This window comes from Salmo salar, chromosome 11, assembly GCF_965601325.2.
Source record: "Salmo salar chromosome 11, fSalSal1, whole genome shotgun sequence".
Lineage (NCBI taxonomy): Eukaryota > Metazoa > Chordata > Actinopteri > Salmoniformes > Salmonidae > Salmo > Salmo salar.
Window position 1 is genome coordinate 98,950,750 of NC_138301.1, and position 144,179 is coordinate 99,094,928.

Below are 144,179 nucleotides of genomic sequence, written 5' to 3' on the forward strand. Positions count from 1 at the left end.
AAAGCTAATTGGAGTCAGGAGTCAGCTAACCTGGAGTCCAATCAATAAGACGAGATTGGGGATGTTGATTAGAGCTGCCTTGCCCTATAAAACACTCACAAAATTTGAGTTTGCTATACACAAGAAGCAATGCCTGATGTGAACCATGCCTCAAACAAAAGAGATCTCAGAAGACCTAAGATTAAGAATTGTTGACTTGCATAAAGCTGGAAAGGGTTACAAAAGTATCTCTAAAGCCTTGATGTTCATCAGTCCACATGTCAGGTGGTGGGTAACTGGTACAGTGAATCAGGCGCAGGAGAGCAGAAATGAGTGCACAAGGTATTTAATTCCACGACAGCACCAGTATACAGACAATACTCAAGGTGCGGAGAAATACCGGTACTCGAAAATAACGGCCGTAAATACATAACCCGGCAAACATAACCAGCCAACAAGTACCGACATGAACAATCAATAAACACGCACACTAACATGTGGGAAACAGAGGGTTAAATAATGAACATGTAATTGGGGAATAGAAACCAGGTGTATAGAAAACAAAGACAAAACAAATGGAAAATGAAAAGTGGATTGGCGATGGCTACAAGACCAGTGACGTCGACCGCCGAATCCCCCCCCCCCGAACAAGGAGAGGGACCGACTTCGGCGGAAGTCGTGACACCACGGTAAGACAAATTGTCTATAAATGGAGAAAGTTCAGCACTGTTGCTACTCTCTCTAGGAGGGGCTGTCCTGCAAAAATTATTGCAAGAGCACAGCTCAGAATGCTCAATGAGGTTAAGAAGAATCCTAGTGTGTCAGCAAAAGACTTACAGAAATCTCTCTGTTGACGAGTCTACGATATGTAAAACACTAAATAAGAATGGTGTTTATGGGAGGACACCACGGAAGAAGCCACTGCTGTCCAAAAAAAAACATTGCTGCACATCTGAAGTTTGCAAAAATGCACCTGGATGTTCCACAGCGCTACTGGCAAAATATTCTGTGGATGAATCTACAGTTGAGTTGTTTGGAAGGAACACACAACACTATGTGTGGAGAAAAAAAGGGACAGCACACCAACATCAAAACCTCATCCCAACTGAAAGTATGGTGGAGGGAGAATCATGGTTTGGGGCTGCTTTGCTGCCTTACGGCCTGGACAGCTTGCTATCGTCAAAGGAAAAATGAATTCCCAAGTTTTTTGCAGGAGAATGTTAGGCTATCTGTTCGCCAATTGAAGCTCAACAGAAGTTGGGTGACGCAACAGGACAACGACCCAAAACACAGAAGTAAATCAACAACAGAATGGCTTCAACAGAAGAAAATGCGTCTTCTGGAGTCCTGACCTCAACCCGATTGAGATGTTGTGATATAACCTCAAGAGAGCAGTTCACACCAGACATCCCAAGAATATTGCTGAACTGAAACAGTTATATAAAGAGGAATGGTCCAAAATTCTTCCTGACCATTGTGCAAGTGTCATAATAGTTGAAGCCGTGTTGTATGGACCAAACTGCAGGCGGAATGTGGATACTCATCTTTTAATGTAAAGAATAATAAATTAAAGCAAAGTATACACAGGAAACCACGACAGGCTAACAGGCTATGTACAAACAAAAGACTAGCAGTGTTAGCACAACCACCCACAAACCCAAGTGACAAACATACTCCTAAATATATGACTCCAAATCAGGAACAACGATCCCCAGTTGTTCCTGATCAGGAGTCACAAGACTAACACAGAAACAGACATACTAGACAACACATACAGACTTCTTCTGCCACGTCCTGACCAAAATACTACACCACTACTCCCTCTGCTGGTCAGGACGTGACAGCAGGTCTAATCCGCAACTACAGAAAACATTTGTTTGAGGTTATTGCTGCCAAAGGAGGGTCAACCAGTTATTAAATCCAAGGGTTTACATACTTTTCCCATCCTGCACTGTGAATGTTTATATGGTGTGTTCAATAAAGACATGAAAACGTCTAATTGTTTGTGTGTTATTAGTTTAAGCAGACTGTGTTTGTCTATTGTTGTGACCTAGATGAAGATCAGATCAAATTTATGCAGAAATACAGGTATTTCCAAAGGGTTCACATACTTTTTTATGCCATTGTAAATGGTCAGGATATAGGTAAGGTGTCTGAGTTTAAGTATTTAGGTATGTGGTTTGGTGAGAGGCTTACGTGGAATAGACATGTTGAGTATATTGAAATTAAGTAGATGAAGGTGCTGAACCTCATGAGGGCAGTGGTAGGATATGATTGGGGGTCAGATAGACTAACGTTGTATATGTACCAGGCATTGATCAGGTCATCTTTGGATTATGAGTGCTTTGTATATGGACCGGCAGCCAAAATGGTACTACAGTGCCTGGATAGGATACATCAAGGTCCCTGAGATTGAGTGTGGGTGCCTTCAGGATGACACCTGTTGAGACATTGCAGGTGGATAGTGGGGAACTGCCACTGAAGATAAGGCAGGACAAACTTGCATTAGCGTACTGTGCGAGGTTGAAATGGATTTCAGAAGGACATCCTGCGGTCATGGCAACTGGGGAAACCTGGGAGCGAGGAGGGGGTAAGCAGAGGGCGTATGGGTGGACAATCAGGCAGAAGGTGGTAGAATATGAACTGGGGAGAAAGAGAGATAGGGCCGGTAATTGCATTGGGGAACGTTGCGCCGTGGCTGTTTCCGAAATCAAGTGTAGATGTGGACATATGTATTTGTATGTATTATGGATCCCAATTAGCTGCTGCCAAGCAGTAGTGAAAGTACTTAGGTAAAAATACTTGAAAGTACTACTTAAATAGTTTTTGGGGTTATCTGTACTTTACTTTACTATTTACATATTTTCACAACTTTTACTTTTACTTCACTACATTCCTAAATAGAATTGTCTACTTTATACCCCATACTTGTTCCCTGACACCCAAAAGTACTCGTTACATTTTTAATGCTTAGCAGGACAGGAAAATTGTCTAATTCACACACTTATCAAGAGAAAATCCCTAGTCGTCCCTACTGCCTCTGATCTTGTGGACTTACTAAATGCATGCTTCGTTTGTAAATGTTGTCTGAATGTTGGAGCGTGCCCCTCGCTATCCGTAAATAAAAAATCGAGAAAATTGTGCCTTTATGATTTGCTTAATATAAGGAATTTGAAATGATTTATACTTTTACTTTTGATACTTAAGTATACTTTAGCAATTACATTTACTTTGGATAGTTAAGTATATTTAAAGCCAAATACTTTTAGACTTTTACTTGAGTAGTATTGTACTGGCCGACTTTCACTTTCGATTCATTTTCTATTAGGTATCTTTACTTTTACTCAAGTATGACAATTGGGTACTTTTTCCACCTCTGCGGCCAAGGCAACAGCTACTCTTTCTGGGGTCCAGCAACATAAGACAGTTACATACAGTTTAAAATACTACATGACATTACATTTCATAACACCTTACCCAACACATTCCAGTGTGTTCCCTCAGGCCACCACTCCACCACCACATATTTACAATACAACATCCATGTGCACGTGTGTAGAGTGCGTATCTTATCATGTGTCTGTGCCTGTGTGTGTCTCTTCACAGTCCTCGCAGTTCCATAACGTGTATTTTTATCTGTTTTTTTAAATCCGAATCTACTGCTTGCATCAGTTACCTGATGTGGAATAGAGTTCCATGTAGCCATGGCTCTGTGTAGTACTGTGGGCCTCCCACAGTCTGTTCTTGAGTTGGGGATTTTGAAGAGACCTTTGGTGGCATGTCTTGTGGTGTATGCATGGGTGTCTGAGCTGTGTGCTAGTAGTTTAAACAGACACCTTGGTGCATTCAGCATGTCAACACTTCTTACAAAAACAATTAATGATGACGTTAATCTCTCCTCCACTTTGAGAGATTTACATGCATATTATTAATGTTAGCTCTACCTGTACGTTTAAGGGCCAGCCGTGCAGCACTGTTCTGAGTCAATTGTAATTTTCAGAGGTCCCTCTTTGTGGCACCTGACCACACGACCGAACAGTAGTCCAGGTGCAACAAAACTAGACCCTGTAGGACCAGTCTTGTTGATAGTGTAGTTAAAAAGACAGAGTAGCGCTTTATTATGGACAGGCTTCTCCCCATCTTAGCTACTATTGTATCAACATGTTTTCACCATGACCGTTAACAATCCAGGGTTACTCAAAGAAGTTTAGTCACCTCAACTTCCTCTTTTTCCACATCATTTATTACAAGATTTTGTTGAGGTTTAGGGTTTAGGGAATGATTTGTCCCAAATATTATGTTTTAATCTTTTTTATATATTTAGGACTATATTTAGTAAAGATTGAAAAAAGTAAGGGGCCTAGACAGCTGCCCTGGGGAATTCCTGATTCTACCTAGATTATGTTGGAGGCTTCCATTAAATATCACCCTCTGTGTTCTGTTAGACAGGCAGCATTTTATCCACAATATAGTGGGTGTGTAACACCATAACACATACGTTTTTCCATCAGCAGACTATGATCGATAATGTCTTTCATAATTTGATTAGTTATATTTGGATGTGTGGTGTCAGCGTTTGTTGCTGGCATGTCATGCCTAAGTTTGCTAATCTTGCCAATGAAAAAATCATTAAAGTTGTTAGCAAAATCAGTGGGGTTTGTGATGAATGAGCCATCTGATTCAATGAATGATGGAGCTGAGTTTTCCTTTTTGCCCAAAATGTCATTTATGGTGCTCCAAATCTTACTGCCATTTTTTATATCATTTATCTGTTTCATTGTGTAGTTTCTTCTTCTTTTTATTCAATTTAGTCACATGATTTCTCAATTTGCAGTACAGTTGTGCAGCCAGACTTGTTTTCCATTCCTTTTGCCTCATTCCTCTCATCCATAACATTTTTCAATTCCTCATGAATCCACAGGGATTTAACAGTTTTTACAGTCATTTTCTGAATGGGTACATGCTTATTAATAACTGGGATAAGCAATTTCATGAATGTGTCAATTGCAGTGTCTGGTTGCTTCTCATTACACACCCCAAGACCAGCAAATATTCTTTACATCAACAACATAGGAATCACTACAAAACTTATTGTACGACCTCATATGCACTATATTAGGCCCAGCCTTTGGAATGTTGGCAACTATATTTGATCACTAAATCCGATGGATTTGGATATTGCTTCAAAGCAAATTTCTGCAGCATTAATTAAGATGTGATCAATACATGTTGATGATTTCATTCATTTGCTGTTTGTAACTACCCTGGTAGGTTGACTGATAACCTGAACCAGGTTGCAGGCACTAGTTACAGCTTGAAGCTTTCTCTTGAGTGGGCAGCCTGATGAAAGCCAGTCAATGTTTAAATCACCCAGAAAATATACCTCTCTGATATCACATACATTATCCAGCATTTCACACATGTTATCCAGATACTGCCTGTTAGCACTTGGTGATCGATAGCAGCTCCCCACCAGAATGGGCAAAAGGTAAGGCAGATGAACCTGTAGCTATATTACTTCAACAGTATTTAACATGATATCCTCTCTAAGCTTTACAGGAATGTGGTTCTGAATATAAATGGCAACACCTCCACCATTGGCATTCCTGTATTATCTGTAGATGTTATAACCATGTATTGCTACCACTGTATCATCAATGGTGTTATCTAAGTGAGTTTCAGAGATTGTCAGAATATGAATGTTATCTGTTACTAGCAAATGATTGATTTCACAATCCTTGTCACTTAAACTACATATATTAGCATGGGCTATTTTTAGCACTTTTCTGAGATGGTTGATTGTTTTCATTGCTTTACTGGGACGCTTAGCAGAAGTAGACATGCTCATGAAATTTATGTTAGTGCAAGGTGAGCTGCACACAGTGAACTTCCTACCAGGGCACACTGCCTCAGTGATAGCAGTATAACTCTGGTTCATAGGCACATGATTATCGCATACAGTGCAATAGCTGTGGGATCAGCAGAGGAATTCAAGGCAGTAAGTGGGACATACATTAGGTTACTTACATTGTGTCTTCCAACACCCCTGGGATAATGTACATTTGCTGACGCATTTTGATAACTCAGCGACACAATGGCAGGGATTAACTGTGCTGGGCTTGGGTCATTGGTAAGTCATTGTCTCAACGCAGCCTTATAATGCTGTGAAAGGATCCAGGAACCCAAATGATTTGGGTGGATCCCATCCTGCTCATAAAACTAGCTTTGTTTCCAGAAGGTATCAAAATTGTAAATAAATGTTACACCCACAGAGCTGCAATAGTCTCGTAGCCTGTTATGGAGGGCTAAAAGTCTGCTGCCATGATTTACGGAGGGCAGAGGGCCAGATATTATGGGGCGCTTGTTGGTGTCAAGCAGTGACCCAATCAGTTCTTTAAAATCCCTCTTCAGGTGTTCTGAGCTGCCCTTCATAATGTAATTGAATCTCACATGAACTATGATAGACTAAATTTCCTGATGCTGGTTTAAAATGTTGAGAGCAGCTTATTGATGTCCTGTACTCATGCTCATGGATAGCACAACATTTTGATTGAGTGCAGCATAGTGAGGTGATGACGTGAGACGGTGTGTGGAGAGATATATAGATAATCGGTTGTATTTGTTTTTAAGGACATAAACAGATGGTTCAAAGGATCCAGTCAGTGGTAGGGTGGGTGCTAGGGTGTATATTCCAGATGTCAATGTTAGAGTATGTAAGAGGTTAACTGACTATGTGTCAGTGCATGTGGCCGAGTTGATGGCCATGATTATAGGTTTGAGATGGGTGGAGCGGGGGAAACCACTCAGAGTGGTGATCTGCTCTGATTCGGCTGCAGTGTTGAGTAGTGTGAAGACGGGCAGGTCGGATACGGGAGACTTGTTTGTGGACATGATGGTGCTGTTAATGGGATTGGAGTGGATGGGAGTGGTGACAAGCTTTTGCTGGGTTCCTGCCTATGAGGGTGTGGAGGGTAATGAGAAGGCCGATGTGGTGGCTAAGAGTGCTGTGAGGAGAGAGGGGACCACCTGTGGTAATTAGCTATCTAGTTAGCAAAATATATGCTTTTAAGGAGCCTAACGCTACCGTTACTCCTTAAGGTCCCAGGACCTTATGATATTTTCAGAGGAAGACCGGCTGTAGCAGTCAAAACAGCCAAATACTCCATCTAAACATGAATCGATTCTCAATTGCGATACGGTTCAAGAAACATAAAGCCCTTTCCTTTCATATCACATCAAAATCATTTCACGAATGCAAAATACACACTTACTGTACACTGTTTTAATCGGCTTTATTACAATTGCAGCCGACAGAATTTTAGTGAACACGTTTCACAGGTGTTCAGAGCATGCTAGATAGCTAATTGGCACAGGTGCTCCATTGGTCTTTGGCTGTAACATGGAGATATGGCCGTGTGGGAACACTAACCCGATAAAGATGTGTATCAATTGAATGGGCTGGTCGAAATTTAGGCAATTGTTGTTACCCAGAGGAAAGCGGGGGAGGGTCATGATTTTTAGATTTCAGTCAGGTGGAGGGTTTAGTATTTTTTAAATTTAGTCCAGAGGAGGATCATGACATTTTAAATCGATTATATGTTAGTATTTGTCAGCATTTTGGAATTTGTGTATTGAATTCTACTGTGCAACTTCGTACAACACTGCTCTCTTTCTCGTTCTCATTCTCCTTGCTGAGTCTGCCTGGGTGGGCATTTAGCTTTTACCTTTCCATTGGCTATTTGATCAGTCCATCTTTGTGCTTGGCGTATCCAGAACGTGGGCGTGTAGAATATCTGGCGAATCAAATAGTGCTTGTAGTGAAGACACAAATGTGACCGACCGGCTCGATAAAGTCTTATGTAGGAACATTTTAAATTGTGTTTTTTACAAGGGATAAAAGTAGAGACTCAGAGCTAGAAAATGGTATACCATACACTGCAGTTGAGGAACAATGGGAAAGTTATTCTGCTTTGAAAGCTGATAAACTTTTGAGAAAATGCCCTTGAATAATTTGGTCAACCTTCTGGAGAGCTTTTCTTTGACTGCATCGTTCACACCCTCTTATGCCTTAACCCCACCCATCTCTTTAAGGATTCACATGTGAGGCCATGTACTAAACAGCCAAATGTTTCAAGACTAAAGGCTGGTTAATACTACGGGTGTATTCTTAATTCAATCTGGAGTACCAGAGTGCTCTCAGAGTGCGGAGTCCGTGTTTTCAGATTGTCAGTTCGTAAATTCAGAGATTTTCGCTCTCGGAGCCTTCAGAGCGCACAGTGGACACTCTTTCCCGAGGAGTAGGATTGATCAGAGTGTTTTGACCTAACAACAGCAGTCAAGCACCCAAGCTAACAGGCTAATGTTGGCTAGCTTGCTAGCTACTTCCAGACACAAATGAGAGAACAGCTCACTTTTACTCGCCCTAGCAGAGCTGGTTAGGCTGTTTTTATGTTATCCAGAGCATTAGTGACTTTAACTGTGCTGCTGGCAGCAATTGAATTACACTTTTTTGCCAACGTATACTGGCACTGGCCATATTCAACCGTTCGTAAATGTGTCAGTTATTCTGCGCTATGGCACACTCAGACGAGAGTTCTCTGAAATCAGAGTAGATAGCCATAGCGAATTTACCAGCTACGTCTATCAACAGTTGTCGCAGTGACATCATGAACATTCTATTGAAATGGTTACTTGCATAGTGGAGTATTTTGTTTAGACATGTAGCTAGCTGGCTAAACAATGAACCATAACCCCAACTCATAACGTTACTACCCTGCATGAATCTTCAGGTAGCTAACCATCCAGGTTCAATGTTAGCTAGCTAACTAACATTAGACTATAACTAGCAATGCAAATGGCTAAGAGCTACGAATTATATTACTACACAGATGATACACATAACTTTAGCTAGCAAGCCAGCCAGCTAACATTAGCTAGATAGCTAACAATACGCTTTAACTTGAAATGAAAACAACTTTCTGACTAAAGTAGAGACATGTAATATCCAGAAATGTAGCTAGCTACACAAATGGATGGATGTTTCTCCCTCTGTCATGGATACCATTGTTGCTCATAGTTTGAAGATGTAATCTGGAGACAGGTGTTTTATACAATAGCCTTCTGTGTGTTCTATTTTCAACTTCCTCTGCATATTTACAATCAAACGCCAGAATGTTCTCCATCTCCTTAGCTATCATTCTCTAATTCCAATGGGCATTCCACTGATTTCAAAACTCGGTCCTCCAGAAAGTGGAGAACAACACTTTTGCAGTTCTACTACGTGATATCTTTCAAAAAGCCACGTTAGAAAGGATTACCTACACATACTGACCAGCTCATGCTATAGACAGAAGCGTGCTACATGGCAGACCAATCAGAACTCATCTCTTGGCATGTCTAGCCCATCCATTCTCTCAACCAATCATGGCTAGCGGGAAGGTTCCTGTCTTTTTCCATGGCTAAACCAACTAGACTAGTAATATAACCATTTTATTTGTATTTACAGATGGCATACACGTTTCTTATTAAGGCACATGAACGTTCACATGCTCCAGAAGGCATTTCTGCCCAAAAACATTTTGATAAAAAATAAAAACTGTTTACGTTCAAATGGCTCTCCTGTGAAGTAGTGACGCGCGACATACACCTCGTTTCCTGAAACGAGTTACAAATGTGTTAACAAATGGTTAAAATTGGTTAAAAAAACACACATTTCTTTCCACATGGCCGTGGGGTGAGACAGGGATGCAGCTTAAGCCCCACCCTCTTCAACATATATATATATATATATATATATATATATATATATATATATATATATATATATATATATATAAAACTGAATTGACAAGGGCACTCGAACAGTCTGCAGCACACGGGCCTCACCCTACTAGAATTTGAAGTCAAATGTCTACTGTTTGTTGATGATCTGATGCTTCTGTCCCCAACCAAGGAGGGCCTACAGAAGCACCTAGATCTTCTGCACAAATTCTGTCAGACCTGGGCCCTGACAGTAAATCTCAGTAAGAGAAAAATAATGGTGTTCCAAAAAAGATCCAGTTGCCAGGACCATAAAATACTAATTCAATCTAGACACTGTTGCCCTAGAGCACACATAAACTATACATACCTCGGCCTAAACATCAGCGCCACAGTTAACTTCCAAAAAGCTGTGAGCGATCTGAGAGACAAGGCAAGAAGGGACTTTTATGCAATCTACATACCAATTAGGATCTGGCTAAAAATACTTACATCCGTTAAGGAACCCATCGCCCTTTATGTTTGTTAGGTCTGGGGTCAACCAAGAATTCACAAAATGGGACAAACACCAAATTGAGACTGCATGCAGAATTCTGCAAAAATATCCTCTGTGTACAACGTAAAACACAAAATAATGCATGCAGAGCAGAATAAGGCTGATACCCGCTAATTATCAAAATCAAACTTTTGACTGGTACTGTATATATAATTATTTTATATATAATTATTAGTTATTTTATTTTCATGTTGTTGCCTGTTTTGCATGTTATTTTGTCATTAATACGTGTCACATATCAGTTTGCAAACAATGTAAAAAAAATATAGAATTTGAGATAATAAAGCCGCATACAAACATGGTCTCTTTTTTGCTTTCCTTAGTAAGGCAGCTCCAAAATGCAGGTGTTTCAGCCTAGCTCAGTGCTTTCTGTGGTGGTGGGGAAGCCAGCAGAAAATTGGTAATGTTTTCTATTTGCGCCGTGATTGGCTCAGTGTTCTGTCATTCATGGGGACACTTTGTCACCGCAAGATCTACGGGGAGAGCTCAAATTCAAGCCCCTTGGATGCTGCCATTGAGTTACATTAGAAGTGCCCATCCAAGAAGGCTCAAGGTCATTGGCTGCAGATAATTGTATGTCAAATCACGTTATATCTACCGTAGCTTTGATTGGACTGATCATGTCAACATCATACTTTCAAAATCTTAGCTAGCAAGCTAGACAAGCAGTCATCATCATGAATCAAGTCGACAATCTACTGGAAAATCCTTTTCAATCCTTGTCATATGAAGAGAAATTACAGATAAGATGTATCGGTGCTCATTGGCCATTTGAAATAAATATTACACAACAAGTTGGAAATGACTAACTGCAAGCGTTGCAAAGCAATCACTAGCCTGCTATTCAAGAGTGGGTGTGTAGTCCAAGTCTGGGTTGAAGGGTCTCTTTTCCAAGCTTAAAAGGATAAACATTCAAATGCAATCCAGCATGACTTCTACCGCCCTCAAAACAACTGGATACTCGGAACTGGGAAATCTCCGATTTCAGTGAGTTCAAGACAACTGGGAATTTGGGGGAAAACAAGCTCCGACTGCGAAAAAATGTTTGGGAATTCAGGCCTCTTTCTAGAGTTCCGACCTGAAGATCACTGACATCACAATTCAACCTTGTTTTTTTCCCCGCGCCACCTTCCTGTTCAAGTGAGCACAGCACAACAAAGTGAGTCCAAAAATGTATTGTATGCTGCTGCATAAATTATGTAATATGCCAGGGAGATATGTATACTGTAGCTAAGAAGGTAAGTGTATGTTCTGTAGTAAGCTGTTAGTAGACCATGTGCCTCACACTAATAATTTGGTCCCTTTTCCCTTCATAACAGTCTACTGTTCTGACTTGGTGGTGCACATGTAGCCTATAGCCTATTTTAGAGAAATCCTTCGGAGCCATCGACACTTGACCATATCCTTCGGTCAGATCCAGGGTGGTGATGAACTTGGCCTTTACCAAACACTCCAAGAGCTCATCCACGCGGGGCATGGGATACGCATCAAATGTAGAGATGACGTTTACGCCCCTAAAGTTGTTGCAGAGCCTCATACTACCGTCGGGTTTGGGAACCAGAACTATGGGACTGGACCACTCGTTCGTAGATGACTCGATCATCCTCAGCATCTCCCTTACCTCGTTCTTAGCGATGACTCGGAGTGCCTCAGGAATCCTGTAAGGCCGGATATGGACCTTCTTGCCGGGTTCGGTATGGATATAGTGAAACAGGACATCTGTTTGTCCTGGGAAGGGAGAGAATACCCTGCCGAATTGCATAATCAGCTTGTCCAGCTGTCTCAACTGCTCCAGCAGGAGAGTTCGGCCACGGCACACCTGCAGTGGAGCCTCCTCTTTTTCCTTGTCCTCCACTGCCATCAAAGCCACACCCTCCTCTCTTCCATGGTACTTCTTCACCAGGTTGATATGATAGACTTGGACCTTCTTCCTACTGTAAGGTTGCTTGATGCGGTAATTGACTGGTGAGGTCCTTTCCGTTACCTCGTAGGGCCCCCTCCACTGTGCCAGAAATCAGTGTTCGGCCATGGGCACGAGTACTGTCACTTTCTCTTCCATGATGAACTCACTGTGTTTCGCTGACTTATCATAGGCCTGGCCTTGAGTCCGTTGCGCCTTCTCCATATGCTCCTTTACAATGGGCCAGATTGCTGATAGGAGGTCCTGCATCAGGGTAACATGTTCTATCGTCGACCGGAATGGGCTGGGGTGGGCCTCCCAGGTCTCCTTGGCTTAGTCGAGGATCCCTCGACATGGTCTGGCGTACAACAATTCAAACGGGGAAACCCTGTGGACGCCTGGGGTACTTCTCACAGGGCAAACATTAAGTGGGGCAGAAGCATGTCCCAATATTTCCCGTCTCTGGACACCACTCTTCTCAACATGCTTTTAATCATTTTGTTCAGGCGTTTGCACAAACCGTCTGTCTGTGGATGGAATATGCTTGTGCGTATCTGTTGAACCTGGTATAACCGACAGGTCCTTTATCAACCAGGACATGAACGGGGTTCCCTGGTTGATTAGGATCATCTTGGGAAGGCCCACCCGGGATAACAGCATGAACAATTCCTTGGCGATTCCCTTTGATGACATGTTGCGAAGGGGTATGGCCTCAGGGAACTTGGTAGCGTAATCTACAACAACCAGGATGTAGTCGTGTCCTCTGGCAGATTTCGGGAGGGGTCCACTGAGGTCCATAGCTATGCATTCGAAGGGGGTCTCTATAATGGGAAGAGGAATCAAAGGATTACGCAAGTGTGTTCGTGGGGCCGTATGCTGACATTGATCACACTTCCTACAATACCTGGCCACATCTCGGGTGACACGGGGCCAATAGAACCTCTGCGTGATTCTGTCGATCGTTTTGTCCCATGCCAGGTGTCCTCCTAGGATGTGGGAATGGGCTAGCTGTAGGACAGTATACCTGTATGGTCTAGGCACCATTAGTAATTCCTGTTTTTCCCCCCTTCATTGCACGACCCAATACAAGAGGCCCTGCCTGATTGCATAGTAGGGAAGAGAGGGCTCACCTGATCCATCACAATTTTGCCCATCAATCAACCTTCACCAACCTCAAAGCATCATGTAGCTCTAGGTCTCTATGCTGAGCGGGTGCTGAACTGTCCCTTTAATTCTTGGGGCAGGTTGACCTCGGTAGAGGAGTGTGGAGGTTGTTCCCCATCGGGGGTGGCCGAGGAGAATCCCTTCCAAGTTCCCTCCTCTGACGGGGCTTCAAAAACAGTTGAAGGCGGAAGTTTACATACACTTAGGTAGGAGTCATTAAAACTTGTTTTTCAACCACTCCACAAATTTCTTGTTAACAAACTACAGTTTTGGCAAGTCGGTTAGGACATCTACTGTGTGCATGATACAAGTAATTTATCCAACAATTGTTTACAGACAGATTATGTCACTTATAATTCACTGTATCACAATTCCAGTGGGTCAGAAGTTTACATACACTAAGTTGACTGTCTTTAAACAGTTTGGAAAATTCCAGAAAATTATGTCATAGCTTTAGAAGCTTCTGATAGGCTAATTAACATAATTTGAGTCAATTGGAGGTGTACCTGTGGATGTATTCCAAGGCCTACCTTCAAACTCAGTGCGTCTTTGCTTGACATTATGGGAAAATCAAAAGAAATCAGCCAAGACCTCAGAAGAAAATTGTAGACCTCCACAAGTATGGTTCATCCTTGGGAGCAATTTCCAAACACCTGAAGGTACCATGTTCATCTGTACAAACAATAGTACGCAAGTATAAACACCATGGGACCACGCAGCCGTCATACCGCTCAGGAAGGAGACGCGTTCTGTCTCCTAGAGATGAACACATTTTGGTGCGAAAAGTGCAAATCAATCCCAGAACAACAGCAAAGGATCTTGTGAAGATGCTGGAGGAAACAGGTACAAAGGTATCTATATCCACAGTAAAACGAGTCCTATATGGACATAACCTGAAAGACTGCTCAGCAAGGAAGAAGCCACTGCTCCAAAACTGCCATAAAAAAGCCAGACTACGGTTTGCAACTACACATGGGGACAAAGATCTTTTTGGAGAAATGTCCTCTGGTCTGATGAAATAGAACTGTTTGGCCATAATGACCATCGTTATTTTTGGAGGAAAAAGGGGGACGCTTGCAAGCTGAAGAACACCATCCCAACCGTAAAGCACGGGGGTGGCAGCATCATGTTGTGGGGGTGCTTTTCTGCAGGAGGGACACATAATAGATGGCATCATGAGGGAGGACAATTATGTGGATATATTGAAGCAACATCACAAGACATCAGTCAGGAAGTTAAAGCTTGGTCGCAAATGGGTCTTACAAATGGACAATGACTCCAAGCATACATCCAAAGTTGTGGCAAAATGGCTTAAGGACAACAAAGTCAAAGTACTGGAGTGGCCATCACAAAGCCCTAACCTCAATCCTGTAGAATATTTGTGGGCAGAACTGAAAAAGCGTGTGCGAGCAAGGAGGCCTACAAACCTGACTCAGTTACACCAGCTCTGTCAGGAGGAATGGGCCAAAATTGACCCAATTTATTGGTGGAAGCTTGTGGAAGGCTACCCAAAAGGTTTGACCCAAGTTAAACAATTTAAAGGCAATGCTACCAAATACTAATTGAGTGTATGTAAACTTCTGACCCACTGGGAATGTGATGAAAGAAAGAAAAGCTGAAATAAATCATTCTCTCTACTATTATTCTGACATTTCACATTCTTGAAATAAAGTGTTGATCCTAACTGACCTTAAACAGGGAATTTTTACTCTGATTAAATGTCAGGAATTGTGAAAAACTGAGTTTAAATGTATTTGGCTAAGGTGCATGTAAACTTCCGACTTCAACTGTATATCCCGTAGCCTCTGGTTGCTCCTTCCTTCCTCTGTCGTGTATAACCCTTCACAGGTGTCTTCATCGGAGGTTTCCTGGAATAGCTGTCGGAGGCGTTGGGTCCGTATTTCTTCCTCTGCTCCAGAGGATGAGGCTGAGGCTACGTTTCTTTGTAGGGCTACTACCTCGGGCTTGGACTTGTTTTTTTTTCTTTCTCTGCTTTCCTGCCCCCCTGCGGTGGCCCGGACCTTGGCGTGTGATAGAGAGACCTGATCCCCTTAATACGGTGCGTAAAGTCGTTTGCCGAAGCCCCTTATCTAGGGGACAGTCTCTCCTGATCAATAATGGTACCTTCAGCTGGGGTACTTCCCCACCCTGACTGTACACCTTCCTTTCGGGGTTAGAATGAACAGATTCGCGGTGGAATTAATAGTGGGTGTCTCCATGGATACAGGAGACGGCTACTTTGTCTGGTAGCAGTGTTGCTGTGGTCAAGGGTCTGCTCCTCTACTAACGTAACCCTAATTACGGAGTCGAGAATGGCTACCACGTCTCGTCCTTCTATTCAAACCGGAATCTCTGGGGCTGGGGCTATTTCTGCTACCCAACAGGGGCGATCCTGCCCTCTCGGACAGGGATGCGTGGGGACGGGCAGCGATGACTCGGTGGCCATGGACTCGTCCTTCTGGGACATTGTGGGCCATAATGGTCCGGAGACTGGCATTTATAGCACCGACCCTGTTGTGTGGGTGATAACTTCTCCCATGTCAGGAGCGGGTTCGGTCGTTTCGGTGGTGGACGTACCAGGGTTAATCGGGAACGGTCATCCTTGTCCCCTTTTAACAACTCCCATGTAGATCGGTACGTTTCCACGGCCTAGGCTATGTCGTCGGCTGATGACGGGTTTGTTTGCCCCACGACCCTTTTTAAGTCCATGGGTAATTCCCTCAAAATCTTGCCCACTACGAGAGTCTCTACGACATGCCCTACTCCCTTTCCGGGTTCCAGACACTATTTCATTAGTCGTATGAGTGCTCGCACAGCTTGGTTGGCCATGTATGTCCATTTATGGAACTTTACAGCTCTATCGCGGGCGGTCAGTTGGTACCGGGACAGAATCTTGGTTTTTAGTCGCCCATAGTCAGCAGCTTCGCGGGGGTCCAGGTCATAGTAGACTTCCTGGGCTATCCCGGTCAAAAGAGGGGCTAACACGCTTGCCCATTCAAGGGGGGGCCACTCTTCCAAGGTGGCCATCCTTTCGAATATTATGATGAAAGCTTCAATATCATCCTCCTTTGAGAGGCGAGGTAAGATGGCGTGAGCAGCCACTCTCGGCTTCACTCTCAGTTCTTCTCGTCGGCTCAGATGTTGTTGCATGAGTTCTATGGTTGTCTGCTGTGCCATGATCAACTGTTGTAGTAGAGCATTATCCATCTTTCTTGAATGGTTCCTCTGTGTCTACAGGTAGATTTTCATTTTCCTCACTTTTCCTTGTGTAACTCGTCCACCTAATTCCCGCATTCTCCAATGTGAGCTGACCAAGTACTTTGAGGTTGCTCTAAAGCGGAAAGGTGGAATAAATGAGTCGGGAGCGGGTTCTTACATTGGACAAAGTTCTTTACTGATGTATTTATTTCTTCTGAAACAATCCCACACAATCAAGGATGATCTCGCAAGGAAAACACAAATCTTCTTCTTAACAGGAACAAGGAACACAACGTGAGTAACTTTGACTATAACATAAATTATGGGTGTGTCACTGCCTTAACTATCCGTTCGTGGAGAGCACCCTTCGGGTGGTGGTGCAGATCCGTGGTTGCCATTCCCAAGAGTTAGTTTGTCTTCTTCTTCTCCCTTCCGTCCGGTAAGTCCTCTCCTTACGAGAAGCAATAACTATTTTATTTATTCTCCAGTCTCCCCCACTACCGGTTCCCTCCTCTCTCTTGTAGGGGGAAGAGAATAGGTCATTAGTAGCGTCAGCTGTGCTTAATTGCCTCTGATCACCTTGACTCACAGGCTGGGCTACTATCCGTGGGACCAGCCTGCCCCCTGGTGGTCCTTCCACAAAAAATTAAGGATTTCCTCTTATCCGCTCGTTGTCCCCTTATGCCATAGTTTGTACATCTCAATTTTCAGTAGAAACCACATTTGTTTAAGCAAGCCAGCCATGTTTTTTTAAAAGACAGTATTTGAGGATGAATGAACTGTTTCGCTGAGAGCCAGGTGTAGCTGAAAAGAAAGCTCTGCTGTTAGTACAGCTTTATGTAGGCCCTTTCAGTTTGTGGGCACCGTTTGTCACCGTTATAGTGCATGAATGTATTGTTTTGTGTTGTGTTGTGTAGAGGCTTTGCTAAATGAGGATGAATGAACTGTTTTGCTGCCAGACAAGGCTCCGCTGAGAGCCAGGTGTAGCTGAAAAGAAAGCTCTGCTATTGGTACAGCTTTATGTAGGCCCAAACAGTTTGTGGGCACCGTTTGTCACCATTATAGTGCAATGAATGTATTATTTAGTGTTGTGTTGTGTTGAGGCTTTGCTGGCATGCATCCCAATTTTTTGGGGTTGAGTTTGCCCCAACAAGATTTACATGCTAAAATCGCCACTGGGGACTGCGATGTGGTATGGAGCTCGATTTGGCCTCTGCATGACTCCTGTTCTCCACATTTGTGTCACACCCTCCATATGGAGCCTCCAACCACATTTTTGGATCAAGCATAAATTGTTTTTTAAAGGCAATAAGTATGAATGCCCTGACTTCTGGAAATGCCGTATCACCATAAATGCTGCATGGCCAATGCAGACTTCAGATTGACGTCCCAAGGACCCCGGATAGTAATGGCCTTTGTAATTTCTGGTAATCCAGAGGAAGAGGAAGGGAGAGAAGGAAGCGAGGTGGTGGATGGGGGTTGGAAGAGCATGCTTGTTTGAAATGGAAAAGCGGTAGCTTTTGATAAATAAGAACATCAAGACGAAGCAGCTGCTTTATAAGTGGTATGCACTGTTGAGCGCTACATCCCGAGAGGTTCATGCTGATTGTGCAGAGCTTGTGACAGCCGGTTAAATGCCGTCCCTTGAGAAGGCAAGAACAAGATGTATGTCAGGAGAAGTGCAGTATTATCATAAGGAGACGTATACTTGGAATACAGAGGAGGAATGGAGGGAAAAAGAGAGGCAGAGGAGGTCTAAGAGAGAGAGGGAGGAAGAGGGTGAGATTGAGTCTGTTAAAAATGGCAGGAAAAGGGAGAAGGTTGGTAGAAAGTGTAAGCAGAGTGAGCTGAAGACAGGAGGAGAAATGGAAGTGAATGAGGTCGACGTATCAGAGGTGGTAGGTGTGGTGAAGTTCTCGGAGCCCGAGGCTTTTACCGAGGGTCAGCATAAAGATGAGTATGTGACAGCAGGAGTGAAGTTTTTCGAAAAGTGGACCCTTGCCTTTTGGCTGATCCATTTGTGGGTGAAAACAGAGTTGGGTGCTGTGGAATCGGTGAGGGTAATCAGAAGTGGTCTTGTGATAATTGTTTGTGTTTCTGCTGGTCAGAGGGAGAAGGTGCTCCGTGTTAAACGAATGAGGACCAGAAATGTGATTTGTTTTTCTCCCAAGAAAAGGGTGCCATTGAAAGGAGTGATTACTGGGGTAGCAGTAAATGTAAAAGTTGACCAATTTAAGGGGAAGATTCACAGTGTTTGGTGCGACGCAGACAGGGTGGCGTGAGTGGTGAAACAGAAGAGTCATTATCTGTTCTTTTGAGTTTTGATGTTGAGTCTTTGCCCGACAAAGTGATGTTAGGATATATAAGTTATCCTGTACGAGCTTCAGTGTCCGAATACATTACATTGTTACAGGTGTCAAGCTTATGGGCAAGTGGCAGCAGTGTGTAGGAGAGAGGTTCCTAGGTGTGAGAACTGTGCAGAAGGGCATGACACAAAGGAATGTGTAGCATTGGGGAAAGTAGTGGTATGTGTTAATTGTAGGGGTGCCAATGGGGCTGGGGATCAGAAATGTTCGTGCGAGAGAGGCAGGTTGAGGTTTCCAGGGTTAGAGTAGTGCAGAAGTTGTCATATGCTGGGGCAGTGAAGAAAGGAGAGGAAGATGGGTCAAGGGGGAGGGATCCTGAGAGGAGCGGTGTGAGTAGTAGATCTGTACCAGTACAGAGGGATAGGTCAACAAGTGATATGTTTCAGCAAGATTGGATTTTTAGCATTTATAGCAATGGTTATCACCTGTACTGCAGGGATGGAACGTAAATCACATTAAATTGAGGTTGTGGTGGCAGCTGTAGAGAGGTATTTGGGTGTGCGAGACTTGACACCAGAAGAGTTACATGGTGTGATAAGTGGTGGTGTCCCATCCTTTCATGTTTTTGGCCTGAGGTAGGGCTAAATCAATGTAAATAGTGGAGTAGGGTGGTGTTATTATGATGAAATTGTGAGTGTAGTGTTAAAAATAGAATGTAGGGTATTTGTTTATTTATAACTTTTTTAAGCAAAGTATAAGGGAGGTGGCAGTAGGTGGCGGTAATGCAACATTTATTGGATGCCGACTGCCGTTAAACCTCATCGAAGAAGACGGAAAGGAAGAGGAAAAGAGAGGATCAACTCGGCGGCAAATCTGTCTCCCCCAGCAGGTCGCGGTTTTTTTTCGTTGTTTCGCCCACCAAGCAAGTCGTTTTGTATGTAGGTCAATGACAATGTCGAATTTGGTCAACTAAAATATGAATGCTTTATATGCTACGTGAGATTAATTTGATCGAATAGAAGTTTCGTAATGCTTTAATTGTTATGAGTGTACAGATATAAGTAGGACACGTGACATCCCGGCAACTTTGAGAAACAACACTTTTTTATTGGAGTTGCCTCGAGATGACATGCATATTCATGTGATGAGGCAGTAGCATAGCATAGAAAGGATAGGCGGGAACTAGACAGCCCCTTTGTGGACAACAACTTCCATTTTTAGGGCAGAGAGACATGTAGTATCTTGTCAGTATATCCATTATCTTTGGCTAAATACAAACGACATAATCCCGTGTTAAAATGGGTTGAGATTACGTCAACTAAGAAACAATATATTTTTTAGCCACACCTATCAGTCATTGAGATATATATGAATAATTATATGTTCGTGGATTTCATAGTTTTTTTTTAGCTCGGTAAGTAACGTTAGCCATAGAAGTAGCTTGGGCAGGGTTGTTATTGTGCGCGTGCATTCTAAATAGCTACCTAGTTACTTGATTGATCATTTATTATCTGAGTTAATTCAGGGCACGAGAGGGGTTGGAAATGTGACATTTCGCAATGCCTAATTTTACACACCCATCATGTATAGCTAGCTTTTCAGACAATATGCTGAACAATAGACAATTCAGTTGTGTCGCATGACGTTTTTATTTGTATTATTTGGTTACCCCTGAATAGCACGTAACGTTAGCGAGTCTACATTTTAGTTTCAAACAGACTTTGTAGTGTATTGGGCTAGGCTTGGTGCTGGTTAGTGAAGGGTTAAGTGCTATATACATTACCTAACAACGTTAGCTAATTTTGATTCTGAGAAAATATTGCTGTTCTTTCAACAGTTCTCTCATTTTAGGTATTCCAACATTAGGTTTACAGTGTTAATGTTCCTACTACCTGCACCAGAACACTGCTTCTTAGTTAGGCTATTTTTTTGTGTGCATAATCTCTCATTACTTTGTAGGTGTAAACTGTATTTACATTGGAATCATATTATTATACTGAACAAAAATATAAATGCAACAATAAGGAAATCAGTCAATTTAAATAAATGAACTAGGCCCTAATCTATGGATTGGGCATGTGCGCAGCCATGGGTGGGCCTGGGAGGACATGGGCCGACCCAATTGGGAGCTGGGCCCACCCACTGGGGAGCCAGGCCCAGCCAATCAGAATCAGGTTTTCCCCACAAAAGGGCTTTATTACAAACACAAATACTCCTCAATTTCATCAGCAGCCCTGATGGCTGGTCTCAGACAGTCCCGCAGTTGTAGAAGCTGGAGGTGGAGATCCTGGGCTGGCATGGTTACACGTGGTCTGCGGTTGTGAGGCCGGTTGGACGTACTGCCAAACTCTCTAAAACGATGATGGAGGTGGCTTATGGTAGGGAAATGAATGTTAAATTCTCTAGCAACAGCTCTGGGTGGACATACCTGCAGTCAGCAGGCCAATTGCACACTACCTCAAAACCTGTGACATTGTATTGTGACAAAACTGCACATTTTAGTGGATTTTTATTCTCCCCAGCTCAAGGTTAATATGCCACACCTGTCAGGTGGATGGATTATTTTGTCAAAGGAGAAATGCTCACTAACAGGGATGTAAACAAACTTGTGCACAAAATTGGAGAGAAATAAGCTTTTTGTGTGTATGGAACATTTCTGTGGAAAAAGAGTTCGGCTCATGAAACATGGGACGAACACTTTACATGTTGTGTTTTATATTTTTGTTCACTATACATCTAACATAACCATACACATTGCTTGTCTGAAACAGTAAAAAAAAATCCAGAGTCCAGACTAGTACAACACCCAGCCTAAATTTGGCAACTGTTGCAAAGTCTGAGGTTGAAAAACCTTTCTCTGTTGTAAAGCAGCATCATTTGTAAAAATTGTTATTGGTAAGTCCATTTTGTCTCCCCTCCAGCCATGACTCTGAGCATGTCTCCGGCTGCGGTGTGCCAGTGCTTTACGCTGGTGTCACTGTGCACATCCATCGCCGACCCAAACTGGATCCAAGTCATCAACAACACTGACCCCGGAGGCAAACAGCTCATCTATGGTGTGGCTTTCATACTGCATGCGCCCCAGAACCTCACTGACACAGGTAGGGGCAAGACTGGAGGTGGAAGAAGTGTTGTACTGAAGATTGTCTTTTCATTCTTATCAAGTTTTATTGGTCGTATGTACGGAATACACATGGTATACACCGTCCAACGAAATGCTTGCTTGCAGGTTCCTTCTCGACAATGCAACATCAATAAGAAATAAAATAATATAAACAAAGTAAATCAGTAGAATATAATAAATATTTTTAGCATAAGTATAATACAGGAAGACAATATATAGTCCAATATTTACACATGTTTTGGGGAAGGCATGGATTGGGGGGCAGTGTCATGTTGACACTGTTAAAATGTGCTCACGCTATGCCTGATAACGTGTCTGTATTCCATTCTTCTATGTTTGCATTGTCCATATGCAATTGTGTGTATTCCCTGCTTGAGCACACTAGTCTGTGAGCAGCTGTGGGTGTACTGTAAATGTCTATACAGTGCCTTGACTTTTTCCCCATTTTGTTACGTTACAGCCTTATTCTAAAATTGATCAAATAAAAAATGTACACACAATACCCCATAATGACAAAGCGAAAACAGGTTTTTAGAATTTTTTTGCAAATGTATAAAACAGAAATACCTTATTTATATAAGTATTCAGACTCTTTGCTATGAGAGTTGAAATTGAGTGCATGTGCATCCTGTTTCCATTGATCATCCTTGATGTTTTTACAACTTGATTGGAGTCCACCTGTGGTAAATTCAGTTGTTTGGACATGATTTGGAAAGGCACACACCTGTCTATATCAGGTCCCGAAGTTGACATTGCATGTCAGAGCAAATACCAAGCCATGAGGTCGAAGGAATTGTCTGTAGAGCTCCTAGACAGGATTGTGTCGAGGCACAGATCTGGGGAAAGGTACCAAAACATTTCTGCAGCATTGAAGGTCCCCAAGAACACAGTGGCCTCCATCATTCTTTAAATGGAATAAGTTTGGCACCATCAAGACTCTTCCTAGAGCTGTCTGCCTGGCCAAACTGAGCAATCGGGGGAGAAGGGCCTTGATCAGGGAGGTGGCCAAGAACCCGATGGTCACTGACAGAGCTCTAGAGTTCTTCTGTGGAGATGGGTGAACTTTCCAGGACAGCCATCTCTGCAGCACTCCAACAATCAGACCTTTATGGTAGAGTGACCAGACGGAAGCCACTCCTCAGTAAAATACACATGACAGCCCGCATGGAGTTTGCCAAAAGGCACCTAAAGACTCTCAGACCATGAGAAACAAGAATCTTTGGTCTGATGAAAACAAGATGAAACTTGGTCTGAATGCCAAGCATCACGTCTGGAGGAAACCTGGCACCATCCCTACGGTGAAGCATGGTGGTGGCAGCATCATGCTGTGGGGATAATCTTCAGCGGCAGGGACTGGGAGACTAGTCAGGATCGAGGCAAAGATGAACAGAGCAATATACAGAGAGATCCTTGATGAAAACCACCTGCTCCAGAGCACTCAGGAACTCAAACTGGGGCAAAGGTTCACCTTCCAACAGGACAACGACCCTAAGCACACAGCCAAGAAAACGCAGGAGTGGCTTCGGGAGAAGTCTTTGAATGTCCTTGAGTGGCCCAGCCAGAGCCCGGACTTGAACCCGATCGAACATCTCGGGACAGACCAGAAAATTGCTGTGCAGCAATGCTCCCCATCCAACCTGACAGAGCTTGAGAGGATCTGCAGAGTAGAATGGGAGAAACTCCCCAAATACAGGCGTGCCAAGCTTGTAGCGTCATACCAAAGAAGACTCAAAGCTGTAATCGCTCCCAAAGGTGCTTCAACAAAGTACTGAGTAAACGGTCTGAATACTTACAGTACCAGTCAAAAGTTTGGACACACCTGCTCATTCCAGGGTTTTTCTTTATTTTTTACTATTTTCTACATTGTAGAATAATAGTGAAAACATCAACTATGAAATTACACATATGGAATCATGTAGTAAACAAAAAAGCGTTAAATAAATCAAAATATATTTGAGATTCTTAAAATTAGCCACCCCTTGTTTTGATGACAGCTTTGCACACCCTTGGCATTCTCTCAACCAGCTTCATGAGGTAGTCACCTGGAATGCATTTCAATTAACAAGTGTGCCTTGTTAAAAGTTAATGTGTGGAATTTCTTTCCTTCTTAATGTGTTTGAGCCAATCAGTTGTGTTGTGAGAAGGTAGGGGTGGTATACAGAAGAGAGCCATATTTGGTAAAAGATCATGTCCATATTATGGCAAGAACAGCTCAAATAAGCAAAGAGACACAACAGTTCATCATTACTTTAAGACATGAAGGTCAGTCAATCCAGAACATTTAAATAACTTTGAAAGTTTCTTCAAGTGCATCAAGCACTATGATTTTAAACTGGCTCTCATGAGGACATCCACAGGAAATGAAGACCCAGAGTTACCTCTGCTGCAGAGGATAAGTTCATTAGAGTTACCAGCCTCAGAAATTGCAGCCCAAATAAATTCTTCACAGAGTTCAAGTAACAGACACATCTCAACATCTACTGTTCAGAGGAGACTGTGTGAATCAGGCCTTCATGGTCAAATTGCTGCAAAGAAACCACTACTAAAACTAAAGGACACCAATAAAAAGAAGATACTTGCGTGGGCCAAGTAACACGAGAAATGAACATTAGACCGGTTGAAATCTGTCCTTTGGTCTGATGAACCAAATTTTCGATTTTTCGTTCCAACCGCCTTGTCTTTGTGAGACACAGAGTAGGTGAACGGATGATCTTTTCATGTGTGGTTCCCACCGTGAAGCATGCAGGAGGAGGTGTGGGAGTGCTTTGCTGGTGACACTGTCTGTGATTTATTTAGAATTCAAGGCACACTTAACCAGCATGGCTACCACAGCACTCTGCAGAGATACGCCATCCCATCTGGTTTGCTCTCAGTGGGACTATAATTTTTTTTTTAACAGGACAATGACCCAAACCTCCAGGCTGTGTAAGGGCTATTTGACAAAGAAGGAGAGGGTTGGAATGCTGCATCAGATGACCTGGCCTCCACAATCACCTGACCTCAACCCAATTGAGATGGTTTGGGATGAGTTGGACCGCAGAGTGAAAGAAAAGCAGCCAACAAGTGCTCAGCATATGTGGGAACTCCTTCAAGACTGTTGGAAAAGCATTCCAGGTGAAGCTGGTTGAGAAAATGCCAAGAGTGTGCAAAGCTGTCATCAAGGCAAAGGGTGGCTACTTTGAAGAATATAAAATATATTTTGATTTGTTTAACACTATTTGGTTACTACATGATTCCATGTGTTATTTTGTAGTTTTGATGTCTTCACTATTATTCTACAATGGAGAAAATAGTACAAATAAAGAAAAACCCTTGAATGAGTAGTTGTGTCCAAACTTTTGACTGGTACTGTATGTAACTGTCATATTTCAGTTGTTTTTAATAAATTTGCTATAATTTCTACAAACCTGTTTTTGCTTTGTCATTATGGGGTATTGTGTGTAGATTCCCCCCCCCCCCCCCCCGATCAATTTAATCCATTTTAGAATAAGGCTGTATCGTAATAAAATGTGGGAAAAGTCAGGTGGTCTGAATACTTTACGAATGAACTGTATGTGTGCGTTCCCTCCCTGCAGGTCCCCTGGGTGGCATAAATGGCTGGGGGGTGTGGCTGCTCTATGCCCTGGCGGCTCTGTGCTACAGTGCTGTCCTGCTCTCCAGCTCCTCCTTCCTATTGGACTTCCTGGGGACTGGGATGTCCCACCCTCGACTGGTGGTGTTACTCCACATCTCCACAGGTAACCTAACTTCTCTGTCTCTCGTTTTTATTTATTTCTCTCTTCCTCCTCTTGTTCTCTTTTGCTGTCATTATCTGTTTTCTGTGTCTTACTCACTGAGGGCTTATCACAATACTGTCATCACTTGAAGAAGAATGCACTCTCACAGGTCTCTTAAAATATGAACTCTCATAGAATGACGAGCCATGTCTGCTGAGCCATGTTAGCTTACATCACTCTCTGCAGTTCTCTCTGGGATTAATTAGTATGTCATTCTCTCTCTCTCTCTCTCTTACCCACTCTCTCTTTTCTTCCTTCCTCTCTCCCCAGTGGTTCTCCTCCTGTCTGTTCTGGGAGTTTGTGGGGCCTGCCTGTACATCATCCACTGCAACCTTCAGGAGGGCAAGTTTGGGCCACTGTGGGAATGGGTAGGGGGCTGGACCTGGCCTGGGTCTGGCTCCAGGAGCCAGGGAGGGGCGGCGGGGATGAAGCCTTACCCAGGGGAGAGCTTCTACATCACCATGCTGGGCCTGCTCTTCTCCTGCCTGGCCGGTGTGAGCAGCCTGGGGGACCCCACCTCCACCCAGAGGGACTACACAGCTGTGGTGGAGTGGGACGACAGTGACACAGAGCCCCTTACCCCCAGGGAGCAGGGAGTGGGACAGTCTGATGAAGAGGAGGGGGTAGGAGACGTGTTGCCTGAACTGACTCAGGGGGAGGTGGGTGGAAGTGGAGACTGCTAAAGGGGTTTGAATGTGTGGCCCAAAAGGCTTAGTTTCGGACTAGAATGCAAACCACACCACACATGGCCTGTAACAGACTTAATTAGACAGCAGTGCTGGCGCCTTCCCTGGTCATGTTTTGAATTCCTAAAGCTTCACTGGACCAAGCTGGTGGAATCCAGTCAGGAGCCAAAAAAGAGACCAGATACGTTTCCTAATGTTGTTTTAATGTTTGTCTGCCTAAAACATGCCTTCTCGGGGTATGTACAGTTGCACAACATCAAGTCAATAACCCATTTATGGGTTTAAAAAAAAAAATCCCTTGTGGGAGTTTATGCCCAGCGTCTCACACTTGACTCGACCAATATAAATCGTTCTTTGGCTAGCTGTGATATTTGGAAAAGTGTGACAAGAATGTAACGCGGTTAAGCTATTTCTGTCTGTGTGTGACCAGGGAAAGTGAGAGTCTGTATGTTATAATCGATGTGTGACACAAATTATATGCCCTTCCTGCTCATCAATGGGAACAAGCTTTGACCCTGTTCACATTACTGCAAAATAACCACTGGGGAATGTTCCGGATCAGCGAATGGTTTGTTACCATCAGAACCAGAAAATATGTTCAATGAACAGACGTTCAGACTGCTCAACATTGCGATCCTAACATAGCTCATGTTTGTACAATCACCTAGTCTCCTCTTCTAGTTAACATAAAAATCCCTAGATGAAGGTTTTTCTGATTCTTTTAACAGGTTGTTTTTTAACCTATGCATTATTTTAACTTCTTAAACCCTTTGCACAGTCTTCCATAGTGACACTTTAAGTTTCCCAAATGGTGGAAACAAATCACAGATTTCTATGGAAGATTTACCTGAAGTGTACTGAAACTGGAGTTTCCTTTGAGAAATTCAATTTAAAAAGCCCATTTTGGCTTCTATTATGGCCGCTATAGCTTTAATCACAAATTGAGGAACTATATATTAGCATGGTTGTTTACTACAATAGGAAAGATTGAGTGGGGATAGGAAGTCTTTCCTTTCCACAGTAGGTAGTGTAAATACATGGTTCTTGCTTTAAATGACTTGCTATCTAATCATATTTGAATATGACGTATTAAATATTTGATGTACTTAAATATTTGTTTCATAAAATGACACTGCTATTGGTCACTAGATACTTCAGATCACTGTGAAAATATATCCCGGTTTGGCATCTTTAGACGTCTACATTACAGCACAAACCACTGTATGTATGCTTATCCTACTTGAAGGTAACCAATAAGACAAGCTACTTGATGGTGCTTGGTTGCATGTGATGGTAGGACCATGGATATTGACTTGATAAATTAAGATGGCTGCCTAGAATCAGGTTTTCCTTACCCGCTTATACCCTCAAGGCCTGTTTCCTGGACATAGATTAATCTTTGTCCTGGACTAGGAAACATTTTCAATGGAGATTATGTTTTTAGTTCAAGACTAGGCTTAATATGTGTCCGGGAAACCGTCAATCTTTTCCTCAGGTACATAGGAAGACATTCCTTCTCTTATTCCAGGGTCACAGTCCCATCTCTATGAATCAGACTTCTCATTGTTGTTGTTTATGATGCTATTTATTCATTAAACTATTTTTGCGTATTTGTAAAACATGTGTACATGCATTTTCTTTCTGTTCCAGAACAGAAGTGTCCAGTCCAGTTACTCTCATTCCCACTCATCTGCTGTATGTGTTGGTGTCCGTCATCTCTGCCTCCTATAGGTTAATTTCCAACCAACATCATCAGGAAATGGTCTTCATCCAAAACCACAAGATGACCACACATGACCAGGTATTAACTTAGAATGTACATGGTAATTATCCAGTAATAACCTACAGTATGGATAACTTGTTTTCTTTGGGATTCATTTAAACAAGCCCCCACAACAGACACCATTTGGTACTAGGTTATGAAAATGTGTTTTAATTGTTTTAAGTACCTAACACCATACTATTTCCCTAGTAAATGCCAGAAACAGTACCATAAAATCAATTGCTACCCAAATTCGGCCTGTGGGAACATCTTATCAAATGAGGCATCTACTGTAGTAGAGGTCTAGGGATTTTCTCTTAAAACAATGAGATCGTCCCCCGATGATGTTTGTTGTAGTGGAATGTGTATATCTGACTACTCTATGCAGGGTTCCATCCTATCCAAAGAAAAGTTGTCTGGACCAATATCAATATTTTCCATAGTTACTGGCTTGTGTTTTTGTGGGGATGTTCTTATTTGTCATGGGAGTGTCTAACAACCCTGGACATGATTAAAATATGAATCCTGTCTGTTGTTGACAGTAGGTATCCTGGGGTATATGTCAGACTCATTATAGGGACTGCTAACCTTCTCTTCATTGACAATCAGATGGCTCTAAATATACCTCTCCATTTCAGAACTGTCCCACATCTTTCCCGAAGTCTTTCTGAATGCATAGGTAGGTTTTAGGGTTAGCCAGGCAGGACTCGCTGTGAACATGATGTCCCCTCTGTCAGCAAGCAATGACTTCAGCAGACAAACCACTCCTTGGTAAATATAAATAATCTAAAGATATGGTTGAATATAGCCAATATCTATCCTATTAGTAGATTGGCACAAGGTTGGTTTACACCTGGGTTGCACTGTTCCAATCAAAGCTTACCCCCCCCTCTCTTTTCCTTTCCCCAAAGCTTCCTCTACTGTCACGACTCCACTCCCGTCTCCCATTGGATGGAAACCATTGCCATAGTAACCTTGACAAATTGTTGATGTTGCCAGTGAATTTGTGAATGAGAGATAAGAAAGGAGAGAAGCAGGGGAGAGTCAAAGAGCCTATTTTAGTGGTGGTGTTGCGCCGATGGGTAACTGAGTGTGTGTGTGTGTGAGTCTGAGCCTGTATGTACAGTCTGAGCCTGTAGGTACAATTGGAAGTATACATACACTTAGGTTGGAATCATTAAAACTTGTTTTTAAACCACTCCACAAATTTCTTGTTAACAAACTATAGTTTTAGCAAGTTGGTTAGAACATCTACTTTGTGCATGATACAAGTAATTTTTCCAACAATTGTTTACAGACAGATTATTTCACTTATAATTCACTGTATCACAATTCCAGTGGGTCAGAAGTGTATATACACTAAGTTGACTGTGCCTTTAAACAGCTTGGAAAATTCCAGAAAATTATGTAATGGCTTTAGAAGCTTCTGATGAGCTTATTGACATCATTTGAGTCAATTGAAGGTGTACCTGTGGATGTATTTCAAGGCCTACCTTCAAACTCAGTGCCTCTGCTTGACATCATGGAAAATCCAAAGAAATCAGCCAAGACCTCAGGAAAAAAATTGGAGACCTCCACAAGTCTGGTTCATGATTGGGAGCAATTTCCAAACGCCTGAAGGTACCACATTCATCTGTACAAACAGTAGTACGCAAGTATAAACACCATGGGAACACGCAGCAGTCATACCACTCAGGAAGAAGACGCGTTCTGTCTCCTAGAGATGACCGTGCTTTGGTGCGAAAAGTGCAAATCAATCCGAGAACAACAGCAAAGGACCTTGTGAAGATGCTGGAGGAAACAGGTACAAAAGTATCTATATCCCCAATAAAACGAGTCCTATATCGACATAACCTGAAAGGCCGCTCAGCAAGGAAGAAGCCACTGCTCCAAAGCCCCAATAAAAAAGTCAGACTACGGTTTGTAGCTGCACATGGGGACAAAGATCGTACTTTTTGGAGAAATGTCCTCTGGTCTGATGAATCAAAAATAGAACTTTGGCCATAATGACCATCGTTATGTTTGGAGGAAAAAGGGGGAGGCTTGCAAGCCGAAGAACCCAACCGTGAAGCACGGGAGTGGCAGCATCATGTTGTGGGGGTGCTTTGCTGTAGGAGGGACTGGTGCACTTCACAAAATAGATGGCATCATGAGGGAGGAAAATGATGTGGATATATTGAAGCAACATATCAAGACATCAGTCAGGAAGTTAAAGCTTGGTCGCAAATGGGTCTTACAAATGGACAATGACCCCAAGCATTCTTCCAAAGTTGTGGCAAAATGGCTTAAGGACAACAAAGTCAAGGTATTGGAGTGGCCATCACAAAGCCCTGATCTCAATCCTATAGAAAATATGTGGGCAGAACTGAAAAAGGGTGTGTGAGCAAGGAGGCCTACAAACCTGACTCAGTTACACCAGCTCTTGTCAGGAGCAATGGGCCAAAATTGACCCAACTTATTGTGGAATGCTTGTGGAAGGCTACCCAAAATGTTTGACCCAAGTTAAACAATTTAAAGGCAATGCTACCAAATACTAATTGAGTATATGTAAACTTCTGACCAACTGGGAATGTGATGAAAGAAATAAAAGCTGAAATAAATCATTCTCTCTACTATTATTCTGACATTTCACGTTCTTAAAATAAACTGGTGATTCTAACTGACCTAAGACAGGGAATCTTTACTCGGATTAAATGTCAGGGATTGTGAAAAACTGAGTTTAAATGTATTTGGCTAAGGTGTATGTAAACTTCTGACTTCAACTGTACATGTGTGAATATGTTAGCACTGGTTTACTGTACTAAAATGTACCTGAAGGAACATATTTTCATGTAAATAGTCTGGAATTTGGTGCATTTCCAAAACAACATGACTGCAGAAAACCCTTAGTTGCCCATGAGAACTTCTCAGGGCCCTCTCTTATCCTCTCTGAGACACAACTCTTAAGACCGTTATTACCCTGCAGAGGTAGTGGGGGATGGGCTTTCCATTGTTTAAAGACACTGCCCCTCAACTTTCACACCTCTAAAGTTAAGGGGCAGTGTCTTTAAACAATGGAAAGCCCATCTCCCCACTACCTCTGCAGGGTAATAACGGTCTTAACGCTTCGAACACACCAATTGCATCACTGCTGCATAACATTTTGCGCAGCTAGGCAACTATACTGCTGCAGGTATCTTTTGCAGATGGTCGCAAGTGGTTGGACACATAGAGGAGAGAATCATTTTCGCAGTATCCTCAAAACCCTGTCTTTTTGACACAACTGCTGACAGCTACAGGGACATAAACACAAAAAATGCTGCTTGGAGACAAGTGTCCACGATAGTAGGATTGCCAGGTCAGTTTAGTAGTGAGCTTGTGATAGATGTGGCTAGTTAACCTTAGCTAGCTAACCTAGCTTGCTAATCTAGCCAATGAGGGGGGGGGGGGGGTGTGTGTGTGTGTGTGTGTGTGTGAAAGAAATAGTCATAACTTATGCTAGTTACTACCCCTGATAACTTTACCAAATAATCATGTTTGAGAGTGTGAGTGTGTATGTCAGATAAATAGTAATAGAAATGGTAGATACTACTGTACCCCTGATAATTTGTTCAGATAACCGTGTGTGTGTGTACAGTAGGTGACATGTTCATGATAGCTATCTAATAACTATAGTAATGCTAGGTAATGGTTTGGCTTATCATGATCATGTCTATGTAGAAGAAGATTTTAGGAGGAAGTGGAGAGGACTCAGGTATCAGAGAGAGAGAAGGGCAGAGAAAGAGAGGAAGAGTTCTGGGTCAGCAGCTTCAGGCCAGCAGCCTTGGCGCTTCTGCGACAGTTTTTTTTCTGGATCCATTTATTGTGCCTATGGCAACGAGTGGCAATTTTACAGCCAGACCCTCTACTATGTCATCCACAAGTGTTGTCCCCACCGGTGTATCAAGACCCTCAACGTCATCTACAAGTGCGACCATCGCCTCCACCGGTGCAGCGAGACACTCTACAACATCTACATCATCCACAAATATGACCACCACCGGTGCAGCCATGGAAGATGATGAAATGGAGAAAGCACCTCTGGATCTAGGACCACCTGAGATTATTATGAACGTCACGGAAGTGACCACTGAGGACCTCGTTGAACAGGATGTGGCCATGGAGACAAACGAGGAGAGAAACAGAGAGAGAAACATGGAGAGAAACGAAGAGGAACAACGTCACACCAGGCGTCATCGGAGGTACCAGCCCCCAGATCCACTCAACTCATTTCAGCAGAGGCTCTTCCAAGCTGTCGAGAGGGATGCATCCCAACCTGATGCTCACAGGAAGGAGGATGAAGAGACCCTCTTTGCCATGAGCCTGGTGCCAACACTGAAGAGGCTGCCTCAGCAAAGAAAAGCAGCAGTCAAGGTTAAAATGTATCAGCTACTTTTCGAAGCTGAGTTCAGTGGTAAAAAAGAAAATTCTCTACATCACAGGTAGTGTCATAAGTGATGCGACAGTGAAATAAAATAGGTAATTTTTACAGTATACTCATGTAGGCTAATTGGTATTTCAGATCAAAGTATTAATATGAGGCAAATGTATAGCTGTTGTTTCTGGGTTAGAAAATATCCTAAAACAACTGTTTGCTGTCTAAATATATTCATATTTTGATCTGAAATGCAAATTCCATGAGTAAACAGCGAGTATGACCAACTTTACTGCACTGTTCCAATATTTATGCCTTTAACTACACTATACAAGCAGTATTTAGTTAACATAAGTCTCACCTTCTATGGTGTTATATTATGTAATGCTTGTATGTGTTGTTTTTCTCTTCCCTTCCAGAGATGGAGTCAATTTAGCCGAGCAGCTCACAGGAAGGACAGGAAGAGGAGAGGAGTTGTCTGGTTGTTGTTTTGACCTCCCTCATTATACCTTTCCTTTCACACACGTCTGTTCTGTTTAAATTCAGTCAATTCATAAAGTCATTTGTTTCTAAAGTCTTAGGATAGCATTCATTATTAGTGTTACATAGATTTCTGAATTGACAGAATTGAAACTCATACACCGGAGAATTCAGATGCTCTTGTTGGTCTCTTACAAGACTAAAGGTCAATATATTTCTTTCATTTAAAACCACTTGAAAACCAGGGTGTTGAAACTGTTTGTGAAGTTAGATTCCATCGACTGGTCCATGACGTCCAAGGGCCATTTGTTTGTTTAGCTGTGTTATGGCTACACATTATTTATTTATTTTCAGAGACAGAGACACACACACACCTCTCCTCCACTCCTCTCTGTACCTCAGATCTCCAGTGTCCTGCCCTTTCTCTCTTTATGGCCATGTCTGCAGTTCCCCTACTACGTCTAGGCTTTATGAGTAGTCCCTGTATCTGTCTGCAGTTCCCCTACTACGTCTAGGCTTTATGAGTAGTCACTACGTCTAGGCTTTATGAGTAGTCCCTGTATCTGTCTGCAGTTCCCCTACTACGTCTAGGCTTTATGAGTAGTCCCTGTATCTGTCTGCAGTTCCTCTACTACGTCTAGGCTTTATGAGTAGTCCCTGTATCTGTCTGCAGTTCCCCTACTACGTCTAGGCTTTATGAGTAGTCCCTGTATCTGTCTGCAGTTCCCCTACTATGTCTAGGCTTTATGAGTAGTCCCTGTATCTGTCTGAAGTTCCCCTACTACGTCTAGGCTTTATGAGTAGTCCCTGTATCTGTCTGAAGTTCCCCTACTACGTCTAGGCTTTATGAGTAGTCCCTGTATCTCTCTGCAGTTCCCCTATTACGTCTAGGCTTTATGAGTAGTCCCTGTATCTCTCTGCAGTTCCCCTACTACGTCTAGGCTTTATCAGTAGTCCCTGTATCTCTCTGCAGTTGTGCCAAAAATACATGCTCTTGTTGTTCTCTTCCAGATTACACATTCATTTTTTAAATTTTTTACACGCACACCTCTTTCAATAGTTTTACGTTTTTAAACATTTTTACAACACAAATACCTGTCATGTTCTTTCCTGTACTTGATTACATATTAAATGATGTTTTCATAGTCAGTTGTTTATTAATATCTCATTTAGACTTAATCTGCTTATTTCTTCCCTACACCTTTGCAGATCTAAGACAAGATGAAAGTAAAAACACATTCTCTTCCTAATTTAGTTTTTCTTCCACCTGTATTTTGTCAGGCCAGTGAACATGGTGGTAAACTGTACTATTTGTATGGACCCTAGGTTACCCTTTCCCTTTATCATACTAACTGTATGTCGTATAACCTTAATTAGTGCTCCTGCTCACCTGATGTACCATGCCAGGTGTGTATAATACTGACGTTAATGGGAGAGGGAAGGGGTTAAGGTGTGGTCTTTACTCCCAAATGTCACTTAAATATAGCTTACAAATGAAGAGAGACAATGATACATTGAGCCACGGCCTTCCCTGTGGCTCAGTTGGTAGAGCATCCGCCGCTGTGTGCAACGCCAGCATGGTGTGTGCAACGCCAGCATGGTGTGTGCAACGCCAGCATGGTGTGTGCAACGCCAGCATGGTGTGTGCAACGCCAGGGTTGTGGGTTCGATTCCCACGGGGGGCCAGTACAAAAGAGAAGAAGAAAAAAATGCATGAAATGAAATGTATGCATTCACTACTGTAAGTCGCTCTGGATAAGAGCGTCTGCTAAATGACTAAAATGTAAATGTAATACATAAAGTAATCTGGGGGGAAAAATGCAATTTTATGGACAATGGTGGATGGTTCTTAAAATAACCTTTGTGTTATGGGGCTCTTAAAAGAGCTGTTTCACTCCACGGCATACTGCCATGGGACTTCACCTGCTGGCGATGAGAAGTAGGTGGTCAGCTTCTCCCTCACCTGGAGTGCCTGTCTGGGGGCGTTGTTGGCACCTGCCCTGGTGACATCAGGTAGGTGATCATTTGGCGTGCCCATCTCCATTCGGAGCGGCTCCTGGAATGACCTCCGCAGGTAGTTGTGGAGAACACGTGGCCTTCGCGCAGGCATCGACATTTGAGGGGCTGAGACCAAGCACTCTCCAATACATTCTCCATCGTGCTGCCAGAATCCCAAAGGCGCATTCAACAACTAACCTTGCCCTGGACAGTCGTTTGTTAAAGATCCTTACAAGCTTTGGCAGCTGGCGTCCAGTGTAGGGCCTCATGAGGTTGGGTCTTAAAGGGAAGGCCTCGTCGCCGACGAAGACGTGGGGAACAGGTCCCAGGTCCTCAGCCCCAGGGAGTGATGCAGGTGGTGGAATCTCCAGGGTGCCTTCCTGAAGTGCCTGGCCGAAGGCAGAGTCCCGGAGGGACCCGCCATCACTTCCCAACACAGAAACAGTAGATGGCATCTACTACAGCCGAGAGTACAACTGAATATGTACCCTTGTAGTTGTAGAATTGCGAACCTGAGCACGGTGGAGCCTGGATTACTAAGTTTCCCGTCAATGGAGCCAAGACAGTTGGGGAAATTCCACCTCTCCAGGAACTCGGCAGCGATGGCCCTCCAGTCTTCCTCCTTGGGGACAGGCATGTATTCACCAACCAGACAGTCCCAAATGGCTTGTGCCACAGAAGGGACAATGCCTGCCACCGTGGACCGTCCAACTCGGAAGCTGAATCCTATGGTCCTGTAGGAATCCCCTGTCGCCAAGAATCTGAAATATAATTCAAAATAATGATCAATATTGTGTGTAACTTGAATTCCACCCACATATTATATCTACTCATTTAGCTACCTCATTACAGTTTATTATGCTCTACTAATTATATTGTAATACTCATCAACCATCATTAACAATGTCTTGAAACAGTACAATTCAGTCTATGACTATATCAATACACTGTAGCCCAGGCCAACTCTACTCTTAGAAAGAATGGTACTATCTACTTAAAAGGGTTCTCCGGCTGTCCCCATAGGAGATCCCTTTTTTGTTCCAGGTAGTACCCCTATTGGGTTCCATGTATAACACTTTCCCCAAAGGTTTATACCTGGAACCAAAAATGATTATCCTATGGGGAAAGCAGGACACTTTTGGAACCTTTTTCAATGCTGCAAGGCAAACTAAGCATTCCATTGGAAATTAATGTACTTCTGGTGTATCAAAACGCAAATACACAGTCGGTGTGTTCGAAGCGTAAGAGTTGTGTCTCAGAGAGGATAAGAGGGCCCTCTCCTGGAATATTGTGTTGCTAAGGGTAACCAGAATCACATGACCGGGTCAGCCAATCAGTGGCCTAGTCTGGGGTTGGAGACCCCAGTCTGCCCCTCAACTCTTTAGTTGTTTCCAGGAGGAGGGCAGGTTGAGACAACCTCTGTAAACTCCTGTCCTCCACATCAACTCACATGTGGAGTTGGGTATGGGTATGTAAACATATATAATGTTTACATACCCTACATTACTCATCTCATATGTATATACTGTACTCTATACCATCTACTGCATCTTGCCTATGCTGTTTGGCCATCGCTCATCCATATATCTATATGTACATATTCTTATTCATTCGTTGTTGTGAAATTGTTAGATTACTTGTTAGATATTACTGCATGGTCGGAACTAGAAGCACAAGCATTTCGCTACACTCGCATTAACATCTGCTAACCATGTGTATGTGACCAATAAAATTTCATTTGATTTGACATCTGGAAATGTTCATATAGACAATCCAGCCTCTGGACTTCCTCACCAGTGTTTAGTGCATCTTTGACCACACAACCACTATCACCTACACTTCTATTAGTCTCCTCTTCCTGTGTGCTGTGTGTGTCTATTTGGTGTGTGGTAATAAAGTGTGAATTGTATCCCTGTCTCCTACTGGTCACTTACGTCTTCACTGGGGTGCTAGGACAATTCTACCTATATCTAAACTGGCACCTCTATCTGAGTCCACCCCCAGTTGATGGTGCTCTTTTACAATTATGTATTTATTTTACAACCCTAATATTCAGTCTTCTGTGAGGCAAGTGGACCATTCCTTCAACAGAGCTTCCTGAGTTATGCGTGCATGTGGAGTTCATCTACATGGAGGAGTGGAGAGAGGGATTAGGAGAGAAGCGACGGACGATCCTACTAGTGGAGCTGTGAAATTCCTCTTTGTATCCCTTCTTCCTCAGTTTTCCTCTCTCTCTTCTCTTTAGTGACATTCAGCCATGGCTGCTCATAAATTAAAAAAGAGGAAAGAGAAAGAACAGTGGTGTTATTCAAGATGGATGTCAGATTCTGTTTTACTAGCATACTTGCATGCGGTTCCTTCTCTTAGTAGCCTATCTGTGTGTGTGTGTTTATATATATATATATATATATATATATATATATATATATATATATCACACACACACACACACTACTGTTCAAAGGTTTGGGGTCACTTAGAAATGTCCTTGTTTTTAAAAGAAAAGCAAATTTTTTTTGTCCATTTAAAATAACATCAAATTGATCAGAAATACAGTGTACACATTGTTAACATTGTTAACTTCTAGACATCAGGACTGCAATTACTCACCACAGACTAGCAGAATCTTTTTACTTCTTTCATGACTCTGACGAGCCCGAGACGGAGGATATACGGCTTCCTCGGGAACAGGCCCCGACTCCCATGATCTGCGTGAAGAGGAGGTGGAGAAAGAGAGGCTGGAGAGCGGGCTGCCTTCGGAGAATTCGAAGGCGATTGAATAAACCCCCACTTCCCTCAATTCTGCTAGCAAACGTGCAATCTTTGGACAATAAAATCGCCGAGTTATGGGGAAGATTAAACTACCAACGGGACATTAAAAACTGTAACATCTTATGCTTCACGGAGTCGTGGCTGAATGATGACAATATCAACATACAGCTGGCTGGTTATACAATGTACCGGCAGGATAGAACCGCGGCGTCTGGTAAGACAAGAGGTGGTGGACTATGTATTTTTGTAAATAACAGCTGGTGCACTATCTAAGGAAGTCTCGAGCTATTGCTCGCCTGAGTTTGAGTATATCATGATACGCTGAAGACCACACTACCTACCGAGAGAGTTCTCATCTGTATTCTTCATAGCTGTTTACATACCACCTCAGAGGTTGGCACTAAAATAGCATTGAATGAGTTGTATTCCGCGATAAGCAAACAAGAAAACGCTCACCCAGAGGCGGTGCTACTAGTAGCCGGGGACTTTAATGCAGGGAAACTTAAATCAGTTTTACCAAATTTCTATCAGCATGTTAAATGTGCAACCAGAGGGAAAAGAACTCTGGACCACCTATACTCCACACACAGAGACGCAAACAAAGCTCTCCCTCGCGCTCCATTTGGCAAATCTGACCATAATTTCATCCTCCTGATTCCTGCGTCGTACCCACAGTGACCATACGTACATACCCCAACCAGAAACCATGGATTACAAATCAAATCAAAGTTTATTTGTCACGTGCGCTGAATACAACAGGTGTAGACCTTACAGTGAAATGCTTACTTACAGGCTCTAACCAATAGTGCAAAAAAAAGGTGTGTGTGTGTGTGTGTAGGTAAGTAAAGAAATAAAACAACAGTAAAAACACATTTGAAAATAAGAATAGCAAGGCTATATACAGACACCGGTTAGTCAGGCTTATTGAGGTAGTATGTACATGTAGAAAGTCGCCCCCATGGTTAAAGTGACTATGCATATATGATGAACAGAGAGTAGCAGTAGCGTAAAAAGGGGGGTTGGCGGGTGGTGGGACACAATGCAGATAGCCCGGTTAGCCAATGTGCGGGAGCACTGGTTGGTCGGGCCAATTGAGGTAGTATGTACATGAAGATATAGTTAAAGTGACTATGCATACAAGATAAACAGAGAGTAGCAGCAGCGTAAAAGAGGGGTTGGGGGGGGGGGGCACACAATGCAAATAGTCCTGGTAACCATTTGGTTACCTGTTCAGGAGTCTTATGGCTTGGGGGTAAAAACTGTTGAGAAGCCTTTTTGTCCTAGACTTGGCACTCCGGTACCGCAGAGAACAGTCTATGACTGGGGTGGCTGGGGTCTTTGACAATTTTTAGGGCCTTCCTCTGGCACCGCCTGGTGTAGAGGTCCTGGATGGCAAGCAGCTTTGCCCCAGGGATGTACTGGGCCTTACGCACTACCATCTGAAGTGCCTTGCGGTCGGAGGCCAAGCAATTGCCGTACCAGGCAGTGATGCAACCGGTCAGGATGCTCTCGATGTTGCAGCTGTAGAACCTTTTGAGGATCTCAGGACCCATGCCAAATCATTACAGGCATCATCCGCACTGAGCTAAAGGCTAGAACTGACGCTTTCAAGGAGCAGGACTTTGACCCAGAAGCTTATAAGGAATCCCGCTATGCCCTCCGACGAAGGATCAAACAGGCAAAGCATCAATACAGGACTAAGATCGAGTCGCACTACACCGGCTCTGACGCTTGTCCGATGTGGCAGGGCTTGCAAACCATTACAGACTACAAAGGGAGGCACAGCCGAGAGCTGCCCAGTGACACGAGCCTACCAGATCAGCTAAACTACTTCTATGCTCGCTTCGAGGCAAATAACACTGAAACATGCATGAGAGCACCAGCTGTACAGGAAGACTGTGTGATCACGCTCTCCGCAGCCGATGTGAGTAAGACCTTTTAAACAGGTCAACATTCACAAGACCACAGGTCCAGACGGATTACCTGGACGTGTACTGCGAGCATACGCTGACCAACTAGCAAGTGTCTTCACTGACATTTTCAACCTCTCCCTGTCCGAATCTGTAATATCAACATGTTTTAAGCAGACCACCATAATGCCTGTGCCCAAGAACACTAAAGTAACCTGCCTAAATGACTACCGACCCGTAGTACTCACGTCTGTAGCCATGAAGTGCTTTGAAAGTCTGGTCATGGCTCACATCAACACCATCATCCCAGAAACCCTAGACCCATTCCAATTTGCATACCGCCCCAACAGATCCACAGATGACGCAATTTCTATTGCACTCCACACTACCCTTTTCCACTTGGACAAAAGGAATACCTATGTGAGAATGCTATTCATTAACTATAGCTCAACGTTCAACACCATAGTGCCCTCAAAGCTCATCAATAAGCTAAGGACCCTGGGACTAAACACCTCCCTCTGCAACAGGTTCCTGGACTTCCTGACGGGTCGCCCCCAGGTGGTAAGACTAGGTAACAACACATCCGCCAGGCACGAATCCAACACCATTAAATTTGCTGATGACACAACAGTGGCAAGCCTGATCACCGACAACAACGAGACAGCCTATAGGGAGGAGGTCAGAGACCTGGCCGTGTGGAGCCAGGACAACAACCTCTCCCTCAACGTGATCAAGACAAAGGAGATGGTTGTGGACTATAGGAAAAAGAGGACCGAGCACTCCCCCATTCTCATCGATGGGGCTGCAGTGGAGCAGGTTGAGAGCTTCAAGTTCCTTGGTGTCCACATCACCAACAAACTAACATGGTCCAAGCACACCAAGACAGTCATGAAGAGGGCACGACAAAACCTATTCCCCCTCAGCAGACGGAAAAGATTTGGCATGGGTCCTCAGATCCTCAAAAGGTTCTACTGTTGCACCATCTAGAGCATCCTGACAGGTTGCATCACTGCCTGGTATGGCAACTGCTTGGCCTCCAACCGCAAGGCACTACAGAGGGTAGTGCGAACGACCCAGGACATCACCATCCAGGACCTCTATACCAGGCAGTGTCAGAGGAAGGCCCTAAACATTGTCAGACTCCAGCCAACCTAGTCATAAAGTGTTCTCTCTGCTACCGCACGGCAAGCGGTACCGGAGCGCAAAGTCTAGGTCTAAGAGCCTCCTAAACAGCTTCTACCCCCAAGCCATAAGACTCCTGAACATCTAGTCAAATGGCTACCCAGACTATTTGCATTGCCCCCACCCCTCTCCACACCACTGCCACTCTCTGTTGTCATCTATGCACAGTCACTTGACTCTGTACCGGCACCCGGTATATGTTATTTTTTACTGCTGCTCTTTAATTTCTTGTTGCTTGTATCTCTTATTCTTACCTGTATTTTTTTTAACTGCACTGTAGGTTAGGGGCTCGTAAATAAGCATTTCACTGTAAGGTCTACACCTGTTGTATTTGGCGCATGTGACTAACAACATTTGATTTGATTTGAAATGACTATTGTAGCAGGAAATGGCAGATTTTTTATGCAATATCTACATAGGCGTACAATGGCCCATTATCAGCAACCATCACTCCTGTGTTCCAATGGTATGTTGTGTTAGCTAATCCAAGTTTAGCATTTTAAAAAGATAATTCATCGTTAGAAAACCCTTTGGCAATTATGTTAGCACAGCTGAACACTGTTGTGCTGATTTTAAATTAGCAATAAAACTGGCCTTCCTTAGACTAGTTGAGTATCCGGAACATCAGCATTTGTGGGTTCAATTATAGGCTCAAAATGGCCAGAAACAAAGCCCTTTCTTCTGAAACTCGTCTGAAACATTTACATTTACATTTAAGTCATTTAGCAGACGCTCTTATCCAGAGCGACTTACAAATTGGTGCATTCACCTTATAATATCCAGTGGAGCAACCACTTTACAATAGTGCATCTAAATCTTTTAAGGGGGGGTTAGAAGGATTACTTTATCCTATCCCAGGTATTCCTTAAAGAGGTGGGGTTTCAGGTCTAATCTTGTTCTGAGAAATGAAGGCTATTCCATGCGAGAAATTGCCAAGAAACTGAAAATCTCGTACAACGCTGTGTACTGCTCCCTTCACAGAACAGCGCAAACTGGCCCTAACCAGAATAGAAAGAGTGGGGGGCCCCGGTGCTGAGCAAGAGGACAAGTACATTAGAGTGTCTAGTTTGAGAAACAGACTCCTCACAAGTCCTCAACTGGCAGCTTCATTAAATAGTACCCGCAAAACACCAGTCTCAACGTCAACAGTGAAGAGGCAACTCCGGGATGCTGGCCTTTAAAGAAAAAGAAAGAAACTAACTAGTCAGTTACTAACAAATTCTTATTTACAATGATGGCCTACCCCAGCCAAACCCAGACGATGTTGGGTCAATATTGCGCCGCCCCATGGGACTCCCAATCACTGCTGGTTGTGATACAGCCTGGAATCGAACCACGGTCTGTAGTGACACCTCTAGCACTGAGATTTCAAATTTATTTTATAAAGCCCTTCTTACATCAGCTGATATCTCAAAGTGCTGTACAGAAACCCAGCCTAAAGCCCCAAACAGCAAGCAATGCAGGTGTAGAAGCATGGTGGCTAGGAAAAACTCCCTAGAAAGGCCAGAACCTAGGAAGAAACCTAGAGAGGAACCAGGCTATGAGGGGTGGCCAGTCCTCTTCTGGCTGTGCCGGGTGGAGATTATAACAGATCATGGCCAAGATGTTCAAATGTTCATAGATGACCAGCAGGGTCAAATAATAATAATCACAGTAGTTGTTGAGGGTGCAACGGGTCAGCACCTCAGGAGTAAATGTCAGTTGGCTTTTCATAGCCGACCATTCAGAGTATCTCTACCGCTCCTGCTGTCTCTAGACAGTTGGAAACAGCAGGTCTGGGACAGGGAGCACGTCCGGTGAACAGGTCAGGGTTCCATAGCCGCAGGCAGAACAGTTGAAACTGGAGCAGCAGCACAGCCAGGTGGACTGGGGACAGCAAGGCGTCATCAGGCCGAGAGAGAGAGAGAGAAAGAAAGAGAGAGAGAGAGAGAGAGAGAGAGAGAGAGAGAGAGAGAGAGAGAGAGAGAGAGAGAGAGAGAAAATACTTCAATTCACACAGGACACCGGATAAGACAGGAGAAATACTCCAGATATAACAGACTGACCCTAGCCCCCTGACACAAACTACTGCAGCATAAATACTGAAGGCTGAGACAGGAGAGGTCGGGAGACACTATGGCCCCATCCAAAGATACCCCCGGACAGGGCCAAACAGGCAGGATATAACCCCACCCACTTTGCCAAAGCACAGCCCCCACACCACTAGAGGGATATCTTCAACCACCAACTTACCATCCTAAGACAAGGCCGAGTATAGCCCACAAAGATCTCCTCCACGGCACAACCCAAGGGGGCACGCCAACCCAGACAGGAAGATCACGTCAGTGACTCAACCCACTCAAGTGACGCACCCCTCCCAGGGACGGCATGGAAGAGCACCAGTAAGCCAGTGACTCAGCCCCTGTAATAGGGTTAGAGGCAGAGAATCCCAGTGGAGAGAGGGGAACCGGCCAGGCAGAGACAGCAAGGGCGGTTCGTTGCTCCAGTGCCTTTCCGTTCACCGTCACACTCCTGGGCCAGACTACACTCAATCATAGGACCTACTGAAGAGATGAGTCTTCAATAAAGACTTAATGGTTGAGACCAAGTCTGCGTCTCTCACATGGGTAGGCAGACCATTGCATAAAAATGGAGCTCTATAGGAGAAAGCCCTGCCTCCAGCTGTTTGCTTAGAAATTCTAGGGACAGTTAGGAGGCCTGCGTCTTGTGACCGTAGCGTACGTGTAGGTATGTACGGCAGGACCAACTCGGAAAGATAGGTAGGAGCAAGCCCATGTAATGCTTTGTAGGTTAGCAGTAAACCTTGAAATCAGCCCTTGCCTTAACAGGAAGCCAATGTAAAGAGGCTACCACTGGAGTAATATGATCAACTTTTTTGGTTCTAGTCAAGATTCTAGCAGCCGTGTTTAGCATTAACTGAAGTGTATTTAGTGCTTTATCCGGGTAGCCGGAAAGTAGCGCATTGCAGTAGTCTAACCTAGAAGTGACAAAAGCATGGATTCATTTTTCTGCATAATTTTTGGACAGAAAGTTTCTGATTTTTGCAATGTTACGTAGATGGAAAAAAGCTGTCCTTGAAACAGTCTTGATATGTTCGTCAAAAGAGAGATCAGGGTCCAGAGAAACGCCGAGGTCCTTCACAGTTTTATTTGAGACGACTGTACAACCATCAAAATTAATTGTCGGATTCAACAGAAGATCTCTTTGTTTCTTGGGACCTAGAACAAGCATCTCTGTTTTGTCCAGGTTTAAAAGTAGAACATTTGTAGCCATCCACTTCCTTATGTCTGAAACACAGGCTTCCAGTGAGGGCAATTTTGGGACTTCACCATGTTTCATCAAAATGTACAGCTGTGTGACATCACCAAGAGGTAAAATATACTGCTCAAAAAATAAAGGGAACACTTAAACAACACAATGTAACTCCAAGTCAATCACACTTCTGTGAAATCAAACTGTCAACTTAGGAAGCAACACTGACTGACAATAAATTTCACATGCTGTTGTGCAAATGGAATAGACAACAGGTGGAAATTATAGGCAATTAGCAAGACACCCCCAATAAAGGAGTGGTTGTGCAGGTGGTGACCACAGACCACTTCTCAGTTTCTATGCTTCCTGGCTGATGTTTTGGTCACTTTTGATTGCTGGCGGTGCTTTCACTCTAGTGGTAGCATGAGACGGAGTCTACAACCCACACAAGTGGCTCAGGTAGTGCAGCTCATCCAGGATGGCACATCAATGCGAGCTGTGGCAAGAAGGTTTGCTGTGTCTGTCAGCGTAGTGTCCAGAGCATGGAGGCGCTACCAGGAGACAGGCCAGTACATCAGGAGACGTGGAGGAGGCCGTAGGAGGGCAACAACCCAGCAGCAGGACCGCTACCTCCGCCTTTGTGCAAGGAGGAGCAGGAGGAGCTCTGCCAGAGCCCTACAAAATGACCTCCAGCAGGCCTCAAATGTGTATGTGTCTGCTCAAACGGTCAGAAACAGACTCCATGAGGGTGGTATGAGGGCCCGACGTCCACAGGTGGGGGTTGTGCTTACAGCCCAACACCGTGCAGGACGTTTGGCATTTGCCAGAGAACACCAAGATTGGCAAATTCGCCACTGGCGCCCTGTGCTCTTCACAGATGAAAGCAGGTTCACACTGAGCACATATGACAGACGTGACAGAGTCTGGAGACGCTGTGGAGAACGTTCTGCTGCCTGCAACATCCTCCAGCATGACCGGTTTGGCGGTGGGTCAGTCATGGTGTGGGGTGGCATTTCTTTGGGGGGCCGCACAGCCCTCCATGTGCTCGCCAGAGGTAGCCTGACTGCCATTAGGTACCGAGATGAGATCCTCAGACCCCTTGTGAGACCATATGCTGGTGCGGTTGGCCCTGGGTTCCTCCTAATGCAAGACAATGCTAGACCTCATGTGCCTGGAGTGTGTCAGCAGTTCCTGCAAGAGGAAGGCATTGATGCTATATACTGGCCCGCCCGTTCCCCAGACCTGAATCCAATTGAGGACATCTGGGACATCATGTCTCGCTCCATCCACCAACGCCACGTTGCACCACAGACTGTCCAGGAGTTGGCGGATGCTTTAGTCCAGGTCTGGGAGGAGATCCCTCAGGAGACCATCCGCCACCTCATCAGGAGCATGCCCAGGCGTTGTAGGGAGGTCATACAGGCACGTGGAGGCCACACACACTACTGAGCCTCATTTTGACTTGTTTTAAGGACATTACATCAAAGTTGGATCAGCCTGTAGTGTGGTTTTCCACTTTAATTTTGAGTGTGACTCCAAATCCAGACCTCCATGGGTTGATAAATTGGATTTCCATTGATTATTTTTGTGTGATTTTGTTGTCAGCACATTCAACTATGTAAAGAAAAAAGTATTTAATAAGATTATTTCATTCATTCAGATCTAGGATGTGTTATTTTAGTGTTCCCTTTATTTTTTTGAGCAGTGTATATAGTGAAAACTATAGTGGTCCTAAAACGGAACGTTGAGGAACACCAAAATGTACAGTTGATTTGTCAGAGGACAAACCATCCACAGAGACAAACTGATATCTTTCCGACAGATAAGATCTAAACCAGGCCAGAACTTGTCCGTGTAGACCAATTTGGGTTTCCAATCTCTCCAAAAGAACGTGGTAATCGATGGTATCAAAAGCAGCACTAAGGTCTAGGAGCACGAGGATAGATGCAGAGCCTTGGTCTGAAGCCATTAAAAGGTCATTTACCACCTTCACAAGTGGAGTCTCAGTGCTATGATGAGGTCTAAAACCAGACTGAAGGAAGGCAGTGAGTTGCTGCGCAACAGCTTTTTCAAAATGTTTTGAGAGGAATGGGAGATTCTATTTAGGCCAATAGTTTTTATATTTACTGGGTCAAGGTTTGATTTTTTCAAGAGAGGCTTTATTACTGCCACTTTTAGTGAGTTTGGTACACATCCGGTGGATAGAGAGCCGTTTATTATGTTCAACATAGGAGGGCCAAGCACAGGAAGCAGCTCTTTCAGGAGTTTAGTTAGAATAGGGTCCAGTATGCAGCTTGAAGGTTTAGAGGCCATGATTATTTTCATCATTGTGTCAAGAGATATAGTACTAAAACACTTGAGTGTCTCCCTTGATCCTAGGTCCTAGCAGAGTTGTGCAGACTCAGGACAACTGAGCTTTGGAGGAATACGCAGATTTAAAGAGGAGTCCGTAATTTGCTTTCTAATGATCATGATCTTTTCCTCAAAGAAGTTCATGAATTTATCACTGCTGAAGTGAAAGCCATCCTCTCTTGTGGAATGTTATTTTTTAGTTAGCTTTGCGACAGTATCAAAAATAAATTTGGGATTGTTCTTATTGTCCTCAATTAAGTTGGAAAAATAGGATGATCGAGCAGCAGTGAGGGCTCTTCGATACTGCACGGTACTGTCTTTCCAAGCTAGTTGTAAGACTTCCTGTTTGGTGTGGCTCCATTTCCGTTCCAATTTTCTGGAAGCTTGCTTCAGAGCTCAGGTATTTTCTGTATACCAGGGAGCTAGTTTCTTATGACAAATGTTTTTTGTTTTTAGGGGTGCGACTCCATCTAGGGTATTGCGCAAGGTTAAATTGAGTTCCTCAGTTAGGTGGTTAAATGATTTTTGTACTCTGATGTTCTTGGGTAGGCGGAGGGAGTCTGGAAGGGTATCTAGGAATCTTTGGGTTGTCCGAGAATTTATAGCACGACTTTTGATGATCCTTGGTTGGGGTCTGAGCAGATTATTTGTTGCGATTGCAAACCTAATAAAATCGTGGTCCGATAGTCCAGGATTATGGGGAAAAACATTAAGAACCACAACATGTATTCCACGGGACAAAACTAGGTCCAGAGTATGACTGTGGCAGTGAGTAGGTCCGGAGACATGTTGGACAAAACCCACTGAGTCAATGATGGCTCCAAAAGCCGTTTGGAGTGGGTCTGTGGACTTTTCCATGTGAATATTAAAGTCACCAAAAATGTTAATATAATTTGCCATGACTACAAGGTCCAATAGGAATTCAGGGAACTCAGTGAGGAACGCTGTATACGGCCCAGGAGGCTTGTAAACAGTAGCTATAAAAAGTGATTGAGTAGGCTGCATAGATTTCATGACTAGAAGCTCAAAAGATGAAAACGTCCGGGTTTTTTTTTTTTAATTGAAATTTGCTATCATAAATGTTAGCAACACCTCTGCCTTTGCGGGATGCGTGGGGGATATGGTCACTAGTGCAACTAGGAGGTGAGGCCTCATTTAACACAGTAAATTCATCAGGCTTAAGCCATGTATCAGTCAGGCCAATCACATCAAGATTATGTTCAGTGATTAGTTCATTGACTATAACTGCCTTGGAAGTGAGGGATCTAACATTAAGTAGCCCTATTTTGAGATGTGAGATATCACAATCTCTTTCAATAATGGCAGGAATGGAGGAGGTTTTTATTCCAGTGAGATTGGTAAGGCGAACACCGCCATATTTAGTTTTGCCCAACCTAGATCGAGGCACAGACACAGTCTCATAGCATAGCTGAGCTGACTACACTGACTGTGCTAATGGCAGACTCCACTAAGCTGGCAGGCTGGCTAACAGCCTGCTGCCTGGCCTGCACCCGATTTCATTGTGGAGCTAGGGGTGTTAGAGCCCTGTCTATGTTCGTAGATAAGATGAGAGCACCCCTCCAGCTAGGATGGAGTCCGTCACTCCTTAACAGGCCAGGCTTGGTCCTGTTTGTTGGTGAGTCCCAGAAAGAGGGACAATTATCTACAAATTCTATCTTTTGGGAGGGGCAGAAAACCGTTTTCAACCAGTGACTGAGTTGTGAGACTCTGCTGTAGAGCTCATCACTCCCCCTAACTGGGAGGGGGCCAGAGACAATTACTCGATACCATCACATCTTTCTTTCAGTGCCTTAGACCACTGCACCACTCGGGAGCCCCAAGAGAACTGACAGGTGTGTGAGCTGTAGTAGTAGATCAGTACAGCATGAAATGTGAATGCATGTTGTGTGTTTTAATGTCCAGATTGGATGTGGATCACCATATGCGTGGCGACAACAGTCATATATTTGCTTTTTTGTGTGTGTGTGTGTGTGCTATGCAAGCATTAACCATTTTTTCTGCTAACCTGGCTCAGAGATTGTGTGTTTGTGTACTCTTGACAGTCCTGTTTGTCCCTATACAACTGGGAAAGTGAGCCGTGTGTGTGCTGAATAGGTGATTTCAGTTTGAGAGTGGCTTGTGTGCAGGTCTGTGTTACGGCCCTGCAACACTATAGCCATCGGGTGTCCGGCATTGCCGTCAGCCGTTGAGAAAATGCTTCCTATGAAATGAATGAAAGCTGCTTCACTGCCCGTGTTGAGCTCACGTTGCATCGCGTCTGATGGCAGAGTCCAAGCTCAAGAATTGCAGAAGTTAAATAATTGATGACTGACGCTCTCTTTCACTCTATCTTGTGAATTGAAATAATTCAAAATAAAGTTGATTTTGGTTGCATATGACCACTAGCTAGCTACATTGACTTGCTAGGTTCACAATGTAAACAAAAGCAACTTGTGTAATTAGAAGATAATTTAGTACAACCACTATCAACAATTTTAATGAGTACTTGAGAAAAACTGGACCAAAGCTATTGTACTTAAACATGTGTCTGGTACCATTCCATTCCAGCCATTACAATGAAAATGTCCTCCTATATTTCCTCCCACCAGCCTCCTCTGATGTGAAGGACCATGGCTGTTTTCTGATCATGTTGACAGGGTTATGTGTGGAAGACTGCTTGTAATAGTTCTGATTGTGTGCAAACAGTGGAGTGTGTATGAAGAAGGCATTATGACTGGGAAATAAGTCACACATTTCTTGATATTGGAAAGGCTAGTGAAAATAATGTGATTTACTCCAAATGAAACCAGAAACTCTCATACTCATCGACCCTTTCATTTTCTTGGAATGATGTAATGTTTTTAAATCCCTATAAAGGCATTTTTTGTGTGTGCGCTCTGATTTTGAACTCAATGCCTGCATGTGCATTTGGTAAACCCAGTCAGAGTTTTAGAAGAGAGGACATGGTCCTTCTTATCCATCTACAGACAAGTTAACAGTTCTGTTCTGCTACAGCTTCAACATAGGCTAGTTTCTCTCGCTCTGCCCTTTCCCTGCTCATCTTTTGATATCTCTCTCTTTTGTCTCTTTGTGCAATTTCACCCTGCCTACCCCTCCTCTCTCTCTTGACTAGTCCTGAGTGAGGCTGATTTTCAGGCTCCAGTTCCTCACCTACACAAACACAGCCAGCTCTGCTCTGTCTCTGCCCCTGGGAACTGGCAATCATGTTTGCCCAAGGCCTCGCTTGCCCTCGGTAGTAAGAACTGCATTCTGAGCTACACACACACTTATTATGCACGTATACTAGTACGCGCCCCCCCCCCCCCCCACACACACACACACACACACACACACACACACACACACACACACTTATCCTGCCCGGCCATATGTTATTACGTTCTACAGTACTCAAAGGAATATATACATAGAGACACAGAAAGACAAATTGCATGATTGGCAAGGGTCCCCATTTTCCAGCAATAGCCACTGTATTTGTTATCCACTTATTCTGTGTGTAACAGAATCAATACATTGTGAGCCACTGTATTTGTTATCCACGTATTCTGTGTGGAACAAAATCAATACATTGTGTGCTATTCTGATGTGGAGGAAGAATTCACACCTTTGTTGCTGGTGTGGGCGCAGGCGCAGTGCCTTTCTGGGAAGGGGGCGGTGTCGTGGTCATCAGAAGGGGCGGGGCGGAGGTGGGTGTGTGACACAGCTGATGCACGCATCCTCTCGATGCCTCAATCACCCGATCTTTGCTACGGGTACTAGCGGCTGCAGCCTTCCCCGACCAGAGCCACACGAGTAGGCCTAGGCTATACTCCCGCTCCACCGTCGCTATCTGCGAACCCCGAATCGGACAGCTCGCCGAGGAGCAGTGCGGCGACATAATTCGGCGTTGTCTGTGCTGCGCCTGCAGCTAATAGTAAGTGTGGAGCTGCTGTTGGAGCGGAGCGCTCCATCATTTCCACAGAGAAATACGCGCACCTAGTAGGCAACGCAGCGCCTACTACGACACCTGCGTTTTTCTATTTTTATCGCCATTCACTGCATTGCCAATCCATTATCCTGCCGCTTTACATGTTGCACGCTGACGGGGAGAAGGATTTTGGTGATTCAAATGTTGTGGCAGAGCGATGAGGGAGAGGGATACCGTTCTTGTTCATATTGCTTATTGGAGTGAAAGTAAAGACGGCGAGATGGGAATGTGGCAAAAGCGGTTGTACGCGCGGGTTGTAGTTTACGACGCTCACTCGAGCACGACCCTCCGCTTCCCCCACGGGGAGAGCTATTTCCCTGACCCACACGCACATTATGCAGGCCTAATTCGTGAACGGAAAGAAATGCAGGGGTAAATGGGTAGATCATGTTAATTATCTCGTTCTTCTCGCCCTTCGTTGCTGGGTTAGGGCTTTTTCGCTGGTATGGAGAAACGAGTGATGTTTCTCCATTGTGCTCTAGCATCGCCGCGTCAGCTGACAGTCACCCTGCCTGTGCACATCTGTGCGGTGAAAGGGTTGACGGAGGTTGTTTTAGCTGCTGCAATAATAATGAAGAGAATTTTAATATATTAAAAGTATAAATTGACAGACCAAGAGCAAATGTCCTACAGTAGAATTTAGACCTACCTTGGCACTTAACAGGAATACACTTGAATAGCTTGCATAGGCAATAGGCTGATTTATTAGGCCTACATCACTACCTAACAGATGTAGCAAATACTGTGTTATTGACATGTCATGAAGCATATTATAAGTATATATGTGTGTATGTATATGTGTGTGAACTGAAAGTGTGGGCTAACATGTCAGTTGTAGGTATATGGACAGTAATTTGATGATAATGGCAAGGGAGCTCTGATAAAATAGGCCTATTGAATATATTCTACTGTGTAGTGTTAACCTCTGTGCTCAGTGTTACTGCTCTGGAGGTCTTCTAGACCTGGCTTATGAGGCCTTGAATGAAGTGAAGTGTGTGTGTGTGTAGTGGAAACAGTGGTCACTTTGTTTGGGGGGAAGTTTGTTTGCATTTGAGTTGTGTGTGTATATAGGGGTCTATGTATGGACAATGCAGCGACAATATGGGGAGAACATGTATTGCTGGTGTGTGTGTGTGTACACCTATTAAATACCTCATACTGCATTTCAGCAGAGGATAAGAGATTGAGAAGAATTACCTGTTTGAGAGATTCGAGGAGTGTGTATGTGTGCGAATGAGGGCGCACCAGAAAGTGTGTGTGTGTGCTCTCTCTCTGTATGAAGCATGGAGCCGATGATGTAATGCCTAGGAGTGTGTAACTGTGGCAGTGAGGAGAGTGTAGGCACGTGCCACAGCTCAGCCAACACTGGAACAGGTCCCTCTACTGGCCCTGAGGCAGTAACGCACCCTATCTAGTTTTGAACAGCACCTTATCCTAAGGATTCAATACTCACCCTTTCACATTTGGTTCTGTTCCCATGTCCTACCTGAGATGGAATGTTAATTCTTACCTTACTATAGCAAAGTAGCATAGTAGATTCATGTGCACCGTCTTGGATTCAGGCATGAAGAGACAATGGAGATAGAGAATTCATTCAACGGTTTGGCTGCATCTTTGCCCTGATAGGACTAGTATAGGCTACACTTGTTACAATGCACTATAAATCCAGATATTACCTTTAGGTCAATGTTCAATCAGTGATAGTTGAGTAATCAGAGTGTTCTGTCTGTGGTTTAGGGGACAGCGAAATAATGATGATAATATAGTGTGTATTCCTTATTGCACTCAGTGATGCATACACAGACATGATGTACTCTCTTTATATGCACAAATACTTTGCATTACCTTATTCTCAATGAAGTATTGACGATTGACTCCCATATTTTTCCTTCTATTAGTCAGACAGTTGCTAAATATTTTTTTTGTCATTATCATTGGCACAGGGGGAAGAACTTGTCTCAGTGTGAGTGTTTGCATTTGTTTGCATGTGTGTGTGTGTGTGTGTGTTTTCAGGCATGAAGAGACAATGGAGAGAGAGAATTTGCACAATGGTTTGGCTGCATCTTTGCTCAGATAGGAGTAGTAGGCTACACTTGGTACAATGCACTATAAATCCAGATATTACCTTTAGGTCAATGTTCAATCAGTGATAGTTGAGTAATCAGATAGTGTTCCCTGTGGGTGTGGTTCAGGGACAGAATATTTGTTTGCATTTGTGTGTGTGTGTTTTATCGGTTTGCGTGTGTGTATAAGACAGAAGGCATAGGTACATGCAAATGTACCAGGTGTGCAAAAAACCTGCTCTGCTAACCATCAACAAATAGTGTGAGAGAAAGGGTGTGAAACAAACAACACAAGAAGATTGTGTGAGCAGTGAGCACAGTAAGCTTTCTTTCTATGATTGTACCTCAATTGCAAATCCTGAATATATATATATATATATAATATATGTGTATGTTAATGTAGATGTGGAATGTAGTTAATATTTTAATGTTTTGATTGAAACACTAATCAAGTAGTAATCGTGTATTAACTCAAATAAATCCTATTGATGAGCTAGGCTATTTGTTAACCCTTTAAAGTTAAACTGACAGCATTAACTACTTTGCAGATATTAAACAAACAGACAATCGTAATATCAGTCAAAAATATACAATTCCCAGTTTATGCTTCAAAACCAACTTTATAAGAGGTTTAAAAAATAAAAAAGTTTCTATTTGACTCAAAATACCATGAATACTTTTTGGTTAGGGTCGCAGCCTATTATGCCCATCTGCAAGCTTAGCATTTATCTATTTTGTTTTAATGTTAAAATACTATACAGCTTCCTATGTACATACGTGGACATTGGGCCATATATATATACTGCTCAAAAAAATAAAGGGAACACTTAAACAACACATCCTAGATCTGAATGAAAGAAATAATCTTATTAAATACTTTTTTCTTTACATAGTTGAATGTGCTGACAACAAAATCACACAAAAATAATCAATGGAAATCCAATTTATCAACCCATGGATGTCTGGATTTGGAGTCACACTCAAAATTAAAGTGGAAAACCACACTACAGGCTGATCCAACTTTGATGTAATGTCCTTAAAACAAGTCAAAATGAGGCTCAGTAGTGTGTGTGGCCTCCACGTGCCTGTATGACCTCCCTACAACGCCTGGGCATGCTCCTGATGGAGGGCTGTGCGACCCCCCCCCCCCCCCCCAAAGAAATGCCACCCCACACCATGACTGACCCACCGCCAAACCAGTCATGCTGGAGGATGTTGCAGGCAGCAGAACGTTCTTCACGGCGTCTCCAGACTCTGTCACGTGCTCAGTGTGAACCTGCTTTCATCTGTGAAGAGCACAGGGCGCCAGTGGCGAATTTGCCAATCTTGGTGTTCTCTGGCAAATGCCAAACGTCCTGCACGGTGTTGGGCAGTAAGCACAACCCCCACCTGTGGACGTCGGGCCCTCATACCACCCTCATGGAGTCTGTTTCTGACCGTTTGAGCAGACACATGCACATTTGTGGCCTGCTGGAGGTCATTTTGCAGGGCTCTGGCAGTGCTCCTCCTGCTCCTCCTTGCACAAAGGCGGAGGTAGCGGTCCTGCTGCTGGGTTGTTGCCCTCCTACAGCCTCCTCCACGTCTCCTGATGTACTGGCCTGTCTCTTGGTAGCGCCTCCATGCTCTGGACACTACGCTGACAGACACAGCAAACCTTCTTGCAACAGCTCGCATTGATGTGCCATCCTGGATGAGCTGCACTACCTGAGCCACTTGTGTGGGTTGTAGACTCTGTCTCATGCTACCACTAGAGTGAAAGCACCGCCAGCATTCAAAAGTGACCAAAACATCAGCCAGGAAGCATAGGAACTGAGAAGTGGTCTGTGGTCCCCACCTGCACAACCACTCCTTTATTGGGGGTGTCTTGCTAATTGCCTATAATTTCCACCTGTTGTCTATTCCATTTGCACAACAGCATGTGAAATGTATTGTCAATCAGTGTTGCTTCCTAAGTGGACAGTTTGATTTCACAGAAGTGTGATTGACTTGGAGTTACATTGTGTTGTTTAAGTGTTCCCTTTATTTTTTTGAGCAGTGTATATAAAGGGCCATATTTTTTTCCAAATAAAACAATAGCCAGTTTGGGTCGCAGTTGCATGTCTGGCCTGAATTTCTTTCTTTTTTCTTCAATATGGCCCGTGCACGGATTGAGTTTGACACCCCTGAACTAGCGTATCCATTTATGTAGCTTTATATTTATTTAGTGAGCTAGAAACATAGAGCCTAACTTTAGCTAGCTAGCTGCTGGGAGGATGGCATGTCATTGGAGGAGTGGGTGAGTGAGTGACTTTTCCCTCCTTATATCGTTTTTCAGTGGCTACAGCTAGTGATCCAGGTGTCATATGGTTAGCTAGTAAAAAATGTATATCGCTTAGCTAGCTATGCTGAACTTGAACAACTGTTATCCACAGTTAGCATATCTCTTAGTCGTCAATCAAATGCATTTGGCATCGATCAAATGGGTGGGAAGGCAGGCAGGTTCCCATTCAGTTGTTAAAACGTAAGGTTGGGACAAGCATGCACTGGCAGGCAAACTGCAGAAGGACGAGCAGGTTACTTTTCTGTTTCTCAGTGCAATTTTGTAGCCAACTAGCTTAACAAGTTTGCGAGGGTTTATCTAATGTCCCGTTGTTAGATTTTAGCTCATCTCGCTCTGACTACCATTAGTTGATCTTGTTATTGTTGATGATGTGCATAGGCAACTGAGGGGGAGAGAGCCTACCTTTTCATGGCTGTTTAATCAATAGAGCTGTGAAATTCACAAATGTAAGAGGGCTCCTGTGGTTTAAACATATTTACAGAAATCCATTCAGGTGTGTTTTGTGGCTTTTTGTGAATGCGTTCTAATTATCAAATGTCGCGCTAATGCTGCTGCCTATTAACACACAGTCCAGTTCAAAGTGAATGATGGCAAGTCTGTGTGGCAAATGGCTTATTGGCATATAGGCCTACTGTAACTCAGATTGGCTATGGCGCACCGTTCTGCGTAGACGCTGGTCCTGGACAAGACAGTTGGTTTTATTTGCTGCAGTGTCTATTAATTGTCCAAACGCAAGGCTGCTTTCCCACTAAATTGCTATAGAATTTTCAAATGCCTTACTACACTGAATTCCCAAACATTCTATGAACTTATGAAAGAGTGAAAATGACCATATCTAAGGGTCTGGCTTGTCAGCAAATGCAAAAAAAAGGTGTCATATTCTTCCTAGAGGTGTACATGAACAGATTTTTTTTTAAAGATTTCATGTTGCTAAAATGATGTCAGTTCCACTTTAATATCAACAGTTTTTAGTTATATGAGATGTGCTTTCATTTGTATTGCATAAACAATTTTCTCAACTGAAAAAATACATTTGAATATGAATTTTCATATGATTTGGAATAAGGTGCAACTGTATAAGGGGGAATTCCTGCTGAAATTGATACCGCAAATTGTCCTTTATTGTTAGCCTTTATGTATTTTTGGGGATAATATTCAATGTACTTCATATACATGTACAGTGCATTCGGAAACTATTTAGACCCCTTGACTTTTTCTAGCTTTTGTTACAATAAATTGATTAAAAAAAATAAAAAATTAATACATCTACACACAATACTCCATAATGACAAAGCAAAAACAGATTTTTATACATTTTTGCAAATGTATAAAAAACCACTGAAATATCACATTTACATAAGTATTCAGACCACTTTGTTGAAGCACCTTTGGAAGCGATTACAGCCTCGAGTTTTCTTTGGTATGACGCTACAAGCTTGGCACACCTGTATTTAGGGAGTTTCTCCCATTCTTCTCTGCAGATCCTCTCAAGCTTTGTCAGGTTGGATAGGGAGTGTCGCTGCACAGCTATTTTCAGGTCTCTCCAGAGATGTTAGATTGGGTTCAAGTCCGGGCTCTGGCTGGGTCACTCAAGAAAATTCAGAGACTTGTCCCGAAGCCACTCCTACATTATCTTGGCTGTGTGCTTCAGGTTGTTGTCCTGTTGGAAGGTGAACCTTCACCCCAGTCTGAGGTCCTGAGCGCTCTGGAGCAGGTTTTTATCAAGGATCTCCCTGTACTTTAGTCCGTTCATCTTTCCATCGATCCTGACTAGTCTCCCAGTCCCTGCTGCTGAAAATCATCCCCACAGCATGATGCTGACACCACCATGCTTCCCCATAGGGATGGTTTCAGGTTTCCTCCAGATGTGATGTTGGCATTCAGGCCAGAGTGTTCAATCTTGGTTTCATCAGACTAGAGATTCTTGTTTCCCATGGTCTGAGAGTCTTTAGGTGCCTTTTGGCAAACTCCAAGTGGCTGTCATGTGCCTTTTACTGAGGAGTGGCTTCCATCTGTCCACTCTAGCATAAAGGCCTGATTGGTGGAGTGCTGCAGAGATGGTTGTCCTTCTGGAAGGTTCTCCCATCTCCACAGAGGAACTCTGGAGCTCTGTCAGAGTGACCATCGGGTTCTTGAGTACTTCTCTGACCAAGGCCCTTCTCCCCGATTGCTCAGTTTGGCCAGGCGTCCAGTTCTAGGAAGAGTCTTTGTGCTCCCAAACTTCCTCCATTTAAGAATAATGGAGGCCACTGTGTTCATGGGGACCTTCAATACTGCATAAATGTTTTGGTACCCTTCCCCAGATCTATGCCTCGACACAATCCTGTCTCGGACCTCTATGGACAATTCCTTAAACCTCATTGCTTGGTTTTTGCTCTGACATGCACTGTCAACTGTGGGACCTTATATAGACAGGTGTGGGCCTTTCCAAATCATATCCAATCAATTGAATTTACCACAGGTGGACTCCAATCAAGCTGTAGAAGGATGATCAATGGAAACAGGATGCACCTGAGCTCAATTTTGAGTCTCATAGCAAAGGGTCTGAATACTTATGTAAATAAGGTATTTCTGTTTAGATTTTTAATAAATGTGCTAAAATTTCTAAACCTGTTTTCGCTTTCTCATTATGGGGTATTGTGTGTAGATTGAGGAAAACATTTAATTTAATGTTTTGCTGTAATGTAACGAAATGTGGAAAAAGTCAATGGGTCTGAATACTTTCCGAATGTACTGTAAGTATCAAAAGTAAATGTAATTGCTAAAATACTTAAATGTAAACATTAAAAGTATACATCATTTCAAATTCCTTATATTAAGCAAATTCAGACTGCACCATTTCTTATTTTTATTTTTTTTACGGTTCGCCAGGGGTACACCCCAACACTCAGACATAATTTACAATCGAAGCATGTGTGTTTAGTGAGTCTGCCATATTAGAGGCAGTAAGGATGACCAGGGATGTTATCTTGATAAGTGAATTGGATCATTTCCCTGGCCTAAGCATTCAAAATGTAACCTACTTTTGGGTGTCAGAGAAAATATGTGGAGTAAAAAGTTGTTTTATTTTATTTAGTGAATTGTGTGTCTACTGTACAGTATGTCAACCCCTTTACTCTCTTCCTTGTGTTTGTGTGTAGTATATAATTAACCAATATTTTTTTGGTGTCAGTCAGTTTGTGGTCTCAATAGTAACCTTAGCCCTGGTTCAAACACTGCTTTGTCGCCACACCGAACTAAAAAATGTCACTTTCTCTTTGGAAGAGCGGAGATGGAGTGCCGTTTGAAACCATTGTGTGCCTCGTTTTTTCAATTTTTTTACACTTATTAAACATGAGAAGCTGAAATGTCTTGTCAATAGGTATTAAACCCCTTTGTTATGGCAAGCCTAAATAAATTCAGGAGTAAAAATGTGCTTAATAAGTCACCACCAGTTGCATGGACTCACTCTGTGTGCAATAATAGTGTTTAACATGATTTTCCAATGACTACCTCGTCTTTGTACCCCACACATATAATTATCTGTAAGGTCCCTCAGTCAAGCAGTGGATTTCAAACACATTCAACCACAAAGACCAGGAAGGTTTTCCAATGCTTTGCAAAGAAGGGCACCTATTGGTAGATGAGTAAACATTTAAAAAACAGACACTGAATATCCCTATGAGCATGGTGAAGTTATTAATTACACTTTGGATGGTTTATCAATACACCCAGTCACTACAAAGATACAGGCATCTTTTCTAACTCGGTTGACAGAAAGGAAGGGAACCGCTCAGGGATTTCACCATGAGGCCAATGGGGACTTTAAAACCGTTCTAGAGTTTAATAGCTGTGACAGGAGAGAACTCCACAATACTAATCTAATTGACAGAGTGAAAAGAAGGAAGAATTCCAAAAACATGCATCATGTTTGCAACAGGGCACTAAAGTAATACTGCAATGTCCTGAATACAAAGTGTTATGTTTTGAGCGAATCCAATTGCTGAGTACCACTCTCCATATTTTCAAGCATAGTGGTGGCTGTATCATGTTAGGGGTACACTTGTAATTGTTAATTAAGGACTGGGAAGTTTTTCAGGATAAAAAAGAAACGGATTGGAGCTAAGCACAGGCAAAATCCTAGAGAAAATCCTGTTTCAGTCTGCTTTCCACCAGACACTGGGAGATGTATTCACCTTTCAGCAGGACAATAACCTAAAACACAAGGCCAAATATACACTGGAGTTGCTTATCAAGAAGACAGTGAATGTTCCTGAGTGGCCGAGTTACAGTTTTGACTTAAATCTGCTTGAATATCTAATGCAAGACTTGAAAATGATTGTCTAGCAATGATCAACAACCAATTTGACAGGGCTTGAAGAATTCTGAAAATAATAATGGGCAAATACTGTACAATCCAGGTGTGCAAAGCTCTTAGAGACTTACCTAGAAAAACTGTCATTTCTGCCAAAGTTGATTCTAACATGTAATGCCCAAGAAAGGGGTGTGACTACATATGAAATTAGATATTTATGTATGTCATTTTCAATAAATGTAAAATAAAATTATAAGCACATTTTTTTCACTTTGTCATTATGGGGTATTGTGTGTAGATGGTGAGAAAAAAATGGTTAATTTAATCAATTTTGAATTCAGGCTGTAACACAACAAAATGTGGAATAAGTCAAGGAGTATGAATACTTTCTGAAGGCATTGTAGGTGCCGGTACTCATTTGGTGCCGTACTGTTTACATTTACTGTTTACATTTTAGGTGCAGGAGCTCCACAATACTTTTGAGCAAATATTCTATAAGAGGAACAGGAGCTCAAGCAGTAGAACATTTGAGGTGCCGATACTCGGCTCCTGCCCAAGTCAAGCACTGATGGTCTCAGATATCGCAGTTGGAGGACTTCTTCATCCTCCTCCTTCTGTTACGTACAGTGTGTGTTTGTGTGTGGGCACGTGCTTGTGTGTGTACTTACAGTTTGTGTGTCTCTTTACCTTTCTCCCTCTCCTCTCGATGTCTCTGTGTGTCCTGCAGTGTGTGTCGGCTGGTGCTACCTCCCTGTCCTTCATCATGGCAAGTGTGGAGCGCGGGGGGATGAGTGAGGGGGTGCGCCCCCAGGGCATGGGAATTGTGGCCAGCGGGGTATTCTCCTCGACCACCACCTCTGGCCAGCAGCAATAGCAGCAGGAGATCGCCATGCGGAGCGTGGGCACCCGCACCACCCAGCAGAACAGCCTGCCTCGTGCCCCCCCACCACCCCCCTCCTCCTCTTCCTCCTCCACTTCCACCCACAGGGGCAGGGGCTTGGCAGATAGGAGTTACAGCATTGAGAGGTCCTCTCAGCAACCTCCTCCCCTGACCCATGCTAAGGGGACTACGGCTGACGAACGAAGCTTTGCCACGGTGGAGCACTCTTCTTCTTACTACGGCAGCGAGCGTCCTCCGCCGCTCTGCGAGAGAGCAGAGAGAGAGAGGCCCCCCGCCCATAACAATGGAAACAGACAAGTCTCCAATGGCAATAGGGGCGTTTCCAATGGGAACCGAGCAGCGGCAGCGGTGGGTAACAGTGAGAGGCAGGTGTCCAATGCAGTGTTTTTGAATGGAGGCGGGCGGCGTGATGGGCGGGACCAGAGGGATGGGCGGTACCAGAGGGATGGGCGTGATGGGGGGCGAGAAGTGCCGAGAGGGGCAGTGAGTTTGGACATTTGCGGGAACAACGAGGTCTCGCTGAACAATGATCGAAACAGTAGCCAACAACTAGCTCAGTACAAGGTGGGCGCCAGCGCAGCCAAACTGGATAACCATAACAACCCCCCCAACATCCTCCCCATCTCTGGGAAGCTGGAGAAGGTTCAGGTGAGTCTCTCTCTGTGTGTGTGTGTGTGTGTGTGTGTCCAAATACAGGCTGTAAGTTGAGTATGAGGGTGCATGTTGAAAGTGTGTGTTGTGCATGTGTGTGTTTATGCATTTGTACAGGAATGTGTATACATGAGTTAGGGTGCAGGCAATAAAAAGCTGTCATAAATTGATATACTGCACTTTGTTACCAAGCTGCCTGAGTTATTTCTCGTCTCCCGTCAACTCCTCCTCCTTCTAATAGCATTAGCCTTTACTTAGCTGTTACTGTTCTTTATGTTAGAGTTCTGAAAAGGTCTCTCATACTGGACATTTGTTTTTTTGTATATCTGCATATAATTTGTGTACCGGTACATTCAAAAACCACAGTAAATGCTCTTAATCCCCATTTGAAATTCACATTTAGCGTCGGTATGCTTGCTGCTTAATTAATTACACGTATAGCAGCATATTCATAATCTCTGTCAACCTAATTGTCAGATAATGTATGTTATACAATCCTTGCGTTATATTTCAAAAACCAATGCCATTTTCCATCCTCCCCCATCCAGAGCAACGATGGATTGGTCCGCCCCTCTGCCTTCAAGCCTGTAGTGCCCAAGAGCTTCCATTCCATGCAGAATCTGGTGTGCCCCCCCCAGGCCGGAGGAGGGGGCCGCAGCGCCGGAGGTGGGGCTGGAGGTGGTGGGGGTCCCAGTGTACCAGGACCCCTCAGAGACACAGACAGCTCTGGCGGCCGGGGTGGAGGTACCAGAGGCGGGGAAGGTGGTGGCAGCAGGGGCGGAGGCCAGGGGAGCCTCTCCGACTCAGGGAGGAACTCTCTAACCAGCCTGCCCACCTACGCTGGCTCCAGCTCGGGCTACGGGCCCCCGCCTGTCCTAGGGCCCCTGAGCGCCTCCACCAGCCACATCAACCGCCTGGGGACCACGGGGGCCCTGGAGAAGTTGGACAAGCCTGGTGGCGTTAGCGGTAATAGTGGATACCAGAACGGACTGAGCACCTCGGATAGTGGTCGCTCCTCCTCTGGGAAGAGCTCCTCGTCCTATCAGAGGCTCAGCCACCTGAGTGACGCCCCCCCGCCCCTCCGCCCCTCGCCCTCCTCCGATGACGTCATCCAGGACCTGGAGGATCGGCTATGGGAGAGAGAGCAAGAGGTGAGTAGAGACAGAGGTAGATGACGAGAGAGGGAGAGAGGAAAAGGGAGAAGAAAGAGTGGATACTAGTGGGGGGTGCAGGAGGAGATTTAATAGATTATATTGTAGAAGAAAGCAACAAACAAATAGTGCCAGTAGTGCAGATGATCACAACTATAGGACAGTTAATGCAGTTATTTTATATAATCACAAGAAATTGTTATTTGAAATTTGAGGAGTTTGCATGACCCATAGAGGGCATAGGTAACTGTACTAGTGATCTTACTGTTTACCTAATACTGTCTATGGCTTAAGAATAACCTGTACATAGCTTACACCTTCCTGTTTTATTCTTCTTTTCTTATTTCTCTAGTTTTTTTTTGTTATACTATTTTGATATTGAATACTGCACTGTTGGGAAGGGCTTGAAAGTTAAGCATTTCACAGTACTTGTGCATGTGACAAACAAAACTTGAAACTAAAACCGCTGGGAAACTGGTTGGGTGAGTTGATAAACTGGTCAGGTGTGTGTGCCCTAAACTCACTGAGCAGACAACTGTATTTTTATTAGCTGACGGTCAAGCAGGTAAGACACATTAGGTCTTTGGTCTGAAATAGTAGTGCAAGTTATTCAAGTACTGAGGGCTTGGAGGTAGCGATATGTGATAGTGGGGTGGTACACCTTGGTGGTAGATGGTGAATGAGGTGTGTGTTCCACAATGCAAGGAGACATAGTGGAACACCTAAAAAGCAATCAATTAATATTCAGCATCTGTTGACATTGCAAATGAGAAGTACAAAGAAATATGAAAGACAGTAACCTCTGATGGATGGCAGCCATTTTGTGAATTCCCCATCATCACCTCCTGCAGCTACATGTGAATTACAGCTGAGTTACTTCCTTTCCTCCTCTCCCAGGTGCTCCACATGCGCCGTAACCTAGACCAGAGTGAGGCGGCCATCGTCCAGGTGTTTGAGGAGAAGCAGCGCGTGTGGGAGCGCCAGATGGACGAGCTGCGGCAGAATTATGCCTCACGCCTGCAGCAGGTAATGGCTCCTTAGTTCACAGATTGTGAGGTCGTAGGATATACCCAATAGCATTTGCCATGGCTGCGTGGCAAACACTGAGAAAGGCAAAGAATGAGCGTTAAGGAGTAGTTTAGTAAAATTCTGTGCAAAGATTTTCCCACTTACCTTATTTCAAATAGTGCACTCAATATGGCTGCCTCCAGTATACCCACTGTCAAATGTTGATTTGAATCGGGAATCTCCATTCTACCAAATGTATTTCTACACAGGTGACGCGTCGCGCCCAGCGCTCCCAGAGTGCCTTGCAGGCCCAGATCAGCCGTCTGTCGCAGGACAAGCGACGCCTGCATGAGGAGATGGCTGCGCTGCTGGCCCAGAGAGAGGAGCTGGAGAGGAAGTGCCTGGACTACAGGAAGGAGCAGGCTGACATCCTGCCACGCCTGGAGGAGACCAAATGGGAGGTGAGAGAGGGGACCCGGGGTTAAGAGGGTGGTGTGTATGGCTGGGTGTGGGATACTAGAGAGATGGGTGAGGTTTACAAGTTAACTGGGAGAAAGGTCAACTTTAGGGGGCATGACAAGGGAGAGTGAGAATGCGAAAATGAGTTCTGAGAATAAATACTAGATGTCCATGCTAAAAATGACCAAAGGGCAATACTGTCTAAACCAATGGTCAGATGTGTCCTATTTGTTCTGTGCAAATGCTTTTTGATCATTAGCACACAATGCAGCAGTAGCTGTCCTATACTGTAAGTGCACATCCATTACACAGACTCATGCCCTTTACATGGGTGCTTGTTGATCTCTATTTCAACCATGTCCATATCTTTCCTCCCCCTCCCTCTCAGGTGTGTCAGAAGGCAGGGGAGATCTCCCTGCTGAAGCAGCAGCTGAGGGAGAGCCAGGCGGAGGTGACCCAACGGGCGGGGGAGATGGTGGCCCTGCGGGGCCAGCTGAAGGAGGCCAACGCCCAGTTGAGGGACTGGGAAGAGGCCATGTTGGGCCTCAAGGACTCCTACAGCACCAAGACCCTGGAGCTGGAGCGCTGCGAGGGGGAGCTGCAGAAGACGCTGACCGAGGTAGGGTTGAGTCAGAGACAGACCTGAAACACTAACTACAACTTGAAGGGTTGTTCTGGTCTGTGCACCACACGTTTTGAGCTCTTGAGTCACTTGCATGCATACAGTACAGATACAGGCATTCAAATACACTTTGAAAGACACAAACAATACACTCTCACTCACACGACACGCATTAAGTGAATTAATCCCCACTTCCTCTCTCTTTAACTCCTGATTGACTCTCCGGCCTCTCCACCCTGTGTCTCTCCAGGTCTCTCAGCTGAGGGACAAGCTGGGAATGTTTGAGGCTGAGGTGGTAGGGCTGAAGCGGGCCCTGGGTGAGTTCAGTGTGAGGGATAGGGCTGTCGAGGCTAGTGGTGGGGGGAGCAGGGAAGCATCCAGGACCAGAGTGGGGCTTCCCTCGCCACACAGCCCACCTGAAGGCTCCGCCTTCTCCTACCCGGCCCTGCCTCCACCCCCCGTACCCCCCCCAGATGCCATACTGAGTTTGCAGAGTGATGAGGTTCAGTGCCAGGATGCCCACCATCACCAGGAGGCTCACTTGCGTCAGGAAGCTCATCAGCGTCAAGAGGCCCAACTGCGGCAGGAAATCCACCAGCAGCGCCAGGAGGCCCACCAGCAGTGGGAGGAGGCAGGGGACCTGCACCGGCAGCTGGAGCACCTCCAAGGTGAGCTGCGTCTGGAGCGACAGCAGCGTGAGCGACAGGCACTCACCTTCAAGAAGGAGCGCCACGTGTGGATGGACGAGAAGGAGCATGTGCTCAAGTACCAGGCCCAGCTGCAGCTCAGCTATGTGGAGACCCTGCAGAAGAACCAGGCCCTGGAGCTCCGCGTGGGCCAGCTGGGCTCCAAGCTCACCTCCACCAACACCACCCCCTCGCCCACCTCGCCACCCCCACTGTCCCCCATCCCCCTGCCTGCCCCCGTCACTCCCCTACCCTCCCTCTCTCTCTCCCCACCTCCCCTTGCTGAGGACAAGAAGCTCCCTCCCGCCCTCCACCAGCTGGCCCCTCCCTGGCCGGTACTCACCCGTCTGGAGAGGATAGAATCCACAGAGATCTAGATTCTATGTGCTCTAGATCCATAGTCCTCCAGAACACTGCAGATCAGTTCAATTCAGCTTATACACACTTTTACAATAATTAAACAGTAGCACATATCAATAGCATTCATTTTGTAGTCCTAAATAGTTATACTCACTGCTACCCCGGGGTGGTCCTAGGACGCACTGCACTATGGATGGCAGAGAGAGGCATGGACGACCATTGGGAAAGGGGGAGGAAAAGGACAGTTTACACTGGTTTTCAAAGACGCTCTTCAAGCCACCCTTATGCAGGTTTTAGTTCTATTGATCGGCAATCCACTGAACATTTAGGTTGGGGTGAATATTGGGGTCAAGAGTAACACACTATTGGAAAAACTATTGTTGCGTTGTCATTAGCATGATATGAATATATTATAAAGCAAAGACAGTCTGTGGGAGAAAGATTCTCCTCAAGGCAGCCTCTAAAGATGATGTGGGGAAGAAAAAAAACTCTATTTAAATCAAGCCAAATACTACTACTAAACATGTACTACTATAGTTGTCAAATACTGTAAAGGTAGGGATAACTACCCTGCAGATTCTGTCTGGGCCTATTTGTAAATTGTCACAACAACTGACAGTGTAAAGACCGAGAATGTATGATATAGAGTTTAATAAAAAAATATATAATTAATTTCACCTTTATTTAACCAGGTAGGCCAGTTGAGAACAAGTTCTCATTTACAACTGCGACCTGGTCAAGATAAAGCAAAGCAGTGCGACAAAAACAACGGAGTTACACATGGAATAAACAAACGTACAGTCAACAACACAATAGAAAAATCTGTATACAGTGTGTGCAATTAAGTAAGGCGGTAAGGCAATAAATAGGCCAATGGTGGCGAAGTAATTACAATTTAGCAATTTATACTGGAGTGATATATGTGCAGATGAGGATGTGCAGGTAAAAATACTGGTATGCAGAAGAGCAGAAAAACAAATATGGGGATGAGGTAGGTAGTTGGTGGGATGGGCTATTTACAGATGGGCTGTATACAGCTGCAGTGATCGGTAAGCTGCTCTGACAGCTGACGCTTAAAGTTAGTGAGGGAGATATGTCTCCAACTTAATTGATTTTTTTTTGCAATTCGTTCCAGTCATTGGCAGCAGAACTGGAAGGAAAGGCGGCCAAAGGGGGTGTTGGCTTTGGGGATGACCAGTGAAATATACCTGCTGGAGCACATGCTACGGGTGGGTGTTGCTATGGTGACCAGTGAGCTGAGATAAGGCGGAGCTTTACCTAGCAAAGACTTATAGATGACCTGTAGCCAGTGGGTTTAGCGACGAATATGTAGCGAGGACCAGCCAACGAGAGCATACAGGTTGCAGTGGTGGGTAGTATATGGGGCTTTGGTGACAAAATGGATGGCACTGTGATAGACTGCATCCAATTTGCTAAGTAGAGTGTTGGAGGCTATTTTGTAAATGACATCGCCGAAGTCGAGGATCGGTAGGATAGTCAGTTTTACGAGGGTATGTTTGAAGGAGACTTTGTTGAGAAATAGGAAGCCCATTCCAGATTTAACTTTGGATTGGAGATGCTTAATGTGAGTCTGGAAGGAGAGTTTACAGTCTAGCCAGACACCTAGGTATTTGTAGTAGTGATGCTAGTCGGGCAGGCGGGTAGCGATCGGTTGAAGAGCTTGCATTTGGTTTTACTAGCATTTAAGAGCAGTTGGAGGCCACGGAAGGAGTGTTGTATGGCGTAAAACACAGCTTTATCAACCTCTGTACATAAAGGGTCTTGAAGAACAACATTGAACACTACTGGTGTAAGTGTCAGATTTGCGGCATGACTGTTGGGCATGTGTGGTTACTGTATGCCCTTAACAACTTGGCCAGGGCCAGTTCTTCTGTTTAATTCACATGGTTAACATTAGAAACAAGATATGATTCAGGTAAACAGGGGGAGATCCATCCATACAGCCTCCCCCTGTGGCTTTATTGGTGCTATAAGAACACACCACCACACCAAATCACTAAGGAAACAAACCAAAAGGTTAAGATACAGAAGCTGTTTTAAGGGATGTGAGATGTGTTTTTCAGGAGTGTGTTGCATTGTGTTGGGGGGGGTTTAATAATGTAATAATGGGCTTGGATGAGATGGGGAAATGAGGCTTCGGAACGCTAAGGGCCGGGATTGCATGACAGGATCAGTTGTATAAACCAATCAGGGATCTCCAAAGCTTTGATGGGTCTGCAGCTGTGAATGATTGACGGCACATTGTATTTGCTGGGTTTATAAGGCTTTGTTTCCTCCATCTCCAGTGATGCCGCACATGTAGATTCCTCTGTGCTACCAGTAGCTGCAGTGACTGAGGACAGCCACGTTGTGGCGACAACAACTGACACAAAATGGCTCAATCAATCCCAGGATGACGAATCACCTGCAAGCCTCTTAGCATTTAATTTTGTTTCGAAACTACGTAGGCGACAGCTAAAAGCAGCTTGTAATTTGTGGACGTTCTAGATGCTTTTGGTCTCCATTGATATTTCTTAAAATGACAGAAAAGGGTGTGTTAGTGATTATTTAATGATTACTTAAACATAAAGGTTGGTCAATGAAGCTGCTTATCTGAGCAAAGTGTATATTTAAGATCACTAGCAGCAGGTGGTAGCTGAGCCAGCAGACTTGATGGTGTTAGATACTAATTGTAAGATTCAGACTTTATAGGAAGAGTAATGCATTTTTGGAATGATTCTTTGAGATATGGAGTGTACTTGTGTGGTGTACTTGTTTGAACAGGACCCACCCTTATTTGGAAAAAGTATGTATATGTCAATATATACTACCTTTATAGATCTCTAGAATATATTTGGCTATATGGGACATTTTACAATATATTAAACTATTCTAAACATTAGTGTGTACAGTATATGTTGACATATATTTTTTCATGGGTCTGGGCAATTTATAGAATAACTTTGAAGTCAGGGGTGAAAGAAGTGAGGACTTAAAAAAAAGAATGAATGTTAAAGAGAGGATAAGAATAGAAGAAAAGAAAGACGTAGAGCGAGGGATGGAGGGCCCACCCCCTCAGTTTTGGGGCAACATTTGCTGCTATGTACTTTTGTTGTGTCCTGCTGTGTTCTTAGTAGAAACAGAAAGACAGTGTACTTGGATGTAAATATTATTGTTATTTATTATGTGTACATATATATTCAAATATATCAAGCTTATTACGTGTGAATAATTTAAGAGGATTATTAATGAGACAGACATTTCCGCTTTTATTTTTTAAACTATATAAATATATAAATATATACATATATATGAAATCTTTTTAATTTTGATCTACTACGTGGTACAGTACAACTAAAGCGATTGTTCAAAAACCAATGTGTTAGTTTTTTTTGTTTCAACTCTTGTAATGTCTTAAAAGACAAAATGCTATCAAGTTTCTTTTTGTATTATTTATTTTGTGTTACAGAAAAATGGCTTGAAGAAAACATCTTAGCAAATATGAATTTAATGATTAAAGACGTGATTAAATCATCTTGAATAACTCATTTTTTTGCCTACAGGGTGTTCACACATGCTCACTATGAATAAAGCTCAATACTCAATATCTGACTTTCAATTTTAAACATGTTGAAGTAGTTCCAATCTCTTATTAGAAATACAGTTGGCCAATCGTGGTCAAGTTGGGATAATTGGATACAGTTGGCCAATTACGGCCAATTTCAGTATTAGGATAGTATCATGCAATATATTGATTATCGATTGACTGCATGGTTTCACATTCTTTTGAGCAACTGCATAAGTAGGAAAACCCTGCCTTCCACATCTGCAGCATTCATTTAATATATAGTAGGAGAGCGGTCTAGTGCACAGCTACTTCGACAAAGAGTTCGCTTTCGCTGACGCTACTATGTTTGTACCTGCACAGCGCCGTAGGTCAGAGCTCATCAGCCTGCATGTACCTGCACAGCGCCGTAGGTCAGACCTTAAAGACAAGGATGTTTCTGAAATGTCATAAAAAATGATATATATTTTTCCTTGTGCAAGATATTGCTATTATCGGTGAGTATGCCTTGTTTTGTATATATGGCAAACAGCAACTGGCTAGTATTGTGGAATAAATTCGCTAGCTAATGCAATTTAGCATACTTAACTAACGTTAGATAGCAACTCATTCCAAAGTGGCTACCTGGTTAGCTAACATTAGCTACTGAGAACTTCAGGGGAGAGCTCGCCAGTCTACTGTACTGTGCTATGTTATTGCTTTCCCTGCGTTATCAATTATGTATATTCATATCCTAACGTTAGTTAGCTATAGTAAACCCAGCTAGCTATATCCTGAACAAGATTCCACATGGCCCTCGTGTAGGCTGTTCTGTTAGTTAATATGGATGAAGTAGAAATGTCATCGCTAGAATTGAAGCAGCATGCACATTACATTTTAGGAACAATATATCTATAGTTAATCATTCCTGCATATTCTCTGCCTTTCAGCTTCTGAGGTGGATGTCTGCGGGATCATTATGCCATGTGGCTAGGCTACGCCATCTCTCCCTAGCCCTCCACAGGCAGTTCCTCAGGGCTCAGCATCTGCACAACTCTTATGGAGAACCTGAAACGGAGGGACTCGATGAGGAGGACGGGAGGGAAGGGGTACTTCCCGGGGACTACAGGTTACAGTACAACCCCTCCTCTTACTATCGGCCCCAGCATAACCCTGGAGCCTCCCTGAGCAGGTTGGAGATGGAGGAGCAGTGTCAGTCCACCGTCACCTCTGCCTTCAGACAGCAGAGTAACCGCTACAGTGTCAGCTCCTCACGCCGCCTCTCCAGCACCAAGAACACTCTGCTGGACCTGGCCTTCAACAGAGGCACTGGGGCTAAGGCAGAAAGGGCACCCCCCTACCGCACAGAACCTCTAACCCCAGACGTCAAAGGCGACCCCCGTGCCTTCCAGACATGCCGCCCAGAGTACTCAGCCATGACCCTTGACCTGTCCCAGCGGCCTGCCCCAGTCCATTCCAAGCAGGCCTTTTTCCTGCTGCACAAAGTGACCGTCCTTAAGGGCAGCATGGAGCCTGTGGACGTAACCGGTTTCCTCACCAAGCTTAGCCACCTGCACCCTGACCAGACACCTTTAGTGAGGGGTGACACGCGTTTCATCATGCTGCTCCGCTACGCAGTGGAAAACCTGAGTCACTTTAGCCACTCCCAGCTACTGAAGGTGCTGAGGTCTTTCGTTTGGCTGGGCCTGCCCCCCACTCACAGCATGCTGGGGCTGTATGAGGCTGAGCTGGTCCGCAGGGCCGGGGAGATGGGCCTCCACCAGCTGCTGCTGGCCGCAGACCTGTGGCGCTGCCTGGGGAGGTCTGTGCCTCAGTACCTGCAGTGCCTGTATGACTGCGCCAGCCTGCACTTAGGTGAGGTAGGTGTCTCTGAGATAGTCCAGCTTCTGTATGTGATGGGGGAGGGCAGGCGCTGCCCCAAAGAGCTAGTTCACCCCTTAGAGCAGATACTGATGCGTCACCTGGACCAGCTGGAGCCAGAGGAGGTAGGGGCTGTGTGCCTGGGCCTGTTCAAGTCCCAGACAGCTCTCTCGGAAGGAGCGGTGAACCGGCTGGTGGACAGGGCCCACTCGGTTGTGTATGAGATGAGTGACTTTGCCATGGTGAACGTGATGAAGCTGCTCCGTTTTAGCTACCTGGACCATCGGGCATGGCTTGAGGTCATGGCGCATGAGGTGCCTCGCCGCGCCCCCAACATGGGCGTCCAGGGGCTGATGCATGTGGCACTGGCCTGCTCGGCCCTGCATTACCGCAACGAACGCATCCTCCTGGCTGTTGCTGAGCGCCTGCCGTCGTTAGCGCCACACTGTCGGAGCAAAGACTCAGGCAAGCTGATATGGGCCTTTGGGACCCTAGGTGTCCTGCCCAGCCAGTGCCCTAACTTCTACCCCAGCCTCATTGAGGCCCTCCGGCAGAGAGCGGCTGAGTTCCAGCGCTATCCTGAGCACCTCCTAACCGGCCTCCTCGGCCTGGCTTTCATCTGTCAGCTCCCTGAGGACCTTGTGGCGTTAGCTTTGAGCCCCGAGTTTGTTAGCCTAGCCACCAGGTCTAAACAGCTGGATCTGAAGAAAGACTTGTTCACTCTGGATGGGACGGTGGCGTTGGAGCTGCCTCACTGGACTGGTCCGCGGCTGAGTAGAGAGCTGCGGGAGGAGACAACGGAGATTCTGTGGCGCTTTGCCCAGAAGGACGTGTGTCAGAAGGTTGAGGTCCTGGAGGCAGAGGCCGTGTTACGGGACCTTCTGGGTGGAGAGGAGTTTGTGAGCAAACGAATGATCCTGCCTCACACCCGCTCCATCGACCTGGAGGTGCATTTGAACCCTGTCGGACAGCCGCTACCTGTGACCTCAGCGCAGACATATCCCATTTCCTCCCAGGATTGGAGCATTTCTTCTGGCTCTTCTACTCAGGGCTGGGAGAAGATCAACACAGGAGTCACTCTCACCGAGGACCTTTTGACTCAACTTACCAATGGCAGAAAGACCCCCCTTCCCCCAACCCAAGCTTCTCAGCTGCCCCTCCTCCGAAGGACAGAGCCGGATGAGGGAGGGGGGCTGTTCAGTGTGGGAGTCGACCTGACGGACGGGCTTGTGGGGGCTCTGACCAAACGTAACAACCCAGGCCCACTCCCCAGGGACTCCCACAAAGCCTCCATAGCCCCCATCAGACTGGCCATCCAGGTGACGAACAGGAACCACTACTGCTACCGCTCTCCACAGCTGCTGGGGCTGCACGCCATGAAAAGGAGGCAGCTGAAGCTGACTGGATACCGAGTGGTGGAGCTGCCTCACCGTGAGTGGTTCCCTCTGCTGAGGCGAACCCACGCTGAGAAACTGGCCTATATGCACTGCAAGGTTTACGGCACCCTTGACTGACGTGTTCACATGTTGAAGGGCTAGGTGGAGATTAACATTTTAGCTAACACCTATCCAGTGCCTTTAGCCCTCTAAACACTGAAGTGATAGAGGCTAGGAACTGAAATGAAACCAGGCCCAAGGCTTACCAGGACAGTGTTGTTTTTGTACGCTTATGGGCAATCCTTGTTGAAAGGCTGTTGAATATAATGTGTCAGATTTTTACCTTGTCAGCTCGGGGATTCGATCCAGCAACCTTTCGGTTACTGGCCCAACGCTCTAACCACTAGGCTGCCTGCCACCCCTGATCAGTGTGAGAGGTGTCAAAAAGAAATGTTATGACTGCAAGATTTTGAACAGCAGCCAAACATGACTTCTGCATGTTCTTCATGTGTGGGATGGGACATTTTTTTGTTGCTAGGCCTAAGCTAAATGATAAAAGAGGATCTATTAAGCAACCGTAATGTGTGAATACTTTGAATGTACAGTACATATCACCCCACTGTTGACATATTTGCAGTATTCCATTAAATGTTTGATGGTCCATTAAAAACCGCTTCAGAGGAGAACTTTTAGTATCTTCTGTGTCATAACTCGGGGTGGTAGGCGATATACAGTACTTTCGGAAAGTATTCAGACCCCTTTACTTTTTTCACATTTTGAAACCAGCTTTATTCTAAAATTTATGACATTTCCCCCCCCCCCCTCATCAATCTACAAACAATAGCCCATTTCTAAAAAGTTTTTTTAATTAAAAGTAAAAAACAAAAGACATTACATTTAGAAGTATTCAGACCCTATACTCAGTACTTTGTTGAAGCACCTTTGGCAGCGATTACAGCATCAAGTCTTCTTGGGTATGACGCTACAAGCGTGGCACACCTATTTGGGGAGTTTCTCCATTTCTTCTCTGCAGATCCTCTCAAGCTCTGTCAGGTTGGATGGGGAGTGTTGCTGCACATCTATTTTCAGGACTCTCCAGAGATGTTTGATTGGGTTTAAGTCTGGTTTCTGGCTGGGCCACTCAAGTACATTCAAAGACTGGTCCCAAAGCCACCCCTGCATTGTCTTGGCTGTGTGCTTAGGGTCGCTGTCCTGTTGGAAGGTGAACCTTCGCCCCAGTCTGAAGTTTAGCGCACTCTGGAGCAGGTTCATCAAGGAACTCTCTGTACTTTGCTCCGTTCATCTTTGCCTCGATTCTGACTACATTTTTACATTTTTTGTCATTTGCAGACGCTCTTATCCAGAGCGACATTTGGCGACATTATCCAGAGCGACATACAGAGCGACATTTAAAAAAAAAAAAAATTGTACTGGTCTCCCAGTCACTGCCGCTGAAAAACATCCCCACAGCATGATGCTGTCGCCACCATGCTTCGCCGTAGGGATATACCAGATTTTCTCCAGACGTGACACTTTGCATTCTGGCCAAGAGTTCAATCTTGATTTCATCAGACTAGAGATTACTTTCTCTCATGGTCAGAGTCCTTTTTAGGTGCCTTTTGGCAAACTCCAAGAGGGTTGTTGTGTATTTTACTGAAGAGTGGCTTCCATCTGTCCACTCTACCATAAAGGCCTGATTTGTGGAGTGCTGCAGAGATGGTTGTCCTTCTGGAAGGTTCTCCCATCTCCACAGAGGAGCTCTGTCAGTGACCATCAGGTTCTTGGTCCCTGACCAAGGCCCTTCTCCCCCGATTGCTTAGTTTGGCCTGGGTGGCCAGCTCTAGGAAGAGCCTTGGTGGTTCCAAACTTCTTCCATTTAAGAATGATGGATAACACTTTGTTGTTGGGGACCTTCAATGCTGCGGAAATGTTTTGGTACCCTTCCCCAGATCTGTGCCTCGACACAATCCTGTCTCGGAGCTCTACGGACTATTCCTTCGACCTCATTGCTTGGTTTTTGCTCTGACATGCACTGTCAACTGTGGGACCTTATATAGACAGGTGTGTGCCTTTCCAAATCATGTCCAATCAATTGAATTTACCACAGATGGACTACAATCAAGTTGTAGAAACATATCAAGGATGATCGATGGAAAGAGGCTGCACCTGAGCTCAATTTCGAGTCTCATAGCAAAAAAAAATTTTGTATAAATTTGCAAACATTTCTGAAAACCCCATAATGACAAAGTAAAAACAGGTTTTGTGTGTAGATTGCTGAGTAGAAACAAAAATCAATTTTAGAATAAGGCTGAAACGTAACAATGTGGAAAAAGTCAAGGGGTCTGATAACTTTCCGAAGGCACTGTAGCCTATCATTAGGCTTTTTTCCCCTCGATTTTATGGGTTTTAAATATTGCGATATTTAACGGCTTATAACCTGTACGTTTTGTGCAATTTGCCCCCAGTCCAGCTGTATATACAGTATAGATATCTGATTCATGTCTACCACATGTGTGATTTGGCCTAAAATGTTGTCTTATAATTCGCCAACCCTCTAAATCCAGCAGTTTCTTTCTCCCAGCTATGTATTTCTGCTTCACTATGCACGTGCATTCATGTATTTCATTTAATTAAGAAAAAGTATGAGGTTTTCATGTTTTTGAGGGGAAGCACATATGTGGAGGGTTTAAATTACCATTCATTAATGTTAATCAGGAATTCAAAGTAGCATCTTCAATCTAAAGCCCGTGTGCCCTTTTGTACATGTAGGAAAATAAAATATTCATGATTGACTGTTCATACACCTGGTTCTCCAGATTTTAGTTATTAGTGTGCGAGTTTGTTTGCGTGTGGGTGAGAGTAATCGAAGGCCGAGCGTACAAAATGAAGAACACTAAACGATAATCAGAGGTGTGGGGCAACTTCATGACCAGAATTGATTCACCTTTATTTATCCAGGTGTGTTCTTGAGGCAGGAAGTATAAAAAGGCACAGCATGTGTTATTTATAGCAGATTTTCTATTTGCTACCTATCAACAACTATACATCCTTTTCTTTGACAAAGTGTTTTAAATCAGAAACAAAGTACACAAGGCATGGCATGAACAATTACTGTGAACGTGAAGGTTTTCACATTTGTCATAGCCGTATTCTTCATTTCATGTTTTAATTTACATGGCCCTTTAAAAATGAGGCTATTCAGTCAAGAAATAGGTTGTGTCAAATCTTACGAAAGTCTCAACGCATCGCTGTACATTTTACTTATGTCTCTCTCTGAATGAGGTCGTTCGAGTGTGACAGTGTTTCATTGTTTTCTCAAAAGACAAAGACTTCACCTCACAATGTCAGCTGTTTCTTATAGAGAGCAGGGTCACAGTAATTATCTCGGTGACAAACTGTTCATCATGTTTACTCGTTCTATGAAGGTCAAAGCTTTTCAATGTCCCTTTGAAGGTGTCTTCATAACTCAACAGCATACACCAACACAATAAAAGTGTCCGTACCCTTAGTCCACGTTTGTGTAAGCCAGTGGACCCACTGACGTCATCTGCACAATGCAAGACTATGTTAGCATGCTGAGGTAAAGCCTAGGCATTAGCTTTGGAGGCTAGAGCAAGTTGTCAGGTCTCTCGTCATACGACCGTAGTTCACTGAACCACCTGTTACCTTAATTGGTCTGACCTGGTCAGGAAGAACTCTTGACCTTTATTTAACTAGGCAAGTCAGTTAAGAACAAATTCTTATTTTCAACGACAGCCTAGGAACAGTGGGTTAAATGCCTTGTTTAGGGGCAGAACGACAGATTTTGTACCTTGTCAGCTCGGGGATTTGATCTTGCAACCTTTGGGTCACTAGTCCAACGCTCTAACCACTAGGCTACGCTGCTATGCCCCATAACTGGAAGGAATGGAGGAAGGTGAATATTTCTACACACCAATTTGGACTGGCATGTTGGGTTTCTCAATTGGCATTGCATAGGCTCAACGTGACAGAAATTGTGACATTTTGCCATTGCGAAAGCTGTTATTTGTCACTTTGGAATGTGGTCACTAGTGAATTGTTTAATATGCTTTTGTCTCCTTTGCTTTCTGTGATTTAAGAGGTTCTTAAGTGTGTCTTATCCTTTATCCTGCCTGTGTCTGCGTCTCTTACACCATGTCTCTATCCTCCACGTCATATACCCTTCCTTTTCAGAAGGAGACGAAGCATGAGTCAGAACTGTCCTTGGAGAGGAAGTTGTGATGTTCTTTTCTCCCTGTAGCCATATCCACTATGTCTCGTGTTTATTCCTTGTGGATTCAAGTACTGAAAATACATCTTCGCCAATATTGTTGCTTCAACCTACACACTGGAACGGAATAAATATCTGTCCTACCTTTGTATAAGCATTATACAGGATCAACCATAGTAATACGCCACCCCCTTGCTCAAGGGCACATCGACAGATTTTTCACCGTGTTTGCTCAGGTATTCGAACCAGCGACCTTTCGGGTTACTGGCCCAACGCTGTTTCTGCTAGGCTACCTCCCACCCTATGATATGTCCGTCATGTGAATATTTAACATAGTATGTAGCTTAGTTTTGAGGTATTGACATTAAGTGGGGATGTTTATGAACAAAATCATGAGAATGTTCAGGAAAAAAAGTGACTGAGATGTGTGTATTACGGACAGAATTTCATTCTCCAATACGGCAGTGCTATTTTTTATTTAGTTCACCTTTATTTAACTAGATAGGCTAGTTGAGAACAAGTTCTCATTTACAACTGTGACCTGGCTAAGATAAAGCAAAGCAGTGTGACACAAACAACAACACAGTTACACATGGAATAACAAACATACAGTCAATAATACAATAGAAAAAGTCTATATACAGTGTGTGCAATGAATAGGCCATAGTGGCTAAATAATTACAATATAGCAATTAAACACGAGTGATAAATGTGTAGAAGATGAGTGTGCAAGTAGAGATACTGGGGTGCAAAGGAGCCAAATAAATACAATAACAGTATGGGGATGAGATAGTTGGATGGGCTATGTACAGGTGCAGTGATCTGTGAGCTGCTCTGACAGCTGGTGCTTAAAGCTAGTGAGGGAGATATGAGTCTCCAGCATCAGTGATTTTTGCAGTTCGTTCCAGTCATTGGCAGCAGAAAACTGGAAGGAAAGGCTTCCGAAGGAGGAATTGGCTTTGGGGTGACCAGTGAAATATACCTGCTGAAGCGCGTGCTACGGGTGGGTGCTGCTATGGTGATCAGTGAGCTGAGATAAGGCGGGACTTTACCTAGCAAAGACTTATGACCTGGAGCCAGTGGGTCTGGTGACGAATATGAAGCGAGGGCCAACCAACGAGAGCATACAGGTTGCAGTGGTGGGTAGTATATGGGGCTTTGGTGACAAAACGGATGGCACTGTGATAGACTGCATCCAATTTACTGAGTAGAGTGTTGGAGGCTATTTTGTAAATGACCGCCGAAGTCAAGGATCGGTAGGATAGTCAGTTTTACGAGGGTATGTTTGACAGCATGAGTGAAGGATGCTTTGTTGCGAAATAGGAAGCCGATTCTAGATGTAATTTTGGATTGGAGATGCTTAATGTGAGTCTGGAAGGAGAGTTTACAGTCTAACCAGACACCTAGGTATTTGTAGTTGTCCACATATTCTAAGTCAGAACCGTCCAAAGTAGTGATGCTGGACGGGCGGGCAGGTGTGGGCAGCGATCGGTTGAAGCAGCGATCGCATTTAAGAGCAGTTGTATGGCATTGAAGCTCATCTGGAGGTTAGTTAACACAGTGTCCAAAGAAGGGCCAGAAGTATACAGAATGGTGTCGTTTGTGTAGAGGTGGATCAGAGAATCACCAGCAGCAAGAGCGACATCATTGATGTATTCAGACAAAAGAGTCGGCCCGAGAATTGAACCCTGTGGCACCCCCATAGAGACTGCCAGAGGTCCGGACAACAGGCCCTCCGATTTGACACACTGAACTCTGTCAGAGAAGTAGTTGGTGAACCAGGCGAGGCAGTCTTTTGAGAAACCAAGGCTGTTGAGTCTGCCAATAAGAATGTGGTGATTGACAGAGTTGATAGCCTTGGCCAGGTCGATGAATACAGCTGCACAGTATTGTCTCTTATCGATGGCGGTTATGATATCGTTTAGGACCTTGAGCGTGGCTGAGGTGCACCCATGACCAGCTCTGAAACCAGATTGCATAGCAGAGAAGGTACGGTGGGATTCGAAATGGTCGGTAATCTGTTTGTTAACTTGGCTAGGATAGATATAGGTCTGTAGCAGTTTGTGTCTAGAGTTTCTCCCCCTTTGAAGAGGAAGATGACCGCGGCAGCGTTCCAATCTTTGGGGATCTCAGACGATACGAAAGAGAGGTTGAACAGGCTAGTAATAGGGGTTGCAACAATTTCGGCAGATAATTTTATAAAGAGAGGGTCCAGATTATCTAGCCCGGCTGATTTGTACGGGTCCAGATTTTGCAGCTCTTTCAGAATATCAGCTATCTGGATTTGGATTTATTGAATGTGAATTTTGTGTTAATCTATAGGACAGATTTACCAAGTGTTTGCACTGCCATGTGCAAGTTTGTCTGTTTAAGCTAGAGATATCTGGGTTATTTGAATAGGCTGCGTCTTCCACCGCATCTGCCGATGTTGGCCTTTTGCATCTGCAGTGGAAGGTGGCAGAGCTACAGCAGTTTTTGTCAGACCAGGATACATCCTGAAAATCGGTCTTCTCACGAAAACGTCTATAGAGTCCGAACAGTTTGGGCTACACACTAATATGACCCCTTTAAAGATGACACTCACGAACATGATGGTGTTCTCCGTTTTGCTCTACGACCCCCACCAGTGTCACGGGACTCGTCTGAAGGTAACTCGGTACTGTGCCGAAAAATGTATGAAAGTGAATAGGGCATTTCCATGTCAAAGGTATACAGGTTATTCCACAGTAAAAAAATATTCCTGATCATTCTTATATCTCTCAGATATAGGACAGACATTTCAAAACCTACACATGACCAAAAGTATGTGGACACCTGCTTGTCGAACATCTCATTGCAAAATCATGGGCATTAATATGGAGTTGGTACCCCCTTTTGCTGCTATAACAGCCTCCACTTTTCTGGGAAGGTTTTCCACTAGATGTTGGAATATTGCTGCGGGGACTTGCTTCCATTCAGCCACAAGGCCATTAGTGAGGTCGGGCACTGATGTTGGGCGATTAGGCCTGGCTTGCAGTTGGTGTTCCAATTCATCCCAAAGGTGTTCGATGTGGTTGAGGTCAGGGATCTGTGCAGGCCAGTCAAGTTCTTCCACATCGATCTCAACAAATAATTTCTGTATGGACCTTGCTTTGTGCACGGGGGCACTGTCATACTGAAACAGGAAAGGGCCTTTCCCAAACTGTTGCCACAAAGTTGAAAGCACAAAATAGTCTAGAATGTCATTGTATGCTATAGTGTTAAGGTTTCCCTTCACTGGAACTAAGGGCCTAGCCCGAACAATGAAAAACAACCCCAGACCATTATTCCTCCTCCACCAAACTTTACAGTTGGCACTATGCATTCGGGTAGATAGCGTTCTTCAGGCATCCGCCAAACCCAGATTTGTCCGTCAGATTGCCAGATGGTGAAGCTTGATTCATCACTCCAGAGAATGCGTTTCCACTGCTCGGCCATGGAAACCCATTTCATGATGCGCCCGACGAACAGTTCTTGTGCTGACGTTGCTTCCAGAGGCAGTTTGGAACTTGGTAGTGAGTGTTGAGGACAGACGATTTTTACACTCTTCAGCACTCTGTGGTCCCGTTCTGTGAGCTTGTGTGGCCTACCACTTTGTGGCTGAGCCGTTGTTGCTCTTAGACGTTTCCACCTCATAATAAAAGCACTTACAGTTGACCGGGGCAGCTCTAGCAGGGCAGAAATTTGGTGAGTTAACTTGTTGGAAAGGCGGCATCCTATGATGGTGCCACGTTGAAAGTCACTGAGCTATTCAGTAAGGCCATTCTACTGCCAATGTTTGACTTTGGAGATTGCATGGCTGTGTGCTCGATTTTATACACCTGTCAGCAACGGGTGTGGCTGAATTAGCGAAATCCACTAATTTGAAGGAGTGACCACATACTTTTGTATATATAGCGTACTTCCTTTTCATTTATTTTTTGACTATCCTTGTATGAATCTGTTATTCAATAGGTTTCTATGGGCTAATAGGAGTAAGACAAAATTCAATATTTCATATACAGAACCAGTCAATAGTTTGGACACACCTACTCATTCAAGGGTTTTTCTTTATTTTGACTATTTTCTACATTGTAGAATAATAGTCAAGACAACAAAACTCTGAAATAATACATATGGAATCATGTAGTAACCAAAAAAAGTGTTAAATCAAAATATATTTTATATTTGAGATTCTTCAAAGTAGCCACCCTTTGCCTTGATGACAGCTTTGTACACTCTTGGCATTCTCTCAACCAGCTTCATGAGGTAGTAATTTGGAATGCTTTTCCAACAGTCCCACATATGCTGAGCACTTGTTGGCTGCTTTTCCTTCACTCTGTGGTCCAACTCAGCCTAAACCATCTCAATTGGGTTGAGGTCGGGTGATTGTGGAGGCCAGGTCATCTGATGCAGCACTCATCACTCTCCTTGGACACAGCCCTTACATAGCCTGGAGGTGTGTTTTGGGTCATTGTCCTGTTGAAAAACAAATGATAATCCCACTAAATCGCAAACCAGATGGGATGGCGTATTGCTGCAGGATGCTGTGGTAGCCATGCTGTTTAAGTGTGCCTTGAATTCTAAATAAATCACAGACACTGTCACCAGCAAAGCACCCCCACACCATAACACCTCCTCCTCCATGCTTCACGGTGGGAACCACACATGCAGAGATCATCCGTTCACCTACTCCTCGTCTCACTAAGAACCAAAAATCTCAAATTTCGACTCATCAGACCAATGTACAGATTTCCACTGGTGTAATGTCCTTTGCTCGTGTTTCTTGGCCCAAGCAAGTCTCTTCTTCTTATTGATGTCCTTTAGTAGTGGTTTCTTTGCAACAATTCGACCATACAGGCCTGATTCACGCAGTCTCCTCTGAACAGTTGACGCTGAAATATGTTTATTACTTGAACTCGGAAGCGCACTTAACTCCAATAAACTTATCCTCTGCATCAGAGGTAACTCTGGGTCTTCCTTTCCTGTGGTGCCAGTTTCATCATAGCGCTTGATGGTTTTTGCGACTACACCATGGACTAGCTCACTCTCCCTGCCTGTCTCATTACACTACAATCAGTGCCGGCTGCAGACAACGATCAGCGGGAAAATCTAATTTTCCACATTTTGATGCTGTATTTATAATGATATAAAATATACTGCTCAAAAAAAATAAAGGGAACACTTAACACATCCTAGATCTGAATGAAATAAATAATCTTATTAAATACTTTTTTCTTTACATCGTTGAATGTGCTGACAACAAAATCACACAAAAATAATCAATGGAAATCCAATTTATCAACCCATGGAGGTCTGGATTTGGAGTCACACTCAAAATTAAAGTGGAAAACCACACTACAGGCTGATCCAACTTTGATGTAATGTCCTTAAAACAAGTCAAAATGAGGCTCAGTAGTGTGTGTGGCCTCCACGTGCCTGTATGACCTCCCTACAACGCCTGGGAATGCTCCTGATGAGGTGGCGGATGGTCTCCTGAGGGATCTCCTCCCAGACCTGGACTAAAGCATCCGCCAACTCCTGGACAGTCTGTGGTGCAACGTGGCATTAGTGGATGGAGCGAGACATGATGTCCCAGATGTGCTCAATTGGATTCAGTTCTGGGGAACGGGCGGGCCAGTCCATAGCATCAATACCTTCCTCTTGCAGGAACTGCTGACACACTCCAGCCACATGAGGTCTAGCATTGTCTTGCATTAGGAGGAACCCAGGGCCAACCGCACCAGCATATGGTCTCACAAGGGGTCTGAGGATCTCATCTCAGTACCTAATGGCAGTCAGGCTACCTCTGGCGAGCACATGGAGGGCTGTGCGGCCCCCCAAAGAAATGCCACCCCACACCATGACTGACCCACCGCCAAACCGGTCATGCTGGAGGATGTTGCAGGCAGCAGAACGTTCTCCACGGCGTCTCCAGACTCTGTCACGTCTGTCATGTGCTCAGTGTGAACCTGCTTTCATCTGTGAAGAGCACAGGGCGCCAGTGGCGAATTTGCCAATCTTGGTGTTCTCTAATACTCGTGGAGTCTGTTTCTGACCGTTTGAGCAGACACATGCACATTTGTGGCCTGCTGGAGGTCATTTTGCAGGGCTCTGGCAGTGCTCCTCCTGCTCCTCCTTGCACAAAGGCAGAGGTAGCGGTCCTGCTGCTGGGTTGTTGCCCTCCTTCGGCCTCCTCCACATCTCCTGATGTACTGGCCTGTCTCCTGGTAGCGCCTCCATGCTCTGGACACTACGCTGACAGACACAGCAAACCTTCTTGCCACAGCTCGCATTGATGTGCCATCCTGGATGAGCTGCACTACCTGAGCCACTTGTGTGGGTTGTAGACTCCGTCTCATGCTACCACTAGAGTGAAAGCACCGCCAGAATTCAAAAGTGACCAAAACATCAGCCAGGAAGCATAGGAACTGAGAAGTGGTCTGTGGTCCCCACCTGCAGAACCACTCCTTTATTGGGGGTGTCTTGCTAATTGCCAATAATTTCCACCTGTTTTCTATTCCATTTGCGCAACAGCATGTGAAATTTATTGTCAATCAGTGTTGCTTCCTAAGTGGACAGTTTGATTTCACAGAAGTGTGATTGACTTGGAGTTACATTGTGTTGTTTAAGTGTTCCCTTTATTTTTTTGAGCAGTGTATATGCAGCAGATTTACCGCCAAACGGTTTCTGTGCCAATGCACCATACACAACCAATAAGCAATGCAACACCACAATCAAGTAGAGTATGTCAATCTCGACAAACAGAAAATGCATCACTCCCTACTCAGCATTGAAGGCTTGGTTTGAGAATCTCTGATTGTAATGAAACTTTTTGGTGTTTTGAAACCGTTGTCTCGATTAATCATATGGCCATTGCATAGTTTGGATGCTGGAATTATTATTTTTTACTTTCATCCCTTTTTCTCCCCAATTTGTAGTTACCATCTTGTCTCATCGCTGCAACTCCCGTACTGACTTGGGAGAGGCAAAGGTCAAGAGCCATGTATCCTCCAAAACACAACCCAACCAAGCCACACTGCTTCTTGACACAATGCCCACTTAACCCGGATGCCAGTCACACCAATGTGTTGGAGGAAACACTGTACACCTGGTGATAGTGTCAGCATGCATGCGCCCATCCCACCACAGGAGTCACTAGACTGTGCTGGCCAAACCCTCCCCTAACCCAGACGACGCTGGGCCAATTGTGCGCCGCCCCATGGGTCTCCCAGTCACGGCCAGCTGCGACAGAGCCTGGACTCGAACCAGGATCTCTAGTGGCACAGCTAGCAACTGTGATGCAGTGCCTTAGACCACTGCGATGCAGTGCCTTAGACCACTGCGTCACTTGGGAGGCCGATATCAGTTGGAATTATGTTGGAATTATAGTGTATGAACATCCACAGGTAGCCTACAGGAGACTTTTGAAGTGGGCTAATCAGATTAAAACATTGTAACTAGTTGTGTTTATGCCACACATAAAAGGTAATACATTTTAAAAGTTAAATATTTAGGCTATATTGAAGCGTTAGATTCAAGGTCGAGGAATAGCCACTCGGATCGCAGAACGCATGTTAAGCTTTCCTGATTTAATGGGCCTGCTGGGAACATAAGCCTATGTGGCCACATTATATAGGAGAATGATGATCGGCAACAGACAACGCATCAGAAGTAGAAATACAGCCAGACTGGCCTGCTACTGTGCCATTCTATAATCTGTCGACCCACAACTGATCCAAATGGAATAAAACATAAAAATAAGAGGGCTTTCGCGGCATTATTAAAATTATATTTTCACTTAAACTATAATGCAATTATAGTTCCCAAGTGGTGCAGCGGTCTAAGGCACTGCATCTCAGTGCAAGAAATGTCACTACAGTCCCTGGTTCGAATACAGGCTGTATTGCATCCGGCTGTGATTGGGAGTCCCATAGGGCGGCGCACAATTGGCCCAGCATCGCCGGGGTAGGCCGTCTTTGTAAATAAGAATTTATTCTTATCTTACTTGCCTAGTTAAATATAATAAAAATGCTGAATTGGAGTGTTGTAGGTTAGTCTAGGTACGATAAGTTTATTGTCCCAAAATAGGATCAATAGGGGAGCTTCTTGAACTGTGTCTTCACAGTTATTTAATGCGCAATGACGCACCTGGCCTCTCGGCTGCTAATCAGCTATTCCTCTATCTTGTGGATTTATATAGAAGATTTGTGAAGATTTGAAAGATTTTATGTGTGGTATGATTGCTAGTTAACGTATTGCAGATATTGACAAAAACTACCACTATTGTTTACTATATGGTGCTTTCAGAAAGTATTTAGACCCTTTGACCTTTTCCAGTTTTTGTTGTTACAGCCTTATTCTAAAATTAATTACATAGTTTTTTCCCTGCTCAATCTACACACAATACTTTTTGCAAATGTATAAAATTAAAAAAACGGAAATATCACATTTAGATAAGTATTCAGACCCTTTACTCAGTACTTTGTTGAAGAACCTTTGGCAGTGATTACAGCCTTGAGTCTTCTTGGGTATGACACTACAAGCTTGGCACCCCTGCATTTGGGGAGTTTCTCCCATTCTTCTCTGCAGATCCTCTCAAGCTATGTCAGGTTGGATGGGGTGCGTCGCTGCACAGATATTTTCAGGTCTCTCCAGAGATGTTCGATAGGGTTCAAGTCCGTGCTCTGGCTGGGCCACTCGAGGACATTCAGAGACTTGTCCCGAAGCCACTCATGCATTGTCTTAGCTGTGTGCTTAGGGTCGTTGTCCTGTTGGAAAGTGAACCTTTGCCCCAGTCGGAGGTCCTGAGCGCTCTGGAGCAGGTTTTCATCAAGGATGTCTCTGTACTTTGTTCTGTTCAGCTTTCCCTTGATCCTAACTAGTCTCCCAGTCCCTACCGCTGAACAACATCCCCACAGCATGATGCTGCCACCACCATGCTTCACTGTAGGGATGGTGCCCGTTTTCCTCCAGACTTGACACTTGGCATTCAGGCCAAAGAGTTCAATCTTCATTTCATCAGACCAAATAAACTTTTTTCTCATGGTCTGAGAGTCTTTAGGTGCCTTTTGTCAAACTCCAAGCGGGCTGTCATGTGCCTTTTACTGAGGACTGGCTTCTTTCTATCCACTCTACCATAAAGGCCTGATTGGTGGAGTTCTGCAGAGATGGTTGTTCTTCTGGATGGTTCTCCCATTTCGACAGAGGAACTCTGGAGTGCTGTCAGAGTGACCATCAAGTTCTTGGTCACCTCCCTGACCAAGGCTCCTCTCCCCCGTTTGCTCAGTTTGGCCCGGGCGGCCAGCTCTAGGAAGAGTCTTGGGGGTTTCAAATGTCTTCCATTTAAGAATGATGGAGGCCACTATGTTCTTGGGGACATTCAATGCTGCAGATATTTTTTTGGTACCCTTCCCCAGATCTGTGCCTTGACACAATCCTATCTCAGCGCTCTATGGACAATTCCTTCGACCTCATGGCTTGGTTTTTGCTCTGAAATGCACTGTCAACTTCGGGACCTTATATAGACAGGTGTGTGCCTTTCCAAATCATGTCCAATCAATTGAATTTACCAGAGGTAGACTCCAATCAAGTTGTAGAAACATCTCAAGGATGATCAATGGAAACAGGATGCACCTGAGCTCAATTTCAAGTCTCATAGCAAAGGGTCTGAATACTTATGTAAATAACGTATGTTTTTATTTGTAATACATTTGCAAACATTTCTAAAAACCTGTTTTCGCTTTGTCATTAGGTATTAGGTAGGTATTGTGTGTAGATCAATGAGGATTTTTTTTTTAATCCATTTCAGAATAAGGCTGTAACGTAACAATATGTGGAAAAAGTCAAGAGGTCTGAATACTTTACAAATGCACTTTAGATAGAGGGCAGGATAGACAGTTGACTATATTGACCTGCGGTATAGTACCGTAATTTCCGGACTATTGAGCGCACCTGAATATAAGCCGCACCCACTGAATTTAAAAATAATTCTTATTTTGAACATAAATAAGCCGCACATGTCTATAAGCCGCAGGTGCCTACCGGTACATTGAAACAAATTAACTTTACACAGGCTTTAACGAAACACGGCTTGTAACAAAAATAAATAGGCTTTAATGAAACACGGCTTGTAACAAAAAATAAATAGGCTTTAACGAAACACGGCTTGTCATCGACTCATTAAGACCAAGCTCCCGTGCAGCAGCTCTATTTCCTTTTCCAACAGCCAGATCAATCGCCTTCAACTTGAAAGCTGCATCATATGCATTTCTCCGTGTCTTTGCCATGATGAGGGTGACAAAATGACTACCGTAATCAGAATGATGGGAAGTTTGAGAGCGCTCGATTTAATCTAAACAGTAAACAAAAAAGTTGTTTGACCTTAACCCGTTCGGCAATTTCATTGGTCTAATGAAAGCTTCATGCCGCCAAAAAACTGAGCACATCACAGAATGTTTTTTTTTTGTTGGAAAAAAAAATTGAAAGCGGGAAAAATCCATATATTAGCCGCGTCATTGTTTAAGCCGCGAGGTTCAAAGCGTGGGAAAAAGTTGCGGCTTATAGTCCGGAAATTACGGTAAGCACGTGGAAAGGAGTAGTGCATATGGGAAGTACCAAAACACATTTATAGGGGAGGCACATGCAAACAGATGATGACATTTATATAGTAAAATCTGCAAATGTAAATCATGGGGAAAAAAGCACTACCCTCCCCTGTGCTCAATAAAAAAAAAAAAACGCTCCCAAAGCAAAAAAAGGTTAGACAACCCTCCCCTATTTTGGACCAGACCCACCCCAGTAAATGTCAAACTCTCCCTTGCTAACCAATCTTACCCTGTATTAAATGATGTCATCAACCCCATACATCATGTTCCTTTGATCAAGGCCTTTGGTCACCTTGGTTGGGGGTCAAAGGTTAAACAGGCACAATAGAGAGCGGGGGAACAAAATGTATTAATTCATCTTTAAAATCATTCTCTGTGAGATTACCAATGTGGTTCAAGGGCCCATCCAACTAAGGTTAGTTCCTTCAGTCGCCTTGAAGGAAATTAGTAAAATCCTGAGCAAAGACCATGCTTTGTGTGTTGTGGCCTTTAAAGCCTATTGGATATTTGCTGTCATTATCCATCCACTATCTAGAGTCAGCTCTGCACAATGTCAACAAAGTACTCATGTAAAATAAATGTTTTTTGGGAGTTGTAACGTTAAACTTTTTATACCAGATTTAAACGTTTCATATGGTTCTATTTCTCTGGTTCTATTTCAGCTAGCTACATACAGTTGCAAGAAGTATGTGATCCCTTTGGAATTACCTGGATTTCTACATAAATTGGTCAAAACATTTGATCTGATCATCTAAATCACAACAATAGACAAACACAGTCTGCTTAAACTAATAACACACAAACAATGACATGTTTTCATGTCTTGATTGAACACACCGTGTAAACATTCACAGTGCAGGGTGGGAAAAGTATGTGAACCCTTGGATTGAATAACTGGTTGACCCTTGGCAGTAATAAACTCAACCAAATGTTTTCTGTAGTTGCAGATCAGACATGCACAACGGTCAGGAGGAATTTTGAACCATTCATCTTTACAAAACTGTTTCAGTTCAGCAATATTCTTAGGATGTCTGGTGTGAACCGCTCTCAAGGTCATGCCACAGCATTTTAAAATCAGGTTGAGGTCAGGACTCTGACTGCGCCACTCCAGAAGGTGTATTTTCTTCTGTTGACACCATTTTGTTGTTGATTTACTTCTGTGTTTTGGGTTGTTGTCCTGTTGCATCACCCAACTTCTGTTGAACTTCAATTGGCGGACAGATAGCCTTACATTCTCCTGCAAAATGTCTCGATAAACTTGGGAATTAATTTTTCAAATCAAATCAAATTTTATTTGTCACATACACATGGTTAGCAGATGTTAATGCGAGTGTAGCGAAATGCTTGTGCTTCTAGTTCCGACCATGCAGTAATATCTAAGAAGTAATCTAACCTAACAATTTCACAACTACCTTATACACACAAGTGTAAAGGAATGAATAAGAATATGTACATAAAAATATATGAATGCGTGATGGCCGAACGGCATAGGCAAGATGCAGTAGATGGTATAGAATACAGTATATGCATATGAGATGAGTAATGTAGGGTATGTAAACATGATATAAAATGGCATTGTTTAAAGTGGCTAGAGATGCATTTATTACATCAAGATGCAGTAGATGGTATAGAGTACAGTATACACATATGAGATGAGTAATGAAGGGTATGTAAACATTATATAAAGTGGCATTGTTTAAAGTGGCTAGTGATACATTTATTACATCAATTTTCCATTATTAAAGTGGCTAGAGTTGAGTCAGTATGTTGGCAGCAGCCACTCAATGTTAGTGATGGCTGTTTAGCAGTCTGATGGCCTTGAGATAGAAGCTGTTTTTCAGTCTCTCGGTCCCTGCTTTGATGCACCTGTACTGACCTCACCTTCTGGATGATAGCGGGGTGAACAGGCAGTGGCTCGGGTGGTTGTTGTCCTGGATGATCTTTTTGGCTTTCCTGTGACATCGGGTGGTGTAGGTGTCCTGGAGGGCAGGTAGTTTGCCCCCGGTGATGCGTTGTGCAGACCTCACTACCCTCTGGAGAGCCTTACGGTTGTGGGCGGAGCAGTTGCCGTACCAGGCGGTGATACAGCCCGACAGGATGCTCTCAATTGTGCATCTGTAAAAGTTTGTCAGGGTTTTTGGTGACAAGCCAAATTTCTTCAGCCTCCTGAGGTTGAAGAGTCGCTGCTGCGCCTTCTTCACCATGCTGTGGGGGTGGGTGGACCATTTCAGTTTGTCTGTGATGTGTACGCCGAGGAACTTAAAACTTTCCTCTCTCCACTACTGTCCCGTCGATGTGGATAGGGGGCTGCTCTCTCTGCTGTTTCCTGAATTCCACGATCATCTCCTTTGTTTTGTTGACATTGAGTGTGAGGTTATTTTCCTGACACCACACTCCGAGGGCCCTCACCTCCTCCCTGTAGGCCGTCTCGTCATTGTTGGTAATCAAGCCTACCACTGTAGTGTCGTCTGCAAACTTGATGATTGAGTTGGAGGCGTGCATAGCCACGCAGTCATGGGTGAACAGGGAGTACAGGAGAGGGCTGAGAACGCACCGTTGTGGGGCCCCAGTGTTGAGGATCAGCGGGGTGGAGATGTTGTTACCTACCCTCACCACCTGGGGGCAGCCCGTCAGGAAGTCCAGGATCCAGTTGCACAGGGCGGGGTCGAGACCCAGGGTAAATGCTGAGCTGTAGTCGATGAACAGAATTCTTACATAGGTATTCCTCTTGTCCAGATGGGTTAGGGCAGTGTGCAGTGTGATTGCGTCGTCTGTGGACCTATTGGGGCGGTAAGCAAATTGGAGTGGGTCTAGGGTGTCAGGTAGGGTGGAGGTGATAGGGTCCTTGACTAGTCTCTCAAAGCACTTCATGATGACGGAAGTGAGTGCTATGGGGCGGTAGTCATTTCGCTCAGTTAACTTAGCTTTCTTGGGAACAGGAACAATGGTGGCCCTCTTGAAGCATGTGGGAACAGCAGACTGGGATAAGGATTGATTGAATATGTCCATAAACACACCAACCAGCTGGATGTGGCTGGGGATGACGTCTGGGCCTGCAGCCTTGCGAGGGTTAACATGTTTAAATGTTTTACTCACGTTGGCTGCAGTGAAGGAGAGCCCGCAGGTTTTGGTACGGGCCGTGTCAGTGGCACTGTATTGTCCTCAAAGCGAGCAAAGAAGTTGTTTAGTTTGTCTGGGAGCAAGACATCGTGGTCGGCGACGGGGCTGGTTTTTCTTTTGTAGTCCGTGATTGACTGTAGACCCTGCCACATAACTCTCGTGTCTGAGCCGTTGAATTGCGACTCTACTTTGTCTCTATACTGACGCTTAGCTTGTTTGATTGCCTTGCGGAGGGAATAGCTACACTGTTTGTATTCGGCCATGTTTCCGGTCACCTTGCCCTGACTAAAAGCAGTGGTTCGCGCTTTCAGTTTTGCGCAAATGCTGCCATCAATCCACGGTTTCTGGTTGGGGAATGTTTTAATAGACGCTGTGGGTACAACATCACCGATGCACTTGCTAATAATCTCGCTCACCGAATCTGTGTATTCATCGATGTTGTTGTTCGATGCTATGCGGAACATATCCCAGTCCATGTGATCGAAGCAATCTTGAAGCGTGGAATCCGATTGGTCGGACCTGCGTTGAACAGACCTGAGCATGGGTGCTTCCTGTTTTAGTTTCTGTATATAGGCTGGGAGCAACAAAATGGAGTCTTAGTCAGCTTTTCCGAAAGGAGGGCGGGGAAGGGCCTTATATGCGTCGCGGAAGTTAGAATAACAATGATCCAGGGTTTTGCCTGCCCGGGTCGCGCAATTGATATGCTGATAAAATTTAGGTAGCCTTGTTTTCAGATTAGCCTTGTTAAAATCCCCAGTTACAATAAATGCAGCCTCAGGATATGTGGTTTCCACCTCAGGATATGTGGTTTCCGTCGATGATAGCAAGCTGTCCAGGCCCTAAGGCAGCAAACCAGCCCCAAACCATGATGCTCCCTCCACCATACATTGACAGTTGGGATGAGGTTTTGATGTTGGTGTGCTGTGCCTTTTTTTCTCCACATGTATTGTTGTGTGTTCCTTCCAAACAACTTAACTTTAGTTTAATCTGTCCACAGAATATTTTTCCATAATCGCTGTGGAACATCCAGGTGCTCTTTTGTTAACTTCAGACGTGCAGCAATGGTTTTTTTTGGACAGCAGTGGCTCCTTCCATGGTGTCCTCCCATGAACACCATTCTTGTTTAGTGTTTTATGTATCGTAGACCCGTCAAATGAGATGTTAGCAGGTTTCAGAGATTTCTGTAAGTCTTTAGCTGACACGCTAGGATTCTTCTTAACCTCATTGAGCATTCTGCACTGTTCTCTTGCGGTCATCTTTGTAGGACGGCCACTCCTAGGGAGAGTAGCAATAGTGCTCAACTTTCTCCATTTATAAACAATTTGTCTTACCGTGGACTGATGAACATCAAGGCTTTAGAAATACTTTTGTAACCCTTTCCAGCTTTATGCAAGTCAACAATTCTTAATCTTAGGTCTTCTGAGATCTATTTTGTTTAAGCCATGGTTCACATCAGGCAATGCTTCTTGTGAGTAGCAAACTCAAATTTTGTGAGTGTTTTTTATAGGGCAGTTCTAACCAACATCTCCAATCTCGTTTCATTGATTGGACTCCAGGTTAGCTGACTCCTGACTCCAATAAGCTTTTGGAAAAATCATTAGCCTAGGGGTTCACATACTTTTTCCAACATACACTGTGAATGTTTAAATGATGTATTCAATATACAATTTTTAGTTTAAGCACACTGTGTTTGTTGTGACAGATGAAGATCAGAAATATAGGTAATTCCAAAGGGTTCACATATTTTTCTTGCCACTGTAACTGGAAGGTAACCAGAATATTATTCCTTCTTTCACTGCATTTGGGGCAGCAGGTAGCCTAGTGGTTAGAGTGTTGGGCCAGTAACTGAAAGGTTGCTAGATCAAATCCCCAAGATGACAATGTACAAATCTGTCGTTCTGAATAAGGCAGTTAACCCACTGTTCCTCGGCTGTCATTGTAAATAATAATTTGTTCTTCACTGACTTGCCTAGTTAAATTTAAAAAAATACAATTTCACTGCACTCAGAGACAACTGAATAAATGCACTAAAGGAGTCAATAGAACACAGATGTTCAATTAACCAGATTGGCGCACATTCAAAAAATCTGATCTAACAGAGTGGATATTTGTCAAATCCGTCGTGATTGATGTATTGTAACAGGCCCATAATATGGTTACTTAAGTCTGTTTTCGCTGCATAACATGCAGCGGGTTTAGTATAAGAGACTGCTAAATGCTAACTCCCGTTTTTATAAACTGGTTAGCATAGCTACCACACAGAAATCAGTGGTGGTAGTCAAATTCAGTTTTAACTGTAATGCAGTTGATTGGTAACGATGACATGAACATGTGTTTGGGGTTGACATCCATACAAGCGTTATACTCCGATCTTCACCTCAACATAGTGTGAAATACACATTATTAATCAATATTCTAAATGTAGGCAAATTTTGCTGGGGGGCAATGAGGAGACAGACTCAGGGTCTTTCCCCCACGTGTTTCCATTGTTTTGGTCGAGTTCGATTGGCCTCTTTACCGCATCTATACAAGAATGACCTATGCTTTTCTGAACTTGTCTAGTACTTCTAAAACTCTCTAATATGCGTGACGCAGGGTTTAGTTTCTTGGCAAAGACATTGTCTAGGCCACAAGCAACATGGTTTAAGGTGGGTATGACGCATTTATTCAATTACGTCCCGATTTCATAACTACTTTGTTTCCTATGTCCTTCTCAAAGCAGAGGACTTGTGCCAGAGGCCGCTGGTCCTTTTAAGTGGATTGTCAAATTGAAATGAAGTGTGTAATGACATAGAGTCAGTGAAGGATGTGGAGGGAGTTATAGAAGAGGTTGTTTGCAAAGTTTCCAGCTCTGTGCTCAAGGTTCAGAAACAAATAGACTATTGTGGAACGGAAATCTCATTTTCATATACACTGAATAATTTCAATAACAGGGCTTCATGATAGACAACAGATTGTTCACATGAAAACCATGATAAAGGGCAGGAACAATAGGTTGACTTAGGGCTCTATTCAATCAGATCCACTTTAGCCTACATCTGCATAGTGGATGTTTAGGCTGTGTCAGAGGTGGAACTGCGTTAGAGCTATCAAATCCGCAAGTGGCTCCTGACATTAGCTTATACCTAAAGCCAACATTGCCATTGGCTGCACGGAGTTGCATTAACAGAAATCCCATGCAGCCTTGTTTACAAGTTTGAACACTGGAACGTGAGATGTAATTTACACCACGACTAAGATGATATAAATCCTTATTATTTTGTTGAATGATTTTTCCATTTGAGCTTAATTATTTATATATAGCCTCCACTTTCTTGTTCTGAACTTCTAACGTGAGTGGGGCAGGTGTGGCTTCATGACAATGATCGCAAGAGCAGCTGCTAACCCAATTGGACAGCTCCAAAGCAGTTCCACCTCCAACAAAAACATCAGCAATGCTGCTATGCGGGTGTCTGCTTGTCACCATTAACTCTTGATCTGATTGAATCTAGGCCTTAATGTTTGGATAATTGTTTTTTCGTTAATTGTTAGTTTAAGTTATATATAAAGTATATCAATACATTTAACGCATACATTATTTATTGAATAACTTTTTAAAGAATGAGGACATTTAAAATGTGTATTTCAGTTAAAACAGGGAGAAATTGTAAGAGTGTTAACAGATAGGCTGTAGCATGAACCAGCATCAAAGCTTTTGATATCACCAAGGTTTCTGTCAGCTGCACACATCACTTTTCCACATTTTGTTGTCACAGCCTTATTCGAAAATGTATTAAATAAATAAAATTACAAATGTTCCTCATCAATCTACACACAATACAACAATGATAAAGGGAAAACAGGTTTTTAGATTTTTTTGCTAAAAAACAGAAATACCTTATTTGCATAAGTAGTCAGACCCTTTGCTATGAGACTCGAAATTAGCAGAAGGTTAGCAGATGTTAATGCGATTGTGTGGCGCTCTAAGGCACTGCATCACAGTGCTAGAGGCGTCACTACAGATACGGGCTCGATCCCGGGCTGTGTCGCAGCTGGCTGCGACTGGGAGACTCATGAGGCGGCGCACAATTGGCCCAGCGTCGCCCGGGTTAGGGGAGAGTTTGGCCAAGCTGGGATGTCCTTGTCCCATCACGCTCTAGCAACTCCTTGTGGCGCCCAGGCGCATGCACGCTGACTTCGGTTGCCAGCTGTACGGTGTTTCCTCCGACACATTGGTGTGGCTGGCTTCCGGGTTAATGACCCTAAGCACACAGCCAAGACAACGCAGGAGTGGCTTTGGGACAAGTCTCTGAATGTCCTTGAGTGGGCCAGCCAGAGCCCGGACTTGAACCCTATCAAACATCTCTGGAGAGACCTGAAAATAGCTGTGCAGCAACGCTGGCCATTCAACCTGACAGTGCTTGAAAGGATCTGCAGAGAAGAATGGGAGAAACTCCCCAAATACAGGTATGCCAGGCTTGTAGCGTCATACCCAAGAAGACTCAAGGCTGTAATATCTGTCAAAGGAGCTTCAACAAAGTACTGAGTAAAGGAACTGAATACTTATGTGAATGTGATCTGTTTTTTATTTTGAATAAATTTGCTAACATTTCTAAAAACCTGTTTTTGCTTTGTCATTATGGGGTATTGTGTGTAGACTGATGAGGGATTAAAAAAATATCTACTTTAGAATAAGACTAACTTAATTAACTAAATCTGGAAAAGTGAAGGGGTCTGAATACTTTCCGAATGCACTGTAAGTGCTGTACAATGACGGTCTCTCCACACACACGCAAAGACACGCTCAAAGACACACACAGGCACACACTGTCCCATGACGCATCTCTGCATTGGAGTCTGACCTTTGGCCCTCTTCAGAGATGGTCTTTGATGCCTTGTTTGTCACTTCTTCTCTGTGTAATTGTTGTAACGAGACACTTATTGAGATTTTACTATTCCAATGCCAGTATGACACACAACAAGCCACCTGTTATGACATTGAGAATTAACACTCATTTAGAAAGGCCCATTTGAATTTCCAATAGCTTGATATATTCCTAAATAATGGTGTCAAATGGCACTGCATAAACATGGTTGTTTAAAACCGTACACTAGCTGTAGCTTATTTTATCTGTCCATGTCATGTCCTACTGATATGGTTGGTTTCAAGGTTTATTCCGAGGTATTCGAGAGCTAGTCTCATATAGACAGTTGTTACATTCAGAATTGTTTCTTTCCCAGTTCTCTCACCACTGCCATAGCTCCACAGTAGACTATGTATGGAATCATTGGACAGTCTAAGAAATGTGTGTGCCAAGCTGCACCATTGGCTAATCTACCCAACATCATTAGGAAGCCCGTATCTTCTGTACGTGCTGTAATAAACTGTACTAGTTGTACTGGCTGTATTTTTGACATCACAGCATTACCATGCAGCCATAGGGGAAGGGGTAGAAATTGTTCTTTTTGCTCCATCTGTTTGATGGCTCCCCATGACTTCTCACTGTTGCTCCATTTTGTTTGCTACCTTGCATATGAATGGCTGGTTTAGTGTAACAATCATAAATATTCAGAGCAATTAGCCTTGGCATCCCTGTAAATGGACTGACAGCATCTTCTCATGATCAGAGGTCCTGCTTGATGTGCCTTAAACAAAATGGAACATTTCTGATGCAGCTCATCACTCTGGGTCTTTGCTGCATGCTCTGTCTGTCTGTCTGTCTACTCTGGATCAATGTCACACCTTTTGTTTCTCCATCACTCACTGTTCTTTTTTGGCCATCCCTCTTCTCAGTCTCTTGTCTTATGATTGGAATGCAAAGGTTTAATTAAGGGGAGACAACTTGCAATACCTAAAATGAGAGTTAAGAACGAATTATCTTGTATGTTATAGAAATACAGGTTCAGGATTATTTTTTTAGAGACAATTATTAACCTCATTGGCAATATATGGAGTTGAATAGTTCCATTTCTTTGTAATGCATCTTATTGGAATGTCCATGGCGTCACATCATTTCAAGGCAATATCCATTTGGTCTGACAGTGGACAGGTGTAAAGGGCATTCTCCCGTCAACTCCTTGAAGTATACAGAGACGGTGTCAAACGGTCAGTCTCATCCACCTATTCTAACAGTGTCATTCGTCTATTCTAATAGACTTTTTATAATCCAAATGGGAGAGATTCATTTTGACAGCTGAGTCATCAAATATCAGATCGGACATTGGGGGTGGTCCCATTGTGGTGCAAAGGGTTGTGATGACGTAGGCGCAAAGCGTAAGCCTTATCAGTTGGGACGATCCCTATAAATAACGGAAAGTTCCTAGCAGACATTCGAAAAGAAAAACTGAGCCCTTTGAAAGAGTTCAGTTGTAGCCGACAGTATCAATTGGAAGAAGCACTTCAGACTGAACAAGATGACATATTCTACATTTCCACTGCTGTGGGTCCTGGGGCTCCTCGCGCTCTCCTCCGCGTGCTACATCCAGAACTGTCCGCGAGGCGGGAAGCGCTCTTTTCCTGATCTTCCACGACAGGTGAGTTTATTAGTCGATTTAAAATGGGATGTAAAGTTACTGAATTGTGTTCCAAATTAAGTTTTTTTATTTCGTAGTTCGTTATAGTTATAGTAACGAGTGTTTTGGTGTTAAGAAACTTTATTGGTGCAAATAATCCATTGCTTGAATTAAGGAGCATATTTATTCTAATCAGTTAGGCCTATTGATGAAAATAAAAGAACTGTCAGATTAGCATCAAAGCAGCTTCATGTGGATAGCCTATATGCTGCCACATTCATTGCGCAAAATAGGGATGATTTTGGCGAGAAAATGGTCCTTCATGTGCCTCCATGTTCATGCTAGCAATATTCAATCATGACTCAAAGTAGGCTAGATACTATTCATTTCAACCTCAAATGCAGTAATCAGCGGGAATTATACATTCAGGTGTTGTGTAGCCGTGTTTCCAATGCGCTATGGTCGTGCGTAATGGCCAAAAGGCACCGTCTGCTGGCCACTCTACCATATGCACAGGGATTAACAATGGATGCTTTCATTTCCAGTGCATGTCGTGTGGCCCCGGGGACAGGGGCCGCTGCTTTGGCCCAAGTATCTGCTGTGGGGAGGGGATGGGGTGCTATGTGGGCTCCCCCGAGGCAGCTGGTTGTGTGGAGGAGAACTACCTGTCCTCCCCCTGTGAGGCTGGAGGAAGAGTGTGTGGCTCTGAGGGAAGCTGTGCTGCACCCGGGGTCTGCTGTGACTCAGGTAAGACAGTTAAAGTCAGTAAATGGAAAGGTGAGCTTTGAAACAGTTGCTAAAATGTTTTACTAATGGGAGGTGACTTGTGTACTTACTTGAACCCAAATATTTTTTGCATATACCCTTTTGCATCATCCACTGGTCATAATACTATTTAACATTTTTACAGAGAGTTGTGTGCTAGACCCAGACTGCCTAGAGGACAGTAAACGTCAGTCACCCAGCGAACAGAACGCTGCCTTAATGGGCGGTTTGGCAGGAGACCTGCTGCGGATCCTACATGCCACCAGCAGAGGGAGACCTCAGTAACCAACCACTGGCCATCCCTCACCTGAACACACCCAGAAGAGCGCTTAAATTCACCATTTCACATTCACTACTACAAAAACAAATCTCACACACACATTCACATACAACAGGACACAGACACAGCAGAGGTAGAGAGCAGGCTTGCTACATAAGGGGGAAATCGATCAGCTCCACATGAATGTTTACTGTGTGCTCAGTAGCCTTCAGTAAGTTGTAATTTCTAATGCTTCAACTCAAATATGCATTGTACAATCTACTGGGGTGGAAGGGATGTAAATATGTAGTTATTAAATATTTTCTTGCACTATTAAAATGTGTATTTTCTATGGCTTACTGAGAGGTACAGTAACAGGCAAACAGCAGCTTTATAGGGATCGTTCACCACAAAAACAAAGGGGTTCTTGTCAGGGTTGGTGCCAATGACTGTCTAAATTCAAGTGAATTTATTAATTGATTTGCATTCCTATGGACCACATTTTTTAATTCAAGTCTGGAATACCAAATACCGTAAATTCCGGACTATTAAGCTTACCTGAATATAAGCCGCACCCACTGAATTAAAAAAAATATATTATTTTGAACATAAATAAGCCGCACATGTCTATAAGCTGCAGGTGCCTACCGGTACATTGAAACAAATGAACTTTACACAGGCTTTAACGAAACACGGCTTGTAACAAAAAAGAAAAAATTTGCAGTAAACAGTAGCCTACCAAGAAAGTCATTGGTCACTATCTTCCTCCTCCTGTGCACTGAAACCACTGAAGTCATCTCCTTCGGTGTCGGAGTTGAATAGCCTCAGAATTGCTTCATCCGATATTGGATCGTTTTCATTGTCACTTTCATCCAGAGGCAAATCCCCCGCTGAGCCCTCAACACGCAGCAGTCCAGCCTTTCGAAACCCGTTGATAGTGGATTTTTTGACAATGCTCCACGCTGTCAGGACCCACTGGCAAATCCATATATTAGCCGCGTCATTGTTTAAGCCGCGAGGTTCAAAGCGTGGGAAAAAAGTTGCGGCTTATAGTCCGGAAATTACGGTAGGTAGAAAATATTTTATGGGCGGCAGGTAGCCTAGCAGTTAGAGCGGTGGGCCAGTAACCAAAAGATCGCTAGTTCGAATCCCCGAGCCAAAAAGGTGAAAAATCTGTTGATATGCCCTTGAGCAAGGCACTTAACAATAATTGCTTGAGGGTCCCCGTTGATAATAGCAGACCCTGGCCGTGACCCCACTCTGAGGGTGTCTCAGGGAGAGTGGGCTAAGCAGAAAATACATGTACAATTCACAAATGCGTATTAATATACACTTGTACATGTGTGAAAGGACAAATATAAGCACCCACCAAATTATTATTATTAAGATTTGGCACCATATCTTTGATTTTAGGGTGAACTTTCCCTTTCAGGTGATACTGCAATGTGGGTGTATAAAAAAAGCTAAGAGTCTATTGATAAAAATTCTTTATATCTATTTCTTACTTCAATAATACAACCATAAAAAAAATCTAAACGAACACAGACTTGTCAGTCAATCGTAATATGTAACCCCCTGCTTTACCAGGGCTAAAATGAACAGAGATAAAAAAAAATTGAAACGCTCAGAACATTTTGTATCCAAAAACTGGATAAAAGCAATTCTTTTATCCATAAATCCATTGAAATGAATAAAAACAAACATTTTGGTCATTGACAGAGAAAGACATGACCTCTAGTAAGGTCTCACCAGGCACAGCTTAGCTACAGTACAAGGTTACATTATGGTTGCTATGGTTTCGGTTGCTCCAGTCTGAGCGACCTTGTGCAGTGACACACATTCAAACATGTTAACAAATAACATTCAACACATTGTGTGCCATGGAGTGCTATGGTACATGCAACTCATATGTGCTGTGAGAAGCATTGGGGGAAAAAAAAAACACGATTCCTCACTGAATGTCCCAATCATCATTACATTTCACTGTATTCCCTTATATGTCACTGGGAATTAGAGTAGATGTCAGTCTTGTCATCATAGTTATAATTTGCTTCAAAAAACACCAGGAAAATTAAAATTAAAAACAAATAACTTTTCTCGTGAGGTCACTTCATGTTAACACAGCTTTCTGCACTTAGATATTCTTGAACAAAACATTATAGCATCTGAAAAGGTTAACAACTTCAGAACATGAATCCCAGTTACAAATCAATCAATTTTTTTTGCCAAATACAAACACATTGGGTAACTGATTGTGGACCACTGACAAAGAAGTGTGTGTGGAGGTGGTTCAAAACACATTTAGGAATAAAACTAGCCCTCGATCTGTTATAATGCTGTCTTCGATCTGTTATAATGACACATAGCCAAGTCAAGTGGTGAGGTCCTGAAGGTCAGTGCAATCTCTCATGGCTAAAGAGGGAGGAAATACATGTAATGACCACATTGCCAACTAGTAATGGTATTTTTTTTAAATAATCAAATGGACATAGCAAAACAACAGGTCAAGGCTCAGTAAAATTAAACCATAGTTTGGTGCATTATAAAATGAGAAATGGGACTATCCAAGAGTGAGCAGTTATTTTGTCATATTTTCTTAAACACTGTGCAAATTCTATTTCTGGAGTCACGTTGTGTGTAACCTGTGGTTATCTGATGATAAAGATGGGGCCTGTTGTACCTCGTGTTGCTGTTGTGGTTGCTGTGGTTTCCCTGAGAGTCTCTCCCACAGCTGCAGCAGCTGGCCTCCAGCCTGGGGCTCCAACTCCTACACCAGGAAGCAGAGGGAGGAGAAGTGAGGAAGGAGGGTGAGATGAGATGAAAACAAAATTAGTTACATTTCAGTCATAGAAATATACAGACCATAGATGGAAATGAGCTATTTAGCAATATATTGGTTGTGCATCCTCCCCGACAAATAAACCACTCATCTCACTTGATGTCTTGCAGGGCATTTTAGTGGGTGTGTTTTGGCAAGATGGTTTAATGAGTCTTCAACTATTGAATCTTGTTTGTTGACAATATTGTTCTCTGATAGTGGGATCATCTTGAACCCACATCTTAACAGTAGTCTGTGAGGTCATTCTAACCATATTAGCTGTGTAACATATCTGTTTGTTCATTTGATTATATTGGTTCTATATTAGTCCTAGTCTTTGGAAATGTTGTGACTGTATTGATGTTAGTCAGGTAACCCACCTGTCCGTCTCTGCTGATCTGCACCTTCTTGTTGTCGTTCCAGGGGTTGAGCAGCTGGTGGGTACACTGGAAGGGCAGGCTCTCCTTCCTGGTCCACTCCACACTGAAGACCCCCCCCAGCCCTGTGGAGCCCCAGTCCTGACAGCGCTCCTGTCCAATGACCGACGTCATCCGTGCATAGCCCTGAGGTACGAAAATGTCATGTTACAGCCTGCCATTCTCCATTTCCTCTCACTTACACACACACACACACACACCTGGAAGTGTCCAGAGCCCTGCACAGAGAAGACCAGGAAGACCAGGCTGCTCTCCAGGAAGGCTCTGTTGAGTTTGAGCTCGTTGCTGGGCGTGGTGGACCAGATGCCTTTCTGCTGGGAGATGTCAAGGTTCCTCAGGTTGCTGCTCTTCATGATGAAGTAACGCACCGGTGCAACACCTGGCCTCGGGGACGGAGACTTGGAGCACTGAGGGGGACATTGAGTTGAGAAACTATGATATATTTAGATTTACACACTGGGATAAAGGACTTTAACCGTTGCTGGAGACAAACCTGTAGTAATAAAAATATTGATTATTTGTGTACCTTTCCTGATGAGGTGGGGGAGGGGCTGGGACAGGGGCTGGGGAAGCCTAGTGAAGCCGATTCAGGAGACTTGGGGGTGGAGGAGTGGTCGTCTGTGGGGCGCCTGGAGCCCTTGTCCCTGCTGCCATGGGGGGCTTTGGGGTGCAGGAGGGCCAAGGCAGGGGACAGTCTGGAGGCAGGGGAGAGTCTGGAGGACCTGGAGGAAGAGGGAGGGGTGGACGGTCTGGGGGGTTAGAGGACTGGCCTGGAACTGGACATAGATCAGGTTTACAAAAATGTAATTAGCAGGTTGATATAGCCTGAGCTAACCTATAAGGCTAACCTATGTAGGCAACTAGACTCAGCCACGGGCAGATTCTTGTTGGAGCAGATGGTCGGGAAGCCAGAACATAATTATAATAATTTGTACACTGCAACTAAGCCCAAAGAGATTGTTATTTTCATTGATTGTACAATCATTTCATACCTTGATTACATTGAGACACGATCGTGTCTTTTTTTATTTATTCGTGGGAATACTTGGGAACAGATTTCCAAAATTAAACAACTTTTTTGCTGAATTCCTTGTGATTTCTTTTTTTGCCCCCCCCCCCCAAATATATATCTTGCAGGCCAGTTTTGGTCTGCGGGCTGCCTGTTGCCGACCCCTGCTATAAGGCATTGTACTGTAAATACTGAGATAAAACATTTGATCATAGTTGGTCCATTTCCCATACTGACATCTAAACCCCTCTCCTCACCTGTCTGTGGCTGTGTGTGAGGGGGTGGGGATGAGGGGTTCGTCAGGGAGCTCCGGGATGTCAGGGCTGGCTGTGGGGCCGGAGGTTCTCCTGCTGTTGGCGTTCCTCCAGGAGGAGGTCTGGGGGGGCTCCTCAGAGGACATGGGCCGGGGCCTCTGGCCAATCCCTGTGGGCTGCTGCAGCCCTGCAGTCTGATCCTCAGCCCCCAGCACCTGGAGACAGGATGAGGATGGATGGGTCAGTGACAGCTAACGGGGGGGACAGCTAACGGGGGGGACAGCTAACAGGCGTGACAGCTAACAGGCGGGACAGCTAACAGGCGGGGACAGCTAACAGGGGGGGACAGCTAACAGGGGGGGACAGCTAACAGGGGGTGACAGCTAACAGGGGGTGACAGCTAACAGGGGGTGACAGCTAACAGGGGGTGACAGCTAACAGGGGGTGACAGCTAACAGGGGGTGACAGCTAACAGGGGGTGACAGCTAACAGGGGGTGACAGCTAACAGGGGGTGACAGCTAACAGGGGGTGACAGCTAACAGGGGGTGACAGCTAACAGGCGTGACAGCTAACAGGCGTGACAGCTAACAGGGGGTGACAGCTAACAGGCGTGGCAGCTAACAGGCCCATTTACTGTGGTATTTCCAACATTTCTTTCATAATTTAAGCCAGAGTGCAGAACTGACCGACACCAGGGCCCGTATGGTGGCCTCATCCAGCTGGGACCAGGGCTTGGAGGGGGAGCGGATCCTCCTCAGGAACAAACCGTGCCACTTCTGCCTCAGCTGGAACACCAGACCCACCATCTGACAGACAGAAGGATTGGAGGGAGGAAAGTAGTGAGGGAGGAGAGTGGGTTACACAGCTAAGAATATAATGAGCACTAAATGCAAACTGCTGTTTAAATGAAATGCCCAGTTGTATTGCTTGAAGGGCACGTTGAGTATATCAGCACTGCAAAATAACAAACCTTGATCCTCACCTCTTTGTCCAGTTTGAAGTTGAGCCACTCGTCGATCTTCATCTGAGCCAGGTTGGCTGTAGAGCGATCCTCCATCTCACTGTCACTGCTCTCATTCACCACGTCATCTACAGCAGAAACATGGGAGGTTAGGTTTCGTTGTTTACAGAATACACATCATCTAGTGACCATACAGGCAGAGAGTGAAATCTACAAGTAGGGCTGGGCGATACAGTCTACATTTTACATTTTAGTCATTTAGCAGACGCTCTTATCCAGAGCGACTTACAGTAGTGAATGCATACATTTCATACAACTTTTTACATACAATTTTTTTTCTTCTCTGTGCTGGCCCCCCGTGGGAATCGAACCCACACCCCTGGCATTGCAAACACCATGCTCTCAGCTACAGGGAAGGCTGGGACAGTCAAAATATAATCACAACATTTCTCTCATGTTTGACAGTATTCAACAGTATTTTATGCTTCTGAATAAAAGTTGTAAATATATTAAAGAGTAGTGCTTGACCCTAGGATGGCAACAAATGGATTCTTAGTGGTTTTAAAGGCATTCTCCAATGATTATTTTATACACAACCAAACTAGGACAAAACTGACAGAAAAGTAGTCCAATTTAGAGAACTTTCATTTATTTAGCACTGGATCAACCTATCATTATAGACAATATTGTAAAAATCCACTGGTATTCACGATATACCACCCAGCCCTACCTACAAACATGGGTTTCCTTACCTTGCAAGCAGTCTATGGACAGGGTATGACAGCAATCCATGCTTTGGTTTAGTTTCTCTAGCACTGTTACATTTGTGGCACAAATCCCATTCATGTCATGGGACCGCTATTAGCATTTCTCGCACATCATGTCCAAATCATCCGAAAGTATCTAAAATTGATTGTGAAGCTCAACAAAGTCACTATAGAGGTTTTCAACATGATGCGTGAAAAATGCTAAAAATCGGTCCCATTACTTAAAACCTCCACGGGATCGGTGTCCCCCCTGCAGGTCGGTTGAGTTAAGTAGGCCATTGTGAATAGCATGAGGTTGTAAGAAACACATTTTTTCCCCAGGACATAGACATATCTGATATGGGCAGAAAGCTTAAATTCTTGTTAATCTAACTACACTGTCCAATTTACAGTAGCTATTACAGTGAAAGAATGCCATGCTATTGAATGAGGAGAGTGCACAGTTATGAACTTGAAAATGTATTAATAAACCAAATAGGCACATTTGGGCAGTCTTGGTTCAACATTTTGAACAGAAATGCAATGGTTCATTGGATTAGTGTAAAACTTTGCACACACACTGCTGCCATCTAGTGGCCCAAATCTAAATTGCGCATGGGCTGGAATAATACATTATGGCCTTGCTCTTTTATTTCAAAGATTGTACCAAATGCATGTTTTTTTTCTCTTTGTATTATCTTTTACCAGATCTAATGTGTTATATTATCCTACATTAATTTCACATTTCCACAAACTTCAAAGTGTTTCCTTTCAAATGGTATCAATAATATGCATATCCTTGCTTCAGGTTCTGAGCTACAGGCAGTTAGATTTGGGTATGTCATTTTTGGCATTTAAAAATAAAATAAAAAAATCAGATCCTTAAGAGGTTTTTGGGATTTGTGCCACAAATGCTAAAATGTTAGCATGTGAAAACTGTGCCAGGGAAACTAAACCACAGCATGGATTACTGTCATACCTTGTCCATAGACCGCTTACAGGGTAAGGAAAGCAATATATCATTGTAATTTGGGTGAACTATCCGTTTAAGTGTAGTACAAATACAGGCAAAACTTGAGTAACTCAATTCTTCAATTTAGTTAAATTAAAATATTATACACAACATGTAGCAAAGGATGTTTCCTTCAGTTAGATAACCCTACCTTTCTGAACAGCAGGTTCTTGTAGGGCTGTGCTGGGCAGTTTGGCACAGCCCCCGAAGATGGCTACGGTTATGGGGGAGACCACAGAGCAGCAGCGGATGCTGGCTATCCTATGGGCTCGCGTCATCTCGTCATAGATCAACCAATCGGTGGGCAGGGACTGGACGGCTGCCACCTGACCATTGGCTGGGGGGATCTACGAGATGAAGGAACAAGTACAAACATGTTTTTAGTTTGTTGCTTTGAGTCAGGGTTGGTTTGAGTATATATGGTTTGGACTAAATGTAAGCATACAGTAAAAAAAAAAGATGACAGGAAGCACCTACTGTATTTAAGAAAACTGCACTAAACAGGGTTCACTGAAGAAGACCCTTTGCTCCACTAGGAGTTAAATAAGAAGTCAGTCAAGTAGGTGAAGAGAGGATGTGTGCTAGCTACCTTCTTGTGGGGCTGTGGCTGGCTGAGGATGGAGGTGGGGTGGAAGCGGACCCTCTTCTCCTTGGCCCCAGAGAGAGAACAGCTCTCACGGTCCACATGGATCAGGTTGGGGTACATTCCGGCCACCAGGGCTGCCTTCACCACTGACCAGTTCTCAGAGTTCAGGTTCACGTCACGGATGTCCCCGCCGCCCCGTGCCCGCACAAAGCCTGGTGGCGGAATACACAATGGAAAAGATTTTTCTTTCTGAAAAATGTTCTGTGAGGGATCTGTCCTTCGAGGGAGCCGTAGTGGTGCAGTGTGTGAGAGAGTGTAGGGGGAGGTGGGAGGGACAAAGAACAATTCCACAGGATATGAGTCGCAGTGGTGCTGTGTGTGTGGGGGTGGGGGGGGGCACAGGACATGGTGGGCACCAAGACGTGTGGATGACTCACAAGGCTATTCATTTCACAGAGGGTTAGTTGGAGGTTGTGTGGGCTTCAGTAGAACATTAGTCTTTATCCAACACCACTTACAGTTAAATGAATACATTCAGTATACAACCAACCTTGGTCCACCATGCTCCACCTGAGCCCTCAGAACCACTGTATTACCGAGAAGGAGAGCATACAACAAGATAGATAAGGCTGACCTATGGCTCGGAGCTGTCCTAGCAGCTGGGTCCTCATCCCTATGATGATCTCCATGGTAGCCTGGGACAGGAAGTTCTTCTCACAGAAGGACCTTTCCCAGCCATCGGTGCGGGCCTTCTGCCAAGCCTACAACACAGCAAGAGAGATGTAGTTTGGAACATGTCGCTTGGACAGTGTTTTTTTCAATACGATTTGTGCAGGTTAATAACAAATGAAAAACATTTAGCTCTAAACATCTCAACAGCAATTTGACAGAGTTTTTTCATTAAACCCCAAATTCCCCCCGTTACCTGGAAGGCTCGGAGCAGGGCCATATGGTCGCTGAAGGTCCCTGCAGTAAAGCGCTTCCGGCACAGCATGGATGCCCTCTTCTGGGAGGCCTGGGAAGGCAGCACAAAAGGGTCGCGATGGGCCAGCGTGCAGGCGATGGTCAAGATGGGGTCTAGGCACTTGAGCACCACGGCACACAGCACCATCTTGCCCAGGTGGGGCTCCACAGGCAGGTCAGCCAGGTGGTAGCCCAGCTCCGTCAGGTCCTCCCACGGGTCCATGGCGTCTATGGTCTATGGATGGGGGATCAATTCAATGGTTAGTGTTGTGTTCTATCTATGGTCATTATGTAGAGTCACAGTGCCAAGAACTGATGCCCTCCACCTCAATAACAAAAATAGTCAATGATAAAGGACAGAAGATAAAATATTATTCAGGTCATGATTGGTTCAAAACCTAAAATAGCTTTTACCTTGAGCATCTGCACTGCGTTTTTGACAATGAGGATGGGAGGTGGTTCGGGTGCTTTGGACAGGAATTCAGCGATGGAACAGGTGATTGGGGCCAACAGCTTGGTGTGGAGACATAGTTCCTGAAAGAGAGAGAGAAATGGGAGGAGTTAACACAATCAACTCTGCCTTATGAGTGTGTGAGGGGTATGCTTGCATGCAAGGGTTTATAATAACTTTATCTGTATAAAGTATGTTTCACACATTCTGCTTGAAGTGTGTGTACCTGCAGGGGCATCCTCAGTAGCTGGGGGACCTGGTACTCCAGCATGTTGTTGAAGCGGAGACGACTGAAGAGGTGGAAGCAGATCCCTGGTCGGCAACGTCCAGCTCTGTCAAACAACACAGGACTCATTCATAAGAGGGCTTAAGACATTTTGAGGCTTCATAAGAGATGATACTCCCTTATCGTGATACGTCTCTGTGGTAGGGCTCAGATGTACACGGTGCCTCACCTGCCCTTCCTCTGCAGAGAGCTGGCCTTGGAGATCCACACCATCTTCAGCATGGTCACATGGTTCAGGGCATCAAAGGACTTCTGTGATGGTGAAACAAATCATGTATCAGATTTGCTATTCTCTCAGGGGGGCGTGCCGTACTCTGTCTGGCACCATCCCTACGGTGAAACATCGTGGTGGCAGCATCATGCTGTGGGGATGCTTTTCAGTGGCATGGACTGGGAGACTAGTCAGGATCGAGAGAAAGATGAATGGAGCAAAGTACAGAGACAGATCCTTGATGGAAACCTGCTCCAGAGTGCTCAGGACCTCAGACTGGTGTGAAGGTTCACCTTCCAACAGGACAATGACCCTAAGCACACAGCCAGAGCCGACTTAAACCTGATCAAAAAGAACAGGAGAAACTCCCCAAATACAGGTGTGCTATCTTGTACAGTCACACCCAAGAAGAATCGAGGCTGTAATCACTGCCAAAGGTGCTTCAACAAAGAACTGAGTAAAGGGTCTGAATACTTATGTAAATGTGATATTTCCATTTTTTATACATGTAAAATCGTTTTTGTTTGCTTTGTCATTATGGGGTATTGTGTGTAAATTGATGAGGGAAAAAATAAATAATATATTTTAGAATAAGGCTGTAACCTAACAAAATGTGGAAAAAGTCACGGGGGCTGAATACGTTCTGAAGGCATTGTATATACACCACCAGCACACAACGATGAGAGACCGGAGCCTCGAGTCACTTATTGTTGTGCAGCATGCCCCAGGTAATCTAATTACAGTATGGAATTCAACTAAATGTTTGTCAGCTAGATTTCTTATAACTATTAAGTTAAACTGTCTAAAATGTGCTAAATGCACTGCAGTTGGGCATTTGGTTTGCTAGTTTAGTAGCTAGTTAACTATCTAGCTAAGCAGTTGGCTTCTTCCGAAATCAAGCAGAGAATCCCTTCCTGGATCAAGAGCCTTGCAGTCTAATATTTGTTTTGTGCACGCATAAGTCCATTTTTTTTGGTTACTTGTATAGTTTCGGTCAGACACTGTATAAAATGCCCGCAATGCGCTCGTTAGCATTTAGTTATCATTCTCAATTGGATTTTACATGTACTTGTTAAAATTGGTAACCTTGGGATTACATAGGCATTTGAAAACAGTGCCCCTTGTGTTCAGTGTCAGTATTAACAGATATCCCAGTATGGCACAAGGTCGGTATGAAGGTATGCCAATCTGGATACCGCCAAGCCTAAGCTGTCCACCTACTAAGCTCACTGCAACCCCCCTCCAAGTCTCTGATCACTACTTTGTTTCCTTCTCGGTCTCAAATTTTATTTGTGACATGCGCCGAATACAACAGTTGTAGACCTTACAGTGAAATGCTTACTTACAAGCCCTTAACCAACAATGCAGTTTTAAGAAAATACCTATAAAAAAGTAAGAGATAAGAATAACAAACAATTAAAGAGCAGCAGTAAAGAACAATAGCAGGGCTATTTACAGGGGGTACCGGTACAGAGTCAATGTGTGGGGGCACCGGTGTCGAGGTAATTGAGGTAATATGTATATGTAGGTAGAGTTATTAAAGTGACTATGCATAGATAATAACAAAGAGTAGCAGCAGCATAGAAGGGGGGGGGGGGGCAATGCAAATAGTCTGGGTAGCCATTTGATTAGCCGTTCAGGAGTCTTATGGCTTGGGGGCAGAAGCTGTTTAGAAGCCTCTTGGACCTAGACTTGGCGCTCCGGTACTGCTTGCCATGCGGTAGCAGAGAGAACAGTCTATGACTAGGTTGGCTGGAGTCTTTGACAATTTTTACGGCTTTCCTCTGACACCGCCTTGTAAAGAGTTCCTGGATGGCAGGAAGCTTGGCCCCGGTGATGTACTGAGCCGTTCTGTAGTGCCTTGCGGTCGGAGGTCGAGCAGTTGCCATACCAGGCAGTGATGCAACCCGTCAGGATGCTCTCGGTGGTGCAGCTGTAAAACCTTTTGAGGATCTGAGAACCCATGCCCAATCTTTTCAGTCTGATGAGGGGGAATAGGTTTTCTCGTGCCCGCTTCACGACTGTCTTGGTGTGCTTGGACCATGTTAGTCTGATGGTGATGTGGACGCCAAGGAACTTGAAGCTCTCAAACTGTTCCACTACAGCCCGTCGATGAGCACGGGGACGTGCTCGTTCCTACTTTTCCTGTAGTCCACAATCATCTCTTTTGTCTTGATCATGTTGAGGGAGCGCTTGTTGTCCTTGCACCACACGGTCAGGTCTCTGACCTCCTCCCTATAGGCTGTCTCCCCTCCAAACCTAGCCATTCAACCCCTACCCAGATAGTCATGCGCTGTCACAATCTTCACTCTCCCACTATTCTCTCCTCATCAATCCTATCATCTCTCCCTTCTGCTAAATACTTCTCCCTCTTGTCCCCTTTCCTCCCGGCTGACTTGGCCCCTCCCGCGCCGTGGCTGAGTGACTTAATGCGACCTTACAGAACTGGTCTACTGGCACTTCCGGAGGACCTATCATCCTTTCACTCCCTCCTCTCTACCTTCTGTTCCTCTGTATCCACTGTTAAAGTCACTTTCTATCACTCAAAATGTCAAGCTTCTGCCTCTAACCCCAGGAAACTCTTTTCCAACTTCTCCTCCCTCGTTATTCCTCCACCCCCCGCACCACATACTCTCACTACTGGTGTCCCCCAGGGCTCGGTTCTAGGCCCTCTCCTCTTCATACACCAAGTCAATCAGTTCTGTCCTGTCCTCACAGGGTCTCTCCCCAAGCTCTTCTCTTTCCTGGCACTCCAATGGTGGAACCAGCTTCCCCCTGAAACTAGGACAGCAGAGTCTCTGCCCATCTTCGGAAAACATCTGAAACCATACCTCTTCAAAAGAGCATCTTAAAAAATGCCACCCCCCCTTTCAAAAATGTACTTACTAGGAGTGTGATATGTGGTTGGCCCATCTAGCTATCTTAACCTGTTAGGGCTAGGGGGCAGTATTGACACGGCTGGATAAAAAACGTACCGATTTAATCTGGTTACTACTCCTGCACAGTAACTAGAATATGCATATAATTATTGGCTTTGGATAGAAAACACCCTAAAGTTTCTAAAACTGTTTGAATGGTGTCTGTGAGTATAACAGAACTCAAATGCCAGGTCAAAACCTGAGAAGATTCTGTACAGGAAGTACCCTGTCTGACCATTTCTTGAACTTCTTTGCCATCTCTATCCATTACAAAGGATCTCTGCTATAACGTGACACTTTCTACAGCTCACATGGACTCTCAGAAGGCGGCAAAAAGCTGAATCGTGGCTTTGCAGGCTCTGGCTGAAACAAAGTAGCGCGTTTGGGTAGTGGCTGGTTACAGTACTGTGAGACTCAGGCTCGTGCCCGCGTCGACCGAAAGCTTTCTTTTCCTTTGTCTGTTTACCTAAAAGGATATTCCCGGTCAGAATATTATCGCTTTTTTACGAGAAAAATGGCATAAAAATGGATTTTAAACAGCGGTTGACATGCTTCGAAGTACGGTAATGGAATATTTAGATTTTTTTTGTCACGAATTGCGCCATGCGTGCAACCCTGATTTACCCTTTCGCATAGTTTCTGGAACGCACGAACAAAACGCCGCTATTCGGATATAACGATGGATTATTTTGGACCAAACCAACATTTGTTATTGAAGTAGCAGTCCTGGGAGTGCATTCTGACGAAGACAACAAAAGGTAATCAAACTTTTGTAATAGTAAATCTGATTTTGGTGAAGGCTAAACTTGCCGGGTGTCTAAATAGCTAGCCCGTGATGGCTGGGCTATGTACTTAGAATATTGCAAAATGTGCCTTCACCAAAAAGCTATTTTAAAATCGGACATATCGAGTGCATAGAGGAGTTCTGTATCTATAATTCTTAAAATAATTGTTATGCTTTTTGTGAACGTTTATCGTGAGTAATTTAGTAAATTGTTAGTAAATTCCCCGGAAGTTTGCGGGGGGTATGCTAGTTCTGAACGTCACATGCCAATGTAAAAAGCTGGTTTTTGATTTAAATATGAACTTGATTGAACAAAACATGCATGTATTGTATAACATAATGTCCTAGGGTTGTCATCTGATGAAGATCAAAGGTTAGTGCTGCATTTAGCTGTCTTCTGGGTTTTTGTGACATATGCTAGCTTGAAAAATGGGTGTCTGATTATTTCTGGCTGGGTACTCTGCTGACATAATCTAATGTTTTGCTTTCGTTGTAACGCCTTTTTGAAATCGGACAGTGTGGTTAGATTAACGAGAATCTTGTCTTTAAATAGCTGTAAAATAGTCATATGTTTGAGAAATTGAAGTAATAGGATTTTTAAGGTATTTGAAAATCGCGCCACTGGATTACACTGGCTGTTACGTAGGTGGGACGATTACGTACCGCCTAGCCCAGAGAGGTTAAGATGAAAGCACTAACTAAGTCAGTCTGGATATGAGTGTCTGCTAAATTACAAATGTCAATGTAAAATGTGTGCAGTAGACTTGTTTTCAAACCTCTTTTACTTTTCCTGCATCAATGACAAATACGACATCGTTGACAGTGATACTTGTCTCCGCGATGTTAGTGGAGAGAATCTGAGGAAGAGAGGAAAAGACTTGATTTCTGAACAAGAAGCTGGGATTGAATGGTATTTTGGTTTACAGGGGAAATCAGCAGTTGCAAGTAAAAATGGTTTTACATATAAATTATTGATATTTACCATTGATTCTTTGAGAATATAACTTATATATGCCTCATGAGCTTAGTTCAAGTCTCGAACCCCATCAGAACCCAAAATATAAGCTTGTTTTACTGTGTTTGTAAACAAACACTACATAGCTTCAAAACATGATTAAAACCATAATTTTGATATCATAACTCTATGAATTTGAGAGTGGTTACATTTCTCCAGCCCCGTTCCTCAGCTTTTTACAGAAACAGGGGCGAGGAGTACGCTTTGTTATTGTTTCTACTGCTGACTGTCACTTTAAGGAACACTTTGGACCCAAGTGGTCAAACTGATCTTTGGTGTGTTAGCCAGCACAGTAGACGTAAAAATACTCACTATTTTCCGGACTCCAGCAGGAGTGTTCCTCAGCACTTTCTTCTGATCCGAGGTCTGCATGTTGGAGTGGAGTGTAAAGACCTGGTACCTATGGAGAAACAACACACAGATCTGAGGCTCTAGATGTGGTTTGGCCATTTCTGTCAATCTAGGGAGGTTTACTAATCTGACTTGTAAATGTGTTGGGTGTAAATCAACATTTGGGTTGCATAAACAGGAACACGGAGTAACAGCATGGAAAATAAAAATAAAACCAAATAGATTGACGTACAGAATAATTGACAAGAACTATGTTGAAATACTGATGACCCAATTATGAACTGTTGAGAGTGACACATTGCTCTTGCCAGTCATTTAACTGACGGTACCTTTGAGAGTGGTCTGTGAATCTTTTATCGTCGTACAGGATACGGTCCCTCAGACCCACAATCTCATCGTATCCGGGGAGGAAGATCAAAACCGCACCTGACATGGAAAATATTTAAATTAAACTTGTCATTCTATATAAGCAAGGAAAATAAAAATGTATGAAATGTATGCATTCACTACTGTTAAGTCGCTCTGGATAAGAGCGTCTGCTAAATGATTAAAATGTAAATGTAAATTTGGCACTGACACTTTGTATCAAACATTTTGAAAAGTAAAAAAATACAAGACATCCAGTAGTCACAAGACAAAATAATCTCTCACCATCTTCTGAGCTGGTGCAAATGTTGTGCAGCAGGTGCATGATGAGGTCCAGGTCCACCCTCTCATCGTCAAAGCTGTGGTGGTATTCCTTGAGCAGCTCCTGGTCCTCCGGGCTCATCTCTGTGGTGGCAGCCTGCACCAGGGACCACTCGTCCAGCTTCCCCGCCTCCAGGGATGAGCTACCAAGGGAATGAGGCTTTCTGTTATCATCCTCCACAAACAATGCCAGGGTTTCCATGTGGTCATTCATAATAATGATAGTGATAAATGGTGCTCTTACAGGTAGGATTCTAGTAGGTCCACCACTTCTGCCTGCTGGAAGTGCTTGGCCCAGTCCAGCGCAGTCCTGAAACAAACCAAATACTGATCAAGATTTCAGACTTAGTAATGGTATATAGAGTAACTAAAAATAGGATGCATTTATACAGTTATTTAATAAACCCGTACCAGCCATTGGAGGCCTTGATTCTGACACTGGCTCCCATACTCAAAAGCTGCTCAATCTGACTGAGGAAGCCTCGACCTGCTGCCACCATGAGTGGAGTGGCGCTTGTTTCACTGTGCATGTAGTCCACTGAGGAGCAGAAGGGGAGGAGGACATATCTGGCTGATAACTATTGAAAATATTACTCAAAAAATATATACATTTTTGATAACATTGGTGTCATTTTTTACACAAATAAGACACTACATAAACAAAAGCATGTGGACAACCCTTCAAATCAGTTGCTGACAGGTGTATAAAATCAGGCACAAAGCCATGCAATCGCCATAGACAAACATTTTCAGTAGAATGGCATTACTGAGGAGCTCAGTGACTTTCAACGTCGCATTGTCATAGGATGCCACTTTTCCAACAAGTCAATTCATCAAATCTCCCCAGTCAACTGTAAGGAATGTTATTGCGAAGTGGAAACATCTAGGAGCAACAACGGCTCAGCCGTGAAGTGGTAGGCCACACAAACTCACAGAACGGGAACACCAAGTGCTGAAGCACTTCAAAATCGTCTGTCCTCGTTTGCAACACTCACTACTGAGTTCTAAACTGCCTCTGGAAGCAATGTCAGCACAATAACTTTTCGTCGGGAGCTTCATGAAATGGGTTTCCATGGCCGAGCAGCCACACTCAAGCCTAAGATCACCAAGCCCAATGCCAAGCGTTGGCTGGTGTAAAGCTCGCCCGCCATTGGACTCTGGAGCTGTGGAAACGTGTTCTCTAGAGTGATGAATCACGCTTCACCAATCTGGGTTTGGCAGATGCCAGGAGAACTCTACCTGCCCCAATGCATAGTGCCAACTGTAAAGTTTGGTGGAGGAAGAATAATGGTCTGGGGCTGTTTTTCCTGGTTCGGGCTAGGTTTCTTAGTTCTAATTAAGGGAAATCTTAATGCTACCAGCATACAATGACATTCTTGACGATTCAACTTTGTGGCAACAGTTTGGGAAACAACCTTTCCCGTTTCAGCATGACAATGTCTTCGTGCACAAAGCGAGGTCCATACAGAAATGGTTTGTCGAGATTGGTGTGGAAGAACTTGACTGGCCTGCACAGAGCCCTGACGTCATCCCCATCGAACTCCTTGGGATGAATTGGAACGCCGACTGTGCCCGACCTCACTAATGCTCATTGCTGAATGGAAGCAAGACCCACAGCAATGTTCCAACATCTAGTGGAAAGCCTTCCCAGAAGAGTGGATGGAGGCTTGTATAGCAGCAAAATGCCAACAATTTTGGAATGAGATGTTCGACAAGCTGGTGTCCACATACTTTTGGTCATGTAGTGTAGATACAAGAATAAACTGTGGCACCTAATTAAAGATGCACACAAAACCCAACTTACCGCTGACGTTCTCACTCAAGATGAGATTGAAGAGCTGGACGAAGGCGTCAGCGTCCTGGTTGAGGAAGATGTCTGAGATGCAGGCATCCATCTCCTTCAGCAGCCACGGGTCCAATGATGCCACATCTTTCTCATTCTGGAACAAGACATCCTGTATCAAACTAATAGCAAACCCAGTGCCACTTTTAGTAAGAACCAGAAAATATACCCTCTGTGACGTTGGTGAACTAAAGAGTGAATAATCAGAAAATAAGTAGTGGTATCACTTTGATGCATCCAGAGTATATACTGAAAATAACTGAAGCAACTGGGAGAAAATAACATCAAAATCATTAAGGATGTAATGATTCACCAATAAACACTTGAACCGGGGACCGATGCCGAAGATATGAGCGCATCGGTCTGCGGGACCCCTAACAGATCCAAAATGTAGCCTGCATCGGTCAGGAAATCGATTTAAACGTTACGAATCGCTGGTTCACTAAATGTATTTTCTCCAAATTACTTTCTTTCTACCTTCCAAAAATACCTCTCGTCTTTTGTGACAACTGGGTTCTCTCCTTTAGTGTCAAAGCAAGCATGTAATTGTGTTCAGTCATTGATCTACATGTAATTGAATAATTTTGAATGCTTAACAACCCGAGGCAATATCAGTTGTGTGCAGCTTTGCGCGTTGACCAAGGAGAGGTAGGCTTTGCTGACCAGACCGCTTGCGTGCCTGTGCCATTGCGCGCATGTTGATTTAGTCCACCCACACCAGACGGGATCAGGACATGCAGGTTGAAATATCAAAAGGGCGGCCATGCGGTTGGCAACCAACTTTAAAGAGCATTACCACTACCAACTGAACTGGAGTGTGGACCTCAGTTCATCTTTCAAATCACCCATGTGGGTATTTGCTCCTAAAAACAAATGAGATAGGAGAGGCGGGACTTGCAGCACCTGGCGACGCAGACGCTCTTTGACGCGAGTGAGCAGTGTGGGTGCAATGATTGAATAACATGTGTACATTTATTTTGCAAAGCTCGCGCACGCGACACGAGCAGCGTGGTCAGCATGTTATTCCTCATCTGGCACATCTGCGAGTCACCTTGGTAAAATGGCTTGCGCAATATTATGCTTTATTAGTCGAGTGACAACGAATGTCATTTTCAAGGTTATTTACATTTTATCTGGCTATACATGATCAGGGCTTACATTCAAATTTATTTTTGATTGTTCAGGTTAACCATCAGCAATAGTTGGTAGGTAGTTTTATTTGAACTCTTCAATACATATAGTCATTTTTAGACATACAAGGTAAAGTTGATAATTTCATAACAAGGACAAGAAGGACAAGAGAAACTCACTCACTCTGTCATGGCTAGAAGGGATACAACTTTAGTCAAATGAAATCATAAAAGTACACTTTTTTTTGCATTTTAGCTAACCTTAACAATTATCCTAACCTGCTGCGTATGTTCTCCTAATCCACAAAGAAAAGTCAAATTTGACATAAGATGTATCACATCTAGCCAAAACGAGCTCACTCCTGAGTCGTCAAAACCCCTCAAACTCAACTCTGGACCTCAAAGCTTCAACTTGGATAATAGCTTTAAAGCACACAGTACAGCTGTCTAACACAATTGTCATTAAGCTTAACTTTTCCTTCACACTATATATTTATATTCATTGGCTATCTCATAGCTAATCTTTTAAGATAAATATTGATACATTAGTAGCTCTAACACTTTTAATCAGAAACTCAGAGAGGCCCAAGCTCAGAGAGGTGCAGCGCATGAGCTCCATTCAGCAGCAGATTTTAAATTTAGAATGGAAAATGAATGTGTTTACGCAACAAGTGAAAGTGCATTGAATTGTAACGCATGGATTCGTTCCTCTAATCAAACCAAATAGTTTGAAACTTAAATGTATCGTTCCTGCATCGTATAAGAGCCCACGTATCTACATACGCATTGAATTGTCTTGAAATAAAAAAACACACATCCCTAGAAAACATGGATATTGAGAAATGAGCATGGCCCATATCCACTTGTTCTCACCAGCTGGCTGAAAACACTGTCCCCTCCGTCGTCCAGCAGGTCGTTCTCCTGAAGGACACAGGAGGCCGAGGTGGTCTTCTCCCTCTGGGGCTCCTGGCGGAAGCCGCCCTCACGCACCTTACACCACTCTGTCAAAGACGTCTGTTGCTTTTCCTCTGCCAGGGACGACACACGCATACACTCGTTCATTCTGGGAGACACTGGACATCAAAGTGGAAATCAAAGAAACAATGAATGACCAATGGTTGGTAGTTACCCCTCTGGATCTCCTTTTTGTATTTCCTCATGTCTTTGTTTGAATAGCCTGTTGTCCTCAAGATGTCTTCCAGGAAAAGTTGCTTCACCTCAAATGGTCTTCCTTTGACTAGATAAAAGCAGAGAAATGTATACATTCATAATTTCTCATTTTTATTAATTTCCCTTAACAAATCAGTGCTGGCAGGACCAGTCAAGACAGGCACTAGCCCCTTCCATACAGAGGTCTTCCCCTGCAATTACCTGGCTTTTGCAGGTAATGGTTTCACTGGTGAATCCCCGTCCCAATTTCAAATGAATAGATTAAGTGATTCTGTAGTGATTTCTGCACTCTCGTATCTGTAGGTGGTCTATCCAAACACATTGAGATGACTTACTGTGGATGACAGGACAGGAGCCAAAGTAGCGGAGGAACAGCTCCACGTCCAGGGCAGCACTGGACAGGATGAGCTTCAGATTAGGCATCGTCTGGAGCATGTCCCTCATCTTGGTCAGCAGGAAGTCACTCAGACCGTCCCGCTCGTGAACCTCATCCTGATTGGATAAGAGGTTGGAAGTACAGGCAACAGGATTCAGTCATTGACATGATTTCACGCACCAGACCCAGAGATTTTTATAACTAACCCAAGATCGACCACCGCCTGTCGTTTCCAATGGGAGCAAATTAATCATGGTGGGTAGAACAAGCAAGGAGGTGGGCAGAGCCAAGCACAAACTAGCGAGATCTTATTAGCGTGTTCTAGCATGCTTCTTCATATTTCTGTTAGGGAACACCTACTCTGTGAAGTGCGTGTGTGCAATAGCTAAATTCACCCTTGGACTCCTAAACAATATAATTTTTTAAAACTTTGGCAAAGGGTAAAGTCTACAAAACTTAGTCCATTCTGTTCATAACAGACTTTAGTTTTGGGAAGAGTAAACTATATTGGAGATCAAAATGTTTCATTGATGACAAAATGTACTTAATGTCGGCCAAAATCCATCTCGCTCCATCTTCTCCCACTGGACTTCCTCATCACCATATTTGGTGGTGAGAGGAAATGCCAACCAGATGCTTCAGATTTATACATCCGGTGAAACATCTGGCTCAATGTTCTATCTGTGGCAGACCTGACAACTTTGAAGAATTTTTATGAGTACAACTTCAGCACAGCGGTGTGCGTGTTACACCCATACTGCTCAAATTGTAGGCAATTATTATTTTTGGCCTAATAATGATGTTGGCAGAAGACTGCCTTAGTAGGAATGGTAAGCTATAGACTTATGGGTACTTGGTACTACAAGACCATGGTACTTGCCTACAGTGCAGCAAGAGGTGCTGCCCCTCCCTACCTTCAGGTTATGCTCAAACCCAACAGCCCAACTTGAGTACTCTGTTCTGCCACCTCTGGTTTCTTGCCGCTCCTACCCCTTTGGGAACACAGCACCCGTTCAGCCCAGTCCAAGCTTTTCTCTACCCTGGCACTCCAATGGTGGAACCAGCTTCCCCATGAAGCTAGGAGAGCAGAGTCCCTGCCCATCCTCTAAAAACATCTGAAACCCTACCTCTTCAAAGAGTATGTTAAATAATCCCAAAACACCCAGACCAAAGAAATTGTCTTTCGTGAACTAACAATCACACTTGACTTTCTTACCTCCCCTTACTAGCTCCGAATTTACTGATAGCTACTTTGAGGGAAAATGTACTTACTACGACAGGTGGTTGTCCCACCTATCTATTTTAAGATGAATGCACTAACTGTAAGTCACTCTGGATAAGAGCATCTGCTAAATGACTAAAACGTAAATGTAACTGGCTGCTCTTCAGTAGCTAACTTTAAATATATAGGTTTAAATTTACAATCAGGGCTATCCTTAGGATTTTCTGATAAGGTGGTGCTGATGTAGGACTATGGTTGGTAGGGGGGAGGTCCGGGGGTGGTCAGTCAATTCGTCCCTCATGAAGTTGAAGCATTTTGTATTTTTGATAAACCTGTAACTGCAATTGTAGCCAACACAGAAGTCTTGTCTGATCCTAAAGGAAATTGAGGTGGTCTGTAATGATTATAGTTTCAAGTTTTAATGTCACTTGCATAAATACAGTGAAATGCCTTTTCTACAAGCTCTAAATTATATTTAATAGGTGTCTTTATGTGGATAGAAAATGTAAACTGGCTTAATTTTGCTTGGGGAGAAAATGCTTACCGTAATTTCCGGACTATTGAGCGCACCTGAATATAAGCCACACCCACTGAATTAAAAAAATATATATATTTTGAACATAAATAAGCCGCACATGTCTATAAGCCGCAGGTGCCTACCGGTACATTGAAACAAATGAACTTTACACAGGCTTTAATGAAACACGGCTTGTAACAAAAATAAATAGGCGTTAACGAAACACGGCTTGTAACAAAATTTGCAGTAAACAGTAGCCTACCAAGAAAGTCATTGGTCACTATCTTCCTCCTCCTGTGCACTGAAACCACTGAAGTCATCTCCTTCGGTGTCGGAGTTGAATAGCCTCAGAATTGCTTCATCCGATATTGGATCGTTTTCATTGTCGCTCTCGTCACTGTTTGACTTTAACCCGTTCGGCAATTTCATTGGTCTAATGAAAGCTTCATGCCGGCAAAAAACTGAGCACGTCACAGAATGTTTTTGGGGGAAAAAAAAATTTGAAAGCGGGAAAAATCCATATATTAGCCGCGTCATTGTTTAATCCGCGAGGTTCAAAGCGTGGGTAAAAAGTTGCAGCTTATAGTCCGGAATTTACGGTAATTCAATTACTGGATGCAATGTAGTAGTCTAGCTTACTCTAGGCTATTTGGAATATGAAACAACTGGACTAGGCCTGAGCTTGTTTCAGATCTCCATTCCTGACCTCATCCATCTAGTTGGGTCTGACTACTCAGCTACCATTCATTTGGCATGCCTTGTTGTCATTGGTAAACTGACTATCACATCATTAGCAGCCTACTGTTGACAGCTATATGAAGAGGAGATCAAGAACAGACTTATTAACATAGGCATACTAATCTTTAACAGTGTAATATAACTTTCTGTGAAGGATGGTATTAGCGGAATAGCTCTGTCTGCCATGTCAGTTTCCATCCACATAGCGAAGTGCACTGAACTACCACAACAAATGTTATCTTACTCGTCAATGTGCGTGCGCCTACTACGGTTGCGGAGATCAAAGGATGTGCGGGCAAGAAAGTGTCCTTGCTTAATTTACTAAACGCTGTAGCTAACTACTTTCAACAAAATGTGCTTTACTAACACTGAAAAGGGTAGGAAAAAACAGAGAACAAACTGTTTGCCAAATACATTTTCCAAAATTGTATTTGGCCAACAGTTCGTTCTCCATTTTTTCCTACCCTTTTACCTCACACAACAGATGCATCAACAGACAAAGAGGAGAGCTACCATCCAGCTCCAGGGAGGAAAATAAACTCAGCAAAAAAAGAAACGGCCCTTTTTAAGTCTTTCAAAGATAATTCGTAAAAATCCAATTAACTTCACAGATCTTCATTGTAAAGGGTTGAAACACTGTTTCCCATGCCTGGTCAATGAAACCTAAACAATTAATGAACATGCACCTGTGGAACGGTCGTTAAGACACTAACAGCTTACAGACGGTAGGCAATTAAGGTCACAGTTATGAAAACTTAGGACACTAAAGAGGCCTTTCTACTGACTCTGAAAAACACAAAAAGAAAGATGCCCAGGGTCCCTGCTCATCTGCGTGAATGTGTCTTAGACATGCTGCAAGGAGGCATGAGGACTCCAGATGTGGCCAGGGCAATAAATTGCAATGTCCGTACTGTGAGATGCCTAAGACAGGGCTACAAGGAGACAGGACGGACAGCTGATTGTCCTCGCATTGGCAGACCACGTATAACACCCGCTACAGGATCGGTACATCCGAACATCACACCTGCGAGACAGGTACAGGATGGCAACAACTGCCCGAGTTACACCAGGAACGCACAATCCCTCCATCAGTGCTCAGACTGTCCGCAATAGGCTGAGAGAAGCTGGACTGAGGGCTTGTAGGCCTGTTGTAAGGCAGGTCCTCACCAGCCATCACCGGCAACAACGTCGCCTATGGGCACTGTTACGTGTTACGTTTTTCTTGTTCCCCATTTTCCCCTGTTAGTGTGTTTGTCTTGGGCATTACAGGTGTACCGAGTTGCGGCTAACGATGGTGGGCGTGGCTGTAGCTGATTACAGAGAGGATATCTGTTTGCCGTGTGAGAAGAGAAGGAGAGAGAGATGGGGAGAGAGAGGACACTTGTTTTTTGTTTGATTATTTGTGTTAATTTCTTTGTGTTTCAGCCTGTCCTCCTGAGGCGCTCCACCCTACCTAGGTCCTGGAGAAGGGAAAAGGTAGATCTGCCCATGGGTGTACATTCTCACGTAGATAACCCATTGTTTTATACACTAGGTTAGCCGGGCGGGTGTCACCCTTGTATTTTTCTTGGAACCAGGTAGGACAGTGGGTTAGGGTTTAGAATGTGTTAGGAAGGATTAGGTGTGTAGAAGAGGGACCTTTTGTTTATTTTCATTACTTGGACCCCGAACCCAAACATTTCCCTTCTCTTACCTTCCCTTGTTGTGGTTGTTTTGTTTCTTATTAATTATTTAAGGGTGTGTTATATTGTTTATTTAACTAATTCACTAAACATCCCCTGAGGGTTAAAATTGAGTTCTGGTTGTGGTCTGATTTATTTATCGCTCATTGCACCCCACATTTCTTCCCCTTTCATCTGTATTACCTGGTGTGTTTAGGCCCAGGCATTTACGTCTCCTCCTCAGACGAGCTACACCCGAGGGGAGAACGTAATAGGCACAAACCCACCGTCGCTGGACGAGACAGGACTGGCAAAAAGTGCTCTTCACTGACAAGTTCGCGGTTTTGTCTCACCATGGGTGATGGCCGGATTCGCGTTTATCGTCGAAGGAATGAGCGTTACACCGAGGCCTGTACTCTGGAGCGGGATCGATTTGGAGGTGGAGGGTCCGGCATGGTCTGGGGCGGTGTGTCACAGCATCATCGGACTGAGCTTGTTGTCATTGCAGGCAATCTCAACGCTGTGCGTTACAGGGAAGACATCCTCCTCCCTCATGAAGGTACCCTTCCTGCAGGCTCATCCTGACATGACCCTCCAGCATGACAATGCCACCAGCCATACTGCTTGTTCTGTGCGTGATTTCCTGCAAGACAGGAATGTCAGTGTTCTACCATGGCCAACGAAGAGCCCAGATCTCAATCCCATTGAGCACGTCTGGGACCTGTTGGATCGAAGGGTGAGGGCTAGGGCCATTCCCCACAGAAATGCCCAGGAACTTGCAGGTGCCTTGGTGGAAGAGGGGAGTAACATCTCACAGTAAGAACAGGCAAATCTGGTGCAGTCCATGAGGAGGAGATGCACTGCAGTACTTAATGCAGCTGGTGGCCACACCAGATACTGACTGTTACTTTTGATTTTGACCCCCCTTTGTTCAGGGACACATTATTCAATTTCTGTTAGTCACATGTCTGTGGAACTTGTTCAGTTTATGTCTCAGTTGATGAATCTTGTTATGTTCATACAAATATTTACACATGTTAAGTTTGATGAAAATACACGAAGTTGACAGTGAGAGGACGTTTATTTTTTTGCTGAGTTTAGTACTACAACTATGGCGGCGGGCCAGAGCGGAGAGCTAGAGATTTTTTCTCCTTGCCCAAGTCATCTGATAGGCTCAGTTTCGGTTGAGTCAAAAACCACAATGGGCCAACTAGAAGCTTATTTTTGGGTAGTTTTTCATACCAGTGTACTTTGACATCAAATTGCGTGCATGGTAGGTAAAATGCATGCAGGTTGACAGGTCTGCATACAGTCAAGGCAGTGAACGATAACAAAAGGGCAACAATAACTTGTACTCACCACAATGACGTGAGTAACAGTGGACATTGTGGTGTCTCCGGCCATCAGTGTTCTCAGCAGGACTCCGCTGGTGCAGAAGGTCAGCAGCGTCTTAGGAGAAACTCTAAAGGGTCAACCAGAGTCATTAATTTCCTCACAGTAACTCAGACAAAGTAGACCGAGTCAGTGCCTCCCTCACTCCATCACTTTGCTCCTACCTGCTCTCCAGGCGGATCTGGTAGCCAATGGTCTGACCGATGCTCTCCCCTCTCTCCGCAGCAACCCGCTCTGCCACAGCGATGGCTGCCAGACGCCGGGGCTGTGTGCAGAAAATCCGACAGGGGATCCCATTTCGGCTGCAGTCGTCCAAGAGGAACTGTGGGATCTGGAATGGCAAAACACTTCCCATTTAGTTTCTAGATGATCAGGAACTCTATTTACAAATGTAATACCTTATCATACCAATGCAATGCCTTTGTAGGCCATACAGTGCCTTCAGAAAGTATTCACACTTCACTTTTCCCAAATGCTGTTGTGTTACAGGCTGAATTCAAATTTGATTCAATTTCGATTTTGTGTCACTGGCCTACACACAATACCCCATAATGTCAGCGGAATTACGTTTTTAGAAAATGTTAAAAATGAATTACAAACGAAAGGCTGAAATGTCTTGAGTCAATAAGTATCCAATCCCATTGTTATGGCAAGGTAAATTGAGCAGTAAAAATGTGCTTAACAACTCAGAGTGAGTCCATGCAACTTATGTGCAATAGTGTTAAACATTATTTTTGAAAGACTACCTCAACTTTGCACCCCATACATACAGATAACGATAAGGTCCCTCAGTCGAACAGTGAATTTCAAACCCATTCAACCACAAAGACCAGAGAGATTTTCCAATGTCTCGCAAAGAAGGGCACCTATTGGTAGATGGTTAAAAATAAATACAAAGCAGACATTGAATATCCCTTTGAGCATGGTGAAATATGAATTGCCTCCCGAGTGGCGCAGTGGTCTAAGACACTGCATCGCAGTGTTAGCTGTGCCACTAGAGATTGTGGGTTTGAGTCCAGGCTCCGTCGCAGCTGGCCGCGACCGGGAGACCCATGGGGAGCCACACAATTGATCCAGCGTCGTTAGGGGAGGGTTTGGCCAGCAGGGATGTCCTTGTCCCGTCGCACACTAGTGATTCCTGTGGCAGGTCCGGGCGCAGTGCACGCTGACGCGGTCACCAGGTGTACAACGTTTCCTCCAACACATTGGTGCGGTTGGCTTCCGGGTTAAGTGGGCATTGTTTCAAGAAGCAGTGTGGCTTGGATGGGTTGTGTTTCGGGGGACGCACGGTTCTCGACCTTCGCCTCTCCCGAGTCCGTATGGGAGTTGCAGAGATGGGACAAGACCATAACTACTAATTGGATACCACGAAATTGGGGAGAATAATATTTTTCTATTTTATATTACACTTTGTATGGTGTATCAATACACCCAATCACCACATAGATGCAGGCGTCCTTCCTAACTCAGTTGCCGGAGTGGAAGAAAACCGCTCAGGTACTTCACTATGGAGGCCAATGGTGACATTAAAACCGTTACAGAGTTTAATAGCAGTGATAGGAGAAAACTGAGAACAGATCAACAACATTGTAGGTACTCCACAATGCTAACCTAAATGACGGAGTGAAAAGAAGGAAGCCTGTACAGAATACAAATAAATATATATAAATATAAAATATACACTGGAGTTGCTTACCAAGACGACACTGAATGCTTGAAAATCTCTGACAAGACTTGAAAATGTCTGTCTAGCAATGATCAGCAACCAACTTCATAAAACATACAAGTGTTATACATCGGTTTAAAGATGAACTTCTTGTTAATCCAACCACGGTGTCAGATTTCAAAAAGGCTTTACGGCGAAAGCATACCATGCGATTATCTGAGAACAGCACCCAGCAGACAAATCATTACAAACAGTTACCTGCCAAGTAGAGGAGTTACATCAGAAATACTGCTAAAATGAATCACTTAACTTTGATGATCTTCATATGGTTGCATTCACAAGACTCCCATTTACTCAATAAATGTTTGTTTTGTTCGATAAAGTCCCTCTTTATATACAAAAACCTCTGTTTTGTTCACGCATTTTGTTCAGTAATCCACAGGCTCAAAGGCAGTCACAACAGACAGACGAAAAATCCGAAAAGTATCAGTAAAGTTCGTAGAAACATGTCAAACGATGTTTATAATCAATCCTCATGTTGTTTTTAGTCATAATAATCAATAACATTTCAACCGGACAAAAGCTTTGTCAATATAAAAGGGAAACAAGAAAGGCGTGCTCTCGGTCGCCCGCATGAAAAACCTCAGGGACACTGAATGGTCCACTCATTCAAAGTGGTCTTACTCCCTCATTTTTCAGAATACAAGCCTGAAACAATTTCTAAAGACTGTTGACATCTAGTGGAAGCCATAGGAAGTGCAATTTGAGTCCTAGGTCAATGGATACTGTAATGGCATTCAATAGAAAACTACAAAAATAAAACAAATCCCACTTCCTGGATGAATTTTTCTCAGGTTTTCACCAATTATGTGCATATCCTAGCTTCTGGGCCTGAGTAGCAGGCAGTTTACTCATCCGGAGGTGAAAATAGTGCCCCCTACCCTAATGAAGTTTTAAATAATAAAATGTGCAAATACTGTACAAACCAGACTTACCCATTAAGACTCACAGCTGTAATCGCTGTGAAAGGTGATTCTAACATGTATTGACTCAGGGGTGTGCCAATTATTCTTTTGAAAATTCTTCAAGCTCTGTCAAATTAGTTGTTGATCATTGCTAGACAACCATTTTTATGTCTTGCCATAGATTTAAGTCAAAACTCAGCCACTCAGGAACATTCACAAACTTCTTGGTAAGCAACTCCAGTGTAGATTAGGCCTTGTGTTTTAGGTTATTGTTCTTTTGTAAGGTGAATTTATCTTGCAGTGTCTGGTGGAAAGTAGACTGAACCAGGTTTTCCTCTAAGATTTTGCCTGTGCATAACTCCATTCTGTTGATTTTTTATCCTGAAAAACTCCCCAGTCCTTAACGATTACAAGCATACCCATAACATGATACAGGAATCACTATCCTTGAAAATATAGAGAGTGGTACTCAGCAATGTGTTGTATTGGATTTGCCCCAAACATAACACTTTGTATTCAGGACAAAAAGTGAACTGCTTTGTCAAATCTTTTTGCTGTATTACTTTAGTGCCTTGTTGCAAACAGAATGCATGTTTTGGATTTTTTTTATTCTGTTCAGGCTTCCTTCTGTCTCAATTAGGTTAGTATTGGGAAGTAACTATAATTTCCTCAGTTTTTTCCTATCACAGCATTTAAACTCAGTAAATGTTTTAAAGACATTATTGGCCTCATGGTGAAATCCCTGAGCGGTTTCCTTCCTCTCCGGCAATTGAGTTAAGAAGGACGCCTGTATCTTTGTAGTGACTGGGTGTATTGATTCACCATCCAAAGTGTAATTAATAACTTCACCATGATCAAAAGGACATTTAATGTCAGTTATAATTTTTTTACCCATCTACCAATAGGTGCCCTTCTTCGCGAGGCACTGAAAAACCTCCTTGGTCTTTGAGGTTGAATCGGTTTGAAATTCACTGCTCCACTGAGGGACCTTACAGATAATTATATGTGTGGGGTACAAAGACGAGGTAGTCATTCAAAAATCCTGTTAAACACTATTATTGCACACAGAATGAGTCCATGCAACTGATGGTGACTTATTAAGCACATTTTTACTCCTGAACAAATTTTTGCTTACCATAACAAAGAGGTTGAATACTTATTGACTAAAGACATTTCAGCTTTTCATTTGTTATTAATATGTAAAAAGAAATTCTAAACATAATTCCACTAACATTATGGGGTATTGTTTGGAGGCCAGTGACACAAAATCTAAATAAATTTTCAATTCAGACACAATAAAATGTTGAAAAAGTCAAGTGGCGTGAATTCTTTATGGCACTTTATGTGGACAGTGATGTAAAATGTTTCTCCCCCTCACCTGTGTAGTTTTTCCCGAGCCGGTCTCCCCCACCACTAGGACAACACGGTTGTCTTTGATGACCTGGACGATCTCCTCCTGGCGCTCGTACACAGGAAGCGAGCGGCGGAAGAAGTCCAGTTCAGATGGGCCCCTCTTCTGGGGCACCTGGGGAATGCCGTTGTTGAGCCGCCCGCTGGTCCTGTTCTTGTCACGGCTGCTCTCTGACGGAGAAAAAAAAAAGAGGGGCAGAGGAATGTTAAAACTTTGAATTGTCAACACATTTTAACAGATAGATAATTTATTCATTCATCAGTACATTGTTATTAAAAACAAAGGTTGACAAGGTCTCCCATTGACATCAATGCATTATTAACCCTGAAATATAACTGCCACTCACCAGCCTCAATGGCCACAGACAGACCCCTCTCAGTGCGAGGCAGTAGGTCTGTGCGCTCCTTGTTGGTGATGGGGAACCTCTGCAGCAGGCTCCGCACCGCGTGCTTGGAATTGTGGGAAAGGTTGAAAGTCATGATGGACTGGGCCGTCTCCGAGCCATCCTTCTTTCTGATAGTGAGGGTCCGGCTTGATCCTTTTCTGAAAATGAATGAAATAAGGAGGTTAGACTTGAAGCACAGCACACTTTAGTAAACCTGATGGATGCTTTTAGGGAGTTACATTTCCAGTACAATATTGAGGAAGGATACAAACTTTTCTAGTCAAGTACCGCTTTTAAAACAGGAGTATCCAAGGTTGACCTAAGACTACGGGCTCTGACACCTGATGTCAAGTTGTATCACTTACCCTCTGCTTTTAGAGATATATCCAAGGGACTGTGCAAAGCGATGGATGAAGGCTCTCTCAGTACTAGACAGGGAGGAAGGAAACTCCATTTCTGTAAAATCAAAAGAACTAATGTAGTATTCTACATCACATAATCCAAATGTCTCCATGAAGCACCACTTCATCACATGAGTAGAATAAACATTTTATGTTACCTTTTTGCTCACTGTACTGAAACCTCTCAAGGGAGATGTTCACAGCAATCTTAACTTCTTCGTCAATGCGTATGTCTTTCAGCCCTTTCCCCCTGGGCCCCCCACCACCAGAGTGTTTTGATTTGCCCATGGCAGGCTTGGGTGAGGCATTACTAGGACGTGACATGATGCACTGTTGGACACAAGTGTTAATAAGATGTTGCTAGCTAATAAGCAACCAACCTGCAGTCTCCCTAGATGACGGTCACATTTTAGTTACTTGGACTAGCTAAGTAGAGACAAAAGGGTTGAGCTACTATGCAAGTGGCCAGATTCTGACAAAGATTCACTGTTAGCTACTTCTGACTGACTCTCCTCTACCTAACGTTAGTTATTCATAAACTCGGACATAACTTAGTTAGCTAGCCATAGCTTTCACCAGAGGCTGCGCTTCTGTGACTGACAGTGTGAGCCATACATTACTTTTAGCAAATCTTTGAGTAAAAATCGAACTAATGACATGTGTTGATTTTGGTAGCCACCTTAGCGAACTCGTTAGTAACTCAGAAACATAGCTAGCTAGCTATTATCTGCAAGCAAAAACGAATGTTAGCTAACCCAGTAATGTTACAGGTAGCTAGCTATCGTTAGCCAAGTTGCTAGCTAGTGGAGTTAAGCTAGCTGACCTTAACGAGTTAGCATAGCTACAGAGACATAGCAAACGTGTCATTGAACTTTATCCATCCTTGAGTTAATTATACAAGCATGTCATAGATACAATGTTTCACATATAGCTTGGTAACGTTTTAACTAGCTAATACCGATGTCAGATCCCGCTCGTGCGCCTCTGTTCGTCTAATCCAGCAGTTTGTAAACGCTGACCGACTTCATGAGATTCAGATAAATCACCACTAGAGGTGCATGATCAGAGATACTTTAGAAGAGATGGAAAACACCATTGGAATCGTATGCGTTGCACATGCTACGTTAATGGGCCGCGCGGAGCATTCTGGGTGAATCAGGGACAAGGAGAGCTCTCATTCAAGGAGTGAATGGGAGTTAATTGGAGGTTAGTTCAACAACAGCATAAACATTAGCATGAATTGCATCAACAAGAATTACAATACTACAAATATTTTCCGAGATGTGATATAATTAACTTGCTATATGTAATATTGTACAGCTTTGGAATCGTGACATTATGTACTTTCGATGAAAATAGGCACGTTTCTCAACTCATACCCTGACTTGGAGAAGTCACACATCTGCCCAGGCTGTGAGCAGGCAAACAGGCCCAACCCCCACTCTTACACTAGCCCAAGCCAATGGCATGTACCAGATGCTCAGCAGGCTCTGCTCACACTTACTGTCCTGAGACCAAACCACACAACCAACAACATTGGACACTTTATGGAACACAAAGCCTTCACTATCTCATCCTAGAATATCCAAGGCCTGAGGTCATCTGCCTTTGGCCTAAAGAGCAGGAACCTGGACTTCATCAAAGAAATCGGAAATACAGACATTGTCATCCTACAAGAAACATAGTATAGAGGAGACGGACCAATTGGTTGCCCTCTAGGTTACAGAGAGCTGGTCGTCCCATCCACCAAACTACCAGGTGTGTAACAGGGAAGGGACTAAGGGGGTATGCTAATTTGGTATAGAGCAGACCTAACTCACTCCATTAAATTAATCAAAACAGGAACATTTTACATTTGGCTAGAAATTCAAAGGGAAATCATCTTAACAGAGAACAATGACCTCCTGTGTGCTACCTATATCCCCCCACTAGAATCCCCATACTTTAATGAAGACAGCTTCTCAATCATTTCCAGGCCCAGGGACATGTACTAGTCTGTGGTGACATAAATGCCAGAACTGGACAAGAACATGACACGCTCAGCACACAGGGGGACAAACACCTGCCTGGAGGTGACAGCATTCTCTCCCTCATATGCTCCCCTAGGCACAACTATGACAACATAACCAACAAAAACAGGTCACAACTCCTGCAGCTCTGTCGCACGCTGGATATGTACATAGTCAATGGTAGGCTTCGAGGGGACTCCTACGGTAGGTGGTACACCTATAGCTCATCTCTTGGCAGTAGTACTGTAGACTACTTTATCACTGACCTCAAACCAGAGTCTCTCAGAGCGTTCACAGTCAGCCCACTGACACCCCTATCAGATCACAGCAAAATCACAGTCTACTTGAACAGAGCAATACTCAGTCATGAGGCATCAAAGCCAAAGGAACTGAGTAATATTAAGAAATGCTATAGATGGAAGGAATGTGGTGTGGAAACCTACCAAAAAACAGTTAGGCACCCTTAAATGCAATCCCTTCTAAACAACTTCCTGGACAAAATGTTTCACTGTAATAGTGAAGGTGTACATTTGGCAGTAGAAAATGTTAACAGTATATTTGACCTCTCAGCTTCCCTATCTAATCTAAAAATGTCAAACTGAAAACCGAAGAAAATGAACAACAATGACAAATGGTTTGATGAAGAATGCAAAAACCTAAGAAAGAAATTGAGAAACCTGTCCAACCAAAAACAGAGACCCTGAAAACCTGAGTCTACGACTTCACTATGGTGAATCACTAAAACAATACATCAGCACATCAGAAATCAGCTCAATGTAATTGAATAATTCATAGACTCTAACCACTTCTGGGAAAATTGGAAAACACTAAACAAACAACAACACGAAGAATTATCTATGTATGGGGAAACCAATTCTCCAATCTTTTTGGCTCTATAACAAAGAACAAACAGCAAAAACATATACATGATCAAATAAAAATCTTAGAATCAACTATTACAGACTACCAGAACCCACTGGATTATCCAATTACCTTGAATGAACTACAGGACGAAATAAAGACCCTCCAACCCAAAACGGCCTGAGGTGTTGATGGTATCCTCAATGAAATGATCAAATATACAAACAACAAATTCCAATTGGCTATACTAAAACTCTTTAACATCACCCTTAGCTCTGTCATCTTCCCCAATATTTGGAACCAAGGACTGATCACCCCAATCCACAAAAGTGGAGACAAAATTGACCCCAATAACTACCGTGGGGTATGCGTCAACAGCAATCTTGGGAAAATCCTCTGCATTACCATTAACAGCAGACTCGTACATTTCCTCAGAGAAAACAATGTACTGAGCAAATGTCAAATTGGCTTTTTACCAAATTATCGTACAACAGACCACATATTCACCCTGCACACCCTAATTGACAAAACAAACAAATCAAAACAAAGGCAAAGTCTTCTCATGCTTTGTTGATTTCAAAAAAGCTTTCGACTCAATTTGGCATGAGGGTCTGCTATACAAATTGAAGGAAAGTGGTGTTGGGGGAAAAACATACGACATTATAAAATCCATGTACACAAACAACAAGTGTGCAGTTAAAATAGGCAAAAAACACACATTTCTTCCCACAGGGCCGTGGGGTGAGACAGGAATGCAGCTTAAGCCCCACCCTCTTCAAAATATACAGTTGAAGTCGGAAGTTTACATACACTTAGGTTGGAGTCATTAAAACTCATTTTTCAACCACTCCACAAATTTCTTGTTAACAAACTATAGTTTTGGCAAGTCGGTTAGGACATCTACTTTGTGCATGACACAAGTAATTTTTCCAACAATTGTTTACAGACAGATTATTTCACTTATAATTCAATATATCACAATTCCAGTGGGTCAGAAGTTTACATACACCAAGTTGACTGTGCCTTTAAACAGCTTGGAAAATTCCAGAAAATGATGTCATGGCTTTAGAAGCTTCTTACAGGCTAATTGACATCATTTAAGTCAATTGGAGGTGTACCTGTGGATGTATTTCAAGGCCTACCTTCAAACTCAGTGCCTCTTTGCTTGACATTATGGGAAAATCAAAAGAAATCAGCCAAGACATCAACAACAAAAAATTGGAGACCTCCACAAGTCTGGTTCATCCTTGGGAGCAATTTCCAAATGCCTGAAGGTACCATGTTCATCTGTACAAACAATAGTGCGCAAGTATAAACACCATGGGACCACGCAGCTGTCATACCGCTCAGGAAGGAGACGCGTTCTGTCTCCTAGAGATGAACGTACTTTGGTGCGAAAACTGAAAATCAATCCCAGAACAATAGCAAAGGACCTTGTGAAGTTGCTGGAGGAAACAGGTACAAAAGTATCTATAGCCACAGTAAAACGAGTCCTATATCAACATAACCTGAAAGGCCGCTCAGCAAGGAAGAAGCCACTGCTCCAAAACCACCATAAAAAGCCAGACTACGGTTTGCAACTGCACATGGGGACAAATATCGTACTTTTTGGAGAAATGTCCTCTGGTCTGATGAAACAAAATAGAACTAATTGGCCATAATGACCATGGTTATGTTTGAAGGAAAAAGGGGGAGGCTTGCAAGCCGAAGAACACCATTCCAACCGTGAAGCACAGGGGTGGCAACATCATGTTGTTGGGGTGATTTGCTGCAGGAGGGACTGGTGCACTTCACAAAATAGATGGCATCATGAGGGAGGAAAATTATGTGGATATATTGAAGCAACATCTCAAGACATCAGTCAGGAAGTTCAAGCTTGGTCGCAAATGGGTCTTCCAAATGGACAATGACCCCAAGCATACTTCCAAAGTTGTGGCAAAATGGCTTAAGGACAACAAAGCCAAGGTATTGGAGTGGCCATCACAAAGCCCTGACCTCAATCTTATAGAAAATTTGTGGACAGAACTGAAAAAGTGTATGCGAGCAAGGAGGCCTACAAACCTGACTCAGTTACACCAGCTCTGTCAGGAGGAATGGGCCAAAATTCACCCAACTTATTGTGGGATGCTTGTGGAAGGCTACCTGAAATGTTTGACCCAAGTTAAACAATTTAAAGGCAATGCTGCCAAATATGAATTGAGTGTATGTAAACTTCTGACCCACTGGGAATGTGATGAAAGAAATAAAAGTGGAAATAAATCATTCTCTCTACTATTATTCTGACATTTCACATTCTTAAAATAAAGTGGTGATCCTAACTGACCTAAGACATGGAATCTTTACTAGGATTAAATGTCAGGAATTGTGGAAAAACTGAGTTTAAATGTATTTGGCTAAGGTGTATGTAAACTTCTGACTTCAACTGTATATCAACGAATTGGCGAGGGCACTAGAAAAGTCTGCAGCACCCGGCCTCACCCTACTAGATTCTGAAGTCAAATGTCCACTGTTTGCTGATCTGGTGCTTCTGTCACCAACCAAGAGGGCCTACAGCAGCACCTAGATTTTCTGCACATATTCTGCCAGACCTGGGCCCTGACAGTAAATGTCAGTAATACCAAAATAAGGGTGTTGCAAAAAAGGTCCAGTCGCCAGGACCACAAATACAAATTCCATCTAGACACCGTTGCCCTAGAGCACACAAAAAACTATACATACCATGGCCTAAACATCAGAGCCACAGGTAACTTCCACAAAGCTGTGAACGATCTGAGAGACAAGGCAAGAAGGGCATTCTATGCCATCAAAAGGAACATAAAATTCGACATGCCAATTAGGATCTGGCTAAAAATACTTGAATCAGTTATAGAACCCATTGCCCTTTATGGTTGTGAGGTCTGGGGTCCGCTCACCAACCAAGAATTCACAAAATGGGACAAACACCAAATTGAGACTCTGAATGCAGAGCAGAATTAGGCCGATACCCGCTAATTATCAAACTCTAGAAAAGAGCTGTTAAATTCTGCAACCACCTAAAAGGAAGCGATTCCCAAACCTTCCATAACAAAACCATCACCTACAGAGAGATGAACCTGGAGAAGAGACCCGTAAGCGAAGCTGGTCCTGGGGCTCTGTTCACAAACAGACCCCCCAGAGCCCCAGGACAGCAACACAATTAGACCCAACCAAATCATGAGAAAACAAAAAGATAATTACTTGACACATTGGAAAGAATTAACGAAAAAACAGAGCAAACTAGAATGCTATTTGGCCCTAAACAGAGAGTAGTACACAGTGGCAGAATACCTGAACACTGGGACTGAACCAAACTTAAGGAAAGCTTTGACTATGTGTAACCGATGTGAAATGGCTAGTTAGTTAGCGGTGGTGCGCGCTAATAGCGTTTCAATCAGTGACGTCACTCGCTCTGAGACTTGAAGTAGGGTTTCCCCTTGCGTTGCAAGGGCCGTGGCTTTTGTGGCGCGATGGGTAACGATGCTTCGTGGGGTGTCAGTTGTTGATGTGTGCAAGGGTCCCTGGTTCGAGCCCGGGTTGGGGCAAAGAGAGGGACGGAACCTACACTGTTACATATGCACAGACTCAGTGAGCGTAGCCTTGTTATTGAGAAAGGCCGCTGTAGGTAGACCTGGCTCTCAGGAAAAGACAGGCTATGTGCACACTGCCCGCAAAATGAGGTGGAAACCGAGCTGCACTTCCTAACCTCCTGCCAAATGTATGACCATATTAGAGACACATATTTCCCTCAGATTACACAGATCCACAAAGATTTTGAAAACAAACCCGATTTTGATAAACTCCCATATTTACTGGGTGAAATACCACAGTGTGCCATCACAGCAGCAAGATTTGTGACCTGTTGCCTCAAGAAAATGGCAACCAGTGAAGAACAAACACCATTGTAAATGCAACCCATATTAAAGTTTATTTATTTTCCCTTTTATACTTTAACCATTTGCACATTGTTACAACACTGTATATATACATAATATGACATTTGTAATGTCTTTATTATTTTTGAACTTCTGTGAGTGTAATGTTTACTGTTCATTTTAGTTTATTTCACTTTTGTATATTATCTACTTCACTTGCTTTGGCAATGTTAACATATGTTTCCCATGCTAATAAAGCCCCTTGAATCGAATTGAATTGAAGGGACAACGTGACGCAGAATGACAACGTGAACGCGATTGGTCGATAGTCTGCTGGGTGGTGCGTTATAAGTTCCTCCATTTATTGCCAAATGGGTTTCCTCTCCCCTCATTTCTCTAATAATTCTAGCATATTCCACCACATTATGAGTCATAATACCCCTAAAAACTAGCGGTCAAACACCGAAATGTTTCCAATCGTTTTTCCACCATTAATTTTTTCCATAGGGGATTTTAGAACCACTTTAAATAAGGTCTGTGTTTCGTGTAGGCTTACCATGGTGTGACGTTTTGATAACTGTGTAAATTGTGGCTCAGTTGGTAGAGCATGGCCCTTGCAACACCAGGGTCGTGGGTTCGATTCCCATGGGGGAACAGTATGAACAAATAAGAAAATGTGTATGCATTTGAGTGTCTGCCAAGTGACTACATTTTAAAATTCTAAACTGGGTGGTTTGAGTCCTGAATTCTGATTGGCTTTAAGCTAACTGTACATATGTTTAAGCAAGGACACTAAATCTGGTTGATTTTTGAGTATTTGTTCAACATTTTATCTCACCAGATGTACTACAATTTTTGGGTTCCTGTTCCTGGTGTTCATCATTTTCCTCACCACCTGCTCCAAGGCCACCATCATGCTGTGCTACTTCCACTTGGATCTGGTTATCACAATAATTGCATACTGTGCTCTATCTCTTTGGATGTAAATGCAGTGTGTAATATTTGTAAAACAGATTTCTAACATTTACAGTTTGTCAGATTATCTGTGCCATTATGTTTAGCTACCAAGGGTGAAGTCTTCGTGTCAACAGTAAATCTATTTTAGTTCTAAGAAAACATTCTAAATGATGCAAATGTTTCTGTCTCATTTCACAAAATTTCTCTGCTCATCGATCCAAGCATTTAGACCTCACTACAGTGTCCCCAAAAAATATTGAGCCAAACCTAGAGTGTTGTGTTTTGTATACGATTCACAGGTGTCATTCCTTCCTGACCAGTCCTTTAATGACAGTCTACCTGTCTACCTGTCTACGACCTGCACTACTTCTCCAAGCTGCAGATCATCAGTGCGGCCACTTCCATCCTCTACTTCACCATGATCATGGTGCTCATATTCTTCCTCTTTACAAGGGAGCCAACAACAGTGCCACACTACGCAAGGCTAGACTCTGTAACAGGTTTTTTCAGAGGAGCTTAAACAAATAGGGTGTCTATTGATCTTTACTTTAACAAACACAGTGCTGGAGCTTTTGACAAACTTTGGCAGATTCATTGGCTATTTCCAGCCACCCCTCTCAATAGGAATTTTATCAGATTTGAATAAATGCACGTTTGTAGTGTTGTAATAGCGAGCCGAGTCAGTTGAAAATATTGATGGCATGCATATTTTAGTTTTTTTTGTGTGCTCCTGAAGTGCGGAGGCCTTGCTGAAGGGGTGGTAGAGAGAAGCTGTCTGTTTTCCTTCCCCTCCTTCATCCGTGGTGCTCGTTCAACATAGCATTAGGAGAGTCCTGTGAACATCAACAGTCATGAACTTGTCATTCTGAACAGCACCATCTTCCTAATTGATAACTTTTCCATATTGGCATAATATGAAATCTGATGGGCATAAAGTCTAAAGATAAAGTCTAAAGACATGTTTAAATATTTTTGCAGTCAAGCATATTGCCATGATGTGTAGAAGCTGTTATTGACAAAAGGGAATATTAATCATGAATACATAGAACACGTTGTTGTTCTATGTACAATAGATTGAGAAGGTATGTTCATTACAAAAGTAGTGGTGGATTGCATGTGGATGGTAGTCATGGATAATGATGGATGTTAGTCATCCTAGAGAATCATTTTAATTCAAATGTAGTCCACTCCAGATTGGTGGTATTTGTTTACGGTACAGCATGGTAGATCTGAAGTGACAAATATACACTGAACAAAAATATAAACACAACATGTAAAGTGTTGGTCCCATGTTTTATGAGCTGATATAAAAAAAAAATCGCAGACATTTTTCATACGCACAAAAAGCTTATTTCTCTCAAATTTTGTCTACAAATTTGTTTATATCCCTGTTAGTGAGCATTTGTCCTTTGCCAAGATAATCCATCCATCTGACACGTGCGAAAGTCAACAAGCTGATTAAACAGCATGATCATAACACAGTCACACCTTGTAAAAGGCCACTTTAAAATGTGCAGTTTTGTCGCACAACACAATGCCACAGATGTCACAAGTTGAGGGAGCGTGAAATTGGCATGCTGACTGCAGGAATGTCCACCAGAGCTGTTGCCAGAGAATTAAATGTTCATTTCTCTACCATAACTTTCCTCCAATGTCATTTTAGAGAATTATGCAGTAGGTCCAACCGGCCTCACAACCGCAGACTACGTGTAACAACGCCAGTCCAGGACCCCCACATCCGGCTTCTTTACCTGTGGGATTGTCTGGTGGTGGGGTTGGAGGTGGTGCTGAGGAGTAATTCTGTCTGTAATTTATTTTTAAATGTTTTTATTTCACCTTTATTTAACCAGGTAGGCAAGTTGAGAACAAGTTCTCATTTACAATTGCGACCTGGCCAAGATAAAGCAAAGCAGTTCAACACATACAACAACACAGAGTTACACATGGAGTAAAACAAACATACAGTCAATAATACAGTAGAAAAATAAGTCTATATACAATGTGTGCAAATGAGGTGAGATAAGGGAGGTAAAGGCAAAAAAGGCCATGGTGGCAAAGTAAATACAATATAGCAAGTAAAACACTGGAATGGTAGATTTGCAGTGGAAGAAAGTGCAAAGTAGAAGTAGAAATAATGGGGTGCAAAGGAGCAAAATAAATAAATACAGTAGGGCAAGAGGTAGTTGTTTGGGCTAAATTATAGATGGGCTATGTACAGGTGCAGTAATCTGTGAGCTGCTCTGACAGCTGGTGCTTAAAGCTAGTGAGGGAGGTAAGTGTTTCCAGTTTCAGAGATTTTTGTAGTTCGTTCCAGTCATTGGCAGCAGAGAACTGGAAGGAGAGACGGCCAAAGGAGGAATTGGCTTTGGGGGTGACCAGAGAGATATACCTGCTGGAGCGCGTGCTACAGATGGGTGCTGCTATGGTGACCAGTGAGCTGAGATAAGGGGGGACTTTACCTAGCAGGGTCTTGTAGATGACCTGGAGCCAGTGGGTTTGGCAACGAGTATGAAGCGAGGGCCAGCCAACGAGAGCGTACAGGTCGCAGTGGTGGATAGTATATGGGGCTTTGGTGACAAAACGGATGGCACTGTGATAGACTGCATCCAGTTTATTGAGTAGGGTATTGGAGGCTATTTTGTAAATGACATCGCCGAAGTCGAGGATCGGTAGGATGGTCAGTTTTACGAGGGTATGTTTGGCAGCATGAGTGAAGGATGCTTTGTGTCACGTCCTGACCAGTAAAAGGGGTAATTTGTCATTGTAGTTTGGTCAGGGCGTGGCAGAGGGTGTTTGTTTTGTGTGTTTCTGGTTTTTTGGTTTATGTTCTATATTTTCTATTTCTATGTGTATATCTAGTTTTCTATTTCTATGTTGGGTTTTTGGCAATGACCTCCAATTAGAGACAGCTGGTTGTTGTTGTCTCTAATTGGAGGCCATATTTAGTTGGGTTTGTTTTCACTTGTGTTTTGTGGGTGGTTATTTTCTGTATAGCCTGTGTGCCTTATAGGACTGTTTAGTCATTTGTTGTTATTTTTGTTTAAGTGTTCACGTTACTTTAATAAATGAAGAAGATGAGCACTATACCCGCTGCGCCTTGGTCCAATCCTTACGACGCTCATGACACTTTGTTGCGAAATAGGAAGCCAATTCTAGATTTAACTTTGGATTGGAGATGTTTGATGTGAGTCTGGAAGGAGAGCTTACAGTCTAACCAGACACCTAGGTATTTGTAGTTGTCCACACAGTCAAGTCAGAACCGTCCAGAGTAGTGATGCTGGACGGGCGGGCAGGTGCGGGCAGCGATCGGTTGAAGAGCATGCATTTAGTTTTACTTGTATTTAAGAGCAGTTGGAGGCTACGGAAGGAGAGTTGTATGGCATTGAAGCTCGTCTGGAGGGTTGTTAACACAGTGTCCAAAGAAGGGCCAGAAGTAGGAATACCTGGGATAGGATAAAGTAATCCTTCTAACCCCCCCCTTATAAGATTTAGATGCACTATTGTAAAGTGGTTGTTCCACTGGATATTATAAGGTGAATGCACCAATTTGTAAGTCGCTCTGGATAAGAGCGTCTGCTAAATGACTAAAATGTAAATGTAAAATGTAAGTATACAGAATGGTGTCGTCTGCGTAGAGGTGGATCAGAGACTCACCAGCAGCAAGAGCGACATCATTGATGTATATAGAGAAAAGAGTTGGCCCAAGAATTGAACCCTGTGGCACCCCCATAGAGACTACCAGAGGTCCGGACAACAGGCCATCTGATTTGACACGTTGAACTCTATCAGAGAAGTAGTTGGTGAACCAGGCGAGGCAATCATTTGAGAAACCAAGGCTATTGAGTCTGCCGATGAGGATGTGGTGATTGACAGAGTCGAAAGCCTTGGCCAGGTCAATGAATATGGCAGCACAGTATTGTTTCTTATCGATGGCGGTTAAGATATCGTTTAGGACCTTGAGCGTGGCTGAGGTGCACCCATGACCAGCTCTGAAACCAGATTGCATAGCAGAGAAGGTGCGGTGGGATTCGAAATGGTCGGTAATCTGTTTGTTGACTTGGCTTTCGAAGACCTTAGAAAGGCAGGGTAGGATAGATATAAAGAGTGTGCTTGGGGGGGTGTGTGCTTGGTGTACAGAGAGCTCACAGAGGGAAGGTCCCAGCCAGTGATCTTTAACGCTTTTGAAACAACCCTGTCCTTGTTCCCATACCAAACTGTAATAGATGATGTGAGAATGCTCTGTATGATGGCTGTGTAAAACTGAACCATCAGCTGTTGTTTAACCCTGTACTTTTTCAGTTGCCTTATAAAGTACAGTCTCTGCTGGGCCTTCTTGATGATGTGGTTGGAGTTGATGTCCCAATTCAGTGAGTCGCTGATGTAAGTGCAGCGGAATTTGAAATAATCTGTCAGGGTTATTGGTTGGTCAGAGATTATGACAGGGGCCTTGGGGTTCTTTCTTTTCTTGTAGTCTATGGCTATCTCTGTGGTTTTTGAGGCATTGAGAGTGTCCTGTATACCACCGGATTGACACAAATCACTTGTTTAGTGTTCTAATTACGTTGGTAACCAGTTTAGATTAGCAATAAGGCACCTTCAGGATTTGTGGTATATGGCCAATATAGCACAGTTAAGGGGTGTATTCAGGCACTGCCTAAGATCACACATTACACCACGGCCCATATTCACAAAGCATCGAATATTGCTTTTTGACTGAAACATCAGTGTTACACTTAAGCAATAAGGCCCGAGGGGGTGTGGTATATGGCCAATACACCATGGCTAAGGGCTGTTATGCACAATGCAACGTGGAGTAAACTGGTTATCAACGTAATTAGAACAGTAAACTAATTTGTATCATACCCGTGGTATACGGTCTGATATACCATGGCTTTCAGCCAATCAGCATTCATGGCTCGAACGACCCGGTTTATAATAGTGTATTCACCCTTATGTTATACTAGGGAAATTGTTTCCATAGCTAGGGCTGGTAGTGAGGACTTGTGCAGAATCAACAACCTCTGCATAATCAAAACAGTTGCTTTGTAATATGTTCATGTTCACAGTTAGCCATTGTCATGTAAATGCAGGCTGAAAAGTACCAGTGGCCTGGCTTTGGCCCCAAGTGACAGCAGGTCCGCCAGAACCATGGCCCAGTGAGACACGGGTGCCGGCACGCGTAGATGGAAACAGAAAAGTCTGAGCCTTTTGAGGTAAAACACTGGGGTAAACACTGTATGGAAATGCCCCACAAGACTAGGAGTGCTGATCTAGGGTCAGGTCCCACCAGTCAATATCATTTGTTTAATTATGATCTAAAATTAAAAAAGGATCCTAGATCAGCACTCCTGCTCTAAGACGCTTTGTGAATACGGGTCCAGACGAGTTAAGCTTAGCCCCCTGGCACATGTACTATTGCAGAATAATTACTGAGACAGGAGGGGTGGGATACACTGTGGCCCTGTCCAATGTCCAATGTAAAACCCAAAAGAGCAAGCAATGAGGAGGCAAATCACAGTGACTACCTGGCTAAACTTGATCAGCTGAGGACCGGGACAACGTAGAATGCCCAGTGAAAACAGGCCAATGTCACCCCTGGATCGGGCCAGCCAGGAAGGAGCTCTGAGGCAGTGTTTGTGTGGCTAGCAGAGGCAGAGGTGTGCTTAGCAGATCTGAAAGAGAGGCACAACATTATTTTAATGTTAATTCCGTCCACTTGACAATTCAAATAGAATTCAGCATTCTTCATGCTGATGAGTTGTACAACTTGAGACAGATAGCAATACAGTATAAATATATTAAAACATAACATGGAATGTAACATAGATACAGATGAGGTGCATGAGGTGGTTTAAAATAACAAAATTACTACAGGTAGCAATCTCTATTCCTGAAAATGTTTATCTCATATTAGCTAGTGGATATTGTTCTAGCTAGCTCACCCAAAGCATGCTTTTCTCCTCCTAACTGGTCTGCAGATGCATGACTACATGATCATGTTGTTGTGGCTGTAACATTTAACGGACACTAGAACAACAACTAGCTAGCTATATCAGATATACATTTTCAGGGAAAGCAGCTCATATAGCAATCCAATAAAATGAATATCATTGCATTTGTTCGACATTGACATCTAGCTAGCTAATATAAACAGAATCTAAGAGATCTCACCTTTTTAATCTCTGTAGCAGTTATCTCTCATCTCGTCTGGTCACTGTATCAGCCAGATCAAGAAACTGAACATCTAATCTTCTTCTCCATCCCCTCTTGTCTTGATTCTACAGGGGGCTAGCCTGTTCTCCTCAAAACATTATTAGAAAGCTTGCTAACTAGCAAAGCCAACCAACTACACACCAAATATACACAGAGCAAACAATTATTTTCTAAACTAATGTTAGTCTCAACCAAATAACAAGTAGACCTATTCCTCTGATACACAACGTAAGAACCACTAGATACAGGCTAGCCATAAGGCTCTAATGCTAGCTAGCTAGCTAGGTAACCAACCACGTAATGCCAATAGAAAAGAGGCTAGCTAGCAGATTCAACATGGTAAATGCCGTTTTTATTCACAGAAGATTCACCAATTGCAAGTTTAGTAAATTAGTTGCATTCATTCTCAAATGTAGTTGCATGCTTGCAAACCTTATTGAATTTATTCACATATCAACTTACATGTTTGCAAGTGTTCACACATCACATTATGCGCTTGCAAGTGTTGTTGCATTTATTCTCAAAATAAGTTAAGTTTGCAAATATTTTTTGCAACTACAAAACTGATTATTAACTCATATTTTACATGTGAAAATCATACTTTACATCCTTGTACACTTAAGGCACTATTTTAACTTCATAGAAATCATGCATCAACATAATTTTCATGGTCATATCCAAGTAAATGCCAATAGAAAAAAAGCTCAACAAACCAAAATCCTTTCTTGAGTTGGACTCTGGGATGTAACAATCGTTGAGCATCTGAGCTTATGGTTTATTGTGGGGGAAAGGGGTTGAGTGTGTAAGACTATGTAAGGACTGACGCTGGAGTCGAGAAGCATGTACGGGGAGTCAAACATTTAATGAGGAACAGACAAGGACAAGACAGGAACAGCGTCAGCACATGGGTAACAAAATGACATATGAACATTAATGGTGAAGCGGGTAACAAAGCTGTAGGACAGACAGATATAGGGAAGGAAATGACATCGGTGATTGAGTCCAGGTGAGTCCAAATGATCACTGATGCGCGTGATGAAGGAAGCAGGTGTGCGTAATGATGGTGGAAGGAGTGCATAATGCTGGGGAGCCCGACACCCCCGAGGGCTCTGTTGCAAGGGGGTAAGGATGTTAGGGACAATATAAGATTAATCACAATAATTGTTTGCTAATATAATAATTGCTTGAGAAAAATGTAGGGATCCGGGGGGACGAGGGTGCCTGCCAGTCACTGTGATGACAACCTAACTTGGGGTGGGGAGGGGCTTTAGCGGGTGGGGTAGTGGAGAACAATTGGAGGGTTACTTAGTAACAATGCAAATATCATTGCAGAGCAATATGGGCACTCAATCACTATGGTACTTTTTAATGGTACATTTAGAAACATATATTATGATAAATACATTTTAAACTTGTAAACTCAGCAAAAAAAGAAATGTCCTCTCACTGTCAACTGCGTTTATTTTCATCAAACTTAACATGTGTAAATATTTGTATGAACATAACAAGATTCAACAACTGAGACATAAACTGAACAAGTTCCACAGACATGTGACTAACAGAAATGGAATAATGTGTCCCTGAACAAACAAAGGGGGGGGGGTCAAAATCAAAAGTAACAGTCAGTATCTGGTGTGGCCACCAGCTGCATTAAGTACTGCAGTGCATCTCCTCCTCATGGACTGCACCAGATTTGCCAGTTCTTACTGTGAGATGTTACTCCCCTCTTCCACCAAGGCACCTGCAAGTTCCCGGGCATTTCTGTTGGGAATGGCCCTAGCCCTCACCCTTCGATCCAACAGGTCCCAGACGTGCTCAATGGGATTGAGATCTGGGCTCTTCACTGGCCATGGTAGAACACTGACATTCCTGTCTTGCAGGAAATCACGCACAGAACAAGCAGTATGGCTGGTGGCAATGTCATGCTGGAGGGTCATGTCAGGATGAGCCTGTAGGAAGGGTACCACATGAGGGAGGAGGATGTCTTCCCTGTAACGCACAGCGTTGAGATTGCCTGCAATGACAACAAGCTCAGTCCGATGATGCTGTGACACACCGCCCCAGACCATGCCGGACCCTCCACCTCCAAATCGATCCCGCTCCAGAGTACAGGCCTCGGTGTAACGCTCATTGCTTCGACGATAAACGTGAATCCGGCCATCACCCCTGGTGAGACAAAACCGCGACTCGTCAGTGAAGAGCACTTTTTGCCAGTCGTGTCTGGTCCAGTGACGGTGGGTTTGTGCCCATAGGCGACGTTGTTGCCGGTGATGTCTGGTGAGGACCTGTCTTACAACAGGCCTACAAGACCTCAGTCCAGCCTCTCTCAGCCTATTGAGGACAGTCTGAGCACTGATGGAGGGATTGTGCGTTCCTGGTGTAACTCGGGCAGTTGTTGTTGCCATCCTGTACCTGTCCCGCAGGTGTGATGTTCAGATGTACCGATCCTGTCTCCCTGTAGCAATGTCTTAGGCATCTCACAGTACGGACACTGCAATTTATTGCCCTGGCCACATCTGGAGTCCTCATGCCTCCTTGCAGCATGCCTAAGACACGTT

The 144,179-nt window shown here is 43.7% G+C and overlaps 5 protein-coding genes across 9 annotated transcripts; 4 read left to right on the forward strand and 1 right to left on the reverse strand.

Moving 5' to 3' along the window:
* Window positions 1-19,711: 19,711 nt before the first annotated feature.
* LOC106563250 (uncharacterized) lies at window positions 19,712-28,067 on the forward strand. 3 transcript variants are annotated; one of them, XM_014128666.3, is made up of 4 exons: window positions 19,712-19,800; window positions 21,784-21,963; window positions 25,562-25,723; window positions 26,033-28,067. In XM_014128666.3, exons 2-4 carry the CDS (start codon window positions 21,786-21,788, stop codon window positions 26,443-26,445), a joined length of 753 nt encoding a protein of 250 aa, XP_013984141.1. In that variant the 5' UTR covers window positions 19,712-19,800; window positions 21,784-21,785; the 3' UTR covers window positions 26,446-28,067. The 3 variants fall into 3 exon arrangements, with proteins under 3 accessions (XP_013984141.1, XP_013984140.1, XP_082814308.1); XM_014128665.3 differs by lacking the exon at window positions 19,712-19,800 and adding an exon at window positions 19,807-20,276; XM_082958182.1 differs by lacking the exon at window positions 19,712-19,800 and adding an exon at window positions 20,284-21,240.
* A 22,211-nt stretch (window positions 28,068-50,278) lies between these two features.
* Window positions 50,279-68,586, forward strand: LOC106563249 (leucine zipper putative tumor suppressor 1). Of its 2 annotated transcripts, none has more exons than XM_014128659.3 (7): window positions 50,279-50,483; window positions 59,942-60,763; window positions 61,315-61,917; window positions 62,815-62,943; window positions 63,195-63,386; window positions 63,773-64,003; window positions 64,257-68,586. In XM_014128659.3, exons 2-7 carry the CDS (start codon window positions 60,104-60,106, stop codon window positions 65,067-65,069), a joined length of 2,628 nt encoding a protein of 875 aa, XP_013984134.3. In that variant the 5' UTR covers window positions 50,279-50,483; window positions 59,942-60,103; the 3' UTR covers window positions 65,070-68,586. The 2 variants fall into 2 exon arrangements, with proteins under 2 accessions (XP_013984134.3, XP_013984136.3); XM_014128661.3 differs by lacking the exon at window positions 50,279-50,483 and adding an exon at window positions 52,065-52,919.
* Window positions 68,587-68,958: 372 nt separating this feature from the next.
* fastkd5 (FASTK mitochondrial RNA regulator 5) lies at window positions 68,959-74,654 on the forward strand. Its single transcript, XM_014128658.3, has 2 exons — window positions 68,959-69,114; window positions 69,547-74,654. Exon 2 carries the CDS (start codon window positions 69,559-69,561, stop codon window positions 71,989-71,991), a length of 2,433 nt encoding a protein of 810 aa, XP_013984133.3. The 5' UTR covers window positions 68,959-69,114; window positions 69,547-69,558; the 3' UTR covers window positions 71,992-74,654.
* Window positions 74,655-96,080: 21,426 nt separating this feature from the next.
* On the forward strand, window positions 96,081-97,905 carry LOC106563362 (vasotocin-neurophysin VT 1). The gene is made up of 3 exons (XM_014128866.3): window positions 96,081-96,321; window positions 96,846-97,047; window positions 97,211-97,905. The coding sequence occupies exons 1-3, from the start codon at window positions 96,202-96,204 to the stop codon at window positions 97,348-97,350; spliced, it is 462 nt and encodes a 153-aa protein (XP_013984341.2). The 5' UTR covers window positions 96,081-96,201; the 3' UTR covers window positions 97,351-97,905.
* An 891-nt stretch (window positions 97,906-98,796) lies between these two features.
* On the reverse strand, window positions 98,797-128,807 carry ythdc2 (YTH domain containing 2). Of its 2 annotated transcripts, XM_082958183.1 has the most exons (33): window positions 128,650-128,807; window positions 127,850-128,021; window positions 127,656-127,746; window positions 127,252-127,448; window positions 126,873-127,075; window positions 123,028-123,194; window positions 122,831-122,933; window positions 117,293-117,449; window positions 116,917-117,024; window positions 116,661-116,815; window positions 114,619-114,754; window positions 113,226-113,352; window positions 113,059-113,124; window positions 112,779-112,957; window positions 112,457-112,553; window positions 112,089-112,176; window positions 111,538-111,618; window positions 107,018-107,100; window positions 106,789-106,894; window positions 106,526-106,645; window positions 106,074-106,346; window positions 105,783-105,909; window positions 105,152-105,360; window positions 104,714-104,909; window positions 103,133-103,222; window positions 102,826-102,932; window positions 102,530-102,649; window positions 101,846-102,057; window positions 101,106-101,301; window positions 100,780-100,986; window positions 100,523-100,705; window positions 100,005-100,091; window positions 98,797-99,736 (listed from the first exon to the last, which is right to left on the reverse strand). In XM_082958183.1, the coding sequence occupies exons 2-33, from the start codon at window positions 128,013-128,015 to the stop codon at window positions 99,731-99,733; spliced, it is 4,443 nt and encodes a 1,480-aa protein (XP_082814309.1). In that variant the 5' UTR covers window positions 128,016-128,021; window positions 128,650-128,807; the 3' UTR covers window positions 98,797-99,730. The 2 variants fall into 2 exon arrangements, with proteins under 2 accessions (XP_082814309.1, XP_013984132.2); XM_014128657.3 differs by lacking the exon at window positions 103,133-103,222.
* Between the last annotated feature and the right edge of the window lie 15,372 nt (window positions 128,808-144,179).

Coding starts and splice junctions, on each gene's coding strand:
- fastkd5 (XM_014128658.3), top strand. CDS start 69,559: ATGTCTGCGGGATCATTATGCCATGTGGCTAGGCTACGCCATCTCTCC.
- LOC106563362 (XM_014128866.3), top strand. CDS start 96,202: ATGACATATTCTACATTTCCACTGCTGTGGGTCCTGGGGCTCCTCGCG. Junction 96,322..96,845: donor TTCCTGATCTTCCACGACAG/GTGAGTTTATTA, acceptor TTTCATTTCCAG/TGCATGTCGTGTGGCCCCGG. Junction 97,048..97,210: donor CGGGGTCTGCTGTGACTCAG/GTAAGACAGTTA, acceptor ACATTTTTACAG/AGAGTTGTGTGCTAGACCCA.
- LOC106563250 (XM_082958182.1), top strand. Junction 21,964..25,561: donor CCAGAACCTCACTGACACAG/GTAGGGGCAAGA, acceptor CCCTCCCTGCAG/GTCCCCTGGGTGGCATAAAT. Junction 25,724..26,032: donor GTTACTCCACATCTCCACAG/GTAACCTAACTT, acceptor CTCTCTCCCCAG/TGGTTCTCCTCCTGTCTGTT.
- LOC106563249 (XM_014128659.3), top strand. CDS start 60,104: ATGCGGAGCGTGGGCACCCGCACCACCCAGCAGAACAGCCTGCCTCGT. Junction 61,918..62,814: donor TATGGGAGAGAGAGCAAGAG/GTGAGTAGAGAC, acceptor CTCCTCTCCCAG/GTGCTCCACATGCGCCGTAA. Junction 62,944..63,194: donor ATGCCTCACGCCTGCAGCAG/GTAATGGCTCCT, acceptor ATTTCTACACAG/GTGACGCGTCGCGCCCAGCG.
- ythdc2 (XM_082958183.1), bottom strand. CDS start 128,015: ATGTCACGTCCTAGTAATGCCTCACCCAAGCCTGCCATGGGCAAATCA. Junction 112,958..113,058: donor GACCTACTAGAATCCTACCT/GTAAGAGCACCA, acceptor TTCCCTTGGTAG/CTCATCCCTGGAGGCGGGGA. Junction 106,895..107,017: donor TCTCTGCAGAGGAAGGGCAG/GTGAGGCACCGT, acceptor GTTGTTTGACAG/AGCTGGACGTTGCCGACCAG.